Source organism: Trichoplusia ni, unplaced genomic scaffold, assembly GCF_003590095.1.
Source record: "Trichoplusia ni isolate ovarian cell line Hi5 unplaced genomic scaffold, tn1 tig00001227, whole genome shotgun sequence".
Classification (NCBI taxonomy): domain Eukaryota; kingdom Metazoa; phylum Arthropoda; class Insecta; order Lepidoptera; family Noctuidae; genus Trichoplusia; species Trichoplusia ni.
Genome location: NW_020800102.1, coordinates 69,493 through 196,271, shown reverse-complemented (window position 1 = coordinate 196,271; position 126,779 = coordinate 69,493). Strand labels below are relative to the sequence as shown.

The 126,779-nt window shown below is 37.9% G+C and overlaps 2 protein-coding genes across 6 annotated transcripts; one reads left to right on the top strand and one right to left on the bottom strand.

Moving 5' to 3' along the window:
• The first annotated feature begins 17,917 nt into the window (after positions 1 to 17,917).
• On the top strand, positions 17,918 to 112,598 carry LOC113507246 (spectrin beta chain, non-erythrocytic 1). 5 transcript variants are annotated; one of them, XM_026890125.1, is made up of 85 exons: positions 17,918 to 17,991; positions 31,763 to 31,922; positions 32,317 to 32,489; positions 35,509 to 35,676; positions 38,948 to 39,064; positions 39,612 to 39,769; positions 40,369 to 40,484; positions 41,056 to 41,168; positions 41,757 to 41,944; positions 42,978 to 43,116; positions 44,308 to 44,394; positions 45,132 to 45,262; positions 46,021 to 46,243; positions 48,369 to 48,574; positions 48,984 to 49,072; positions 49,599 to 49,752; positions 50,252 to 50,387; positions 51,191 to 51,403; positions 52,453 to 52,599; positions 53,016 to 53,186; positions 53,576 to 53,762; positions 54,240 to 54,412; positions 54,735 to 54,925; positions 55,636 to 55,830; positions 56,460 to 56,634; positions 57,332 to 57,444; positions 57,853 to 57,965; positions 58,688 to 58,812; positions 59,416 to 59,555; positions 62,545 to 62,647; positions 63,215 to 63,288; positions 63,914 to 64,007; positions 65,164 to 65,318; positions 65,954 to 66,062; positions 66,930 to 67,120; positions 67,777 to 68,002; positions 68,390 to 68,608; positions 69,138 to 69,331; positions 69,846 to 69,948; positions 70,445 to 70,590; positions 71,166 to 71,400; positions 72,075 to 72,248; positions 73,048 to 73,248; positions 73,754 to 73,916; positions 74,347 to 74,435; positions 75,155 to 75,268; positions 75,810 to 75,945; positions 76,399 to 76,599; positions 77,435 to 77,664; positions 78,267 to 78,400; positions 78,811 to 78,996; positions 79,221 to 79,362; positions 79,881 to 79,988; positions 80,907 to 81,047; positions 81,513 to 81,618; positions 82,833 to 83,008; positions 83,600 to 83,727; positions 84,316 to 84,428; positions 84,980 to 85,053; positions 86,318 to 86,444; positions 87,547 to 87,721; positions 88,637 to 88,738; positions 90,099 to 90,209; positions 90,495 to 90,669; positions 91,042 to 91,230; positions 92,175 to 92,302; positions 92,777 to 92,916; positions 93,561 to 93,709; positions 95,407 to 95,621; positions 96,570 to 96,731; positions 97,171 to 97,319; positions 97,721 to 97,907; positions 98,515 to 98,650; positions 99,254 to 99,418; positions 100,154 to 100,273; positions 101,061 to 101,172; positions 101,819 to 101,985; positions 102,820 to 102,930; positions 103,353 to 103,471; positions 104,103 to 104,233; positions 104,784 to 104,856; positions 105,501 to 105,592; positions 106,641 to 106,982; positions 110,792 to 110,882; positions 111,450 to 112,598. In XM_026890125.1, exons 2-85 carry the CDS (start codon positions 31,856 to 31,858, stop codon positions 111,562 to 111,564), a joined length of 12,456 nt encoding a protein of 4,151 aa, XP_026745926.1. In that variant the 5' UTR covers positions 17,918 to 17,991; positions 31,763 to 31,855; the 3' UTR covers positions 111,565 to 112,598. The 5 variants fall into 5 exon arrangements, with proteins under 5 accessions (XP_026745926.1, XP_026745922.1, XP_026745927.1 ...); XM_026890121.1 differs by having other exon boundaries at positions 32,314 to 32,489; XM_026890122.1 differs by having other exon boundaries at positions 17,930 to 18,039; positions 32,314 to 32,489.
• Positions 112,599 to 114,810: 2,212 nt separating this feature from the next.
• On the bottom strand, positions 114,811 to 123,925 carry LOC113507242. The gene is made up of 6 exons (XM_026890112.1): positions 123,623 to 123,925; positions 119,437 to 119,685; positions 118,724 to 119,026; positions 117,437 to 117,576; positions 116,787 to 117,007; positions 114,811 to 116,195 (listed from the first exon to the last, which is right to left on the bottom strand). Exons 1-6 carry the CDS (start codon positions 123,923 to 123,925, stop codon positions 114,973 to 114,975), a joined length of 2,439 nt encoding a protein of 812 aa, XP_026745913.1. The 3' UTR covers positions 114,811 to 114,972.
• Between the last annotated feature and the right edge of the window lie 2,854 nt (positions 123,926 to 126,779).

Below are 126,779 nucleotides of genomic sequence, written 5' to 3'. Positions count from 1 at the left end.
GGGATAGTCCAAAGTGTTAAATTACTCTGTAATTTCATCAAAATTTGTCAAGCTGTTTGTCCTTATAGAAGTTACAAACATACACACAAACTTTCGTCTTCATAATTAGTTTGATAGAGCAATATTGTCTTACTTAGCAGAGGTTTACAATCGAATAAAAAATGTATGTTAGCGTGTTTTCGTCTAACCGCTAAATTACTAAACCGTTATCAATTAACAAAGAAAAAACAATCTTTCAATTAATAATTTCCCGAATGCCATAGTGAGATCATCTACGGTCATAACTCAATACAAATTTACTTTTGACCTCCAAAAGTTCTTAACAAGCAAATTTGAACCTTATTGCGACTAACTAAGCTTTATAAACAAATTACGAAACTGCATCTATAAGTTGGATAACTTTGAATACGTTGACGTCATTCCAACCGCCCGCGGTTTTTGTTTCGATTTTCAAAATTCGGCGCGAACGGCGAATTTAGTTCAGAATTTTTGTTCTTCTGTTTTCTTTATATTTTTTTGCGTAAGGGATCCGAAACTCGCAATTTTTATGATGTGCGTCAATAAAAACCAAAAATAGAAAAGTGAGGTATTAATTTAACATTTTTAGTATGTAATTTAAAGTGTATTTAAAATAGTGGTTTCTTAGGTTTACGCGAATGTTAGACATTGAAATGAAACTACTTTTACGGATTTTATCGCGGTTTAATGCGATTGCGATGGTTTAATCCCGACGTTCAGTCTGCCCGTGACCATGATACCTGCAAAGGTGTCGAAACAAATTTTCATTTCAATGTATTTAAAATACTATAAAAAAGATAAACATGTAAATATATTATCTGTAGAGTTTCATAAGTACTTGACATTCATTGTACTAACTAATAAAAAATCCGTATTTAAACCAAGTATTTTTCTACTAGTATTATGATAAATACCATTAATTTACTTGCTAAAGTAACAGTTAGATTCATGCAGAAAGTCCTTGTGAAATCGCATCGTAAAGTCGCATACCGCGCAAACGATTATAATCTGACAGCAAAGTAATCACGGAGCATAGATAAGTAGAGGGAAGTGACAGGTGTCTATACTGCCAAAGACGAGAAACAGTCCACTTAGTGTATGATTATTTACTCAAAATAAAATGATATTATTATGTGCACCAATTCTTTATATATTTAAAATTTTCGTAATCTTAATGCGTCTATTTCTAAAAGCACACGTTAAATAAATAAAAGGCTGATATAATGCAGTATTAGTATATTTAACTAGCTGTTGCCCGCGACTTCGTCCGCGTGGTTAGAAGATATAAGTTAGGAATTTTTGAATGAAAGCCCTCGAAGATTAATATTTCTCCCCGTTTTTGCCACATTTTCCATTGTATCTTCGCTCCTATTAGTTGCAGCGTGATGTTATATAGATTAAAACCTTCCTAAAAGATTTTTTCAATTTGAACCAGTAGTTCCTGAGGTTAGCGCGTTCAAACAAACAAACAAACTCTTCAGCTTTATATATTAGTAAGTATAGATTTGGTAAAAGTTTGGTGGCAGTTGTGGTATTATTAAAAAAAAAGCTAATAAATAAATAAACACAACTGTTTATTTATTAGCTTAAAAGTTTTAAAGGTACGATATACTGAACCAAGTTGAATAGTCAAAAGTCAGTTCAATACAATTGCCGACTGGTTGAGGTCACCACGACTAACTCACTGTAGGACAAATCTGTCCAACAGTGCACGAATGCTTGTCCTGAGGTATCTTTGGGCATGACACTTGAATGTTTGTGAAGCTTTGACACTAAGATGAATTCCCTTAATGCGACAGTCGTTTTTTTTAAACTAGAAAAATGCAACTTGTCTATGTCCAGAACGCCACTTCCAATTACTTTTTATTTTACGTTTATGGTTATACTAGCTGTTGCCCCGCGACTTCGTGGGTAGAAGATATAAGTTATGATTTAGTATACCTGCCCGGTTTTTTCACACTTTCCATTATATCTTAGCTCCTATTAGTCGCAGCGTGATGGTTTATAGCCTAAAGCCTTCCTAGATGAATGGTCTATTCAATACAAAAATAATTTTTCAATTTGGACCAGTAGTTCCTGAGATTAGCGCGTTCAAACAAACAAACAAACTCTTCAGCTTTATATATTAGTATAGATTCAACCAGCTATGCATGTACCGGGAAATATCGTGAGATAACTCGATAAATTCCAAATGTTTTGTAGTAATAAACCTTGAATTATCCACTTGTTGGCTCAACGGTACTGTTGTGACTGTTAAAGTGTGAGATATTCAAATCTATATCTATACTTCTATACTAATATATAAAGCTGAAGAGCTTGTTTGTTTGTTTGAACGCGCTAATCTCCGGAACTACTGGTTCAAATTGAAAAAATCTTTTTGTATTGAATAGACCATTCATCGAGGAAGGTTTTAGGCTATATAATATCACGCTGCGACTAATAGGAGCGAAGATACAATGGAAAATGTGGAAAAAACGCGGAAAAATATTAATCTTCGAGAGCTTTCGTTCAAAAATTCCTAACTTATATCTTCTAACCACGCGGACGAAGTCGCGGGCAATAGCTAGTTAAATATATAAGGTTGTGCGGAAGGAGCTCGTGAATAAGCTCTAACTGCATAAGTGGATCGATCACAGACTAAGGCACGCTTGACGCGGTAGGTCCGTAGATGGGTATAACTCCTCATCATCATCGGCCTAGCCTTTCCCAACTATGTTGGGGTCGGCTTCCAGTCTAACCGTATTCAGCTAAGTACCAGTGTTTTACAAGGAGCGACTGCCTATCTGACCTCCTCAACCCAGTTACAGACAACACAATACCCCTTAGTTAGACTGGACAGACTTTCTAGCTTCTCACTACCTGTAACAACTGTCAAAGATGTATGAAAAGCAGCCGGGAGCCGGGACACACAATTTAACGTGCCTTCCGAAACACGAATTTCGTTAGCGATAAGTTACAATTTTTCGAACATGCCCTATCAATCGATTTATAAGTCGTTATCATGACAATTTTCTTTTATCGACCAAGTCTAATAACCTTTTTTTTATTTGGTTAGGCGGGGGAATCCTCATGGACACCCACTCCCTCGGGGGAGAAAATGGGTAGTGTCAGACTCTTACTGACTAAACCTGAACCGCCGTGCTACGTCATGCGCGTTTTTGTGTCGATGTATGGCAATGCGTTGCAATCCTTCATACACCAAGTCTAATAACCCTGGCACATAATTCACCTTTAATATGAAAGGAACTATATTGGAAAAGCTCAATTTGTTTAGAAGCTATGTTGCCACAGACCACTACGTTAGAACAAGTTCTGGCAACGGCTATGCATAGATTTGATGCTTACGTTATTTCATTGTGTGCCTTAAATATATAAAGTGAGCTGTTTTTTTATCTATACATATAATAAAATTGTAGAAAAGTGAAAACTGTACATTGAATATTTAAAAAAAAGAATAATTGCAGGGTGATCTCCGAACGATTCCGATGCCGAAAATATGATTTTTAGAATTTTTGTCTGTTTGTCTGTTTGTCTGTATGTATGTCCGGAAAGATCTCGGAAAGTACTGGATAGATCTGATTCAAATTTTCAGAGAATATCAACAAGAGGTCCGGTCAACATACTTTTTACTTATTATTCCGCTTTTCGTTACAGGGGGTGAGCAGGAGCCTTTTATATCTATAAACAAATATCAAATTATCTCATAAACTACTGAATATATTTCGTTCAAATTTTCCATGAATCTTATCGTACACATGATACAACAAATATACAAAAACCATAACGCTGCTATGCTGGGGGCATGAGCAGCAAAGTTTTAATTTTTTGGACTCACCCGTAACATCATGTAATACAATTATGAGGTGTATTTTCACCCCATTAAGTAGTAGGCAGCACGGTCATCAATTTACACAAAAAAACATCACGCTATTTATCTTAAGACTTTTTGCAGAGCAATAATAGGATTTTTCGAAAATAAATCATTTTCACAAAATTAGTCATTTTATTCTCTTTCAAGTCTATATAGGCCTACCGCGACTATTTCACAAGTAAAATAAAAGAAACATAAACTAATACGTTTTTTTATGCAATTGTTACCGTAATCGATACATTCTTGAAAGAAAGGAACTTAAATTATTTTTATTTTTATTGATGCACTAAAATTACTCAAGTTCAAATGTATATGTATATGTTTTTAGCTCGGTAATGTTGGCGAAGCTACTTCAAGATCAAAACATTCGTAGTAACACTCAACCCAAAGTTGCATGTAGTTCACATTGATCTCATCTATAATTATGCATAACAAAAAATTACTGAACGACACAGTTAATTATTACCTTGGTTCATCTGTAACAACTAGCAACAATTTTTTTTTCTTTTTGCAACATTACATAGGCCAAAAGTATTTGGGATAAGAAAACTTGCATAAAAACTGCATAATAGGTATGCAATGTGAAAGATCTATAAGACCAAAGCTATGAATAGACATTATGTATCTATTGATAGAATAATGTCTACTGATACCTGGGATTTTTCAATATTTTAACGATTTGATCGGTGTACATCCGCCATTATAGAGACCGCACACATGGTCCTTCCAAAAATTCCTTTAACAATTTATTGTAATTTCTACTTATTTAAAATTTTCTTCTTTCGTAGCCTGATAAAAACAGGGGAAGTTTCTGAGATCCCTAAGCCAACGAGGATTAGGAACATATTTTTGGAAATTTCCCCAGTAAGGCTGATAATAGCGTGTAGCTATCAGCACTTACATCCGTCATACAAGGTCTGGAAAAATCATTTTGGCTGTCGGTATCGACAGCGTAACCTCATAACCAACCTCATGTAGTCTTTATTTAAGTTCCATTTATGCAGTAGGGATGACGGTAGGTATTTTACTTCAATGATCGTCAGGTAGGGTAACGAATAAAATACGCAATTTTTCTTTGTAAATTGGTACAGTAAATAGAACTCATGCATATGAAGTCACTTTTATGTTCATATTTTGCTTTGTCGTAACATCATAAATTACACATATCCTATACTTTAGATTTTTGTCATTGTCAATTTAAAAAAAGGGGTGTCTGATATTTTTTTTTACTACCACGCTATTTATTTATCAGCAATTTAAAGGCAAATCATGATCAAAACACCAGGGGGCCAAGATAACACGTTTACCAACTTTTTTATTTTGGAAATATTCCAAATGATTGTGAGGAAGATCAGTTTTAATATTAAGAGGACAATCAAACATAACGTGTTTCAGGAAACCGTTTATCTGGGCGCAATTTTGCAAAATCTTATATCTTATGACACTATGTAACATCCACAGTTACCGAGCCCGACTCTCACTTCACCAGCTCCGTCCACAAAAATAATTTGACATCTTCTTTATATCGTCAGAAAACATCGTGTGTGAAAATAACAACTGTCTGGCTATCACTGTTCCTGAGAAACAGCCAGGTGACAGACAGACAAACGGACACCGGGGCCTTAGTAATATGGTTCTGGTTTACCTCTTTGGTTACAGTACAATAATAATTTTATGATACCTCATAATCACTGTCATAATCCTTTCAGGTGTAGGCCGGCCCAAGAACAGACGTGCTCGAAAATCATAACCTACCCAATTAGTAAATGGAAAATTTCGAAAGTAAATCATTTTTAGCAGAAGTGCTAAGACTGAGTTATACTTTCTGTTATTTTTTCCTACTTGAACCCCCCCCCCCCCCCGCCCATTTTTAAACGGCTCGATTTGTCAAACATGTCTCAACGAACACTCGCACATAATTCACGTTTAAATTAAAATAGTTCAATTCGTTCGGAAGCTATGATGTCGCAGACAGACAGGCAGTCAGGTATGTCAAAGTTATAAACCCCTCGTTTTGGGATTAAATAAAAAAAAGTTATTAAAACAGCTGTGAAATATTTGACACCAGGATAGTATCGTAAACGATGAAATGTGTTTGATTCAAACATTTGATAGTCTTTGGGCCGCTCAAGATTCATTATAATTTAGAAATAAAAAAGCAAGCTTAAAATATAAAAAAGTGTTTCATTTTCAATATTGCATTACATTTTTGAGATGATCGTTATTATTAAACTTCATAGTTTTTCACATCTTGAGAATCACGCAGACAAAGTCGCGGGCAACAGCTAGTAAGAAATAAATTAAGGTTTAATAGTAGTATTTAGTCTTCCGGACTAAATACTACTATTAAATTGACTCGCCGGGACCGCAGGGGGGGGGCAGTAGTGCGCGCGAACGGCAAATTAATAAACATTGCGGGTACGAACCCGCACTGTTTATTAATTTGTAATCGTATACATCACAACATCAAAAGCGCAAGCAATCGTAAATTGTCAAAAAGGGCAGAATATCAGACGTCAGGTGTCGGATGACAGACTTCTACTGCCTAAAACCCAAGTTCGTTCCTATGCCCTTTGTGTACCGGGGCCACGTTAACCTGTGACCATCCCGCTGCCCCGGCAGGGCCTGTAGGCCTCTTTCTGACGTAGCTTAATACACACAACTTTTAAAGTTTTTCCTCTTGTTTAATTGTGTACTAAAACGCTAGCAAATCAGAACAAAAACGTACAAAATAAATTTTGAACTATTATAATATTTCTATTGCTATAAAAAGGCCTTTGCCCAACTTTGAAACACAATATACACGGTGATTTTTTAGTCGTCTTACAAAAGCAGCCCAGTTCATGTATCCGACGTAAGATGTTACAAGGCTCGGACCTCGCAACAGAGCTGTGTCTCTAAAAAGCTACGAATTGCATCATAATATTGAAAAAAATCTCATAAATACCAATTTTTTTATCATGAACGTGTTCTAGTCATTGGATACATGAACTGGGCTGCTTTTGTAAGACAACTAAAAAATCGCGATGTATATAAGCCTGTATTAATTTTAAATTTCTTCTCAATAATGTCCAAAAAACAGCCTGTCCATTTGTCAATGAAACTGCTGTTGTACACACTGAGATGTCACAATATAATGACAACAGTTCAAAAAACAATGATTCCATTTTTCTACTAAGTTCCCTTTTTTTGTCTAGAACAATAGAAGTTCCGAGATCTATGGTCCGGTGTCGTTTTACACTAGAAAGGGCTCAAAGCGAGTTGTACGCGCGTACTTAGTGTTCCGTATCTTTAAAGAAAGCAAAAAATATTTTTTTTTGTATGTCCCGTACTAAAATTGATTTAAAATGATTTTAAGCCATCATAAATTAATTGTATACTGTTTTTGTATTATTTGTGGAACTGTCAACTATCTATACACATCTTGTTAATGTAGTTAAATATAGAACCAATCTTGGTTCGTTATTTTGTCTAAAAGCGTAGTATAAAATAAAACTAGGATAAATAAAACTCCGATAAAGATTAAATCAGTCGTTTATTTATGTGTTTGTAAAAAATGACACACGAAAATTATGCTTTCGTACCTGACCAAACGGAGGAAAGAAGGTTGACATTTCCATAGCCGATGAGCAACAAAAGGCTTATAGTTATTACAATTCATGAGATACAGCGTGGTGTCAGACAGACTGACACCGAATTCTTAGTTTTAGGATACCGTTTTGCAATTAGAATACGGAACCCTAAAAAGGTTCCAACCAAAAGTTATTATCCATCGCTTTCTAAATATTAACAATGGCTTTTGGATCCATTGTTTTAATTTTGACATTTTACTTATGGCGGTTTACTTTGTAATTAACTTATTAACATAATTATAACTTAAAATAGAGGTCAGAATGAACATATTATATAAAAGAAATGTATTTATTTGCAAGTTAATCCTATTACACGATGAATTAATCCTGTTATAAACTATCTGTGTACCAAGTTTCTTCTAAATCCGTTCAGTGGTTTTTGCGTGAAAGAGGAACAAACATCCATACATACAAACTTTCGCTTTTATTATATTAGTAGGTATGTTTTAATTACTCAATAGCTGTTGGTGGTCCTTTACAAATAAATAAATAAGATATAAAACTAATCATCAACTTTCTCGTCACTTTTAAGACAATTTTACGACCCGAAAGATACCCTTAGATAGACAGATTAAAGAAAATTGAAAGAAATGTATCTACAAGTTGACAGATGTCATCTTGAGTCATACTATTTAAAAGGTGAAATGTCAAATAGCGGTTCAACGAGTCATAGATTTAATATTGATTCATCAAACTATGTATGTCGAGTTTGGAGATGAATTAAGCTTCTATCCCGACTAATATTATAAATGCGAAAGTAACTCTGTCTGTCTGTCTGTTACGCTTTCACGTCTAAACCATTGAACTGAGTTAAAAAAAATTGGTACTGAGATAGAGTTAACCTTGAGAAAGAACATAGGATAGTTTTTATCCCGGACTTTTGAAGAGTTCTCTTGGAAACGCGATATAATCGACATCGACGCGGGCGAAGCCGCGGGCGAAAAGCTAGTTGTCTATAAATGGAAGCATAGATTAAGGAATACAGTTTTGACTAATAGGAATTAATTAGTAGCTTAAACTTTAAAACATTTTTTTTCTTTTAGAAAGACGTGTGGTAGAAGTTTCGGTCCCCGTGTAGGACAAGCATTTGTGTGATCCACGAATGCTTGTCCTGAGTCTGGGTGTCTTTGTGCATGTGACTTGAATGTTTGTGAAATCTCCGCGAAATTTCATAGTGCCAAAGTCGTGCTTTTAGAGAAAAAACACGAAAAAACACTTTTGAGATCGTTTTTTGTCTATTACTAGTGAAATACGGACGAATATAGAGACTGCCCCTTTTTGGAACTGGAAACTACAGCAACTTATCAAAAAATCTGTAAAAACTAGCTGTTGCCCACGACTTCGTTCCCGTGGGTAGAAGAAGATATAAGTTATGATTTATACCCGTCCTGTTTTTTTTCACATTTTCCATTGTATCTTCGCTCCTATTAGTCGCAGCGTCATGGTTTATAGCCTAAAGCCTTCCTCGATTAATGGTCTATTCAACACAAAAATATATCTTCAATTTGGACCAGTAGTTCCTTAGATTAGCGCGTTCAAACAAACAAACAAACAAACTCTTCAGCTTTATATATTAGTAAGTATAAGTATAGATATAGATGAGAACCTCCCTTAATTGGTATTATATTACTCAACGGTCAAATTCGAATATACCAATTTGTCAACAATAATATACATACGTACACAACAGCTTACCCAATAACTGATAGTCGTTATAATAACAAGTCCCATACAATAGATGCGGCGAATGATTGATCGTTACACACATTTCCTGTATGACTTCATACAAAACACATACACACGTCATATTGACTTGTATTTGAATTATTTCCTTTAACGATCATATTTAATGGGACTTCGTAATGTATCTTTGTGAAAAGAGTGTTTATTTAAATGTTTGTAAGTAGTAACTTATGACAAAATATATAAAGACACAAACGAGAAAAGAAAAAAAGTAAATGGAATTGGCATTCTGGGCATAGACAAGTTGCATTTAACAAGTTTAAGAAAAACGACATTCTCGTTAAGGAAATTTTTCTTTGTTTAACGGGGGTTTCACAAACATTCAAGTCACATGCACAAAGACACACAGACTCAGAACAAGCATTCGTGGATCACACAAATGCTTGTCTTAGCCAGGGATCTAAATTGCAACACGTCCCGAATTTGGCTATCCGTGAAATCATTTTTCTTTTACTTTTTTCTTAATATGAGTACCTAGTTACCTACCAATTATTTAAATATATATTTTAACAAATTAAAATCGATGTGTATAGTAATCATGACTCAATATTGAAAATTATTAACACATCCATTATTTAATAATTAAGATTATCCGTTTTAGTTATTAATATCAAGAACAAAACATGCTTTGGAAAAACACTGGTTTAATAGATAAATGAACATAGCTATCATTAAATGTCACATATACCTATATATGACCTATACATGACGACCTCCGTGGTCGAGTGGTGTACGCACCGGTTTCAAGGTGTCGCTAGCTCTGAGGTCCCGGGTTCGATCCCCGGTCGGGTCAATGTGGTACCTTTGTATCTGAATTCCATAACACAAGTGCTTTAGCAACTTACTTTGGGTTCAGAACAATGTATGTGATGTTGTTCGCATTTATTTATAAGAAAACTAAAAAAAAACCGGCCAAGTGCGAGTCGGACTCGCGCACCGAGGGTTCCGTACAAACCTGCAAGGTTTACAAAGTTCGTTCATTACGACAATCTCGACTGGAAGTACCCTTTAGGTTTTGATTCCCTTGCGAGTACTCGCGCGTTTCAAAATATGCAGCTTAAATTGCTGTTTCTTTTGATTGCGTTGACATAGAAGTTTGATTTTGTTACAGCTTAAAGGTATTATAGACCTGAGTATTTGGTATGAATTTCAATTTAATACCTCTACGCGTTTATGAGGAAATAGGTAGTAAGTTTAAAATTATTAAAAAAAAAATTATTATGTGATGTAACTAAAAATTTAAGGTTTTCGGAATTTTTCCTTTATGTGTGCTATAAAACGTTGCTTCGTGCCAAATTTCAAGATTCTAGGTCGACTGGAAGTACCCTTTAGGTTTTGATTCCCTTGCGAGTACTTGCGAGTTTCAAAATATGCAGCTTAAATTGCTGTTTCTTTTGATTGCGTTGACATAGAAGTTTGATTTTGTTACAGCTTAAAGGTATTATAGACCTGAGTATTTGGTATGAATTTCAATTTAATACCTCTACGCGTTTATGAGGAAATAGGTAGTAAGTTTAAAATTATTAAAAAAAAAATATTATGTGATGTAACTAAAAATTTATGGTTTTTGTAATTTTTCCTTTATCTATGGTATAAGACGTTGCTTCGTACCAAATTTCAAGATTCTGAGTTCACGGGAAGCACCCTGTAGGTTTTGATTCCCTTGCAAGTGTCGAAAATTTGCGGCATAAACGGCTGTATCTTTTGATTGCGTTGCCTTAGAAGTTTGATTTTTTCACAGCTTCAAGGGACAGTAGACCTGAGTAATTGATATAAATTTCAGCTTCATACCTCCACGCGTTCCCGAGAAAAAGGGTCTTGACAGACGGACGGACGGACGGACGGACAGACGGACGGACAGACGGACAACAAAGTGATCCTATAAGGGTTCCGTTTTACCTTTTGAGGTACGGAACCCTAAAAAGTATGGCTAGCTGATGCCCGCGGGTCCTCTTACGAACGCGGTGTGACGTAGTAACTATTTACTAAATGTTACGAAAGTTTTAGGACTTTTTCCATCTGTTTCAATGCAGGTTTAGGATTTTATCTCGTCGTGGTCGGGCTCGCGGCTATGCTCTATGCAATTTTTATCTACTTCCAACCAAACTGGCTGGTTGACGAACTGGCTCTCTGATCTCTAAACAGTTTTCATTTATAGTTTTGTACCAATTAATTTAACATCATCAATACGCATCCAAGCTCAGTAGAATCGCAGTGAAGATCTATCGCGGTAACGTGCTTCGAAGTGTAGTGGCTTCGCAGATACGGTCTTTCGCTGTGCATCGCAGTTTTGTAGCATCGTATTAGCATTCATCGATATTTTGTGTGTCGAGATTACGTATAATACTCGATTAATGAGTTAAGAAATAACGTTAAGAATACACATTAATAGTTTTTTGCCGTTTCTTCTCCATAAGAATGACAATTTGGTACCGCGCACTTTGAGTATCTACTGTAACATGTAACTGCCTAAAAACGACCTATTTGTTATAAAAACTTGTTATTTTAGATTTTGACATTAAAACACACTCGCATACTTTCCCATCCTACAATTATAACCGCGAAAGTTTGCATGTATGGATGTTTGTTCCTCTTTTACGCAAAAACAACTGAACGGATTTAGACGAAAATTGGTACACAGATAGTTTATAACCAGAATTAACACATGGGATAGATTTCATCCTGATTGTATGTTTCCATGGGATCATTTTTTATTTGTAGCAGGTGGTGTGGCAGGTTCCAAGGCAGTTAATTGTTCCCCCCTGGGACACACCGAACTTAAGTGTTTCGGTGGTTTTCGTTTCATTGTAGATCCCGGCTTACAGGAGTTGTAATGACGGGCATGTGTGCAGTGACAACTACTTTATGATCTGTGATGACACATAATTGGTTTGACAACTCAGAATTTTATTTGACGCATTACAAGATTAGGTGCATAATTTTTTAAACCATTATGAATCGATAAAATATGAATAATTAAATCGTGTTTAATAGGGATGAGGTCATTATTTTTTGAGTGACTGTCTTGTAGTTTATTGCATAATAATAATGCATGCGTATTTTTTATTTTGTTCCAAATAAACATAAATCAATCAAATATGATTGAATTAAACTCTCCCGTGACGTCATAATCGTGTATATTGTTACGTCATAAGCACATTCTCCTGAACCATAAAAAGCTGTTTTTGTCAATTTTTGTTGTTCGTAAAAAGGTAAAAATGCGTATTCAATATTTTCAACCTGTTACTGAGGCACTGCTGATTTTAGGTTAATACATCCGACTGTCATCATGTTATATCTCATGAACCTCGATCGTGAAAATTTCACTGATGATGTGCATTTACCTGTTTGGACTATAAAAAGAAACACTAAATATAAAAATGAGGTTAAGCAACACTTGTTACGTCTTAAGGTTCATAATTGACTAATTTATTGCTAACTAGCTGTTGCCCGCGACTTCGTCCCCGTGGGTAGAAGATATAAGTTAATATTTATACCAGCCCTGTTTTTTTGCACATTTTCCATTGTATCTTCGCTCCTATTAGTCGCAGCGTGATGGTTTGTAGCCTAAAGCCTTGCTCGATGAATGGTCTATTCAACACAATTTTTTCAATTCGGACCTGTAGTTTCTGAGATTAGCGCGTTCAAACAAGCAAACAAACTCTTCAGCTTTATATATTAGTATATAGTATATAGATATGGTTTTCTTTAGCCCCATTGTACAGAACCCTTAGTGTTGCGAGTCCAAATTGCACCTGACGTGCTTCTTTTCTTTGTCTTGTTTCTGGGTGTATCATTGGATGACTTACGCTTGCATCACTTTAAATAACAATTCTTAGAGATAAGTTTCATATTTTCATATCTTAATACAATTATTATCAGGTATTATAAAGTGATTATCATTATTGTGCCTTGTATACTTGTTTCTACATGTTTTTATTTGTTTAATATATTGGTGTTATTAACAGCTTCGGTAATGGCGCCCCACCGTGGGGCAGCTCACAAGCGTGGTGATCAATGCTCGTTCTCTGTATGAGAGGCCTGCAGTGGGACAGTTACAGGCTGGTGTTATTAACAGCTTCGGTAATGGCGCCCCACCGTGGGGCAGCTCACAAGCGTGGTGATCAATGCTCGTTCTCTGTATGAGAGGCCTGCAGTGGGACAGTTACAGGCTGGTGTTATTAACAGCTTCGGTAATGGCGCCCCACCGTGGGGCAGCTCACAAGCGTGGTGATCAATGCTCGTTCTCTGTATGAGAGGCCTGCAGTGGGACAGTTACAGGCTGGTGTTATTAACAGCTTCGGTAATGGCGCCCCACCGTGGGGCAGCTCACAAGCGTGGTGATCAATGCTCGTTCTCTGTATGAGAGCCCTGCAGTGGGACAGTTACAGGCTGGTGTTATTAACAGCTTTGGTAATGGCGCCCCACCGTGGGGCAGCTCACAAGCGTGGCGGCTTCAGTTGCAGGAAAACAGTTATTTAGCTACGGAACCATGCTTAAAGACACATGCTCTTGTTTTAACACGTGCGCGCCATTTGCTCTGTATTTAGAATAACTGTCAAGCTATGTCCTTTTATTTTTGTCGTTTGTCGTTTGTTCAGCCGTCGGCAAATACCCCCCGCGTAGATTTGAGATTTTAACTTGTAAATGTTGACAAGGAATGTAGTTTTATATTAATAAGCCTTTAGCTGTTATAAATATATGTTTGTATGTCTAATTAATTAAAAATTACTGAGTTTTCTTTGAGTTTTGTATTTTTTACGGTACTTTCCAATTATTATTTGGAACTTTACTCATTTTGTAACTGCATTTTAGTACAACTTACCTAGGTAGATGCATACTTACAAAACAACAGTGATGATTATTTAATCACTTTAATATTTATTATGTGTCTTTTAAAACATGGAATTTCGGCTATGTTTTTTTATTTATGTCTATATATATATCGAAATCTGGAAAATACGTTAATGCTGGTTATAAACTATCTGTGTACCAAGTTTTGAGAGGTTTTTGCGTGAAAGAGGAATAATTATCCATACATACAAACTATCGCGTTTATAATATTGTATAGTGGTTTTAGGTTATAAAAAGTAAAAATGGCCGCCTTCAGTTTGACAGTTATAAGAATTAACGAAAAAACATCTGATTTTCCTGTTTACCAATCACTATGTCTTTTTATCTCAAAATAGATGATGCCAGGCAAAATAATTATTAAGGAAGGAAAAAATAAATTAATATTTCGCAAGTTCAATAGCTAAGCTTGTTCCGACAAAAACGTTTTGTCCTCAAATCATAATTCTAAATATGTACATTTGTCATTTATTAAAAAAAAGAAGTAGGTTGTCAATTTGTCTGTATTTTTTTTCCTCAGAACTTCAGACTGGATGAATTTTGTCGATTCTTATTTCTCAAAAAAAAATCAATTTTCGTTTATTATCTAGTTTTTATTTGAAGTCGATTTTACATTTTGTTGTTAAAAATATTATCAAATAGCTCGAATTTGGCCAATTGATAGGTTAAGCAACGCTTAGCGAGGTCAGTCCATGGATGGGTGACTACTTGTGTTATCTGTTTAAGCGCACGGCTTATAAGATTCCCTTTATCACTTCGGAATATGAATCTACGCCCAATATTTAGTTTTCTTGGTAAGTAATATAATATATATATTTAATATATTCTGGGACAACTCACACACGGTTATCTGATCCCAAGCTAAGCAGAGCTTGTGTTATGGTAACCAGAAAACTGATAAACTTACATATATATTTCTAAATACATACATATTATATAAGTATCACCTGTGATATCATCGATGCAGTAATGCAATGCTTAAATGGAAATCAATGAGTAATATTTTATAAGTACATACATATGAATTAAGGTATCTATGTTTTGAACTCCATTTTAATAAGCAAAGCTTCTCATCACAACCAATTTCTCAATTATAATAATTAGTTGATTTAACGAAACGTCTAAATTAGTCAAAGATAAAAAATAAGGTACGCTTTTGCAGTAAAATAATTCTGGTCAAAACAAACTTTACGCGATATCTTTAAAACTTTGACAGCATACATCTAATAAAGTATAAATAATATTGTTGAATTAAACAATAAAAAATTAATAATATTGGGAAAGACAATACTTGAAGGACCCGAAAAAAAAACAGTATTTTTTTTCTTCAATCTTTGTTATTTATCCCCCATAGGAAAGGCAATGGATCTAACCCCATACAGCCATATTTACTATCTGTCTTTTTTGTCTTTTCATTAACATAATTATATTTGTCTGTGCCACGACATAGACTACCGTGCGACTTTTCTATAAACTCACATCAACTCACATGGCACCTCTAGTGAAATTGACCTGGTTTTGCAGACCTCTTTGCTTGCTTATAATAACCTTTTTTGTATTCCGCATGTGACGCTTTATGCCAAAATAGAAACTGTATTGTCAATGAATGTTTTGTGGATATATGTGGTGATTTGGACAATAATATGAAAGTGTAAACTAGATGATCTATGTTTAAAGAAAAAAATGACTTACCTACCTTGTTTAGTATTTTTAAAGTAAATAATATATTTTCTTTGACACAAATGACTTTTTACCGCCGTCAACATCACGAGGTCGCGAATTTAACCTTCCTAAGCGACTTCAAAAATAGGAGGTTCTCAGTTCGATTGTTATTATACGTATAAACTACACCGAATTTATAAATGCTGATGTTTGCGACTTCGCCTGCCTAGATTTTTGTTATAGCCGCAAAAGCATTACCCGGCTGTTGGATTAAAGTTAACTATACGTTAAACCAAGGTTTCAGCTAACTCTGCACCAAATTTCATCGAAATTCATCCAGTCGTTTGGACGTGAAGAAGTAACAAACACATACACACAAGCACAGTCACTTACTTTCTTATTTTTACTTTTATTCTAATATATAAAGCTGGAGAGTTTGTTTGTTTGAACGCGCTAATCTCAGGAACTACTGGTTCAAATTTTTGAGTTGAATTGACCATTCATCGAGGAAGGTTTTAGGCTATATCACGCTGCAACTAATAGGAGCAAAGATACAATGGAAAATGTGGAAAATAAACAGGTAAAATTATTCATCTTCGAGGGCTTCCGTTCAAAAATTCCTAACTTATATCTTCTAACCACGCGGACGAAGTCGTGGGCAACAGCTAGTCACTATAGCTACTACTACTTCAGCTGGTATACTATTTAAATGAGATCCGGTCTTACAAACCAGTTATAAGGGGTGCAAAGAAAAGATTTACACAATGTTAAAATTATTATTATTAGTTTATCAACTCAGGGGTTCCGAAACACATGTCTTGAAAGGATCTTGAGGTCAATCGAATATGGAAATTGTTGACGATTATTTTTTTAAAGTCGAGTATTTTTTAAGACTTGGTTGTACTTGGTTAGCGACCCCGACTGCTATACCGGAGGTCGTGGGTTCGATTCCCAGGACAAATGTTGTGTGATGAGCATGATCATTTGTTCTGGTGTCTGGGTGTAATTTATCTATAATATGTATGTATTTAGAAATATGTAAGTAAGTTTATCAGTTGTCTGGTTACCATAACACAAGTTCTGCTTAGCTTGGGATCAGATAACCGTGTGTGAGTTTTCCCGGATATATTATATTATTATATATTATAATTAGGACGCAAAATAGGGGTGTTATAAGTTTATACGTCATTATTTCTGTGACGACATAGCTCCCGAAGTGATTGAGCGATTTCGATTTAGTTTGTTTTGAATTTAAGGTGAGTTATTCGAGTTTTCTTAGATATTATGTTTGTTAAAAATCGGTTGAGCCGTTTAAAAGTTTTGAGGAATAACCGAATATACACGAGTGACGACTCAAATGATTTTGTCAAGAGAGTTTTTTGCTTATTTTGTTGCCAGGTTTTTAACCTTTTCAATTTTAACCCGTCTACTTTTAAGATTGACCTGTAGTCATTTTTTTGAAATAAAAAAAATGATAGAATATAAAAAAAATTACTAAATGAGTCTCCTTAAGCCTTGCCTTATTTATGTTTTCCAAGTCAGGACTCTAAACAATAAACGAATATTACAGTCTTGTATATAAATTGTTAGACTTAAATGTTAAGCAAATATTTTGACGTTTCACGAACATTGATCACCATGCTTGTTCAATGTGTTAAAGTAACATGTTAAGATGATACCTAGTAGGTGTAATCACGAGGTTTTCCTGCACGCTTCAGTCATACTCTTAAAATAACTTAAGAAGTATGTAATATGAAATTGCAAGCACCTTAACGACTTTATAAGAAAAATCACAAAGTTAAGATGGCGGCATGATCGGTATGAAATCTCTATTTAAATCATTGTACCTACTCAATTTAAATACTTCATAATAAACAGTTTCTTAACTATCAATTCGTCTCCGAAAATTGACGATAAAATTATAAAAATAAATAATGTCAATTAGATGTTAAGAAAAATGATTATTTTTTAGTTTCTTTCACAGAGATGTCGTTTATTCAAAGTCAACACAACTTCTTTTAACATCAAAATACAAACAAATATTATTTCTCACATATAAATTAATATGATCTAAGTTTTTTGCTTAGCAGAGCGACCCCTAAAACTTACACATACGATTATCACGCGTTCGTACATCGGAAGCACTCACTCAGTCATCGGCCGTCATTTGCCGCGCGCGGACGCCATTAGCGTAACATTATCTGTGGTGCAAAGGTGACAGTGATTTCTTTTTTTTAATTCGAATTCGCAACTGTCATTATTGTGAGGTTTATTTTTTAAAAAGTGTTTGTGGAACTGTGTTTTTGCGTTTAATATCGTATATCGTGTGTGGTTTTTTTCGCAAGTGCTTTCTCCTTGTTGGATACAGTGTTACAGCAATTTTTTATGGATACTTTTGGCCTTTTTGCATGATATCTAAACATTAATAGATAAAACTGTTCTTTTTCTCGTAATTTTAGATTATTTTCGTTTCGCCGTTGTTATAAATTAATTCTCGAGAATTGTTCTAAACAGCGTTTAATTATTATTTTCTACGTAATCTTCGTTCCTTTAATTAACCTTTTAAATCATTAGTTAAACTAAAATGACGTAATTCATATTTATAATCGCTGTGTCTACAGCTGGAAGTATAAAAACATATTTAAAATTCCAAAAAAGGTTTTTTAATAACATAGTGATGTCATCGCTTAGCACAATTCGTTGGATACATTCTGTGGCTGTATGCACGGCTGTGTGTATGTTTCCTTTGCTTGAAAAACATTTAAATGATTGTTTAGGACAAAGGATCAATGTCATTCACTGAAATGTCAAATTGAATAAAAAATGCGGATTTTTGTGAACGTTTTAAGTTTATTGTTTGTTTATACAACTTGCAGATAATGTCAACTTATTATTTTATTACTAACTCAACAAAACTTACATTTACAAACAAAACTTCATAAAACTACAGTCTAAAAATGATAAATGGCGCTAAAATGTTAACTTGCATTTTGAAGTTATAAGTAACGTAAACATTTCTCGATTCGCAGAAATATTGATTACGCAGTGGTCGAAGGTTCTTACTGATTGAGAAATATTTATTTTACGTACAAAATAAATAGGTACAGAATAGTGAGTCATTTTCTATATGAATACATTTTATCGATATTCTCTATAATTATTGCTAGTAATTTAAATGTAGATATTATTCTAACTGAATGATATCTTTTGACTTTCACTTCTTTGACCTCTATTCCAAAAGATATAAGAGATTTCAGGGTTTGGTACTTGAAGGGTGAAACGTGAACCTAATAACGCACTCCGCTGTCCGTCCGTCATTCATGAGGTTGTATCTCAAGAACCATGATAGTTAGGCAGTTGAAAATTTCTCAGATTATATATTTCTGTTGCGACTGTGACTGTCTGTGACAGTAATTTAAATATTTATTTCACAATGCATATTTGACTTAAACAAATTCAGTTAAAGCTTTTAAAGTAACAAAAAAAAGTCAAACAATGACTCTATGGTCACTCTGCATCGTGTATTCGGAATGTATTCAATCTTATCTTATCCGTTTCCGCCCATTTGAGCTAAAATACCATAAAAGGGATGTGTATTTATTGTTATTTAAAAAACGTCTATTTGGTTAAAAGAATGTAATACATTAAAAAGAGTTACATTATTATCAGAAAATTTGACAGTCGTTATGTCATTACAGTTGTGACGCAGTCTTACTATGTGATACTGTGTTACAGTAACATGTGTTGTGTTGTCAGATAGACAGTCGCGAGGTAACATTAAGATTTTAAGCCGAATTAAACATACCTTGGAAAAAATCTAGGCTTCTAACAAAAGCTATAATATAATAAGTCCTAAATATTTCAAACTTACCGATAAACGGGAAAAGAAAACTTCGTAAGGCAACAAGGGTTTCAAATATTAGGATCTGAAATCGTATGCACTAAAGCAGAATGTGAAAACATCTTTGCTTAAAAAATTTGTCCAGACAAATTATAAGACGTCATGTCATTTGTCAAAAAGAAATGTCATTCCTATACATTTGAAGTTCTTTAAATGCGATATATCAATGTATTGAATAATAATATTTAACAACAAAAACATACAACCGTCTTTTTATTTAAAGATTAAACTTGATTTATTTTTTATGAGACCAAATGACAGCTATTTCAAGTTAAATAAAAAAAGGACAATCAAATTATATTCGTTATCCGTGTCCATAGTTTTGTGGTAGGTAATAAAAATTAAATACAGACGTATTGAGAAACTCCTATTTTTGAAGTCGGTTAAAAAAACATGATATGTACAGAAATGTAATTTATTCTAGTTTTCATTGAACAGACGGGTTGCATAACTTTGTAACACATGTAAAACTAAAATAAGTGGCATTTTATCTTTCTGATACGCCGTACCTTGGCGCTGATAAGATATACCTCTTTGGATGACGTCATACAATTATCTGCCAACTGAAAATAGGTTTTATTTGTCTTAATCACGTAGGTAAGTCATTTTTGCGTAAAACCAGGATCTAGATACTTTGTAAGTGCAAATACAGGGCGAATTAATAAAGCTTGTATGATCCGATTGCACGGATAGCCGAGTGGTTGAGGTCATAACGTAGGATAAGTGTTTGTGTCTTCCACGAATGCTTGTCCTGAGTCTGGGTGTCTTTGTGCATCTAATTAGAATGTTTATGCAACATCCCGCGATACAAGGATTTAATACAGTTGTAAGGTAGCCATTTATTTTTCAAAAAATAAGTTTTTTTTAGGTCTAGATACTTTAATCATGATTTCAATCAGTTTCTAACTGTCATTCCTACGGAGAAGAACGGGCAATATTGTTCATGATATAAATATATCACAACCTCTCATAAATAAAAATACTCCATGTACTGTTTTACGCTTACGACTCCAAATTAGCGGCGAAAATTAACGAGTCATCAATTAAATTGTATCTAAGAAGGGGTCATGGTACTCCAATTCACATAAATAGGTCATTCTCTGTCCTAAACGTACTCAAAAAATATAACTAAGATCCGCCATTTTAATTGCAATAATATGACATTAGACTGAGAAAGTCTTTTAGGCAAAGGAATTTTCTTACAGCCTTGACCTTTATTATAGTACTGTGATTGTGTGTTTCCTACAAAATGACAGCTATCATTTGTAACGAATCGAAGCATTCCCTAAGGGATTTGTTAAAATCAAGAAAACTAGACTTACGCGATTATTTTGAAATATTTGTATTAAAGCCGCTCGCCACTGCTTTTCGACTAATCAATGCCATTTTGGTGGTTATCAAATACCTAGTAAAAGTAGTTTCATAGAGGTTTTAAGGCATCTATAATAGAGGTCATAATAACCAAAACCGTTATAGCAAAGGAATTCTTAAACATCCAATCATGCAGACAAAAATAATACATGAAATTCAAAAACTAGGAAATAAATGTTTCTTAAAAATAATAAAAATAACGGCTTTAATATAAAAATAGCGGTTCTAACTTAGTAATTGATATTTGACCGCGAAACGTATCCGTTACACCTCACAATCAATTTAATTTGGGCGCCAAAACAATGCGTCATATTGGTAGAATTGGTTAGCTACAATGTTGCCAACCTTTAGACGTAACGTTCTACTCTAATTACAATTAGTCATGCAAAGCAATTTGTAAGGTTGTGGAATTTAAAATCCATTTTTTTTTTAACTTTGAGACAATTAAATATATTTTTATCTGGTTTTTACCAAAGTAGGATTCAATATGTAAATTCTGAGTTTAGTGCAACCTTACAAGTATTCGGTAAAGACGTATGAAAAAAAAATAGTTGACATTTTTGACATAATATGTTTTGGCGCCAAACATCAGCCACATTGACGTTTATTTCTTTAAGCTTCGAAAACAAAATATGTTTATTTAACTTTCACGATTGCAAGCAATAGTTTATAACTATTTGTTACAAAACTCGTGGTTTATGTCTAAGCACTTATAATTATCTTTATTGCAACTCTTCATATAAGTGTTGTGCAAAAACAATGCTATCTTATACATGAGGCAATATTAAATGTATTTATCTATTGTCGAGAGACAGCGTATTGTTTGTAATATGTAGTTAAGTATTAAACATAATTTCATTTACTTTAAGTACTCACAGATCAATTTAATTGAAGAGTTTGTTTGTAATATTAAAATGGTGGAATACTAAACAATTTTTGATCGCTTTTGTTTAAGTTATTATTACCTATGACACTTGCAAATAACGTGTCATTACATTGGTAAAAGAATTTCCGAAATCGTTACAGTAGGTCTTGAGATTACCCTCTACATCACAAAATCATAAACTTTTTCTTTTATGATCTTCAAAATTATAAAATCTAAAGTTATTTGGGTGTAAAACGTTTTAGGCCCGATTTTTCAATCGTCAGATAACTTCTATCTGAGGAATAAATATGACCGTTTGACATATTTTCTATACAAAAGCTGTCAAAACGTCAAACGTATTCGTCGAATAAAAGTTATCTGGCGATTGAAAAATTGGCCCTTAAAAGCATATTTGCAGCTTCGTTACTCATAAGAATTACAAAGTATTATAAACGTATTTGAACAAACAATTTACACCAATAAATAAAAATTATAATTATAACGAACGCGTAAATTGATACACTATAAACAAGATTAGGTTATTCAATTAATCGTTACATTGTATTGAGAGCAATGGAAACAATGATTCAGCCAGTTTAGATACAGCCAACTATTAATATCAATTGTTTCGTGGGAAAATCTGTTTTACTGTGCCGCTATAGACAACACCAATAAATAATAGTTAATAAGAAGTATAAAAAACATTTTTCTGGAATATTTATAAGCATAGCTCCGTTGCCATTACAAATCTGGTGTTATTAAACTTCGGTAATGGCACCCTACCGTGGGGCAGCTCACAAGCGTGATGATCAATGATCGTTCTCTGTATGAGACAGTTAGAGGCCAGTATAACGACCGTTTTAATGACACAACTACCAAAAATAGTCATCTAATTCGCGAATAGAATAAGAATAAACACACGTGGTAATAATATTTTGTCTACACTTTATACCCGCCATGCAAATAGTAAAAAAGCTGTGAAAAAAAAACTCGTTTCGTCTATGAGTCCGCCATTTTAAATCGTCGGCTATTTACCGTACCTTAGTAATTGCGAATCAGAAGGTCAAGGCTAACGTTTGTAATAAAAAATAACGGGCAACATACAACCAATAATTGTTTGCAATTTTCTTCATAAAACTACCTCTTAAGAAAAAATAATAATTCATATTCTTTTCTTAACGAATAAATAACATAGCCTTTAATAAAACTAATGCCTACGCAATGTAATTAATTATTTATCAAAATCACGCTCTTTTTAAACACAGACTAAATACACATTTATACTTTTCTGTTTAACATCATCTGTTCAAATAAAAAAACAATTGTCAAAAAGCAAAAGTGTTTCGTAATTGGTCTTCTGTTATAAACCTGTATTGAGATATGATTCAGAATTTGAATTTCGAACACGGTATGACCTTGAATCGTAATCGCTTCGGACGCCATTCTTGGGAATGTTTTAACTTTACCCAATTTGGTGATATTATTTAATAATTTTATTTTAGGATGACTTCTGAAAGAGAAAATGCATTTCTTCTTAGTTTTTGTTGTACATAAGCATATATGTATTCTCCTTATTATTTCCCTTGTATGAACAAAATTTTAAATAGACGAGGCTGAATGTGACAAACGACAAACTTAGGAAAAAAAAAATTAAGAGTCGTATTGCAATCAAAACATGTTTTTCTTATTATTTACCTAATTTAATATTATAAACAAATCTATTTATGCCTCTCACAAGCCAAAACCATAATTTTGCCTTTTCCGCTTGTAGAAAAGATTATCCTTCAAATTCTTGCAAACTGTATTAATATAGTCAACAATGGTCACCACACGTAGCAACCATTACAAACGCTGTCCAATGACGCAAGCATATGACTAGAAAAAATAAATACTATATAGAATCATTGTTTCTTTGTAACGTCTGACTAATCAAGAATAGTCATCTCGTTAAGAGAAATAAATAATTCATAATAAGCTTCCGAATCCGGGTGTCTTTGTTAAAAGAAAAAAAAATGTTAAAAAAAAGGTTAATTAATGTCAGAGACGATCTGTCAAAGGGATGGGAAAATGGCGCCAAAATTATTGAAATAAAAATCGTATTTTATTTCATTTTGTCAGTATCTATGTTTAATAACTTTTATTTTCATACATATCGAAATATTTTGAAGCAATAGAACTATGTGTCCATTTTGCGTTTGTTTTGCATTGATTAAATAGTTTTTCTTAATGACGCCACTAAGTCTTTGTGGTGTTCACTCTTTCCATTACGTCTGATCTTGAACAATGGACAGTAAAAAATATATCTACAAATGTTGAAGGTTATAATATAAAAGAAACTAAGATCTAAAAATGAACAGGAAAACAATAAATAACGTTTCTTTTCCACAAAATTAAAAGCAACAACATTAAAAGAATCTGAGACGAATAAAAAACATAATTATCTTACAATGAACGCATCATAATAAGAATTGCAAATGATCTCGACTTGACTAACCGGCGAAGGCGATCGATTTGAATAAATGTCAAACGTAGGTACTGATGTCTTGTAGACCGTGCCAACTTTGTTAGGTTGTATTCTTCTGGTTAATATATAGCCTATGACATTCACAAATAACGTATCTATCGGTAAAATAATTTTGAAAACCGGTTCTTTAGATCCTGAGAAAACCCCCTACAACTAACAAAATTACCACTATAGAATTAAAAATGAATACGTGTGCGAACACCAATCATAATTTAAAAAAGACGACCAAAAAAACATGGCGTCCAATTTTGACAGTTTATTTTTGTTCTAAATATGGCGTCTCGTTTTTTGCGAAACATCTGCGCCCCGTATGGCGTTGGTTTGAAGTTAAGAATAGAATTGTTAATGGCTGCAAGAGATTTGAAACAAAAAGGAAACGATCTTCCGTTATGCATGGTTGTCATTTTTGAGTTGTGATTCACGAGCTTAATCTATTTAAGTGTAACTTTGAGAATATATTTAAATAGGTTTTAATCCTTTTACAGGGTAGTAAAATCTTTTGAAATTAGCCGTATTTTGTAATACGATAGTTTTGCATCGTTGAGAAAACTTTAAATGCATAGAATGACATTCCTTTTGGACAAGTGACGTGACTTTGACTTGTCAGTTCAATACATTTGAGTGATTCGTCAGCGTTAGCGCTCGGAGATATGAAACTTGTCTACTGGCCTTGTAGCGCATAATATTCTGCTAAAGAGTTTAATCCTTGTATCGCTGGTGTTTCACAAACATTCAAGTCATGCACAAAGACACCCAGACTCAGGACAAGCATTCGTGGATCACACAAATGCTTGTCCTACGGTATCGAACTCGCGACACGTCGCGCATAGTCGGTTAGACGTTGTTAGACGAAGTTATCGCGTCTTCAAGTAATAAATAATGTCCAGTTTTCAATTATAGTAGCCGGTAAGACCACACGCACTTCCCAGCGTCATTGGCTGGCAATTCGTAAAACATGTAACTACACACATTGAGTACAAAATTAGTTACTAATTAAAATCGTTCGCAAACGTTTGCGTTTTAGATTTCTAGCTACAAATGTGGTGTCTAATTTGCTTTCTAAACTATTTTTAGACGCATTAATCATGAACAAATCGAGTTTTCTTCATTTGTCAATGTCTGTGGTGATCAATGCTCGTTCTCTGTATGAGACGCCTGCAGTGGGACAGTTACAGGCTGGTGTTATTAACAGCTTTGGTAATGGCGCCCCACCGTGGGGCAGCTCACAAGCGTGGTGATCAATGCTCGTTCTCTGTATGAGAGGCCTGCAGTGGGACAGTTACAGGCTGGTGTTATTAACAGCTTCGGTAATGGCGCCCCACCGTGGGGCAGCTCACAATCGTGGTGATAACTGTTCATTCGAAAAACTATGCCAGGGCTTTTCCATTAGACGTAAGTGTGACACATTTACAGAATAACTACAAATTCAATGGAAATAATAACGTAGACACTTATCATATCTTTAGTAAGTAAATACTGATAACAAATATAGGTGGCCGCGCCTTGTACACATAATATATGTATTGTAAAGTATCTTTACTGTCAACATAGCACACTTTTCCAATGTTACTTTGAAAAATAATTTAAGGAGCTCTTTGAGGCCATCTTAGTTAATGAGTCTCTCTTTCGGAAGCACGTTAAATTGTGGGTCCTGGCTGTTATTCATACATCTTTGACAGTCGTTATACGTAGTCAGAAGTTGATAGTGTGACATCTAGTCATATTGGCCTAAAATCTTGGAGATATCCTGAATCCTGTGAGAATGGAAACCTTCAACAACCTTGGGAGAAGCTAGGGGTATGACAGATTAGTTGAAGCCCGCGGGCGGGCTCGTTACTTTTGTATGATCCCACGGGAACCCCATCGGAATGACAGCGTGCTGCTGGACAGATTGTTGCTCTGTTTCTCCTCTCAGCAAGAGCACTTAGGAAGCGGTGAAGGGTGGGCGAAACTGGGTCCTGTCCAATGTAATCTGACCTTCAAAAAGTGCTACTTAACCTAATTTGAATAAATGACATTTGATTTTGATTTCATACAATAGGAATTAAAACCTAATGACAGGGTTTTATTAGGCTGTTAAGGCATATGTGTCAATCAAAGTTGTAAACTATCTGTGTACCGAATTTTATCTAAATGTATTTAGTGGTGTTTGCGTGAAAGGACAACAAACTTCCATCCATACAGTAACATAATATGATAGATACTTCAGAATAAAATTATAAACGTAAAGCATATTATTACACCAAATCGATTAGTCAAGGACTGATTTAGATAGACAACACTAACGACGATCGAACAACACTAGCTAAATATTCAACGGTTAGTGTTGGAAAGTCGAGATTAAATCGATTAGAATTGTAAAAGTGTACGCTGTCCGCATATGCGAGTGATACAGAGAGAAAGTAATGCGATTGTCTATGGCTCGCGAAGTAATGGCGCCAAATGATGTTTATTTAACGTTTTACATTATAAAATTACAAATACTGACTCTTTTTTTCTATCATTCATTTGTTTAGCTACTTTAAAAAGGTAAACAATATTGGTGTATAGAAAACTAGTTTTAAAATAAAAGTGACTAAAAACAAACGTAAAACAACAATAAAGATTACCAAATGAAATATACCACTGAAATATATCAGTCGTTTATTTATTAACGATGTTTCTTATAAAAAGACATCAAAATCTAGATTTTCTATTAACTGTTTACCTTTTTATCTAGACAAATGGGGTAAAAATAATAATATTTAGGCGCCATTTTGAAACTAGTCTTTCTTTTCGTTTCGCTTGTTTGGATGTCAAATCTCCAAAATAATGCAGTAAGCTACTTATATTATTATTCAAACCTTCCCTACATGGGAAGAGGCCTGTGCCCAGAACTTCGTCATATAAAGGCTGGTATTAAATATCTTCATTTCACTTTAATTATCCTTAACTTTTTATCCATTCATCTAGCAACACAAGTCCCCAATAATTTATCTAGCAACCCAGAAAACTCGCGTTCAAAATTTATTTTCGAACTGTCATTGCATCATACGTTTATCGCTGCGTTCATGTAAAAACTGTTTGTATCTTAACGGTGCGTCCGCTCCGTATAATTTATTTGCAGTTGTTAGGGTCATTGGCCCACGATAACAATATAATCAAATTGTTTGTATTGTGTATTTAATGTATATTTACTTAGCTAACTGTGTCCTGTGGTGTTACTTGGTTAGTTTTTTCTTGTATACTTATATTTTGAAAAGGAAATGGTTGATTTTTTGTTGCTAACGAATCGGTCTTAGAACTACTCTGAACTTATTTTGAAACATGCACCTTAGACCGTTAGACACTTTAACAACGTTATAGTTGTAAAATGTCTAACTCTAGGTGCAAAATACTTCCATCTCGAAATGAAAACTCATCATTGTCCATTCGTTTAAGCACTAAAAACGCTAAAAAGTAACAAATAGACACACAAACTTTCGCTTGTATTATATTAGTGGATACAAAAATATACCATTTCGCAAAAGCGTTAACAAGTTAACATTTAATAGAAATGCTTTCTAAATTTACAATGAAATGTCAATTTGAGTCAATTTATCAACTAATTTTACAATTATTAGGTACCCGTCTGCTTTAGTAAAAATTAAATTATTCTTATACAAAATAACCAAATGCACTGAGCGCCACGTGTTAGTTCGATCCCCGCGTAGGAAGGATTCACGAATGCTTGTCCTGAGTCTGGGTGTCTTTTTGCATGTGACTTAAATGTTTGCTAAGAATCCGCGTTACGACTTTAACTTTTCCTGTCACAACAAGACGTCTTTTGACATAAAATGTAAGATGAATAAAGTTAAAATGCCTTTTACACAGATTATTTAAACAATGTAGCAGTCTTCAAATGTATTGAATGACATTCCTCTTCGACAAGTGACGTGACTTTGACTTGTCAGTTCAATACATTGAAGTGATTCGTCAGCGTTAACGCGAGTAACAACTGGGCCCCGATTCCGCTATTAACAACGGCCGATGAATGAATGGCAATTGGATTAAAATTGAAATTATTCCTATTCTCTTAAGCTTTATGCCAGCACAATAATTCATTGTATTTATCTTGAGTGTACCGTCCCATAGAAAAATTTCCATTATTATGTACTAGCTTTTCGCCCGCGGCTTCGCCCGCTTCGATGTCGGTTATATCGCGTTTCCAAGAGAATTCTTCAAAAGTCCGGGATAAAAACTATCCTATGTTCTTTCTCAAGGTCAACTCTATCTCTGTACCAAATTTCATTAATATCAGTTCAGTGGTTTAGACGTGAAAGCGTAACAGACAGACAGAGTTACTTTCACATTCATTAGTAGGGATGAAAAATGCTTAAGATAATACGAAAAGTCGCCTTTAAGGCTTTAAGCCAATTTTTATTAATTCATCGGCCATTGTAAATAGCAGAATCGGACCCCTAGTGTGCAGAATTCTATTACAATATTACAAAGGTTAGTGAGTCTTTAGAAAACGTCAATAAAACGCGATAAACCAGGCACAAATAAAATTAAACGCGTTTATATAATACGTGTGTACCGAGCCGAATCGCTGGTCAGCGACCATATGTATGTACCTTTGTTATAACGGGTTACGAGTGCAATATTAGTTTATTTAAAACACTCTTTTTTAATTGAACCGCTTACGCGACTTAATATATGTTAATTCTGACTCACATGAACTATTTCTTGATTGGTTTTTAAAACCTCCGCGACTCAAGGATTCAATTCCTTAGCGCGGAAAAATAAAATGTTAAAAATATCACGTATGGTAGTGGGGGCTAGTAACATCACTTGCTTGTAAAAAGCGTACTGGTAAGTGACGTCACACGAGATTTTGAATCACTGTATCCCATTAATTTCTTTTTACGAGATAAAAGAAAAAAAGTAGCCATCGAATATTTTTGGAAATCTGTCTCCCAGACTAAACAGATGTTTTCATTATCAAATGATGCAACAGTTTACTCACGCGTATGTATAGGGATCGCCCGACTAGTTTCGGACCCAACCGGAGTCCTTAATCATGAGCTGACGCGGCGGGCGAGCGAGTCAGACAAATACTCTACTGGGCCCCAATTCTGCTATCTACAATGGCCAATGAATGAATGAAAATTGGTTTAAAATGACACTTTTCGTCTTCTCTGCATTCTTCCAATGTGTTATAACACTATGTTATTTTCTGGTGTGTTATCTATGTGGTCAATACGACGCTCGCCCACGTGATGTGTGGTGGGCAATGGCACGCGACATGCACCGTTACAATAGTTCATGGTTATGAGTTTCTAGGGCTTACAAGTATGTATATTTTGCATAAAACTTTAATAAAAACAACATCAATATAACTTGCATATATTTACTTATAATTATACAATACTGTGTCTACCTAAGGCGCGTAACTTCGTCAAAGTGGTCATTTTATGTAAAGACAAAAATTACTCAGTTTTAGAAAAAAATCACGCAGTAGTTACGGTCATAAAATTATTTGGATCTCGCCTTTTTATAGGTAGTTTGCGTCTATTTTGTACTAAACCTGTAACGGATTAACGTGTATTAAACGTAAAATAAGTATCCTAGTCTATCTCAAATAACGTATCTTTCAATTGATGAAATAATTATGAAAATCCGTTCAGTAGATCCTTTGTTTTAAAGTCATCAAATGACTCCCGCTTTGGGTGGAGCAGAAGAGAGTGTCAGACTTTTACCGACTAAAACCCACCCATGTTCCTTTCTTTGCCCTTCGTGTACCGGGGCCGCGGTAACCCTTTCCATCAGTCCCACCCGGTTCCTGAGATTATACCCTCATCATCATCACCATCATTATCAGCCCGTATTCGTCCACTGCTGGACATAGCCCTCTCGAATTGCACGCTATCGAGATCTGTCTTCGGCTGCTCGCATCCAGCTCCTGTCCTTATACCCTTAAATGTCTCAAGCAAACAAACTTTACGTCTCAATACTAAGTACTCAATCCCTACTAATATTATAAATGCGAAAGTAACTCTGTCTGTCTGTCTGTTACGCTTTCACGTCAAAACCACTGAACTGATTTAAATGAAATTTGGTACAGAGTTAGAGTTGACCTTGAGAAAGAACATAGGATAGTTTTTATCCCGGATTTTTGAAGAGTTCTCTTGGAAACGCGATATAACCGACCTCGACACGGGCGAAAATCTAGTACTCCATAATTTATTGCGTTCCATAATGTACCTGAAGGTTTTAAAAATATAATGATACAGAACCATTATGGACCCTGTCGGGCACAGGAATATCTTAGGAGAGAGGAAGCAGTTATAGCCTTATATTCAATAGAAATCATATAATATTAGTAATTATAATCTCTAATATATAAAATTCCCGTGTCACGATGTTAGTTACCGTACTCCGAAACGACTTAACCGATTTTTACCAAATTTTATATGCGTATTCAGTAGGTCTGACAATCGACTAACTTCTATTTTTCATACCCCTAAGTGGTTGCTCACACAAAAAAATAATATTTTATTTTTTGTATGATTTTTTTTTGTGTGGCGTTAAAAAATACATACAACTAGAAATATTTTATTAGGCAAAACAACGTTTGCTGGGTCAGCTAGTATTAGTATAGATTTTTCTGAAGATGTTTTAGATGGTCAGTTGACAACCTTGGTAATGTCATACAGCTTTACAGGAAGAATATGCTTAAACCAATTAACTCGGTAATTGTACGATCGTAGCGACATCTGTGTTTTAATAGGTGAATCGTGGCCACCGTTTCAAATGAAACCGTTTTGTACGGTGAACGTTTTAAGAAGAAACTTTTGACGGGTCTTAAAATTGAAATAATAGTAAAGAAAATATGTTGATTCTGAAGATTCTAGTGAAGTTCTTTTTCGACTTAAATTTTGCTTTCCATTTTTGTTTGCAAATCGGATGAGACGAGATTTGATAAAGTTCTAAAAATGGAGAATTTTTAACATAAGCGAGTAAATGAAAAAAATGCTTTCAAATGCTTTTTTTCACTATTTTGAATAAACTAAACGCATGGAATTTTAAATAGTTTTCATAGTTTTAAGTATCAATATCACGATAAACGACCGTATTATTAATTATAAAAGTATTTAAAGACAATTTATAGTTTGCGGTTTAGGTTGTAACCGCCATTTTAAATGTCGCACGTAACTTAAACGACATTGTGGTTATTCACATCAAAAGCTAACTTAATAAGACATAATAGCGTATTTATAACATTACAATTAATTCAAAAACAATTAATTAATAAAAATAATGAAAAAAGGCCGAAAGTATTTATAACGCAATATATTTTTAGGCGCGAAAATAAACAAGTGTGATATATAATCTGTGGCGAACAGTGTTGCCAACCTAATGAGAACTTTGTGCTAAGTGTTGCCGCGTCACAAAAATGCAGCGGCAACTGAGTAACGTAAGCGTTTACTCCTACCAGGACTATCAACCGTCTAGAAAATATGGTAAGTTAGAATCTTATTGACCTGCAAAAACAAGGGGTCATTGATTTTTTACAAGTGGGCCTGAAAAGGATCATCATTATGAAATGATGTAACAGTTTACTCACGCGTGTGTATCGGGATCGCCCGACTAGTTTTGGACCCAACCGGAGTCCTTAATCATGAGCTGACGCAGCCCCGCCGTTGTATTATTTTACTATATACCGAGTTTCCCGACTTTCCCAGGGACGAAGATGTCTTTTTCGACGCTTTGTAAATAATGTGTTTAAATTGTATTAATATTTTGTGTATTCAAATTTAATAAATGTAAATACTAGATATTATTTCTAAATTAGTTAATAAAGCATTAAATAAGTTTATTTTAATACTAGTTCTAATAAGGCCTATTTGCCAGCAGGGCCGCAGTATGAACCGGGCGGCTACGCGACGGCCGTGCAGCAACGATCAAATATGACCCAGCGGGAAGATGCCCTCAAGTTTGAGCAGGGCCGCATCAAGGCCCTGCAGGAGGAAAGATTGCATATACAGAAGAAAACATTCACGAAATGGATCAACTCGTTTTTACAAAAGGTGAGGCCATATTTAATTTTTAAACGATCCCAGAATAGGTTATTTTACTTGCGTATGAAGGATTGCAACGCATTGCCATACACCGACACAAAAACGCGGATGACATAGCACGGCGGTTCAGGTTTAGTCAGTAAGAGTCTGACACTACCAATTTCCTCCCCCGAGGGAGTCTGTGTCCATGACGATTCCCCCGCTTTACACACAAAAAAAAAGGGTATTTTACTAAGGGCCGATTTTTCAATCGCCAGATAACTTTTATTCGACGAATATGTTTGACGTTTTGACAGCTTTTGTATAGGAAATATGTCAAACGGCCATATTTATTCCTCTGATGTTAACTGATGATTGAAAAATCGGCCTTTTATAGTATAAATCTGCAGTCAGACAGATTTCCCAAAAATATTGATTTACGTATTGTTCATTTTATCATATATTCTTGTATCATATATTGTTTTATTCATATAATTTAAATTCATAGAAATGTAGATATGAATACCAAAACCAAATGTAGATAAGAATTGTAGAAATACTTTACCTATATTATTATTAATTTGTAAAACTGAAAATGTTATTAATAGCCCTCCTCCAAATTCTTATTTTTGTTATGCCCGACGGGGCCCACAATGCTCCAAAACTAATGTATCTTGTGTACCGACCACCTAAGTTCACATTGTGGAATGCAATAAACGTATTGAGTATTGAGTATTGAGTATTGAGTATTGAGTATTGAGTATTGAGTATTGAGTATTGAGTATTGAGTATTGAGTATTGAGTATTGAGTATTGAGTATTGAGTATTGAGTATTGAGTATTGAGTATTGAGTATTGAGTATTGAGTATTGAGTATTGAGTATTGAGCATATCATTAAAGAGTAAGGAAGATAAAACCACTTAAGTCTGGTAGTGGGGGCTAGTGACATCACTTGCTAGTAAAAAGCGTACTGGTAAGTGACGTCACACGAGATTCTAAATCACTGTATCTATTTCATTATTTGTTAATGATAGAATAGAAAAAATACGTATCAAATATTTTGGAAATCTGTTTGACTCACTTAACTGATTTGACAAGACAAGGTCACGTCACTTGTCGAAAAGAAATGACTTTCCGTAAATTTAAACCTTTTCATCTACGATATAATATCTCACATCTTTCACACTACGCCATCTAGTCTCAAACTAAGCAAAGCTTGTATTATTAGTACTAGACAAGTGTTAAACATACTTATATATTTCTAAATACATTCAAAACATCAATAAATTACACCCAGACACAGAACAAATGATCATACTCATCACACGATCCTGAGTGGGGATCGAACCCACGACCTCTGTATAGCAGTCAGGGTCACAAACCACTAGACCAACAGGCCATTCGTATTCTATGCAAAATGAACGTGATAACAATTGACAACAAATACAGTACGTTCTCATTTCACACTTGCGATATATTTAAAAGTATGTGTCACCATTAGTAATGTGGTGACCAATATGGGTATAGTGATATCATTATTAGCACATGTACTTGACTGCACAGATAGCCGAGTGGTTGAGGTCACCACGCCAAACACACTGAGCTAGTCGTCGCGGGTTGAATCCCGTTTGTGTGATCCACGAATGCTTGTCCTGAGTCTGGGTGTCTTTGTGCATGTGACTTGAATGTTTGTGAAACCGCCCGCGGTATGTGGATTAAATTACTCACTGCGGGTGTCGATTTTTTTAAACAAGTTATTATTATTGCCCTACGAATTTATTACTCACGCGTATTTATCGGGATCGCCCGACTAGTTTCGGACCCAACCGGAGTCCTAAATCATGAGCTGACGCCGGGCCGACGGGCGATCCCAATAAATGAGGAAACCGTTATTAATTAAGTAATTATGAATCCGCTTCATGAAATTTGAACGAGGGTGCTGCCTGTTGTAACTGGGTTCAGGAGGTCAGATAGTCCTTGTAAAACACTGGTACTTAGCTGCATCCGGTTAGACTGGAAGCTGACCCCAAAAGTCTTGAAAAAGCTAGGCTGATGATGAGAATATCTTTCAAGAATGTCACTATTCCCTAAAATAATGTCCTAAGCATAATCTTATTATTTAATTGAGTAACCAGATGACGTCATCTGAACCCTGTATTTCTTATCAATACTTCTGTAGTTATCAAAACTCTTTGAAGATGCCGTGTAATCATTACTATAATAACTGTCATTATTAAACACTTACTTTTGACCGCGACTCCGTTTATGAAGGTTAAAATGATTACTTCTTAATTCGAATATTATTGATTAAGATGATTTTTAACAGATTGTAATTAGTTAATAACAGAAAAAATTATAAAATGTTGGCTTTAACACGGCTTCGGTAATGGCGTCCCACCGTGGGGCAGCTCACAAGCGCGGTGATCAATGCTCGTTCTCTGTATGAGAGGCCTGCAGTGGGACAGTTACAGGCTGGTGTTATTTTATGAATTAGCTATTAAATAATACTATGATTCTAATATGACCAGTCAAGGCTAGGAATGTTAGATAAATTAATATTGTTTATATTAGATTCAATAATTGGGGTTAATTGATTCGTATACTTATTAATAGTGGCGTCAATCATTATCAAAATTGTTTATAAATAACACTTGATTTACGAGATATTCCTGTGAATATAATATAACTGTGCCCACTGAAATGAAGATAAATATTTTTGACTTGACAGTGAAAGAGGAACAAACATCCATACATACAAACTTTCGCGTTTATAATAGTAGGATAGGCCTCCTTTTCCCACGTTTTTATACACTCACTTGCTTGTTTGTTTGTCGTTCCGGTTGGAATTTTGCAACTCAATTTTGAGACCCATCCCGACAAGCTAGCAGGCTGAAATTTTGAGGGTAGTTTCAAACCCGATAACAATGCACTTTACATCTATAAAAATCGACCTAATTTGATAAAATTTTACATTAATAAACGTGGGTATTTAGATTTTTTTTAAATCTATTAATTTAGTCAAAAAATTTAAGCTATTTTCTCATTTCAGGCCAGAATGGAGGTGGACGATCTGTTCGTCGACCTGGCCGACGGACGCAGGCTCCTGAAGCTGCTGGAGATCATCAGCGGAGAGCGCCTGCCCAGGCCCAACAGTGGGCGGATGCGGGTCCACAAGATTGAGAACGTCAACAAGAGTTTGAGCTTCTTACATACAAAGGTGAGTTTACTTGGTGATAGATGGATGGACAGACCAGAGTTGTGAGTTGTGACCAGAGTTGTGACGCAGTCTTACTATGTGATACTGTGACACAGTAACATGTGTTGTGTTGTCAGATAGACAGTCGCAAGGTAACATGCGGGGCTCAGCTGAATATATAATATTGGACAGCATTCACACAACGCCATCTAGTCTCAAATTAAGCAGAGCTTGTGTTATGAGTACTAGACAACTGATAAACATACTTATATAGTTCTAAATACATACATATTATAGATAAATTACACCCAGACACAGAACAAATGATCGTGCTCATCGCACAAATATTTGTCCTGGGTGGGAATCGAACCCACGACCTCCTGTATAGCAGTCAGGGTCACTAACCACTAGACCTGTTGGTCTAGTCAAATTTTAGGCAAGAATTTGATATCTAAACGTTCATTCACAAATTCTTAGAAATAACTCCATTTGACCTTGATAATACTTTGATAAGTGAGATATCTTATAAAAAAAATAGAATTACAGAGGATTAATTTATTGTCAGTAATTATGAAAATACCTCAAATATCTTTAATCGAATTTAGACTGATTATAATTAATACACCAAGCAGGCTAGTAAAAGTATTAAAAAGCTGCCAAGTGCTAGTCAGATTTGTGATGCTGATGGTTCCGTACAAATAGGTTAAAAAATTACGTGCATCGCATTGCCGTACACCGACACAAAAACGCGGATGACGTAGCACGGCGGTTCAGGTTTAGTCAGTAAGAGTCTGACACTACCCGTTTCTTCCCCCGAGGGAGTGGGTGTCCATGAGGATTCCCCCGCTTTAACAAAAAAAGGCTAAAGAATTACAATAATTAATAGTTTAAAAAACAAAAAGGTACGTTTATATCCATACTAGCTGTTTCCCGCGACTTCGTCCACGTAGTTAAAAGATCGGAAGCCCTCAAAGATGAATAATTTTCACAAAAATATTTTTTCAATTCGAACCAGTAGTTCTTGAGATTAGCGCGGTCAAACAAACAAACTCTTCAGCTTTATAATATTAGTTTAGATAATGGGGGATGGATTTCAAACAGCCAGTCCGCCATCTTGGGGAGGCCGACATATTGGATTTGTAATGACGTCTCTTAGCTAGTCAAGTATTGTCATCAGAACTCAGAGAGTGTGCAAAATTACATGCTAGTCAAAGACAGAGAAGTGAATCAAATTAGGATTTCAAGGTTTTCTTAAATCGTTACCAAAGATGCTTAATAAAAACGTGTTAAAAAATGGTCGCCCTTCAAATTCAAAGCTTAACGGTTTTTAATTATACTAATGTACTGTACAATTTATCCCGGCATTCCCACGGAAACGGTAATCACCGCGTTTTAAACTAAAGTCCACGCGGACGGAGTCGCGGGCAACAGCTAGTCCCTAATAATCCCTACTAATATTATAAATGCGAAAGTAACTCTGTCTGTCTACCTGTCTGTTACGCTTTCACGTCTAAACCACTGAATTGATTGTAATGAAATTTGGTTCAGAGACAGAGGTGACCTTAAAAAAAACATAGGATAGTTCTTATCCCGGACTTTTGAAGAGTTCTCTTGGAAACGCGATACAACCGATCTAAACGCGGACGAAGCCGTGGGCAACAGCTAGTACATTATAATTTGATTGCAAAGAAATCGAATGAACCCACATACTTAGAGTGGGGAAGCCATTTAAAATACTGCAGGGCTTCTTGCAAACCCGAGCGTGTTTACAATTCTATGTGAGTCTATGGTATCATGCAAATTGTCAGCTGTCTTTATGCTTCAACTTGATAAGTACATTATCAAAAGGATATTAATTGACTAAATCCAATAATATAAATCTGTCTAGTTCTTCAGAACTTTCACACAACGCCATCTAGCCTCAAACTAAGCAAAGCTTGTATTACGAGTACTAGAGAACTGATAAACATACTTATATATTTCTAAATACATACATAATATAGATGAATTACACTCAGACACAGAACAAATTATCGTGCTCATTGCACAAACATTTGTCCTGGGTGGGAATCAAGCCCACGACCTCGTATTACATTCAGGGCCACTAACCACTAGATCAACAGGACACAAATATTGAAAACGTATTTTATTTCTATCACAAACTAGCTGTTGCCCGCGACTTCGTCCCCGTGGGTAGAAGATATAAGTTATGATTTATACCTGCCCTGTTTTTTTCACATTTTCCATTGTATCTTTGCTCCTATTAGTCGCAGCGTGATGGTTTATAGCCTAAAGCCTTCCTCGATAAATGGTCTATTCAACACAAAAAGAATTTTTCAATTTGGACCAGTAGTTCCTGAGATTAGCGCGTTCAAACAAACAAACTCTTCAACTTTATATATTAGCACATAGATTTAAATATGTTTGCGTATTAAATGCATTTACTTTTCAAAACTAAATGATTAATACGGAAGTTTTCAAATAATTTATCTTTTACATCTATAACATTTATAAAATTGTAGCAAACAGTGTCGACTTATTATCAGATAAGATAATATACTGACATTGGGAGCAAGTCATGTAACACCTAGTTTGAGTTATTTGACAGTATTAATAATATTGACCTTCCAAGCTGTGGCGAAAATGATCCCAGGGCAACATCAAATCGGGATAAAAACTATCCTATATCTTAATCCTGGTTATAAACTATATGTGTACCAAGTTTCGTCTAAATCCGTTCAGTGGTTTTTGCGTGAAAGAGGAACAAACATCCATACATACAAACTTTCGCGTTTATAATATTAGTAGGATAGTAGGACTTATTTCTCTCTTAAGGTCATCATCGGCCTAGCCTTTTCCCAACTATGTTGGGGTCGGCTACCAGTCTAACCGGTTTCAGCTAAGTACCAGTGTTTTACAAGGAGTGACTGCCTATCTGACCTCCTCAACCCAGTTACCTGGGCAACACGATACTCTTTGGTTAGACTGGTTGTCAGACTTTTCAAGCTTCTGACTACCTGTAACGACTATCAAAGATGTAGAAATAACAGCCGGGACCCACAATTTAACGTGCCTTCCGAAACACGGAGGAACTCGTTATGACAAAGATGGTCACCCATCTACGGACCAACCGCGTCAAACATAGCTTAACCTGTGATCGCATCACTTATGCGGTTATAGCTTAGCCACGAGCTCCTTAAGGTCGTACTGTTAAAATTTGGCTGGTTTTCAAAAATAAACCAGTATAAATGTGCATTTTATATTTATCTAACAATGTTTCTGTTGCCTACAGGTCCGTCTGGAGTCTATAGGAGCTGAGGACATCGTGGACGGCAACCCTCGCCTCATCCTCGGTCTCATATGGACCATCATTCTGAGGTTCCAGATTCAAGAGATTGAGATTGATGTGGTGAGTATAATTGTATACAAGCTGTCACCCGCGGGTCTGCCCGCTATAAATCGGAAATGAAATGAAATCATTTATACTGCAAATATGATATATCATCACTAAGAACGCTGGAGTCGACATTTCCTGTCTGACTACCATGAGAAGGAATGTCGAAACAAACTCAGGGGTCGCGGTCTTTTTTGAAGTCCAAAATAGTTTTTTCATAATGTTTCGGAGTTTGAAACAAGCATTTTGGGGGGGGGGAGGGGATGAGAGAAAGACTGCACCGGAATTGAGTAAAGAAGACATAATTAAATGTTTTTTTCTATTCTATACCATTATGTAATTCTATGATAACTAGAAGCATTGTTTTTGACGTATTCTCGTTGCCGAGGTCCTCCGCTACTAAAGTGATGGCCAGAAATTGCGAAATATAGAGAGCTCTGGGGACTTTAGCCCCGCAGTGGGATCTAAAAACACTATCTACATATATAAAAGTGAATTAAACAAAACACCATTCAAAATTATTTATTATTAATTAAATTAATTTTATTTATTTTGCTCCCAGGATGAAGAGAATGAATCATCAGAAAAGAAGTCGGCTAAGGATGCTCTCCTGCTGTGGTGTCAGCGCAAGACCAGCGGCTACCACGGGGTCCACATCCACAACTTCACCGACTCCTGGCGATCTGGACTCGGGTTCAATGCGCTCATACATGCTCACAGGTAACTTATATTTCCACATCATCATTGTAATCATCAGTCCATATTACAAAGGCCTCACCAATTACATGTCAGAAGCTGGATGCGAGCAGCCGAAGATAGATTTCGATGGCAATTGGGGAGGCCTAATTTATATTTGAGAAGATAAGATTAAAAAAACAGATAAAAAATTATTTTAAAAACTTGAACGGGTGAAGCTATTTTTGACAAACTTGCACTTCTGTCATAATTCACTTATTTTTGGGCCTTTTGTGGTTGGAACGTTCAGCAAAGCGTTTGGTCGACTCTACCCATGATCAGTGTATTTTGCTCAAAAAATTAGCATTGGCACTCAGCATAGCAATGCTGCCAGCCTCCTGTAAATAATGTAAATTATTGTATTCATAGTAAGTGTTATATAGTTTTAAGTTGTAAACATTAGATATTGTTACCAATAAATTATTCATTTATTTATCACATTATAAAAAAATAATCGCTCAATCTGTTCGGGAGCAACAGAAAGACAGATAGACACGTCAAACTTATAACATCCCTCTTAGCATAGGCGGCAAGCGACTTTTACCTATTTCAAAATACATAATGATGTAATATTTTGTCTCCAGACCGGACCTGTTCCGTTGGTCGGAGCTGCCCGCTGCAGACCACGTGGAAACCCTCAACCACGCCTTCGACGTTGCCCACAAGCACCTCGGCATCCCGCGCCTGCTGGACGCTGAGGGTAAGGACCTTTTCTATATCTTTACGCATACGCATTTTTTCTTTTAACTCATAAACAAAATATGATGGGTACAGTGACTTAAAATCTCGTGTTACGTTTCTTACCAGTACAAATTTCTAGCAAGTGCAATTCACACAACTATTCCACAATTTTCGCACAACGCCATCTAGTCTCAAACTAAGCAAAGCTTATATTATGAGTACTAGACAAGTGATAAACATACTTATATGTTTATAAATACACACATAATGAGATGACGGCCGATAGGAAGGTATGGAAGAAGATGACATGTTGCACCGACCCCAAATAAAATAATTGGGATAAGGGCAGGGGAATGATGATGACACATAATATAGACAAATTACACCCAGACACAGAACAAATGATCGTGCTCATCACACTAACTTATCCTGGTCGAAAATCGAGCCACTAGACCCATTAGCCCGGATACAGAACAAATGATCATGTTCATCACACAAACATTTGTCCTGGGTGGGAATTGAATCCACGACCTCCATTAATCACCAATCAGATTCAATATTAATTCATATAAAACCTTGTTTCCATGCAGATGTTGATACCAGCCGACCAGATGAGAAGTCGGTGATGACGTACGTGGCGTCCTACTACCACACCTTCGCGAGGATGAAGAACGAACAGAAGAGCGGCAGGAGGATCGCTAACGTGAGTACTGTTACACAGTAAAGTACAGAAAATATGTTAATGATTAGTAAATTAAAAGAATCTAAAAACCCACTTTTTTAAATGTCACTCCATTAAAATTTTATCAAAATCGATCCAACCGTTTTTATAGTTGTAAATTGCAATCATCGGGTTTGAAGCTACCCTAAAAATGACAGCCTGCTAGCTTATCGGGAAGTGCCCCAAGATTGAGTTACAAAAATAAAAAGAAAAGTGAGTGTATAAAAACGTGGGAACATTGATTGTTTATAGTAAAATATATGTAGCTGTCCCAGCAAATGTTGTTTTTTTAGTTCTAGAGACAAAAAATAGGTCCATGAAAAATAGATGTCCTGTTCTCAGACCTACCAATTATGTATACAACATACGAATCGGTCGAGCCATTTTGGAGATACCGTTCCTCTTTCCAATAAGAAAATTACTAAATCTCATTAGTTTTATTTACCAAACAACGAAACCATATTATTAGATATCTCTTATCAAACTAAAACTAACATACTAATTAGTTCAAATAAAAGTACACTTAAAATGAATATCATTCAAATTTTGACTCAAAATCTTCTAACACAGATCATCGGTCAAATGATGGATTGCGATGACCGCAAAGGCGAGTACAGCAAGTTGTTCAGCGCGCTTCTGGAGTGGATTCTGTTGAAGATACAGGAGCTGAACGGTCGCGACCTTCCCAACTCGCTAGACGGCATCCAACGGCTACTACTGGCTTTTAAACAATATAGGACGGTTGAGAAACCACCTAAGTGAGTAGAATATACTAGCTGGTGCCCGCGACTTCGTCCCCGTGGGTAGAAGATATAAGTTATTATTTATACCTGCCCTGTTTTTTTCACATTTTCCATTGTATCTTCGCTCCTATAAGTCGCAGCGTGATGGTTTATAGCCTAAAACCTTCCTCGATGAATGGTCTATTCAAACCAAAAGAATTTTTCAATTTGGATCAGTAGTTCCTGAGATTAACGCGTTCAAACAAACAAACAAACTCTTCAGCTTTATATATTAGTATAGATTAGTTTAGCTGCAAGGGTAGCAGAGTGGCTGAGGTCACCACGCCAAACCAACTGCGCGACGTGTTAGTTCGATCCCCGTAGGACAAGTGTTTGTGTGATCCACGAATGCTTGTCCTGAGTCTGGGTGTCTTTGTGCGTGTGACTTGAATCTTATTGAAACCCCTCGCGATGTAAGGATTTAAATCCTTACTGCGGGAGTCGTTTTTTTTCTCAGATAATACTGGTCCCATTTGAATATTCTTCCAGTATTAGGTTGCCCATTTATTGAGGATGGATTTATGACAGATAGTTATACCAACATGCTATTCTTAATATCAACAGTACAGTAAGAAAATATGTTACAAGGACAGCGATAAGTAACTTATACACTGACAGTGCTGGCGTTAGGGGGGGGGGATGGGGCGATGGCCCAGGACGACAAATTCTGGGGGGCGCCAAAGTCTGAAGTTGGAGTCTCTTGCCTCTCCTGGCGCAAACCCTCAGAACTGTGCTCTACGCTAGAGGTGGAATACTTCCACCGCCAAACGTAACGCTAAAGGAAAGATGAAATTCTTAATATAATTTTACTTGGGATCAGCAAAAAACTAACACTTGATATTGCTACCCTCAAGTGGGCGCCACGATATAAACCATAGTTACATCGTCCCGCTCAACAGTTAGTCAATTATATAATTTTTAAGCGACTTAAAGAAGTTCTCAGTTTGTATGTATGTATGTTTGTCCGCCATTATCTCGCGTTTGGCTGAAGCAATTTGTATTCTTCTAGATACAAGGAACGTTCAGAGATCGAAGCTCTATACTTCGACATCAACACCATGCAGAAGAGCCTCACAGGTGAAGCCTGGAGCCCGCTGGAGGGGCAGCTGCCGCAGGACCTGGAGAGGGCCTGGCAGCAGCTGGAACAGGTACCATGAGAATATAATAGAATAGGAGCATAGTCTGCTAAACGAGCGATAGCTTCAATAGGAGACTGACCGACAGACAGACACTTTAGATTTTAATCTTTCTTCTTCTTTCATCATATATAAAAATAAATTGCTGTTTGTTAGTCTCGGTAAAACTCGAGAACGGCTGAACTGATTTGGCTTATCTTGGTCTTAAAATATTCGTAGCACCCTTGGAAGGTTTAAACGACGAAGAAATATGAAAAAGTTGCGAAAAAAAAACATCTGCATTGTTATCATCGACTGTTAGGCGGAACGTAGTTCGCCGGGACAGCTAGTATTGTATAAATAAATTGTTTGACGTTCATGTGCCATATACTGTGTGTGACATATGACTGTGTGTATATACTGTGTGTGAGTGTGAAGGGAGTTTTTTACATAGAGAAATCGTGAATTACAAATGCTAATCGTTATTCAATTAGTCTTTTACTAGTAGGTCTCAAATGTTATTGGAATTATCGGTCATATCCTGACCGAAGCAACATAGAAATGTGATGATTTTTATTCTTTGTTTTATACACCGTGATTTTTTAGTCGTCTTACAAAAGCGCCCCATTTCATGTATCCGACGTAAAGTACCCCTAGGCACAATTTTTTTTTTTATCATCAACTAAGATAATAATTACGAAGAAAAATTAAACAAGAGAAATCTGAAATATGCTCTTAAAAATGATAAAAACGCCGCCGCCCGCGCCCCTCACCATTGTTACAAGGCTCGGACCGCGCTCGCAACAGAGCTGTGTTTCTAAAAATCTACAAATTGCATCATAATATTGAATTAAAATGGCATTTTAAATTTATTCAAATCTCATAAATACCTATTTTTTATCATGAACGTGTTCTAGTCATTGGATACATGAACTGGGCTGCTTTTGTAAGACGACTTAAAAATCACAGTGTATAAATGAATGGTGGTTAAATAGTGTTCGCAGGATGTTTTTTTTACCTTAGAAGTTATTTATTATTTTGTATTTGCCCAAAGGAATGAATATCTCAGAAGTTAAATCTCAAAAATTAAACTTTATCCAAAAAATCAGACTCTTTTTGAAGTTAGTTTCATTTCCCCCTTTAAAAATATTTCTTTTCCACACTTACCTTGTAAAGTTCATGTATTTTTCTACAATAAGTGTGCATTCATTCCTCATTTAACAGGCGGAGCATGCTCGTGAGATCGCATTGAGAACAGAATTGCTAAGACAACAACGATTGGAACAACTCAACTACAAATTTAACACAAAAGTGAGTACTCTATCAATAAACTTAGTTTAAAAACATGTATGTTAAGTATCGGCTAATAGGGACATTGTTTTCCAATGCAGTACCGACAGTTTGAAAGTCAGATCGAAAATATAATCAGTGTCTCTATTCTGTTCTAAAATGTACATTGTTAATTATACTTTAGCTGGGGGGTTGTAATACAGACACAATTTTGGACCCTGTCGAGCACAGAATAGCATAATTGAGGGACAGGCTAGTTATAACAACGTGTTATACAGCGTAAATGCAAAATTTTACTGCATTCGGTTATAGAAGCAGACCCCAACATAGTCCGAAATAGATTGGACAGATGACGAAATACAAATTTAAAACTACTTGTCATAATGTGTTAACTTTTTCAATTAGTGCTGCCTTACATAATAGCAGCTTATATACGTCCCACTGCTGGGCACGGACCCCGAATAAGGATTTTTTGAGTATACATACACCACGCCAGCTCACTGCGGACGATTTCAGATTCCAATACATATTTGTAATCCAGGTTTCCTCACGATGTTTTCCTTCCCATTTAGTCAGCGGTGTCTTTGAATAATTAAGAAAAGACATATATATCTGTTCGAAAAGCTCACATTGTCACTTTGCCTGCGTTGAAATTGAACCTGCAGCTTGCACTTACAAGTCTATTCATGAAACCGCAAGACCAACACGACATTTTGCCTTGCTTTGCAAACATAATACATGATCCCTCTTTTTTTCAGTCGGTTCTCCGTAAGGGCTACTTAAAGGAGATGATCCAAGTCCTCTCGGACCCTCGGTACGGCTCCAACCTGGCTCAAGTTGATGCCACCGTCAAGAAACATGAGGCTATATCCGCTGACATCCTAGCCAGGTGAATATTTATATAATGAGTTAGTTATTTTAATTAAAGCTATAGGAGAACAGGCATCTATCAGTTGTCTCAACTGCCTGCCTGCTTATAAAATAATAAATAAATAAATAATTCTTCTTTAATTTAATTCTTCTTGAAATAAAACTACATTTACGGCTTTTATCGCGGTTTAATTTTAGATTTTAGTCTGGCTGTGACCATGATACCTGCAAAGGTGTCGAAACGTCGGGAACTAAAATATACAATTTCAATGTCTAACGTTCGCGTAAACCTTAGAAACTATATTGACGACCTCCGTGGTCGAGTGGCGTACGCACCGGTTTCAAGGTGTCGCCAGCTCTGAGGTCCCGGGTTCGATCCCCGGTCGGGTCAATGTAAAAATTCACATTTCTACATTGTTTCGGGTCTGGGTGTTTGTGGTACCTTCGTTGTATCTGAATTCCATAACACAAGTGCTTTAGTAACTTACTTTGGGTTCAGAACAATGTATGTGATGTTGTCCGCATTTATTATTATTTATTTATTTATATTAATTCTTCTTCTTTAAAAAAAAGCTGTTTACTCACGCGTATGTATCGGGATCGCCCGACTAGTTTCGGACCCAACCGGAGTCCTTAATCATGACCCGACGCGGCGGGATCGGGATCATCATAGTTGGGAAGATATGAAATATGTTAGATATATTTTCCTCGTGTTTTTTAATTTTCGGGCTTGTTTTATTATTTTTTTAAAGTGTATTATATTAATTTAACTTCTAGAACGGAACGCTTCGAAGACCTATCGGCGATGGCAGCAGAACTGGTCCGGGAGAAGTACCACGGGGCTGAGGCCGTGTCCCGCACGGAGCAGGCGGTGCTGGCGCGCTGGCGCGAGCTGCTCGACCTGCTGGAGCGGCATCGCAGCTCGCTCAGCAAGCTGGCGCATCTGATGGCGCTGCTGCGGGAGGCGGACACCGTGGGGCAGACGCTCGTGGAGATGAAGGTGGGTTAAACTGGGTGTTGATGTCTTTATCACAGGGACCGGACAACCCCACTTTAGAGTTAAGCCGTTTGACAGGGTAACCCGTACACGGGGTAACTCATATCGCAGTGTTACCTTTTGTTCGAGTTACATCCTCGAAACCCAGCGAAATGGTTAACACCTTCATTATGGTAACCACGTGAAGGGGTTAACCCCTTCAATAACTTAACCCTTTGAAGTGGTTACCTTCACGAAAGGCTTTTATTCGTGTTACCCTGAATTACCCACTAAACTTGAGCTGCATACTTGCACCCTAGCGGCCCCTCATTGCTTTACTAAGACTACAGCTGATTTTCTTCTATCGCCGACGCGTCGCGACTCTCGGACAAACTACCTACGCGCGAAACGTCATATAGGTAACTAGCTGTTGCCCGCGACTTCGTCCGCGTGGTTAGAAGATATAAGTTAGGAATTTTTGAACGAAAGCCCTCGAAGATTAATATTTTTCCCCGTATTTGCCACATTTTCCATTAAATCTTCGCTCCTATTAGTTGCAGCGTAATTTTATATACCTAGCCTAAAACCTTCCTCGATTATTGGTCTATTGAACACAAAATGAGATCAAATTTTTTAGATGAAATTATTTATAATAATTTAAAAAAAAATCGAATACAAGTTTTTTTCATTTTTTGCATTTTCTGAGAAGATTTGACGGGTGAATTTTAAGAATGAATTTTTAGATTTGAAAATTAGTGTTTTTTTATATTAATTCAAAATAAGGTGAAAAAATAAATATTTTTAATCAAATAAATTACAGCGTATTTGGGACACAAAAAAGTAAGTTTTCACCAAATTTCGTTACAAAAATAAATTTTTGTAAAAGATAAAAATAAAAAACCACAATCTTGGTTTTTTAGATTTTTCACATAAATTTTGAGGTTATGTGAAAAAAATGTAAACACAAAAGTTTTAGATCTTTTCTTTTAGAACTTTGCCATTTGACTTTTTTCGATACGAATTTTAGTTTTGCCGGAAATCGATAAAAACCGTTTTTTACTCTTCAAACGTCACTCCCACCCCCTTCCCGACCTCAGATCACCCGTAAATTATTTTTCCTTTTATTTTTATAATATTCCCCTCCTTTTCTAATGGGTTTCATCCTACTATTTTATTTTTTGGTTTTAAAAATTATCGACCCTGGTCTACAAGTATAGACACGAAAAATATATATCACAACGTTTGAAAAGTGCGACAAGCAAAATTAAACTGTAAGATCATATCCACAATGATTTTTATTCCATGTTTACAAGTCGCTCGGTAAATGCAACAATGGCGCCGCTGGGCGGTAAGATGTCACGTGCGCTCGTGGTTATACTATTTTCAAACTAATGTCTATGATAAAGAGTGCATATTGCATTGTCTTAGGTTGGAGTGGGTTACCCTGTTACAGTGTTACAGGGTAGTAAAGGGTAACCTGTTCGGAACAGGGTTACAGTAATCCGTTCGAAGGTGTAACATATGTCATAGGGTTTTTTCTTGAAGCGCTTAAAAAAACCCCTTCAAAAACCCTTTCAATGAGTATCCGGCCGGTCCCTGCTTTATCACCTTCAAAATTCATACGTATAACAAAAATTGGAGATGTAAAAATGTATTGAGAGGCCAATATCCAGCTGTGGACAGCTAGAGGCTGATGATGAGATAATGATGATGATGATGATGGTAGCAAAAAACAAGGGTGCTGTGAGTTCCGGTTTTTTCATAAATTTATTTGTCAATCGATAATTCAATATTTTATTATTCAAGATAGCTACTAAGTCGCTTTTTTTGTACGTGAAATGAAGGCACAACGTTGCTTTGTAGTTGGGTGATAAATTAGCTATGTGCGACGTGTCGCTGTTTCGACACTCGCGTAGGACAAGCGTTTGTGTGATCCGCGAACGCTTGTCCTGAGTCTGTAGTAGCGTCTGAGTGTATGTCTGAATGTTTTCCCTTTTCACGCAAAAACCACTGAATGGATTTAGAAGAAACTTGGTACACAAATTTTTTACACCCATTTTATGTTCCCGTGGGATCGTTTTCTATTTGAATAGCCGGACAGAATCGGCGTGGTTACAGCTAATTAACTAATGATTTTCTTTCTCCCTAGGCCCAATTCCAATCTGAAGACGTCGGCCGCCACCTGGTGGATGTGGAGCGTCTGCTGCAGGCTCACGCCCTGCAGGAGTTGCAGCTGGGCGCCGTGCACGACAGCATCCGGCGGCTGCTGCGGCAGGGAGCCGCCGCTGAGGGGGGGGCACAGCCCAAGCAGCAGCTTGAGGGGCAGCTGGAGATGCTGGAGCATGACTATGATAGGTAAGGATCGTAAGAGTGGAAGAATCTCCTGCGAGCCTTAAGGTATAATAGGATTGCGTCAATATCAAGGATATATTAACAGGCCTATGGTCTAGTGGATAGTAGCCCTGACTGCTATAGCAGAGGTCGTGATTTCGATACTTTATAAAGATTTGGTCTACGTGTACCGGGCGTTTCAACCCCAAACAGCTTAAAAATATAATTTCCTATAAAGTGACTATATTTTTGCAGTTTTAGAATTTCATTTCATAGAAAAATTGGTGTGAGAATGGGATATAGAAATCTGACTTTCAAAGGGACTTTTGTGAGGTCAAATTCTATTGGACAGCACCTAATTACGCCCATCTTCCACCGTACCATCTGCACATCCTCTACCATGTTTATAAATAAATAATTCTGCTCCATACAGCTTGGTGGCCGCCGCGAAGGACCGTAAGGCAAGACTGGAAGACGCGAGGAACTTGTACCAGTTCTTGGAGGATCACGATGAGGAAGAAGGTATGACAATATTATTGTGTTATTGTTTTTTGACTTCATGAAAAAGGCAAAAATACTTAACTAATCTTATTTAAATTATTTAACTGATCAAAAAATGAATGGAAAAAAAAATGTTTTTTGATCCCCATCGCTGAAAGAAGTGTGTTTAAAGATTGATGATTGTGTCTGGTTGCACCCGGAGCGAAAGATTTTATTGTCAGGCGTTTATTAATTTTTGATTTTATTATGAAATAACCTTTGCCCGCGACTCCTTTTAGGTTCCCGTTTCCGTTGCAATGCCAGGATAAAATATACCCTTGAAATCCCTCCATTAAATTATTTTTATTAGTGTCAAAACTTTTTGTAAATTTTAACAATATACAAAAAAAAATTAGCCCAATCGGTTTAATCGTTCTCAAGTTTTAGCGAGATTAACGAACAGCGAGGGATTCTTATATTTTAATTCAGTTAGGCTGGAAGCCGACCCTAACATAGTTGGGAAAAGGCTAGGATGATGATGATGCTATGAATACCATACTTATATCAGGCTGGGTGACCGAGAAGCAGCGTATCTGCCGCACGGAGGTGGCCGCCAAGGAGTTGCGCGCGGTCCTGGCGCTGCGGCAGAAGCACACCGCCCTGCTGCACGAGCTGCGGGCCAGGGAGCAGCTCGCACAGCCGCACAGGGCCAAGGGACAGGGGTAAGGGACACTACATAATCTATATAAAAAAAAGGAATATCAAAATCCATTGATTCAAGATAGATTAGAAAAGACTGCACGGATAGCCGAGTGGTTGAGGTCACCGCACCAAATGCGCGACGTGTCGCAGGTTCGTTCCCCGTTTATGTGATCCACAATTTTCCTAAAATAAATTATAAACAAATCGCCTCTTCTTTCAAAATGCCGATTTTTTTTATTTTCTCCAAGGCCAAGGATTTTTTTTAAGCATCAAAACCATCGCCTGTTCATTGATAAACTTATTTTATTAATGCATTTCAAAAATTACTTTTAAATATACTTATATTGATGACGTTTTAATTTACACACGCAAACAACTTGGTTTTCTATCAGTAAAAATATATCATAATAAATCAAAATTGATTTTAGTTGTTCTTGAGATCACTCCCTACATCTTTACAAACTCACAAACTTTATCTCTTTATATTAGTATAGATTGTAATATTTATCTCCTTTTCAGCCTAATCGATGCGAAACACCCGAAGAGCGCTGAAATAGAGCGTCGTCTAACATCTCTGAACAAGCAGTGGGCGATACTGCGGGAGCTGGCTGCGGCCCGCGAGAAGCAGCTAGCTGATGCCGCTGAAGCCCACCAGGTAAACCCACTGCTGGGCAAAAGTCATAAGTAGTCGATGATAAAAGAGTTGTGTGGAGGTATAAGGATAATTCGTTTAACTAGGGATCAACTATGTTGTAGAATAAAAAAGTGTGTTCAATTACGTGTAATTAAATTAAAATAAATTAATATGTTTGTAGCTATGTATCGCCCAGTGTAGCCAGACTAAGATTTTGGAATGTTCACCCTTAAAAGCTACCCTATCGCTAAAAAAATACCCAATTACTATTCTATATCTACCACGCCAAATCCACAGTGCGTGTCGTCTCGCGGGTTCAATCCCCGCGTACTTCCACGAATACTTGTTCTGAGTCTAGGTGTCAATGTGCATGTAATTTGTATGTTCGTAAAATCTCTTGCGACGCAAAAATTTAATACATTACTGCGGGAGTCGTTTGTTAAAAAAAAATTGTCATTTAAATTGTCTAAAACTGAAGTGGATCTTTCTGAACCCGTTTTCTCTATCTACTGCTGAAGTTAATTCAAAAACTATACCTTGTATATTGAAATAAAACTACTTTTACGAATCTTATCTCGGTTCAATTTTAGATTTCACGAGGTGCGGTACGGATTTTACGAGATGGTCACGGGCAGCCTTAAAAATTCGTAAAAGTACTTTTATTTTAATGTCTTCGCATAAAGTGTCCTTTTGTTTCTTTCGATCCTTACCCTACCATTTACGTAAAAATCTACGTAACATACATGCCTTTACAAGCATTCGTGGAAACTCGCGATACATCGCACACAGTGGGCTTACGTGGTTACACTATATTCCTTGTACAGTTCTACGGCGACGCGAACGAATCCGAGTCCTGGATGAAGGAGAAGCGTCCGCTAGTCGCGACGTCCGACTGCGGGCTGGACGCGCCGGCGGCGGGCGCGCTGCTGGCGCGACACCGCGACACGCACGAGCAGGTGCGCGCCTACAGCGCGGAGCTGGCCAGCCTCGCCGCGCACGCGGACAGGCTCACGCAGGCAGGGATCACCTCGTTACAGGTACGTGTACAGGATACATCAATGAATCAATCAATTATTAGTATATGTGGTATGTGGTACCTTCGTTGTATCTGAATTCCATAACACAAGTGCTTTAGCAACTTACTTTGGGTTCAGAACAATGTATGTGATGTTGTCCGCATTTATTTATTTATTTTACAGGGTACATCATCATCCTAGGACGTCTCCAACTATTTTTAACCCTCAAAAGGCTAGTCCAAAGAAATACCGTGCATTATTTTAAACATTTAAATTGTCTGGACTTCAAAAGAGACTGTGACCCCTGAGTTTGTTTCGACATTTCTTCTCAGGGTAGTCAGATAGGAAATGTCGACTCCAGCGTTCTCAAAAAAATGACATGTAAAAGTGATGATATATCCTACTTACAGAAAAAATGATTTCATTTCTATATTTTTTTGGTTTAAGACATTTATTTCTCAGGCCAACACTAGTGGTTAACGTCAATGCCATTAGCACAATAATTATTGCGTTAATTTTTTGACGCTACTTAGCTATCGCCTAACGCTAAACGGCAATGTTATCGCTTTAATTTGTGGCTACAGCTACGGTTAACGGGAGGAGCTCGTGGCTAAGCCATAACCACATAAGTGAATCGATCACAGGTTAAGCTATGCTTGTCGCGGTTGGTCCGTAAATGGGTGACCATCTTTGTCATAACGAGTTCCTGCATGTTTCGAAAGGCACGTTAAATTGTGAGTCCCGGCTGTTATTCATACATCTTTGACAGTCGTAACAGGTAGTCAGAAACTTGAAAGTCTGACCACCAGTCTAACTAAGAAGCATCATATTGTCTGTAACTGGGTTGAGGAGGTCAGATAGGCAGTCGCTCCTTGTAAAACTCTGGTACTCAGCTGTATCCGGTTAGACTAGAAGCGAACCCCAACATAGTTGGGAAAAGCCTAACCGATGATGACTTTATATGTTCTACAAAACCATTTAAACAGTTTGACTGTGGGACGACTAGTTTCTCTCATAGTATAATCACAGACTCTGCCACCTATATTAACCTCTCTCTCTCTCTCTTACAGCTTCCCACAGAAGTAGAGTCATCTCCTGCTATAGAAGAAGAGGAGTGGGTGAACGAGTCGAGGCTGGTGCCCACCGAGGTGTGGGAGGAGGAGCCGGTGGAGAGGCTGGAGCACAGGACCGTCACCGAGGAGAGGAGTGTGCCGCAGGTATATGGTAGGGAGGAGGGGGGACTGGTGTAAAGTAAGGACAACGAGACGTCGAATATTCGTCAGATAAAAGTTGTCTGGCGATTAAAAATCGACCATGTAATAATGAAAATCGGTTTCTAATCTGTCAGTTAGTTTAAAAAATAGTGATTAGTTTTCCAAGATTGCAAAAAGAGGAAATTCTTTTATTGATTCTTTTAAAATTACTATAAAATTTACACCAAGTTTAGCTCAATAGTATACCAGTTGCATATATATCTGTACCAAATTTCTTTAAAATCAGTTCAGTGGTTTAGACGTGAAAGCGTAACAGACAGACAGAGTTACTTTCGCCTTTATAATATTAGTGGGGATAACATTTTTTTATTTGGAAGTCGAATCATTTTCCTATATTTTAAATCTGGTTTTGTCTGCAGGTGAAAGCCCTATACGCCTTCACAGGGCAGGGCATATCGATGCAGAAAGGCGAGGTCATGTTTCTCATCAACAAGACGAACCCTGACTGGTGGTCGGTGCGGAAGGCAGACAGGACTGATGGCTTCGTGCCCGCTAACTATGTGCGCGAAATTGAACCTAGAGTCGTGCCGGTAAGTTTCAGTTTTGATTGGCGGGTTTTTTGGTGGATAGGATGTTTTGTGTGGTGTTTTTTGGTAATTTGAGTGTGTGAAATAGGAGATTCGTCGAATTGCATTTGTCACAGCAAGAAGTTCAACTTAATATTTGAATTTGATGTTCAAGTTTTTTTTTATTAAATTTTACAATTAGTTGGTACAAGATAAAAAAAAATATATTTGTTATGAAAAAATAAGTTACTATTATGTTCATCAAAATTCAAAGTACTCAATAATTCATTTTTCGTCAATTAATGGCGCCCAACCGTGTTAGCTTTCCTAATGGCGCCCAAACGTGGGGCCAAATTAATTAACTATTGAAAACGTCACATAATTTACATTTTCTTATCTTCAATCCCCCCCAGGTCCAAGTCCGTCGTCCGGAGAAGGTCCGCACAGTGCAGCGCGTGAAGAAGACGGTGCTGGTGAAGCAGGTGGTCCCTGTGAAGAGGAACAAGCCGGCGGCCGCGCGCCGCGCCAGTCGCGCCACGCTGCCTGTCGCCCGCGCCGCCAGCGTGCAGACTAGGATGGCTGAGATACAGAAAGACTACGGTGAGAATAAAATACACACCCACAACTCTCACACAACGCCATCTAGTCTCAAACTAAGCAAAGCCTGTATTACGAGTACTAGACAACTGATAAACATACTTATATATTTCTAAATTCATACATATTATAAATAAATTATACCCAGACACAGAACAAATGATCGTGCTATTGTGGTTAGTACCTCTGACTGCTATACCGGAAGTTCGATTCGATTCCTACCCAAAACAAACGTTTTTGTAATGAGCACGATCATTTGTTCTGACAAGCATTTGTGTGATTCACGAATGCTTGTCCTAAGTCTGGGTGTCTTTGTGCATGTGACTTGAATGTCTGTGAAAGCGCCAAGTGACAAAAGAATCAAATATTTTTTTAAACAAAATGAACAACAACAAACATATTTGTATAATGCGTGATTTTATGTAATACTACTTTAATATATAATAGATTATCATTTAACTATATATCTCTATACTTCAGACGAACTCCTGACGCTGTCAGACGCTCGCCGCGAGCAGTTGGAAGACGCCATCAAGCTGTACAGCTTCTTCGCGGAGTGCGATGACTTCGACAAGTGGATCAAGGATAAGGAGAAGATGCTGCGCTCTGATGATGCAGAGGATACCGTCGATACTGCCAAGAGGAAGTATGAGGTGAGGGAATGAAAATCTTTTGATTGTTGCTGAATGCTGTTAGTGATGGATTTCAATATACCGTTGATAAACAGTGAAAGAAAAAATGAATTTCAAACACCACAACTCTTAAATGGCTCGACCGATATCTATGAAACATGTCTAAGAACACTCCCACATAATTCACCTTTATTACAAAACCAAATTACTTGAAATCGTTTAAACCTGTCCACAGCAATGATGCCACAGACAAACAATTAAACTTGTCAAACTTATAACACCCTCCTTTTTACGTCGATGACTAGAAACACCTTCTAAATCTTAACTTCTTTTCTTCTTCTAGAAATTCGTGACAGACCTATCAGCTGCATCAAAACGTCTAGAACACATTGACGCGGCCGCTGAAGAGCTGGTGGCAGCCAAGCACAGCCAGGCGGCCAAGGCGACGGCGAGGAGACAGCAACTGAGGCAGCAGTGGGAGAGGCTGCTGAGGCTCAAACAGCAGAAGGAGAAGAGCCTAGAAGGAGCGTCAAGGTAGAAACTAATTTTATTTTAAATTTTTGTAAAACTTCTTTAGGCGAGGCTAGGAGGTAACTGGACGGCAATGCTACGGAAGTCTGTTACGGTAATAAGGCGTCACGTTTCGGTGCTTCCTGATTTTGTCTAGTTTATAAACAAACTAGCTGTTGCCCGCGACTTCGTCCGCGTGGTTAGAAGATATAAATTATAATTTATACCTGCCTTCTATCTATCTATCTGCCTTCTATATATCTTGTAGGATTCAGTCAGCGTTTGCAATGTAAAAAATGTGTTTTTTTACGACCTCACATTAGAAACCTCAAAAATTGCAGCCTATGTGTTATTCTGATATATAAGCTATATTGTGGTAAAGTTTCATTCAAATCCATTCAGTAGTTTTTACGTGAAAGAGTAACAAACATCCATACATCCATACTTACAAACTTTCGCCTTTATAATAGTAGTGGGATCAATCTAAATGCTTTTTTTTAGACACATACTTACAATAATGAAATTCCAATGGGATAGTATGAAAAAAACAAATTAAAAAATCACTTAGTATATCAATAGCGCTCTTGGTCAATGAAATCTGTGTACCAAGTTCTGTCTGAATCCGTTCAGTGGTTTCCGTGTGAAAGAGTAACAAACATCAATACATACACACTATATATAACTTTCTGTCCGACATTAGTTTAATAAAACCTTAAACCTGGTCCTCCTTCCAGTGTGGAACTCTTCAGCCGTACATGCGACGAAGCCTTAGACTGGATGGCGGAGAAGGAACAGCAGCTGGCAGCGAGCTCCTCTCCAGCATCAGACCTTCGCACCGTCAGGGCTCTGCAGCGGAGGCACGCGCAGCTGGAGAGGGAGCTGGAGCCTCTCAGAGAGAAGGTCAACACCATCAGCCTGCTAGCAGACTCGTGAGTATGAGATATGTGAGGATGCTCTCCAGCATCAGACCTTAGGGTTGTGTGGAACTTTAAAATGACAGCTCTTAAGTTTTGGTTACTTTGGTGTATAGCAAAGCATACCTTACTGATTGCCCTTAAGGTTTAGGGGGACGAAAATAGATATTGTCCGAATCGTAGACCTGTAAAATTTCATCAGAATCGGTCAAGCTGTTTCGGAGGATTTTAACAACAAACGCCGCGATACGAGAATTTTATATTTAGATGGGTTTTTGTTAGACGCACGTTTTTAATAATACATTTTCGTTGTTTCATGCAGCATAATTGAGCGGTATGTGGTATAAATAGATTTCGTAGAGATCGTTTTAAATACAGTATGTATTCAAAACAAAAACATGTCCGATCGACAAAAAAAATTCAGTTCAGTCCCTCAGACAAATTTCCAAAAATATTGAATACGTATATTAAATACATATATATATGATTATAATATATATTTATTTTTTATCTCACAAACAAAAATTGAAGAGGTTACAGTGATTTTCAATCTCGTGTGACGTCACATAAGAGTACGCTTTTTACTAGCAAGCGATGTTTTCCGTGCATTAATAAATATTTTTTCTTTCTTGCTTTCTTTCAAGTGTAAAATCTCAATATCCAACTGAACGATCAAACGTTGAGGGTCGTCAACGCGAGATCCAGGACATGTGGGAGCGGTGCCAGGCTCAGGCGGCCGAGAGGAGGTCGCGGCTCGAGTCCGCGGTCGGACATCAGATCTTCGGGACCAGTTCCGCGACACTGTTGCACTGGACTCAGGTATGTACAAATAGATCTGGGCCCCAATAGGGATGATGACAATTTTTTTTCCTTTGTCCGTCTTGTAGTTTTTTGTATAATAATGGATACGTATTTTTTAATTTGTCCCGCAAACATAAATTGACCAAATTACAGTGAATAAAACTTACGCGTGACGTCACGATTGAGTATAAATTTTACCATATCGTTACGTCACAAGCGTCTCCTAAACTTTAAAGCAGTTAATCTTTGTCAATTCTAGTTTTTCTGCAAAAGGAAAAAATACGTGTCTCATACTTTTCAATTATCTAACTGAGAGACTAATGAGATTTTTTTCTTTTTAGTCATCATCCCTTATAATATGTATGTATTTAGAAACACATAAGTATGTTTATCAGTTGTCTAGTACTCATAACACAAGCTTTCGCGTGACTAGTTTCGGATCCAACCGGAGTCCTTAATCATGAGCTGACGCGACGGAATCACCCATCAATTTTATTAGTATTACTAGCTTTTCGCCCGCGTCGAGGTCGGTTATATCGCGTTTCAAAGAGAACTCATCAAAAGTCCGGGATAAAACTATCCTATATTCTTTCTCAAAGTCAACTCTATCTCTTTCCGAAACTTCATTAAAATCAGTTTATATTCGTAGGGATAGGGACTATAATATTCTTCCTTTGTTCATTCATTAATATATTTCTTTTTATTTTGTTAACAGAAAGTCCGCGAGCAGCTAGCCCAGGAGGCCACCGCTAAAGACGTGGCGACTGCCGAAGAGTTGCAGAAACAACATCAGGAACTCATGGATGACATCAAAACGCATGATGATGAGTTAGTATATATCTATCGACAGACAGACTGACACTAGTTTTTAATATTGTTCATATATAAATTGTTTTGACGTTCAAAAGTGCCATATACTGGTCTAATTGAAATAAAGAATTCGACTTTGACTATCTTCCGTGTATACAACTAGCTGTTGCCCGCGACTCCGCCCGTGTGGACTTCAGTTTAAAGCTCGCGGAAAAGAACTTTTTACTGATTTCGCTACATTTTGAATCTATTAACTCCTTGTTATATTCATCGTCATCAACCTAGCCTTTTCCCAACTATGTTCGGGTCGTCTTCCAGTCTAACCGGTTTCAGCTAAGTACCAGTGTTTTACAAGGAGCGACTGTACTGTAAGGACTGACTATAATTATTATCTTAATTATTAATATATACATTTTCTTTTCCTAGGTTCAAAGAGGTGATTGGCCTAGGCAAACAGCTGTTAGCCAACAACCCATCTCTCACCGACGTTGCTGACAGGATCAAGACTTTGGAGAATGATCAGAAGGCGGTCGCTAAAGGTAATGTGTAGTTCCCTTATACAATACTAGCTGTTGTCCACGGCCCCGCCTGCTACAAATCGAAAATGATCCCACGGGAACATAAAATCGGGATAAAAACTATCCTATGTGTTAATCCCGGTTATAAACTAACTGTGTACTGTTGCCCGCGACTCCGTCTGCGTGGACTTCAGTTTACAGCGTTCGGTGGTCCCCGTTTACATGGAAATACATCCCCTTTGCGCTCTTATAGTTTTTAAACACCTTTTAAATTTTCCCTCGGGAACTATTTCAAAAACCGGGATAAAAGGTAGCCTATGTTCTTTTCCATGTCAATGGCTATATGCATGCCGAATTTCATCCAAATCTGTTCAGCCGTTTTTGCGTGATTGAGTAACAAACATCCAAACATACTTTCACATTTATTTTAGTAAGGACTAGCTGTTGCCCGCGACTTCGTCCGCGTGGTTAGAAGATATAAGTTATGATTTATACCTGCCCCATGTTTCCACATTTTCCATTGTATCTTCGCTCCTATTAGTCGCAGCTTGATGGTATATAGCCTAAAGCCTTCCTCGATGAATGGTCTATTCAACACAAAAAGAATTTTTCAATTTTTGACCAGTAGTTCCTGAGATTAGCGCGTTCAAACAAACAAACAAACTCTTCAGCTTTGTATATTAGTATAGATTAGTAGGGATAATCCATTAATATATCTTACGAAAACTTATTTTTCTCCACAGAATGGGCTGACAAGGATGCTTACCTGAAACAGTTGGTCCAGCTTCAGAGCTTCAACCGCGAGTGTGATCAGATCGACGCGTCCAGCGGGGCGCACGAGGCCTACCTAGAGTACAACCAGTGTGGGGTGAGAACTGACACTTTGTAGTAAGATACATATTTGTGAAAGGAGATAGGAGATTTAATATAAATATTAAATTATTTATATAATCTAAATACCCACGTTTTGAATTGCCACTACATTTAAACTATCAAAAATCGGTCCAGCTGTTTGCATTGTCATGAACCATGTATGCATTGCATGAAGCTACCCTGAAAATTCCAGCCTGCTAGCTTGTCGGGAAGTGTCTCAAAATTGAGTTGCACAAATCCAACCGGAACGACAAACAAACAAACAAGAAAATAAGCATATAAAAACTTGGGAAAATATTATATTCTGTGCTGTGCAGAAATTTCTAACCTGTTTATTGATCATAAATTACGAGCGACTGCACGGATAGCCGAGTTGTATAAGTCACCACGTCAAATACTGAGCGCGACGTGTCGTGGGTTCGATTCCCACCCAGGAAAAATGTTGTGTGATGAGCACGATCATTTGTTGTCATCCATTTATTTAACAATATATAAATATATTTATCAGTTGTCTATTACTGAGTTTACTAAGTTTGAGACTAGATGGCGTTGTGTGAAAGTTGTCTAATATTAACAATATTCTTATATCTCCCCGCAGTCATCAGTAGATGAGGCGGAAGCTCTCGTCAAGCGTCACGAGGAGTTGGAAGCCAGGCTGGCGGCGCAGGACGAGCGTCTCGCTGCCTTCAGCCAGAGGGCCGAAGCCCTGGAGAGGATCCCGCACTATGCCGCCGAACAGTATGTATCCGCTAACTACTTATCCTACAGACTCTTGAATGACACAAGAATCTGTACACCATCAAGAAAATGACCCCAAAGCCGGCTTATAACAGTTTACCTAAAGTAACCGTCATGAGAAGCTATAAATTTTGTAAACAAGTGTTCAGGAGTTCACAACATTTGGACCAACAAAAAAAATGAATTTGTTTAAGATTTAATAAATTATTAAGTAACAAATATTAATTAACATAAATATTATTTAAGAATAATTATTCGTCAGATTCAGATGTTTCCATTTCTGTGTCAGAATCAGTGACATGTATCACGAAGCTGTCTACAGTTTAATCAATCATCTCATCGATTTTGGAATAAAAATTATCTTCTTCCTTGATAACATGCTCCACACAACGCTTCCAATTTTCCGAAGTAATCTGCTGCAGTCCCTCTTGTAATAATTGTTTTACCTCGTCAAATTTAAAATTTGTATTTTTGCGAGCAACATATCCTTTTACGTTGGCCCAAATTAGCTCAATTGGATTAAGCTCACAATGATATGGCGGGAGTCTCAATACTTCCACCTTATATTTTTTTGCAAGCTCGTCCACTACATAAGTTTTAAAATTGTCTTTAACATTTTTTACTTTTAGCAGTAATTCAGTCTTAATTTCATTGTCGTCGTAAGAAATATTCTTACTTACAAGCCAATTTTGTATATCATTTTTTTTCCAGGCAGTAGTAGGAATTCTTTCAAGACGCCTTGAGTGGTATGGTGCATTGTCCATTACCACTACTGCATTTTCTCCAAGTTTTGGGAGAACGTTTTCGAACCATTGTTCAAAATGTGTTGCATCCATTGATTCATGGTAATCTCCCGTCTTCTTGCATTCAAATATATTTTCACCGCCCTCTACAAAACCGTTCTCATTGCCGATATGGGTAATTATTAATCGTTTACCTTTTGACGTTGGGTTACGTGCACCAATGCTAAGTCCTTCTAGGAAAGCCTGCTTCTTACTTTTAACTTGTTTGTCTACCCAAGTTTTATTTACGGTATGTCCTGTAAAAACAATTAAACATTTGTTAATTAGCGTCTTGCGCAGTAAAAGAGTTGAAGTACATTATTATTAATACACACTTGTGATAGCCCTTAAGAACTAATGTCTCAAGGTCGGCGGCGCGTGGGTTATATTTATTTTGCAAATAGATTTGCAGTATCATACACATCACTTCACGGTAAAGGCGACGGTATTTGCTTACAATCAGGCGAACCGTATGGTAGTCTGCCGTTTCACTGCAATAAAAAAAAACACACTAACCTGCATTCACCCATGTCTCATCCATGTAAAATATCTGGCGATTTTGTTGTCTATAGTCTTTAATAGATTTCAAATATTTTCGCCGCCATATTGTTATGTCATCTCTATCAATAAGTGCGTTATTTCGCTGTCGTTTTATATATTTAAAGTTTAAATGCTTTATTAGCCGCCTGAGAGTTGTTTCGCTAAAATTTGGCATATCTTCATCGTCATTGACTGCCTGAAGAATCTTGGGAATTGTTGGTAATTGGCCATTTAAAAAGAAACTGTGAATTTTTTTCCTAATTACGGATTTATCAAAATCGTCTACTTTCTGATAAAATTTAGGCCTGTCTTTAGACTTGATAGGTGATTTTATTCCCTCTTCTGATTTATATTCTTTTAATATATTATACACAGATGCTATGCCAATTCCCAAAATCGATGCTGTTTTTTTATTTATTTCGGTTTTGTAGGGATATTCATTCGATGGCCAATTTTCTTTCACGTACTTATATACGTTGATCACCATATTTTTCTCATTAACCGTAAAGCTCGTCACCTGTAAAAATCACCGGTAGTCACTTGTCACACGAAGCTCAAGCTATATCTCCAGGTATACCAATTAACCTAACCAATTACTTCACAATTTAAAACCTACTTCTAATATTAACCTTAAGTTTCCAAAGATTAGCGCGTTTGAACAAACAACTCTTTCTTTTTACTTATTATATATTTTAGATAAATTGTATTACGCACCTTTTGACGTTTTTTTCGTGGCGAATTTATTTCCTTAGATGTACTGGCTACTGGCTCCATTATACGTAATAACAAATAAAATTAACGCAACAATTAAAGTAACAACAATAAAAAAGTGATAACGAAACAATAACAAAATTAACAATAACAACCAGATCCGCGATATATGCAAAGCAATGAAACAAACTCGTACGCATTCGAAACTCGAATGATGCGTTTATTTCAAAATGGCGTCCCGATAGTTCACAATCCCTGCGACGGACGCGTTCCGGTACCAAGAAACACAAACGATAGCGCTTTGCGTCGTTAAAATATGATCCGACTAAATTAAATAGGTTGTTACTTTCATATAACCCGTCTATATTTCATGTCGATTGAATATGGTCAATTTATTATTATCTCGCAGTATAAAATGTTTACTTAGTAAAAGATGTTTTTTTACATAATTTATAGCTTCTCGTGACGGGTACTTTACGTAGTATTCTCTCTAGCTTCTGATAACAGTATTAATAAACAAATAAATAGACAGAATATTTACCTATGATGTGATCTTATTATTCAGGAACTAGATAAACAGTTTTTGCTACCCAAAACGACCTCCGTGGTCGAGTGGCGTACATACCGGTTTCAAGGTGTCGCTAGCCGAGACCTCAGAGATCCCGGGTTCGATCCCCGGTCGGGTCAATGTAAATATTCAAATTTCTACATTTTCTCGGGTCTGGGTGTTTGTGGTACCTTCGTTGTATCTGAATTCCATAACACAAGTGTTTTCGCAACTTACTTTGGGTTCAGAACAATGTATGTGATGTTGTCCGCATTTATTATTTATTTATTTATTTAAAACAAAGTTAAAGAATACAATAAATATAACAAGTGTGTAGGTGTCAAACAAACAAACAATTGAGGTCAAACCTATATGTAGACACTATAATTAATCTGTGTAAACCTTTCAGTATCGCAGCCCGCCGCGCGGCGGTCCTGCAGCGTCGTGACGGCGTGAGGCGCGCCGCCGCCGAGCGACGCCGGGCGCTACTCGCTAGTCTAGCACATCAACAGGTAAGGGGATATACAATACTTTGTGGCTAGTGACCCTGACTGCTATACTGGAGGTCGTGGATTCGATTCCCACTCAGGACAAATGTTTATGCGATGATCACGATCATTTGTTCTGTGTCTGGGTGTAATTAATCTATATTATGTATGTATTTAGAAATATATAAGTATGTTTGTCAGTTGTCTACTATAAGCTCCGCTTAGTTTGAGACTAGATGGCGTTGTGTGGTAGTTGTGGAACCTTAAATTTGTACCTCGCAAGGTATATTTCTTGTACTACATAAGTTTAATAGGGTTTTCTTGATATACCAATACAATATAAATTCTTACTACTTACTGACTTGTTTCGGACTAATTCGGACCCTACTGAAGGTCTTAAACAACCTTGAACCAATGATTTTTCTCCTTTAAATTCTGTTAAAATCTATGCGAAAAGCGAGCGTGTTAAAAACAACCGCGATCTTTTAAAAATCAATGAATTTGTCCCCTCTTTGTAAGTTACATCATAGATATTAAAACTGTAAAAATGTTATTTGCTTGGATTTATTTTTAATTTATTTGTATTTTTAGTTCGTGGCCGCTACTGAAGAACTTCAAGCCTGGATTCAAGACAAAACCAGAACCGCTAAAGATCAGAGTTACAGGTGAGTGGGAGGCGACAGAAATATCATCTTTGAAGAAGAAATAAATACAAATCACAATTTTTATTTGTAATTATCGGTTGAAAATACTCGGTAACAAATATGTAATGCCATTATCAGCATTTATCCTAAAACTAGCTGTTGCCCGCGACTTCGTCCCCGTGGGTAGAAGATATAAGTTATGATTTATACCTGCCCTATTTTTTTTCCATTGTATCTTAGCTCCTATTAGTCGCAGCGTGATGGTTTATAGCCTAAAGCCTTCCTCGATGAATGGTCTATTCAACACACAAATAATTTTTCAATTTGGACCTCTAGTTCCTGAGATTAGCGCGTTCAAACAAACAAATAAACTCTTCAGTTTTATATGTATATTAGTATAGATATTGTCTATTTTGTGTGAAATATAAAATAGACAATATTTTAGAAATAGTGACTTAACATGGAGCGATAGACACAAATATAATAATTATTATTGATTTAATAACGGTTTCCTCACGCGTATCTATCGGGATCGCCCGACTAGTTTCGGACCCAACCGAAGTCGTTAATCATGAGTGAGTAAACCGCTATTAAATGAAACTCTCGAAAATTATTATAATAATATATTTCCTTTTGCTTGTTACAGAGATCTTGCCAATCTGGAACGCAAGTTGCAGAAGCATGAGGCATTTGAACGTGAGCTCCAGGCGAACGAGAAGCAGTTACGAAATGTGGAAAGTGTGAGTCATTTGTCTCATACCTAAAGAATTTAGATTATTGACTGACCTGTTGGTCTAGTGGTTAGTGACCCTGACTGCTATATCGGAGGTCGTGGGTTCGATTCCCACCAAGTACAAATATTTGTGTGATGAGCACGATCATTTGTTCTGTGTCTGGTGTAATTTATCTATATTATGTATGTATTTAGAAACATAGAAGTATGTTTATCAGTTGTCTAGTACTCATAATACAAGCTATGCTTAGTTTGAGACTAGATAGCGTTGTGAAAAAATAAAGTGATCAGACACAGCGAGTGTATTCACTTAGAAATACTTGATAATAATAAAGACAGAGTAAAGTTCTCAACAAGGCCTCTGCATGTTGGACCTGTGTCCCCGTTCACGCCTATAAGAGCGACCGGGTCTCTTCACATGAAGTTATCCCGTGAATTATAATACACGGTGATTTTTTAGTCGTCTTACAAAAGCAGCCCAGTTCATGTATCCGACGTAAAATACCCCTAGGCGCGATTATTATTTTTTTATCATCAACTAAAATAATAAGTACGAAGAAAAATTAAACAAGAGAAATCTGAAATATACTCTTAAAAATGATAAAATTGCCGCCGCCCGCGCCCCTCACCATTGTTACAAGGCTCGGACCGCGCTCGCAACAGAGCTGTTTCTAAAAAACTACGAATTGCATTATAATATTGAATAAAAATTGCATTTTTTTTTTCAAATCTCATATATACTTATTTTTTTATCATGAACGTGTTCTAGTCATTGGATACATGAACTGGGCTGCTTTTGTAAGACGACTTAAAAATCACGGTGTATAATATGAGCCTAAGTACGTCCCACTGCTGGGCACAGGCCTCTTCCCGCATAAGGAAAGTTTGAGAATTGATCACCACGCTAGCTCACTGCGGGCGATTTCAGATTTTAATATTTTTTTTCACCGTTTGTCAGTGGTGTCTTAGAATAGTTGTGACATTTCCGCAGTCAGGTTTTAGTGCTTGTATTGCGGAGGGCTAAGTGGGGATCGAAAGCGTGACTCATCAAGCTCAGTGGGCTTGGTGTGGTGACCTCAAACCCTCGGCTATCCGTGCACTATCATGATCAGTACTATTCCTATTTCTTATACCTCATCTTATTTCAAATCTTCTCTCTACAGATCGGCCAATCTCTTCAGAAGTCGGACGCTAGCCGCGCTGAGTCAGTGTCGACTCGTCTCACCGAATTACAAGACGCGTGGCGCGAGTTAGTCGCGGCTTCACGCGATAAGGGCGGCAAGCTGCGGCAAGCGGCGCAGCAGAGGAAACACCGACGGTGGGTAGCGGGTTCAGATGCCCGACGATTGAAATATATTTTTCATTATTTTTTTAATGATTTAAATTGCAATGATTCATATGGAAACCGGACGTGTTCTGTCCTTTTCACATTGCTTTTTTATTTATCTGGATAACCAATACAGTCAACTATAGGTAGAATTTTAAATATAGATTGTCCTTACCCTGTAGGTTTTAACTCTATAAACGAAGTTAGTACGTAACAAAAGTACATTATTCTTAGTTGTTACCTTTGCCCTTTTAATCATCCTCCACTTTACCCTCGACCTGTAGAAGGCCTACCTCGGCCCTATTCTGCGCCCAAACAAAAACGAGAAAGATCAATAACTTAAAAAAGTTATCGTATTTATGTATCGCAGGGTGTTACACAAACATTCAAGTCAAATGAACAAAGACACCCAAACTCGGGACAAGCATTCGTGGATCACACAAATGATTGTCCTACGATCGAACCCGCGACACCACGTAAAGGTTTGGGGTGGTAACCTCAACGGCATAACATTCATACTATTGACTCAAATTAGGCTACTAAGTAGCACGTTTTGAAGGACAAATTACATTGGACAGCGCCCAGGTTCGCGTTTCAGGGTATTAATATTATTTTCTTTCCGTCAGATCTATCGAAGACGCGAAGGCTCGTCTCATGGACCTGGAGAGGGAGCTGAAGAGCGAGGAGACGGGAACAGACCTGAGGAGCTGCAAGCGACTGCTGAACCAGCACCAGGTGAGCAGATGGGAGGAATTGGGAGGAGAATTGTGAGAGAGATGGAGTATTTCTCCGACCTTCGTCGTCGAGTGGCGTACGCACCGGTTTCAAGGTGTCGCTATCTCTGAGGTCCCGACGTTCGATCCCCGGTCGGGTCAATGTAAAAATTCACATTTTCTACATTGTCTCGGGTCTGGGTGTTTGTGGTACCTTCGTTGTATCTGAATTCCATAACACAAGTGCTTCAGCAACTTACTTTGGGTTCAGAACAATGTATGTGATGTTGTCCGCATTTATTATATTTATTTATGCTAATGATTAAGTTTGTGGAGATTAAAGTGAGTTTCATTAGCTTTTGTATGAATGATTGTATGAGAGAATTTATTTTTATACTCGGGGACTGTTAAGGTTTTTTTGAACGAGGTGTAAAAGACTAAAAGATAAGGAAAATATAATTAATATTTTGAACTACAAGAGCCATTTTCGAGTCTGGAATTTCTGCTTCTTTTGTTCCTAAATAATTATTTAATTTGTTCCCTATATTATTATAGATATCTCAGAATTGAAATCACATTTCTATCTAACATCTTGTTTAATCATTTTTCCTCGGATAGTCGAGTAGTTGAGGTGATCACGCCAAACCCCTTGCGAGCGATATGCCGCGGGTTCAAACCCCGCTATTAAAGTTTGTGTTAACCACGAATGCTTCTCTTGAATTTGGGTGTGTTTGTGCATGTGACTTGAATGTTTGTGAAACCCCCTGCGATATAAGAATTAAATTTCTGAATGCAAGAGTCGATTTAAATAAAAGATTTTTTTATATTATTATTATTATATGTAAATATTAGGAATAATTCTATTTATAACTTTATTTTTATATATTAGGCTTTAGAACAAGAGTTAGCCTCCTGGGAATCCAAGGCGTCCGCCCTGTCGGAGCAGGGCGCGGACCTGGTGTCGGGCGGGCACTTCGACGCGGCCGCCATCGAGCGCGAGTCCGCCGCCCTGCTGCAGGCCGTCAGGGCGCGGGCCCCGGCCGCCGCCGCCAGGAGAGAGGCGCTCGATAGGAGTCTGCAGTAAGTACTGCACTTAACCTTTGAAACAAGTTGTATTTATTTCGTCCGCCGATTGTTAAAGACAAATTTCAAATCTGTAATCTCATAAAAAAAACTGTCATTTAAATTCTGCCCTTTCCGTCACAATCCTCTTTTTCAGTTAACAGCCTGTCAAACTATCTGTGCAAGAACTTCAATGCAATTGGTTTAGTAGGTTTGGCGTGACGGCACGACAGATAGACGGTGAATCTTTTGCATTTATAATATTAGTTTCGATGGTATACATAAAACAGAACACAGAAGAACAGATACAAAAAAAAAACGTTATTACTTCAAATGATATTTTTAAATTCAAAAGTATTCATAACTAGCTTTTCGCCCGTGGCTTCGCCCACATCGACGTTATACCCTCTTGGAATCGCGGTTATATCGCGTTTTCAAGAGAACTCTTCAAAAGTCCGGGATAAAAACTATCCTATGTTCTTTCTCATGGTCAACTCTATCTCTGTACCAAATTTCATTAAAATCAGTTCAGTGGTTTAGGCGTGAAAGCGTAGCAGACAGACAGACAGAGTTACTTTCACATTTATAATATAAGTAAGGATAATGTTCTATTTCCATAACAATAATAAAATACGAAACAAAATAATCAATTTTAACTTACCAAATACCTACAGACTCCACAAATTCGCCGCGGAGGTATCTTCAGAGTTAGACTGGATATCGGAGCGCGAGGCCCTGACCCGCGCGGGAGCGCCCCCCGCAGACCTGCACGCCGCGCAGACAGCCCAGAAGAAGCTGGTGAAGCTGCGCCAGGAGCTGGCCGGCAGGAGGCCGCTGGTGGAGCGCCTCGTCAAGCATGGGGAGCAGCTGGTGGAGGAGGGGCATCCTCAGAAGGAGAAGGTGCTTTTATAGTTATTAGATAATAGTTTTTTTTTTCGGTGTGATGGAGACTTTTTTGTAGAGATAAGTGTGTTCTTTTTATATAGGGTGCAGGTTCGAAGCATAGCTAGTGCAATTTTTATTGTGTAGCTGAAGAGAACATGAATAGTAGATTAATTTGAAACTGTTATAAGTTTTTCCGGATATCAAAAACCATTCAAAATATTTAATCCTTACTTAGGATTCCTGTCTGTTCATAGAGCTGTTTTAAACCTGAACCGCCGTGCTACGTCATCCGCGTTTTTCGCCTCGGTGTATGGCAAGGCGTTGCAATCATTCATAGCAAACAATTTAACCACAAGAATACCAACACAAACTCCTTCTAACTCCTCTCAACTCCCTCCACAGATTGAAGCACTCTGCTCAGACCTAGAAGCCCGTTACGCCGCGGTCTCCGAGGCGGCTGAACAACGCGGCGCCAGTTTAGAAGCCGCGTTAAAAGCGCAGCAGTTCTTACACGACGCGTTAGAAGTCGACGCGTGGTTAACTGACAAGGCCGCCGCGTTGGCTCACGCCGACGTGGCTAAGGACAGGCATAGGGCCACGCAACTGTTGACCAGGCATAAGGTGAGAATTATTTGTGTATACTAGCTTATTGTAGCAACTCCTACCTAATCGAAATAACTGCTATTTGTTAATACAGGTTGTAAACTATCTGTGTGCCAAATTTCGTCCAAATCCGTTCAGTGGTTTTTGAGTGAAAAAGTAACAAATGTCCATACAACGTTTCACTTTTATAATTTTATAGTAGAATGCATATTTCTAAACCCGATGAAAATTAAAAGTAATATTAAAGACTTCGGCAACCGGAAATGTTTAATTATCAATATAAATCTGTAATAATTTTCGGATAGGCGAATGATTTAAGTCGCCAAAGCCACTTGTACGACGTGTTGAGGGTTCGATCCCCGCGTTAGAACAGCATTTGTGTGATCCACGAATGCTACTTCCTCCCGCGTTCGTTTTTTTGTTTTTTCCATTTTTTTATACACTCACTTTTCTTGTTTGTTTGTCGTTACGGTTGTATTTTTCCAACTCAATTTTGAGGCACTTCCCGATAAGCTAGCATTAACAATTATTATTTTTATTTTAACAGGCTGTAGAACTAGAATTGGATACATACGCGGCCATCATAGCGGAGATGGGTCACGTGGCAACAAACATGGCTAACGGCGGTCACCCCGAGGGCGAAGCCCTGCTCGCGAGGCACGCGCTGCTCGCGGACAGCCTCGCGAGGCTCAAGCGCTCCGCGGCGCAGCGGCAGAAGGCGCTCGTCGAGAGCGTGTGCAGGTGAGAGAGAGACGTTACGTAAAGAAGTTGGATCTAAAACGGTTATTAATGCCCTAACGTGATACAGATATTGGTTGGTTATTGGCACCCAAATGTGGGGCAAAAATTGTAAGTTATTGGAGCCCTACCGTGGGGCAGATAATGGTTCGTTTAATTGGCGCCCTAACGTGGGGTAGATAGTGGTTGGTTATTGGCGCCCTAACGTGGGGCAGAATGAACCTGTCGCGCTGGAGAAATTATGGAGAGGCCTATGTCCAGCAGTGGACTGCTATAGGCTGAGATGACTGACTAAACGTGGGACAGACATTGATAACATTAGAGTACACCCTAGCAAGTTATTGGCACCCTAATATGGAGCTAAATTATTGGCGCCCTAACTTGGAGCTATGTATTGGCGCCCAACGTGGGGCTAAAATATTAGCGCCCGCGCTGCTCAGCGCCCTAGAGTGGGGTTAAGTTATTTACTCAGTTTTATTTTTTTTTAATCATATTTAACACAACTCTCCCTCCACAGACACGAGTACATGGACGAGAGCGCGGAGCTAGAGAGCTGGATCCAGGAGCAGTACGCCGCCGCGTCCAGCGAGGACTACGGCCAGGACTACGAGCATCTGCTGGTGAGGATACTGTTGTATCTGTAGCTAGTAGAGCGTCGGTCACCGGTGACCGATGAATATTAGTGTGGTTAGACGAGTTGTAAAAGGTTTCGGTCACTGGTGACATATTAAATATAGTGTATCTGTTGGTGAGAATGCTGCTAGTAGAGAATCGGTCACCGGTGACTGATGAATAGTAGCGTGTTTAGATGAGTTTAATAAGATTTCGGTCACCGGTGACCTATTAAGCTATTAACTTTAGTGTTGCCTGTAGCCTGTCTGACTGCCACTTGCAATTGTTTGAAGACTTACAACATTTTATTTTTATTCAAGACCCTCCCCCGTCGATCACGGGTGACTGAAGTGACCGATTACCTTAAACTCCTCGTATATCATTCACCTCACTATTTTCAGTTATCTAAACTATAGCGCAATTGTTCAGGCCTATGTCCAGCAGTGGACGAATATAGGCTGATGATGATAAAACCATCTCTCCTAACCTAACCTGTTTGCCTAGATCCTCCGCTCGAAGTTCGACGAGCTCCGCCACCGCGTCGAGAGCGGAGCGGAGCGGTTCAACCAGTGCGAGGAGCTGGCCAAGAAGCTGCTGGCCACCGAGAGCCCCTACATCGGAGACATCGAGAAGAGACAGGAGGCGCTAGGGTGAGTGACAGAGACAAATAGGAGACAGTTCTAGCCTTTCTTTTAAAAAAATCTCCCGCAGTAAGAAATTTAATCTTTATATCGCTGGTGTTTCACAAACATTCAAGTCACATGCACAAAGACACCCAAACTCAGTACAAGCATTCGTGGATCACACAAACGCTTGTTCTATGAGGCGTGGTGACCTCAACCACTCGGCTATCCGTGCATTCCTTCTCTCTCTAAAAAATTATCAATAGGGATGATGACTGGGTATAAAAAGAAAAAATCTCATTAGTCCCTCAGTTAGATAATTGAAAAGTATGAGACACGTATTTTTTCCTTTTTCAGAAAAACTAGAATTGACAAAGATTAACTGCTTTAAAGTTTAGGGGGCTTGTGACGGAACGATAGAGTAAAATTTATACTCAATCGTGACGTCACGCGTAAGTTCCATTCACTGTAATTTGGTCAATTTATGTTTGCGGGACAAATTAAAATGTGTTCTCATCATCCCTATACCTAGTCAAATCCATGAAAACCGTTCAAAAACCTCTCACACGAAGATATCTTGATCAAACCACATTGATCCCCAGGGAGTGGTGGCAGCGCCTGGTCGCGCAGATGGAGGCCCGCGCGTCTCGCCTGCACGCGGCGGGCGAGATCCACCGCTTCCACCGCGACGTGGGCGAGCTGCTGGCGCGCGCGGCCGCCGCCCGCCTGGCGCTGGGCGCGCCCCCCCCGCCCCGCGACCTGCGCGCCGCCACCGCCCTGCTGCGCGACCAGCACGCCGCGCACGCCGACCTGCTGGCTATTGATGCGCAGATGCAGGTACTTATGACACATTATATTTTAATACTAGCTGTTGCCCGCGACTTCGTCCACGTGGTTAGAATTTTCCCAGTTTCTTCCACATTTTCCATTGTATCTCCTATCGCTCCTGTTAGTCGCAGCGTGATGTTATATAGCCTATATAACATATAGCCTTCCTCGATGAATGGTCTATTCAACACAAAAATATTTTTTCAATTCGAACCAGTAGTTCCTGAGATTAGCGCCTTCAAACAAACAAATTTGTGTAAAAAAATACTTATCATATATTATACTTTATAATATACTAGCTGTTGCCCGCGACTTCGTCCACGTGATCGATTGTATCTTCGCTCCTATTAGTCGCAGCGTGATGTTATATAGCCTAAAGCCTTCCTTGATAAATGGTCTATACAACACAAAAAGAATTTTTCAATTCGAACCAGTAGTTCCTGAGATTAGCGCGTTCAAACAAACAAACAAACAAACAAACAAACAAACTCTTCAGCTTTATATATTAGTATAGAAGTATAGAAGTATAGATTACTTACTCTTACTCAGATTTAAGAATTTGGAAAATGAGGATTCAAGATTCGCGAATGCGAAACGGTTGAAGCTATTCATTATTTCTACATTTCTTAAACTCCACAGCGAAAGATCCAAAGAACTCTTAAACAATGATCTCCCATCTCCAGGTGCTACAAGAAGAAGGCAGTCGTCTCCAGAAGCTGTACCCTGGCGGGAACGTCCAGCAGATCCAGTTGCAGCAGACGGCGCTGGAGGAAGCCTGGGCGCAGCTGAAGCAGGCCGCTGACGAGAGGCAGCACATCCTCGAACAACACCTGCAGCTGCACCAGTTCCTGTCGCAGGTCAGGAGTTGGGAATGTGTTTTGCCTCATCTATCTAAATACATGATAGATGCAGTGCCGGCGTTAGGGTGGGGCGTGATTGGGCGATGGCCCAGGGCGACAAATTCTGGGGGGCGCCAACGTCTGAAGTTGGAGTCTCTTGCCTCTCCTGGCGCAAACCCTCAGAACTGTGCTCTACGCTAGAGGAAAGATGAAATTCTTAATATAATTTTACTTGGGATCAGCAAAAAACTAACATTTGATATTGCTTCCCTCAAGTGGGCGCCACAATATTTTCGCCTGGGGTGTCAGTGGCCCTTACGCCGGCACTGGATAGATGAGGTAACACGGTATTTTAAGATCGATGTGGCCCGCTGTAAGGCATGTACCTCTTAAGATAATTGTAGTTTGATTTCATTGTATTCTCTATAATGGGGATGATGACAATTTTTCTTTCAGTTGTGGTCTTGGAGTTTAATGTATAATAAGTGATACGTGTTTTTGCCTATCGGCCAGCGAAAGGGCATAATCTTTGCAAATATACGATAGTGGTATCGAATCTGGATTCTTCAAAATCAAAATTTGCAATATCTTTGATGTATATTTACTTTTTCACGAATCTCTTGGTTTTACCATATTAAACATGTGAATCGTAGAAAAAACATGCCAAATATGAACCTTATTTTTTCTGTAAACCGCAATCAAATCGTTTCAGTCAGACGCGAGATAATCGCGGACAAACATACATACAAACGATCGAACTGAGAACCACCATTTTTGGAGTCACCATAACACCATATAACCACCCCGTCTTCCACAGGTCCGCGACCTGAGCTCGTGGTCGGTGTCCCTGCGCACGTCCATGCAGCGGCAGCTGCGCGTGCGCGACGCGGGCAGCGCGCACGCGGCGCGCGCCGAGCACGACGCCGTGCGCGCCGAGCTGGACGCGCGCGACTCCTCCTTCCGGGACGCGCTGCAGGCCGGCAGGGAACTCGTGGCTGCCGGGCATCCTAGTGCCGCGGTAAGCAATACAACTAGTCACTCTTAAAGAAATTAATTACAGTGAAATGGGGTTAATAGTTACAAGGGGTCAAGGGAAAATAGTGTCTTTGAGGCGGTCGTTAAGTGTTCCATAAAATGCTTGAGAATTTCTTTATTTTTTGTCTTGTTAAACGTCTATCTTGACATAAATTCTCTTATCCACCCCAAAAATGTCCTATCTACCCCGTTTTACCATTATGTGTACAGTGTGTAGACAGACAGTTCTATTTTGGGGTTTTCCCATTCGCGTATAATTTTAGATATTTTTTTATTCTATTTCATCCTAATCGAAGACTGGAAAGTGTGTCAAATTAAAATTCCAACATTTTCTTACATATGATTAAATGATCTAAAGGTTTAGTCACGCGTATTTATCGGGATTAATTTTTCTTACATAGTTACACAAATGAATGTAATAGAAACGAAATAGTTCGTTCAAAAAAGATAGTTCAAAAAAGTCTAACCAAAGTTACATACCCCTACAGGAAGTCGAAGAGAAATGCGAGGCTCTTCTAGAAGAACGCAACCGCCTTCACGGCGCCTGGGCAGCCAGGCAGGTGGCCCTGGACCAGCTGATAGACCTGCACTGCTTCCTGCGCGACGCTAAAATGTTGCACGATCTGTGCGCGACGCAAGAAGCTGCACTGAGTAAGTTATCATCATCATAGCCTCCTACCCCCCTTTGACCAACTATGTTGGTGTCGGCTTCCAGTCTAACAGGATTCAGCTAAGTACCAGTGTTTTACAAGGAGCGACTGCCTATCTGACCTCCTCAACCCAGTTACCTGGGCAACACGATACCCCTTGGTTAGACTGGTTGTCAGACTTCAAGCTTCTGACTACCTGTAACGACTGTCAAAGATGTATGAATAACAGCTAGGACTCTTTTTAGCTTGCCTTCTGAAAGACGCACTCGTCATCAGTACAAGCCTACAGTTTACGTCCACAGTTGCGGTAATTAATGGCATTTCTCGTAAGTGTGGCCCCAATATTAGAAAGATTCATTTTGACTAATTCTCATCGCCTGCTTTCCTCGCGATGTTAATATTTGTAGTTCTAAATACTTTATTTTGAACAGGTACTGAGATATCTCAAACCAGTAGCGTTGAGGAGGTGGACAACCAGCTCAAGAAACACGAGGCCTTTGAGAAACTGCTCGCCACACAGGTAATGTCTTATTCTCAGACCTAATTGTACACAACATTTCATGAGAATCGGTCCAGCCGTTTCGGAAGAGTTCAATTTCGTACACTGTGATACGAGATTTATAATAGAAGATTAGATATATTTTTGTAATAAAATATTGTTTATAATAAAATATTTACATAATTGTTCGCTTTTCTATTAAGAAATTATAAAAAAAATAATTGTATTTGTAACATTTTAAATATGTTTAATAAACTAAAACTGAATTAAAAACGCGGTAAGCGCGATCTAATCCTACCGATTCATTGAGATGCTTTGTTAATTTATCCATTTTAAGATAATTATATGTTTATTTTCCTTCTGAGAAACAACAACAACGTTTGATCAACTCTTTGAATAATATTCCGTCCTGATTCTATTGAAGACTAGAGGAATTTATCATCATCATCATCATCATTACCTACAACCTTTGTCCACTGCTTCTCAAAGGCACTCTCTATCTCGTACCAATTTTATAACACGCTAACCAACTTGAATCTTAACCTAAATGTATACATTTTTTTTTAGTCAACTTCATCAATTTATTTACAATTTTACAGAGTTAAATATTTACAGTACAATCATTTGCGATATACAAAAAAAAACATATATACATTTATTTAAGTTGACATTTCCCTAACTTATACACACCCTTCCTTTTTCGTCAATTTAATTCTATACCCTGTACCTCGTACCCTCAGGATGAGAAGCTGGCGACCCTGAACAGCCACGGAGACAAGCTGCTGCAGCAGAACCACGTCGAGAGCCAGCGGATAGCTGACGAGTTACAGCATATTAATGAAAGGAGAAAGAAGGTTAGATACCATTCAGTTTTATTAAGAAAGATGTGGCTTTATGAATGCTGAAAATTTAAGAATTTTTTACTAGCCCACTATGCCTTACTTCTAGGCAAGGGCCTCCCTAAAATACTTCCACGATAAGAAACTTTTTTAATCATAAAATATTTTGACATTTAGGCTGAATAGAATATACACATTATTTTTAAAGTGTTGGATATTTTAGAGCCTATAATAGTTATAGATTATCAATATTTTAAGTAGATACTTTTTTTTTGTTTGAGATTTCCTGATTTATACTATATATATATATACTAGGTACTTATAAAAAGGTAATTTATTTCTTCATTGGATTTTTTTGAATGCACAGAAAATTGTCTCGGCTATCTAGCCGAGAGGTTAATATCACCCCGGTAAACGCACTGTGCACGATGCGTCGCGGGTTCGATCCCCACGACACTAAGATTAAATTACTTAGCTTCGAGTTGTTGTTACAAATTCAATTACATATTACGAATATTTAATTGTTAATATATGCGTAAATAATTCCTTTCTGCAGTTATACGAGTCGTCGGCCGCTCGCCGCTCTGCTCTGGTCCGCAGCCGCGCGCGCGCTCAGTTCGCGCGGGACGCCGCCGAGGCCCGCGGCTGGGTCGCCGACAAGCTGGCCAAGCTGGCTGCTGAACACCAACAAGGTAAGATTAAATCCCACTGCTGGGCAAGCCACTAATATAAGTTTTTATATTTGTTCAGGATATACGTGAGTTGCCCCACGGTGGGGCGTTATTATGGACGCTGTCAATAACACCAGCCTGTAATTGTCCCACTGCAGGCCTCTCATACAGAGAACGAGCATTGATCAGTGCTGGTGATTCTGGATCTCAAAAATTGCGATACATGGACTGTAGACAAGTTACATGTCTATTCGCTAACGCTGATGAATCACTCAAAAGGCAATCCTAATATTAAAATTATTGTCATCATCATCCGCAGCCTTTATCCTCCCACTGCTGGGCATAGGCCTCCCCTTTCTCGTGCCAATTTCTACAGTCCTATGCTAGCCTCATCCAGACTCGATCTGAGACCTTTTCTATGTCTCAAATTATTGTATTTAACATAAATGAAAGTATTCCATAAACCTCTTGCAGGCGAAGTAACAAACCTAGAAGACAAGATCAAGAAGCTGCAGAAGCACCAGGCCTTCACCGCGGAGCTGGCAGCCAACAGGGCGCGGCTGCAGGAGGTCCAGGAGCTGGCGGAGCAGCTGCGGCCCGACGCGGAGGTCGAGAGGCAGCTGCGGGACCTGCAGGCAGACTGGCAGCGGCTCGAGACCGCCACAGAACAGAGAGGTACGGTCACCAGATTTCTTTGATCATCAGTATCTGTTTGTCCTCCCATTGCTGGGCATAGGCCTCCCTTTTCTCGTGCAAATTTCTACGGTCCTGTGCCAGCCTCATCCAGACTCGACCCGAGACTTTTATTATGAAATCGACCGTCGAGTTTTTTGATAGTAACTATTTATCTATTATTTATTTATCACTCTTATGTGTTGCTACCTTAATGCGTAAATACTTAATGCGGTAGCTAGTACTAGGGTGATTCTCCAAAAAAAATAACACAAGTTAACGTCGTCATTATCCTCACCAACTGGTCTAAGTAACTGTAGTACTAAATTGTTTAAATTTTCAAGTCATCTATTAATAGTCTGAGTACTTTAGGAACGGGACGGGAATGAAATGACGGGCCTGTTGGTCTAGTGGATAGTGACCCTGACTGCTATACCGGAGGTCGTGGGTTCGATTCCCGCCCAGGACAAACGTTGTGTGATGAGCATGATCATTTGTTCTGGTGTCTGGGTGTAATTTATCTATAATATGTATGTATTTAGAAACATATAAGTAAGTTTATCAGTTGTCTGGTTACCATAACACAAGCTCTGCTTAGTTTGGGATCAGATAACCGTGTGTGAGTTGTTCCAAGATATAGATATATTAATATAGAATACATCAATCTGCAGTACCAAAAGTGTGGTGAGGATAATGACGTTTTTAACTTGTTTTACTTTTTTCCGGAGAATCACCCACTAAACAAGGGTATGAATCAATAACTTATTGCAAAATGTCAATTTAAAGATTTAACAAATATGAAAAACAAGACAAATTAAACCCTCCTTTTCCCCTACAGGTCGCGGCCTAGAAGAAGCCCAAGACATCCTGGAATTCAACCAGCACCTAGACAAGATAGAGGCCTGGATCAGAGACAAGGAGATGATGGTGACAGCTCACGAGCTGGGCAGAGACTACGAGCACTGCAGCGCGCTGCTGAGGAAGTTGGACGACATGGACAGCGACATGAAGGTCGATGATAAACGGGTGAAGAGCATATGCGCGCTGGCGGATAAGCTATTGCAACAGGTAAGGAAGGAATAGTATAGTATGTTTTTTGTCTAGTCCACTGTGGGAGCCAGCGGATGGATAGCGTCATCGTGGGAGGCCTAGGAAGCGGTGGCGTTAGTATTTATCTAGATAAAACCTAGCCCACTGTTCCCCGCTGCCAGGTTAAGGCCTCCCACAATTTCTTCCGTAGTTTTCCGTCGTTTCCCACACAGCCCACGCAGTTAGCAATAATAATACCAACCTATATTTATTTTACTAGCTTTCGGTTATATCGCGTTTCCTAGAGAACTCTTCAAAAATCAAGGTCAACTCTATCTTTGTACCAAATTTCATTAAAATCAGTTCAGGGATTTAGCCGTGAAAGCGTAACAGACTGACAAACAGACAGAGTTACTTTCACATTTATAATATTAGTAGGGATGTTTGTTTGTCTAGCCCACTATGGGAGCCAGCGGATGTATAGCGCAGACGTGAAAGAAAGAAAAAAAAATTGATTATAATAATTGAAATTATAGTTCTTTCCAGTATTGTTTTCTTACCCTAGTCTTATACTTTTAATAACATAACTTTTCAGTATTCCCTTATTACCCCAGTCTTTACATTATTATTTCCCCCCACAGGGCCCCACACAACAAGCCGCGGCAGTATCCCAGCGCCGCGACGCCTTCCTCGCGAAATGGCGGGCCCTGTCCGGCGCCCTGCAGAAGTACCGGGACAACCTGTCCGCCGCGCTCGAGATACACGCCTTCAATAGGTGAGGATGTCAGGATTATACCCAATTATACCGAAGACCTAGCTGGTACCCGCGGGCCCGTTACAAATCAAAAATAGATGCACGGGCGCTAAAAATCGGGATAAAAACTATCCTATGTGTTAATCCTGGTTATAAACTATCTGTGTACCAAGTTTTGACAATTTTTGCTTGTGAATTAATTAGAAATTCATAGATTTAAACCTTTTGCGGGCTTTTCTATAGCTCTTGCATAATATTATATTCCGTTAACATAAATATCTTCCCTATTAAATAATGTAACGGTTTACTCACGTGTATTTATCGGAACTAGTCGGGCGTTCCCGCTAAATACGCGTGAGTAAACCGTTGCATCATTTAATAATGAATCAGTCTCACGATAGTTATCATAAAAATATTTTCCATAATCACAGGGACGTCGAAGACACGGCTGAGCGTATTTCGAAGAAATCAGCCCTGTTCAGTAGCTCGGAGAGAGGACGCGAGCTGACAGCCGCGCACGAACTCAAGAGGAAACACCTCGCGCGGGCTGCGGAGGCAGGAGCCATCAAGGACAAGATCCTGCAACTGGAAGGAGACGGGAGGACCTTGGCGGAGAAGTAAGTAGAGGGAGGAAGGCACCTAGAGTAGGGGACCAAGGCTAGAGCAAGGATAAGCTGCAGAGCTTAGAGGCGAAGTCAAAATTTATTTATTTAAAAAATAAAAATAGGGTTTTAAATGATCAGTAATGAAAGAGAAAAATAAGGGGAAAAACACTTCTCGCTCTTTCTGAGTTTCACCTGCAAAGTTCATTGACTATATCCATCCCTCTCTAACCCCACAGATACCCGGAACGTGCGAAGGAGATAGAAACAAGCTTGAAGAGCTTACGAGAAGGCTGGGAACAGCTGCAGCAGCTCGCTGAGAAGAGGACAGCGCTATTAGATGAAGCTATCGCCGAGCATAAGTTTGACGAGAGTCTTAAAGTGAGTACTGCTTAGCTAAGTCATCACCCCAGCCTTTTCCCAACTATGTTGGGGTCGGCTTCCAGTCTAACCGGATGCAGCTAAGTACCAGTGTTTTACAAGGAGCGACTGCCTATCTGACCTCCTCAACCCAGTTACAGACAACACGATACTCCTTAGTTAGACTGGTTGTCAGACTTTCAAGCTTCTGACTACCTGTAACGACTGTCAAAGATGTATATAATAACTGCTGGGACCCACAATTGAATGTGCCTTCCAGAACACTGGACTGTGAGTGATTAGTGACCCTAACTGCTATACTGGACATCGTGGGTTCGATTCCCACCCAGGACAAATGTTTGTGTGACGAGCATAATCATTTGTTCTGTGTCTGGGTGTAAATTATGTATGTATTTAGAAATATATAAGTATGTTTATCAGTTGTCTAGTACTCATAATACAAGCTCTGCTTAGTTTGAGACTAGATGGCGTTGTGTGAATGGTAGAATATTATTATTTAATTCCCCTTATCATTTCAGGAGCTGGAGTTATGGGTATCGGAGGCAGTTAAACGCATGGATGAGACCGGCGCCCCGGAGACAGTGCCTGATGCTGAGGCTCTGCTGGAACTGCATCATGAGAAGAAGGTAAGCAAGGAGTGGAGCTTCCATCGTCATCATCTACAGCCTCTATTCTCCCACTGCTGGGCAAAAGCCTCCCCTTTCCTGTGACAATTTCTATGGTCGCATAACCAAGAAGTTGTGGTTACCACGCCAAACCCACTGTGCGCGAAGTGTCGCGGGTTCGATCCCCGCGTAGAACAAGCCTTTGTGTGAGTCTGCGTGTCTACTAGTAGCACATGACTTGAATGTTTGTGAAAACTTATAAATTACGAAAATAAATATGGTACAGTGATTTAAAATCTCGTGTGACGTCATTTACCAGTAAATTTTTAACTAGATAGTGATGTTTTTAGCTTCTACTACCAAACTTTACCACTACCTTACAGTTTTAAGATGTGATAAAATAAAAAATACATATTCAATATGTTTACAAATCTGTCTGACGGTCTAAACAGATGCATACCATAGTTTGAGGGTCGATTTTTAAATCGCCAGATAACTTTTATGTGACGAATATGTTTGACGTTTTGATAGCTTTTATATAGAAAAGTAGCTGTTGCCCGCGACTTCGTCTGCGTGGTTAGAAGATATAAGTTAAGATTTATATCTACCCTGTTTTTTCTACATTTTCCATTGTATCTTCGCTCCTATTAGTCGCAGCGTAATGGTTTATAGCCTTAAACCTTCGTCGATGAATGATCTATTGAACACAAAAAGATTTTTTCAATTTGAACCAGTAGTTCCTGAGATTAGCACGTTCAAACAAACAAACAAACAAACAATCAAACAAACAAACTCTTCAGCTTTATATATTAGTATAGATAGGACAAACGGCCATATTTATTCCTCAGATAGAAGTTAACTGACGATTGAAAAATCGGCCCTTAGTCAAATACTCAATTCGTTACTATTTTAGCCAATTCATCCTCTGTGTCCTTCTAGGCGGAGATCGATGGTCGTCAGAAGGTGATAGCATCCTTGCAGAAGGAAGCAGAACAGGTTCCAGAGAAGGCGCGCAAGGTGGAGGCTCTGTCTAGCACCCTCGACCAGGCCTGGCTGAAGAGGAAACAGTATTTGACGCAGGTATGGAGGACTGATACTTAAAGTGGGGTCTCTTGGTAGAGTGTTACTACTTAAAGGGGTAAAATTGTTTAGAGAAGTGATACAATTCAAAAGTATATTATTACTGATTTTAATTTTGATACTTGCTGTGTCGCTTATTTAATGTTAATTTAAGTTTTTAGTTGACTTATAATATATTTGATATGTTTTGGCAAATATACAAGACATGTATAATTAATAAATTTACAACCTAGATAAAGTTTTTAATATTTTAAAGGGTCGACCAGAAGTCTCGGAGAAATCACTGTGTAAATACATTTTTGTTATATGATGTTATGTTATATGATCATTAATGATTGAAACTCCATTGAAAAATATGGTCTGAATTAAGAACCTTCTTGAAGTCGATTTAAAAACCAAAAATCTTATAATCTACTGAATTTAATAAGGCTTTCTACTTAACTACTTCTATTACTCCTAACCCAGGCTCACCAGCTCCAGCTTCTGAAAGAACAGGCGCGGCAGACCGAGGACTGGCTCGCCTCCAAAGAGGCCTTCCTCAACAACGATGACCTTGGAGAGAACTTAGATGGTGAGTCCTATACATGGTGTTTTTGTCCCTAAGAGCAAATACTTTGCTTTTCAAGTTGATTTAGAATTATCTAAATAAAATGGCGTGTCGTTGAAAAATAACCCTATTAATTACTACTTACTATTAACTCCTATTAATACACGGTGTTTTTTTAGTCGTCTTACAAAAGGAGCCCATTTCATGTATCCGATGTAAAATACCCCTAGGCGCGATTTTTTTTTTATCATCAACTAAGATAATAAGTACGAAGAAAAATTAAACAAGGGAAATCTGAAATATACTCTTAAAAATGATAAAAACGCCGCCGCCCGCGCCCCTCACCATTGTTACAAGGCTCGGACCGCGCTTACAACAGAGACAAAAATTGCATTTTAAATTTATTCAAATCTCATAAATACCTATTTTTTATCATGAACGTGTTCTTGTCATTGGATACATGAACTGGGCTGCTTTTGTAAGACGACTAAAAAATCACGGTGTATAACAAACGTTAAAGTTTATGTTTAAGGATGTCTGTTCCTCTATTACGCAAAAACTACTGAACGGATTTAGACGAAACTTGGTACACCGATAGTTAATAACTAGGTTAACACAGAGGATATAGTTTATATCCTGATTTAATGTTCACGTGGAAACGTTTTCGAGCAAAATTAAGAATATACAAAAACCTGTGATTTGAATGTTTGTGCGACACAAGGAATAAATTTATGTATATAGTTATATATTTTCATATTTATTCGTATCTTGTTTATAAATAGCTATAGCTATAGTAAATTTAATTGTTCGTACTATTCCAACACGACGACCTCCGTGGTCGAGTGGCGTACGCACCGGTTTCAAGGTGTCGCTAGCTCTGAGGTCCCGGGTTCGATCCCCGGTCGGCTCAGTGTACAAATTCACAATTTTACACTGTACCGGGTCTGGGTGTTTGTGGTACCTTCGTTGTATCTGACTTCCATAACACAAGTGCTTTAGCAACTTACTTTGGGTTCAGAACAATGTATTTGATGTTGTCCGCATTTAATTATTTATTTTTTGTAACTACTTTTCATGAAAACAGTTTTTCTATTATACCCAAAGGTTGATTGGTAGATAATACCCGCGACATTAAGTCCGCCTTATGTACTTACTACAAAAATAGCTTTTTGCGAAAGTAAAAAACACCTTTCTTCAAAGAGAGCAAAATAATTCTAAATTCTTGATTCTCCTTCCAGCTGTCGAAACCCTGATCCGCAAGCACGCGGAGTTCTCGAAGCTGCTGGACAGCCAGCTGGGCCGCGTGGACGAGCTGCAGAGGTTCGCGAACGGTATGCTGCAGGACCAGCACTTCGACGAGGAGTACATCAAGACGAGGGTCCAGACCATACTCAATAGGAGGGATAAGTTGAAGGTGGGTTAGAATGAATGTGGCTATTGGCCTTACAAAAACCCCTTAGGCCTATTTAGAAACATTACCCATAGGCTTGTTTAAAGCCACATGCTCCATAGGGTTGTTTAAAGCCATATTGATCGATTGAAAACTAAATCTCAGGGAAATTTTAAATTCGAGGCGCATTGGTTTTTTAAAACCATGTCCCATTAGTCTTCTCGAAACCATCTAAATCCAATATCTCATTGGTCTATTATACACCAGAACCCAGTCCCTGGATCTAGCTCAATTCTTCTCCAAAACCATGACTCCGTTGCCTCTTTAAATACCGACGCTTTATCGCCCTAGTGGTCTAGTGGTTAGTGACCCTGACTGCTATACTGGAGTTCGTGGGTTCGATTCCCAACCAGAACAAATGTTTGTGTGATGAGCACGATCATTTGTTCTGTGTCTGGGTGTAATTTATCTATATTATGTATTATGTATGTATTTAGAAATATATAGGTATGTTTATCAGTTGTCTAGTACTCATAATACAAGCTTCGCTTAGTTTGAGACTAGATGGCGTTGTCTTACATTGTCCGTTGTATAACCACCACATCATTTCTCCAGGAGTCCTGTGCCCAGCGCGGCGAGACCCTGGAACAGTCGCGCCAGCTTCACCAGTTCCTACGGAACCTGTACCATGAACGGGAGTGGATCTCGCTGAAGATGCAGATAGCTAACGATCAGAATTATAGGTGAGGAACTTAAGATGCTAAGTGCCGAACATGTGTATCGTAAAATGAACCTTAAGTGTATATGTTAAAGATGGTTTTGCGCTATAGACAAAGTTCAAAGCATATTGCTTTTGCTGCCTTAGTTTACTTAGCATTGGTTTCTGCTGTTTTGTTCGAAGTACCTGTTAAATGAAAATAATTATTTTTATGCATCTATTGAATGAAAACAAATGGTTTTTTATTCGAAAAGCCAACTATATATATAAAATAAAGTAGCTGTTGCCCGCGACTACGTCCACGTGGTTGGACCCCCGTTTTTATCACATTTTCCATTGTATCTTCGCTCCTATTAGTCGCAGCGTGATGGTTTATAGCCTAAAACTTTCCTCGATGAATGGTCTATTCAACACAAATATATTTTTTCAATTCGAACCAGTAGCTCCTGAGATTAGTTCAAACAAACAAACAAACTCTTCAGCTTTATATATTAGTATAGATTACAATGACGTATTGAGTCGTATTTTTCAACACCACAAAATCCATAGAAACAATTTATATTCTAAACCGACGTTTACCGAATTAGATAATAACCTATATATTTGTTTTCAGGGAACTATCAAACCTCCAGAGTAAGATACAGAAACACACGGCGTTTGAATCAGAGCTGGCCGCCAACAAGGGCCGCATTGACGACGTCGCGAACCACGGGGAGACACTCATAGGTAAAATATAAATTATTGTAACAGCCCAAATTTTGGCAAATCTTAGATTTTACCAACAAGAGTCGGTAAATTTAAGAATAACTGAAAAGAAATGATTTTATCAGGCTTTACCGTTAGAAATAAGTTCGATTTAAAGATTTGTCAAGTGATGGGTGGTCCATCCAGCCTTTCTAGCCTTTTCGCAACTACGTTGGGACATCAAGATGCAGCTAAGTACTAGTGTTTTACAAGGAGCGACTGCCTATCTGACGTTCTTAACCCAGTTACAGACAACACGATACTCCTTAGTTAGACTGGTTGTCAGACATTCTAGCTTCTGTCTACCCGTGATGATTGTCAAAGATGTATGAATAACAGCCGGGACCCACAATTTAACGTGCCTTCCGAAACACGGAAGAACCAGTTATGACATAGATGGTCACCCATCTATGTCCGTCTATGTCCGTGTCCCTACAAATATAATAAAACGGGCTACGATTAAAATACAAACATGGAATTTAAATTACTCGATTTGGATTTGAATCTTGTACTTATCAGATTATTATTTGCAGAGGGCAAGCACTACGCCTCTCAGGAAATCGCCAAACACGTCGAGGAGTTGGAGAACCAGTGGAGAGAATTACAGGTAATACAGGTCACCACGCCAAAATTTTGCGTGAGTGTCGTGGTTTCGATGACCGCGTATGACAAGCGTTTTTGTAGTCCATGAATGCTTGTCCTGAATCTTGGTGTCGTTGTGAAAAGTTTTTATTTCAAATAGACCGTTTTCCAGGCACTTTCAAAACGTTACAATAGTGACTCTGGATGCACGGTTCCAAAATGTCATTCTTATGGAGAAGAATCGGAGAGAAACTATTCACGGTGATTTTTAGTCGTCTTACAAAAGTAGCCCAGTTCATGTATCTGACGTAAAATACCCCTAGGCGCGATTTTTTTTTATCATCAACTAAGATAATAAGTACGAACAAAAATTAAACAAGAGAAATCTGAAATATACTCTTAAAAATGATAAAGACGCCGCCGCCCGCGCCCCTCACCATTGTTACAAGGCTCGGACCGCGCTCGCAACAGAGCTGTGTTTCTAAAAAACTACCAATTGCATCATAATATTGAATAAAAATTGCATTTTAAATTTATTCAAATCTCATAAATACCTATTTTTTTTTATCATGAACGTGTTCTAGTCATTGGATACATGAACTGGGCTGCTTTTGTAAGACGACAAAAAAATCACGGTGTATAAATTGGCATTTGCGCATGTTGCTTGAATGTTTGTGAAACCCGCCGCGACAAAAGGGTTTATCAAGAACCTACTCCCGCATTGAGAAATTTAATCTTTGTATCGCGGGGGTTTTCACAAACATTCAAGTAACTTGCACAGAGACACCCAGACTCAGGACAAGTATTCGTGGATCACACAAATGCTTGTCCTACAGGGATTGAACTAACACGTCATGCTCTGTGGGTGTGGCGTGGTTGTCTCTACTCCGCTGTTTGACTAAATATATAAACAAAAATTGTATTAGTAAGCGCAAAGCTAAAGAATTAATGGGGTGATTTCTGGATTTTTTTGTATGGAAGGTATATAAAACAATAAGGAGGGATTTAGTATTTAAAATGAATTTAAAGGAAGGGTAATGGGGTTTCCAGCCTACATTATATCCCACGGAAACGGGAACCACCGCGCGCTCTAAACCGAAGTCCACGCGGACGTAGTCGCGGGCAACAGCTACTATGTATTATTAAATGATGTAACGGTTTACTCACGCGTATTTATCGGGGTAGCCCGACTAGTTTCGGATCCAACCGAGTCCTTAATCATGAGCAGACGCAGCGGGATCGCGAGTCGAACTCCTATTATTAACACATATTTTATGTTTGTCATACAGGACGCAGCCAAGCTTCGCCGCTCTCGTCTCGCGCAGGCGTACGCCGCTCGCGTGTACTTACGCGGGCTGGACGACTTCACCGCTTGGCTTGATGATGTTGAGGCACAGCTACTCAGCGAAGACCATGGTAAGTGTGCAGCAACTTGTGATAATAATAATCTTTGATGTCCTGTTTGTCGTTGGAGGGAATGGCTGCTAGAGGCGTGAGTAGGAGGTAATACAACGGAAGTCTGTAAGGACAATATGGCGTCACGTTTCTGTCCTATCCGGTCGTTAAATATTTGAGATTCTGGAGAGATAGTTTATAAGCAAACAAAAATTAACAAAAAATATTAAATTGAATACTTCAATCACTTGTGACGGTTACACGCACTTTTTTTTGTAACGGATTTCCGGTGCCTTGTCGTCCTAGTCGCGCCTAAAGAAGATTAACTTCATAAATCTTTGTATTGAAAAGTATGAGACTATGAGTGCCCTCATCATCCTAGCCCTTTCCCAACTATGTTGGGGTCGGCTTCCAGTCTAACCGGATTCAGCTAAGTGCCAGTGTTTTATAGAGCGACTGCCTATCTAACCTCCTCAACCCAGTTACAGACAACACGATACCCCTTAATTAGATTGGTTGTCAGACTTTCTAGCTTCTGAGTACCCGTACTGACTATCACAGATGTACAAACAACAGCCGCGACCAACGTTTCCAAGAGAAAGCAGTACACGCGCACATTTTTTTGCTCTTCCTCTCATAGCCGCATATAATTTACTAGCTGTTGCCCGCGACTTCGTCCCCGTGGGTAGAAGATATAAGTTATGATTTATACTTGCCCTGCTTTTTTCACATTTTCCATTGTATCTTCGCTCCTATTAGTAGCAGTGTGATGGTTTATAACCTAAAGCCTTCCTCGATGAATGGTTTATACAACACAAAAATAATTTTTCAATTTTGACCAGTAGTTCCTGAGATTAGCGCGTTCAAACAAACAAACAAACTCTTCAGCTTTATATATTAGTATAGAGTATAGATGTATGATCTTGTAAGATGTTGTCTCTCTTATGGTTTAGTTAGTAATTATTTAGGAATATGTGTAAAATAAATTTATATAAACATAGAGATGAAGAACTAATTTGAATAAATTACTTTTGATTTAATTTGATATGTAGCAAAAGAAGTTAAAGCTAAGTCTTATGGTCATTAACACTCGTATTTATTTTTTTCCTATCTTTCCACCTAGGTAAAGACCTGGCCTCAGTGCTAGCCCTGCTGAAGCGCCACACCCGCCTGGAACAGCAAGCCTCCAGCAAGGCCGAGCTGGCCACACAGCTCGCTGACAACGCGCGCCAGCTCGCAGACAGCAAGCACTTCATGGCTGAAGAGATCCTAACGAAAGCTGACCATGCTGTTAAAAGGTGATTTATTGTGATTTTTAACCCACTACAGTTTAGAGAAATAATGAGGGAATTTAATCTATCTCCTTATACTCCTTACCTTACCTTATAAATGGTTGACCTGCAAGGGCCACTCGGGGCGGGCGGGCCACTTGATGCCGCAGGCCTTTTTTTTTTTTTTTGTTTAGGCGGGGGAAATCCTCATGGACACCCACTCCCTCGGGGGAGGAAATGGGTAGTGTCAGACTTTTACTGACTAAACCTGAACCGCCGTGCTACGTCATCTGCGTTTTTATGTCGGTGTATGGCAATGCGTTGCAATCCTTCATACACCGACCGCGGGCTTCCACCGGCCAGTAATGTGGGCCGGTAGGTCACTTTCTTGTGTTGTGTGGAGGCCGACGTGTAAAGAGCGTCGGCCTCATATTGGGACCGTATCCATAGCACCGAATGTTTCCCACCGCCGTGGGTAATATACTCGGACGACAGACACCCGCGTGCCGTCGCCCAGAACCCTAGTTAGGGCGGGAGAGCGCGCTCATGCGCGGCTCTGCGCCGCCCCACTCGACGTCGGCGTATGGCGGGCGCGCTGGGGTCAGTTTCCCGAACGCGCTCCGCCGCCTCCTTCTGTGACATCACTGTTTCACAGAAGATCGATCTGGCTCTTTCTTCCAAAGGCCAGTCAAAGCCAAAAACTACACTGTCTGGACTTAAAAAGATGCTATGGCAACAAATGGAATCAATATGGAAACAAACTCAGGGAGTTTGTTTCGACGTTTCTTCTCAGGGTAACCTGCTAGGAAATATCGACTACAGCTAGCTTAAAAAATGACATGTGAAAGTGATGACGTCAATCCTATTTACAGAATAAGTGATTTCATTTCATTTCACTGACTTTCTTCTCGTCTTCCCATATTTACGATGTTTTGTCCTCAGATACCGGCAGCTGCAGGAGCCGATGCAGAACCGTCGCGACAACCTGGAGGACGCCGCGCTGCTGCACCGCTGGGACAGGGACGCGGACGAGGAGTTCCGATGGTCAGTACTCAGTTTGAAACTATGGTAGAAAGATGTTGGATTTTGTCTGTAGAATGTAAATAATTAATAGATTTAAAAAAAACACCCACGTTTTTAAATGTCAAATTTTATCCAATTTCTTTTATCCAAGTTTTTATAGTTGTAAATTGCATTGTCCTCGGGTTTGAAGCTACCCTGAAAATTTCAGCATGCTAGCTAATAATTTGTGTAAACACAAAACAGTAAAAAACACAACGTTACAAAATATGACGTACAAGGGTGTACATGATAAGTAGTTAAAAACACAATATACAAAGGAAATTATTAGCCATGCTTTGCGATGTACTAACAAGGTCTAGACAGTCTTACAGCGCTGATTTTCAATGTGACTTTGTATCAATGAAATAGTATTGACTTTACTGCACAGATAGCCGTTTAGTACAGATTATCACGCCAAACCCAACGTGCATGAAGAAACGCCTATCATTAATATATTTAGATATATTTCTAAAAATTCTCTAAATTGGCATAACTTTGTATTTATTAACCGATTGACGTAAAAAAAAAACAATAAATGTTCAGGGAAGCCTACCCTTAAATCACGACAGCGGTATCCATCTTGCATTGGTAATAAAAAAGGGTGCATTTTATATAGTTTTCAAATCTTTACGCCATCATTAACTTCATCTTTCTTTGACGACCCCCGTGGTCGAGTGGCGTACACACCGGTTTCAAGGTGTCGCTAGCTCTGAGGTCCCGCGTTCGATCCCCGGCCGGGTCAATGTAAGAAAAAACACAGTTCTACATTGTCTCGGGTCTGGGTGTTTGTGGTACCTTCGTTGTATCTGAATTCCATAACACAAGTGCTTTAGCAACTTACTTTGGGTTCAGAACTATGTGATGTTGTCCGCATTCATTTATTTATTTATTATCTTTAAAAAAAAAGTAGCATTATCAAAAATGCAAGTAAAAGAGGCTAACAATAGAATATTCTCTATTGTACACCTTAAGGACAAAACAAATTAGGACAATACAAACAAATATGATGAGTACAAAAGGCGGTCCTATCGCTAAAAAGCAATCTCTTCTAGACAACCTTTGGATATTAATTGTTTATTATCAAGTATTGATATAAATATACATTTTTAAATAAATTAAACTAAACTAATATTTACATTTTTAAAACTTTATCAATATAAAAAGAAAAATATACATTATTTACAAGCGTCAAAAAACCTTTGGATGGAATTGAATCGTAGAAGAATATTGCTGTCAATATTTATCTATAGTGATAATACTCCAGCGATTTTAAACTCATCTCTTCATCATCAGCCTTTAGTAGACCACTGCTGAAAAATATGAATTGTAATATTCCTAACAGGTTGCAAGAGAGAGAGGCGGCTGTCCATCAAGAGGAGGCAGGTTCGACGCTGGCTGAGGCACAGGCGATGCTGAAGAAACATCTGGCTTTAGAAGCTGAGCTTTTGGCTAGGTAATTGTGTAAAATTTACATTGAATTTACCATTCATTGAGCTTTCTAAACTTAGGCATAGTTATATTAATAGATTTTTTAAGAACAATTTTAGTGAGAGTTTTTAGAGTTAAACTTGATAAAAAAGAATGGCCTATTTGACTGGCCTGGATGTGTGTTACCTCTTCTTATTTTCCTCATGGGAAATTATTAAATCCGCTTTGGGATGGGGGATCAGACTTCTACTGACTAAAACCCATGTTCCTTCCCAGAACCGCCTTTTTATAATTGTGTTTTATTCCACAGAGAGCCGATAATAAAGTCTGTGACGAGCCGCGCGGGGCAGCTCTCCCGACGCGGACACTTCGCGGCGGCGCGACTGGAGGGACGCGCGCGCGAGCTGGCGGCCGCGCACAGCCTGCTGCGGGCTGCGGCCGCCGCGCGCGCGCGCCTGCTCGGGGACCGCTGCGAGCTGCTGCAGGTAACACACACACTTAGCACAAGTCAACAATTCCACTATGAGCTTTGACCCAATGAGCTCGACGTCTCGCGGGTTCGATCCCCGAGTAAAACAAGCGTTTGTGGGATCGACAAATGCTTGACCTTGATTCTGGGTGTCTTTGTGCATTTGTAATAAATAAATAAATATTAATAAATACACTTCACAGAACAACTTTAACCTTGGACAGACGAACCTCAAATCAACTGCAATTCAACCGCAAATTGCAGTTCTATTGCAGTCGTGCCAACTGCATTCAAACTGCACTTAAAATACAATTTGCAGTAGAAATGCGGTCCATCTGTCTCCAGTTTTACCCTTCACACATCTTAACCTAATTTCCTTGTTATCTAGTTGATGTCCGAGATATCAGAAGCCGAGGCCTGGCTCCTGGAGCGCCGCACAGTCCTCATCTCCTCAGACGTGGGCCGTGACGAGGACTCCGCGCTGGCGCTGGTCAGGAGGCTGGACGCGCTGCAGAGAGAGGTCACCGGATTCGATGCCACCGTCGGCAAGTTGGAGAAGACCGCCGCTGGACTTATGGTGAGTTATACTAAAGATAAAAAATAACTAAACACCCACGTTTTTATGTCACTCCATTCAAATTTTATCAAAATCGGTTTAGTCTTTTTGATAGTTGTAAATGGCATTGTGATCGGGTTTGAAGCTACCCTGAAAATTTCAGCCTGCTAGCTTATCGGGAAGTGTCTAAAATTGAGTTGCAAAAATTCAACTTGTGCGACAAACATACAAGAAAGTTAGTGTATAAAAACGTAGTTAAACTAGGTACAATTGCAAGAAATACCTAACAAATTATGATTTAAAAAACCTTTTTAATATGTATAACCTGCAATCAATAAAATCAAAATTGAACGGGAACGGAATTCATTTCTATAATAAGATCACCTCGCTAAACCCACCGTGAGTGACGAGACGCTGGTTCGATCCCCGTAGGACAAGCATTTGTGTGATCCACGAATGCTTGTCCCGATTCTATCTTTGTGCTTTTGACTTGAATGTTTGTGAAACCCCCCGCGACATATAGACCAAAATTCTTAGTTCAAGACTCATCATCGGCCTAGCCTTTTCCCAATTATGTTGTGGTCGGATTCCAGTCCAACCGGTTTCAGCTAAGTACCTGTGTTTTACAAGGAGCGACTGCCTATCTGACCTCCTCAACCCAGTTACTTGGGCAACACGACACCCCTTGGTTAGACTGGCTGTCAGACTTTTTCAAACTTCTGACTACCTGTAACGACTGTCAAAGATTTAAGAATAACAGCCGGGACCCACGATTTAACGTGCCTTCCGAAACACGGAGGAACTCGCTATGACAAAGATGGTCACCCATCTACGGACCAACCGCGTCAAGTATAGCTTAACCTGTGATCGAATCACTTATGCGGTTATAGCACAGCCACGAGCTCCTCCAATTATTAGTACAAGACTACAAGGATTAAAATATTTATAAATTCTTCTTCTACCAGGAACGCGCCACTATCGACGGAGAACAAATCCAGAAGAGAATAGAAGAGCTCAAGTCTACGTACGAGGATATGAAGCTGTTGTCAGCTAAACGCCAACAGCGGCTTCAGCAGAGCCTCAAATACTTCAAGTAAGTGGCACAGGCTAGTAATAGTTATGACTGGCCTGTTGGTCTAGTGGTGAGAAGCCCTGACTGCTATACCGGAGGTCGTGAGTTCGATTCCCACGTAAGACAAATGTTTGTGTGATGAGTATGATAATTTTTGATATTTTTGAGCGTATTTTGTATATAATATATTATGTATGTATCAGCTGTTACCTAAATGATCCTACGGGAACATAATTCAGGATAAAACTGTTCTGTGTTAATCTAGGTTAATAAACTATCTGTGTACCAAGTTTCGTCTAAATCGGTTAACGGTTTTTGCATAAAAGCCTACCAAACATACATACGAACTTTGGCACTTTTTATAAATTGAAATCATCTGAAGTCTAGCAGAAATTCTCATTCAAGAATACTTTAATTATTATTTTCTATATTCGCTATAATATTCTTTTTACTATAATCATAAACACCTATTCCATACAACACTATCTCACCCAGGTTCGTCCAAGAATGCGAGGAAGTCCAGGAGTGGATCGGGGAGCAGATGACGACGGCCGCCAGCGAGGAGTACGGCCTGGATGTCGAGCATGTTGAGACTCTGCAGCAGGCCTTCGATAACTTCCTCGCGCAGCTGCAAGGTGAGAGAGAGAGAGAAGGAGAGATTGAGAGAGAGATACCTTATTGTGACCGTAGACAGGTCGACGGATAATTTAAACCAGAATTAGACGGCACGGATAGCCGAGTGGTTGAGGTCACCACGACAAACCCCCTGCGCGCGGTTTGATCCCCGCGCAGGGCAAACATGTGTGTGATCCACGAATGCTTGTCCTGAGTCTGGTTATCTTTGTGCATGTGACCTGTATGTTTGTGAAATCCCCCGCGACATAAGGATTAAATTCTTTACTGCGGGAGTCGTTTCGTTTTTCAACAATTAACAACCAGATGGGTGGAACGGCAGGTTAGATGGGAAACGTCTATTAAGGGCCGTCACCACCTACCAGTTTTTCCGTACTTCCATGAGCGGCTGGAGAGGACTTGGATAGAGATTGATCATTGTGTAGCCCAGTTCCTTACAGGTCATGGTAACTTTAAAAGCAAATTATTTTCATTTAAACTTGTCGTTTCACCATTACGTCAGTGTTCAGCGGCAAACAGTGAATATGAGCAAATTGCACATCGTATTCTGTGGGAGTGTGGTCTATGGCAGGATGAACGCAACATCTTAATAATATTAGACCCCTTTTTTGCTTTTTCTGATTAATTTATCGTTTTTCTTCCGTAGCCAACGAAGGTCGCATCGAAGGCGTCTGCGAGGCAGGCAGCGTGCTTCTAGAAGAGAACACGCCAGAAGCAGACAGAGTGAAACAGAGGATAGATGACATCAAGGGGCTGTGGGACGATCTGAAGGAACTAGCGTTGGCTAGGCAGGAGGTAAGGACTTCAGAAATATACAGTTTTATGTAAAACTAGTCTCGGATATCGGATATAGATGTAAAAACATTACTAGGAGGTAAATGTTTTAACGAAGTCGGATAAGAGTAGAATATTATTATGTACTAGCTGTTGCCCGCGACTTCGTCCCCGTGGGTAGAAGATATAAGTTATGATTTATACCTGCCCTGTTTTTTTTTCACATTTTCCTCTGTATCTTCGCTCCTAGTAGTCTAACTAAAGCCTTCCTCGATGAATGGTATATTCAACGCAAAAAGAATTTTTCAGTTTGGACCAGTAGTTCCTGTGATAAACGCGTTCAAACAATCAAACAAACTCTTCAGCTTTATATATTAGTATAGATATAGATGTGTCAATGTAAGGTGTCGGCTACCTTAACATGATATTTCATCGAAATCGGTCCACCCGTTTGAGTGTGAAGTCGTAACATAATCAAAATTCATTTGTTCAAACTAGGCTGCAAATTAGCACTTATTGAAGGTCAATTTTACAAAGACAGCTTCTAGTATCGCCCGCTCTTTAAAACACATGCATGAAAACACTCACTATCTCTCAGATATATTTTTCTTTCGTTATAATATTCGTGTGATATTCTTATATGATACTAGCTGTTGCCCGCGACTTCGTCCGCGTGGTTAGAAGAAATTGCGACTATAACTTGAGATTTAAACTCTCCTATCTCTCAAGTTGGATCGAACTGCACATGGTGTGCGAATTTTATTATGATCGGTTAAGTGGTTTAGGAGTCCATTGAGGACAAATATTGTGACAGCTTCATATTATACACCGTGATTTTTTTGTCGTCTTACAAAAGCAGCCCAGTTCATGTATCCAATGACTAGAACACGTTCATGATAAAAAAATAGGCATTTATGAGATTTGAAAAAAAATTAAATACAATTTTTATTCAATTTTATGATGCAATTCGTAGTTTTTTAGAAACACAGCTCTGTTGCGAGCGCGGTCCGAGCCTTGTAACAATGGCGAAAGGCGCGGGCGGCGCCGTTTTTATCAATTTTTAAGAGTATATTTCAGATTTCTCTTGTTTAATTTTTCTTCGTACTTAGTATCTTAGTTGATGATAAAAAAATAATAATCGCGCCTGGGGGTATTTTACGTCGGATACATGAACTGGTCTGCTTTTGTGAGACGACTAAAAAATCACCGTGTATATTGTGCAGAACGTATAATTATCAATTTAATAATATTTGATTTAGTAAGTATCTACTGAATATAAATAAGGGTAAAAATATGAATTGTAATGATCAATCGTATGTAAAGAAATCCTAAATTTGTAAGAGAATCCAGGTTTAATTTTTGATATAAGGTTCTGATTATGACGACCTCCGTGGTGGAGTGGCGTACGCACCGGTTTCAAGGTGTCCCTAGCTCTGAGGTCCCGGGTTCCATCCCCGGTCGGGGCAATGTAAAAATTCACATGTACATTGTCTCGGGTCTGGGTGTTTGTGGTACCTTCGTTGTATCTGAATTCCATAACACAAGTGCTTTAGCAACTTACTTTGGGTTCAGAACAATGTATGTGATGTTGTCCGCATTTATTTTGGTTGGGCGAAACTGGATCCTGTCCAATGTAATCTGACCTTCAAAGAGTGCTACTTAGTAGCCTAATTTGAATAAATGACTTTTGATTTACTTATTTATATCTATCTTCGCAGGCCTTAGCGGGGGCCCGGCAGGTGCACGAGTTCGACCGCTCGGCCGAGGAGACCGCGGCCTGGGTGGGCGAGAAGGACTCCGCCCTCGGCAGCGACAGCCTCCCGCCGCGGAGTCTCCACGAGCTGCACGCGCAGAAGCGGAGTCTTCACGCGCTCAGGGCCGACCTGGACGCCATCAGAGCCGCGCATGACAAGCTGCAGGAGGAGGCTGACCGGTCAGTGTGGTGATAGTGGTGATAAGTGGTGTGTAGGTCTAGTGGCCAGAACGGTCAGAGTCGCGCTGAGGCATGCGCGAGCGATCCCGTAGCTCTGGCTCAGGCAGTTGAAGGGGCCCGGGGTGTTTTTAGTCGGTGGGAGTCCGACATATCCCCTCGCCGTGGGTTGAAGTCATTAGAGTTTCACCCCGATCAAAAAAAAATAATTAAAATTAATTAAAAAATTAATTAGTGGCTAAATGGTCAAGTGGTTAATTAACTCATGTTCTAGTGGCTATGACCTTGACTATTATACTAAAAACCTCTTTATTCTGCTTGTGAAATCATTAAGTGTGGAAGGAAAGAGAAATAGAAGCGAGTATCAGATTTCTACCTTATAAAACCCTCCGATGTTCCTTCCTCTGCCCTTCGTGTACCGGGGCCACGGTAACCCTTTCAGACAATCCTGCTGCTCCGGCAGGCATTAGCCTCAGCAGACATCTCGTTGACCCTGACCGTGGGTTCGATTCCGAGAGCAAGGCCCACTTGTGTGATCTTAAAAACCAGCCAAAAGAAACTTACTGTTAACTTTTATATTGTATAAAGATGTACCTACAATTAAACAATTATTATTCGAATTTAGCTCAAAAACAACTTTAAATTACCAATGAAATCAAAATCAAAACTTAGTTATTCAAATTAGGCTACTCAGTAGCACTTTTTAAAGGTCAAATTACGATTCTCCTGAAAAAAGTAACACAAGTTGATAACGGCATTATCCTCACACTTTTAATACTGAATATTGATTTAAACTATATTAATTTTATCCAAGTTCGTAACGTACCCCGGCTATTAGCAAATGACTTAAAAAAATTAAACAATTTAGCCGTAGAGTTACTTGGACCACGTGGTGAGGCCAATAGTATATAATAGTGTATCTCTATCACTCATCGCTCCTTCTCCTTCCAGCCTGGGCACAGCCTTCCCGGACGCCAAGGAGCATGTCTCCGCGAAGCTGGAGGACGTGACGGAAGCCCTGGAGTCTCTCGTCACGCGCGCAGACCAGTGCACGCAGCAGCTGGAGCTGGCGGGACAGCTGCAGGCGTACTTCGACACTTATCAGGAACTTCTGTGAGTATATAGGGATACTAGCTGTTGCCCGCGGGTTTGCCCGCTTAAATGATCACACGGGAATATAAAAAAAGTTGTGTTAAATTGTTCTTATACTGGGTTTGTTCAGAGAGGAAAGGTCTCCCGCGGTAAGGAGTTTAATCCTCATATCGCGGGAGGTTTCACAAACATACAAGTCACATGCACAAGACACCCAGACTCAGGACAAGCATTCGTGGATCACACAAATATATAAGTTGTCTAGTACTCATAATACAAGCTTTGCTTAGTTTGAAACTAGATGGCGTTGTGTGAAAGTCGTGGATTATTATAATAAAAATAACTTTCCTCTTGGAATAAAAAGGGGGAGGCCTTTGCCCAGCAGTGGGATCCAAAATAGGCAATATAAAAAAAACTTTCCCAACATATTTTAACCCTTATTTACTCATTAACCCCCCAGTGCCTGGACCAACGAGACCCTCGCTCGGGTCACCGCCCCGGACCTGGCTACCGATGTGTCTGGAGCTGAGAGGCTGCTAGCCAGACACAGAGACATCAAAGTGGAGATAGAGGCTAAAGAAGAGGCCTTCCAGACTCTGTATAGCGATGGTGAGTCTTATGATAAGGGAATAAGGTTTATTTTTGTTTGTATTGTTACTTTGTATGTAGGGACAGACTGGTGGATGCCCTCCAAGCTTTCTATAGTGATTGTGAGGGAAGATCGATCAAGGAAATTCTTTTGAAAACGCCGAGTATTTTTTTCAAGTGTTATTATTGTGCCCCACGGTGGGGCGCCAGTATCATGCCCCACGGTAGGGTGCCATTAACGAAACTTTCAATCTAATTTGAGGTTAATTTTATATATGTGAAAACTTTTCAACCTTTTCCGAAAAGGAGGACATTCCTAATTCGTCGGCTGTTTTTGTTGATTCTTTTCCATTTAAATTGGAATAGATGTCATTTGGTCCCATAGAAAATTTCATCATAAACATATTATTTACCATCAACAGGCGAAAAACTAGTGACCGAGGGACACTTCATGTCAAGCGAAATAGAAGAACGGATGTCAATACTGCGCGCGCGCCGCGACCACCTGGACGCGGCGTGGAACAACCGCGAGAGGATCTACACGCAACACCTGGACGCCCTGGTCTTCAAGAGGGACGCTGATGCCCTGGACAACTGGATAACTAACAGGTGGGATCGAGCGTGGGGTGAAATTTAGAAAAAAAATTGAGTTTTTTGTAACATCGGTCACCGGTGACCGAATGGTTTTAAAATTGTTGTCGGTTTTAAATGATAGCAGGTGGTCACCGGTGAGCGAAATTAAGTTTGAGTCATTATAGTATGTCAATGGATAAAAATTGAGTTTTTTTTAAATATCGGTCACAGGTGACCGAAGGTATATTAGAATTGTTGGTTGTGAATGATATTAAGGATTTGAGAATCGGTCACCCGTGACCGAAGATTGACCATGGTTAGGGATTGAAAGTCGATGACAGTAGAAGATTGGAAAAAATCGGTTAAAATTAACTGAGTGAGGTGTTTTTTGAATCGGTCATCGTTGATGACTGACTGTCAAACAGGCTGTCGGTCTAAAGATAATTAGTCTTCGGTCATATATGACCGAAGCTTAACTAAACATTGAACATAGGTTATTTTTACTTGTAGCTGGATATTTATTATAAAATTAGTTCAATTACCTATTATACTATTTTTATAATAACTATCGTGAGACTGATTCATTATTAAATGATGTAATACTAAACTATTATGACTAAAGTATTCCATCTCTCTCTCACAGAGTGCCTCTCGTTCGCGACGGCAAGTACGGGGAGAGTGTCGCCCAGGTCGAGGAGCTGATCAACAGGCACCGGGACCTGGAGGAGACCATCGACGCGCAGAGGGACAAGTTCAATGCCTTGAAGAGGATCACGCTGGTGAGGAGTTGGGGCAATTGGGAGGAGTTAGTGGGAATTTAGTGCTGGGAGGACTTAGGGGGAGTTAGGAGGAGATGGGGCGAGTTAGGAGTTGAGAGTTGGGGGGAGTGCGGGGGAGTTAGGAGTTGGGAGATGGGGGGAGTGCGGGGGAGTTAGGAGTTTGGAGTTGGCGGGGCACTTAATGAGATTTCACATTCCAATATTTGGAATCTAGGCTATCACTATATTTTCCCTTATTATAAGTCAGAATAATTCAGATTAGATTACATATAAAATTTAGTCATGTGACGTTTTCGTTAACATACCTATGTCGAAACTTTGCGTGCTCTGGGATCGAACCTGTACTCTTTCTTACAAGCATAGACCACCACAACAAGTTTTCTTTTTAAATTAAAAACAGCAAAAATCGTATATATTTGGTAATGATTAACGATAATTCAGATGTCTTTTTTGACGCATTGTAAAATATGTACATTGTTCATTATGTATTGATATATTTTAAAGATGTTAATATTAAATTTAGTTTTGTTGTTAATTGAATAAATCGGTAATTATTTAATGCCTCGACCAGGTAACTTCTTAACATTTTATATATTTTCTAAGGTGGAACAAGCCTTCAAAGAGCAGCGTGACGAGGAGGAGCAGGCGCGGCGCCGGTCTGCGGAGCGGCAGGAGGCGGAGCGCCTGCAGCAGTTCCGGCGCAGGGAGATGGAGAGGATCACGGAGGAGAGGCGGAGGGAGACCGCGCCCGCGCCTAACACCAGAGAGGTCAGATATATATCTCACGGATGACTGACTTGACTGCACGGATAGCCGAGTGGTTGAGGTTACCACGCCAAACCCACTGCGCGACGTGTTAGTTCGATCCCCGTAGGACAAGCGTTTGTGTGATCCACGAATGCTTGTTCTGAGTCTGGGTGTCTTTGTGCATATGTATGTTTGTAAATCCCGCGACACAGGGATTAAATTTCTTATTACGGGAGCCGTTCCGAATTGACTTCTAATGAATTTGACTTGATTTTTGTGGGGTTAAATGCTATTTCACGTTAAGTGATAAAATAATTATCAAAAGGTCGGTTATATCGCGTTTCCAAGAGAACTCTTCAAAAGTCCGGGATAAAAACTATCCTTTGTTTTTTCTCAAGTTCAACTCTATCTCTGTACTAAATTTCATAAAAATCAGTTCAGTGGTTTAGACGTGAAAGCGTAACAGACAGACAGACAGAGTTACTTTCGCATTATAATATTAGTTGGGAAGAATAGGTAATAGGCAATTTCCAACCTGTTTTTTTTTCATATCAACATATCGAAATTTTTCAAGCTCTACACACCGAGATTTTGACATTAAAAAATAATAGAAAAGGCCAATTTATTATCAGTATTCTTCAAGTATCATTCAATTATTGATCAGTATTTTCAGCGAATGCCTTTCCGATAAAATTCCAAGAAAGTAGCCTATATAGCCTATTAGCGGTTTAAACTAATAAAACCTATTATCTCCAGGCGGAACGTCTCCAGACCTCAGTGGCTCCTGCATCATCAGAGGAGACCCTCTCCCCGGCGCCACAGTTTGACAGACTGCCGAAGACTGATCAACATGTCAAGCGAGCTGAGAGCATGAGTGTAAGTTTTACTGAGTTTGATTCAAACCTGACTTAATTCAAAGCTTAAAGTCAAACATAGTGTACTCACCGGTTTCAAGGTGTCGCTAGCTCTGACGTCCCGGGTTCGATCCCCGGTCGGGTCAATGTAAAAATCCCATTTCTACATTGTCTCGGGTCTGGGTGCTTGTGGTACCTTCGTTGTATCTGAATTCCATAACACAAGTGCTTTAGCAACTTACTTTGGGTTCAGAACAATGTATGTGATGTTGTCCGCATTTATGTATAGAATAGAATAATTTATTTGCCATAAACATGTGTTTGCATGTAGGATGACTATCTGATCTAATTATTAAGTTTTACCGATTACATGTACAATGCAATAAAAGTTATGAGTTGTTATTGCATCTCTTTACTATGTTGGGTCGGCTTCCAGTCTAACCGGATTCAGCTAAGTACCAGTGTTATACAAGGAGCGACTGCCTATCTGACCTCCTCAACCCAGTTACCTGGGCAACACGATACCCCTTGGTTAGACTGGTTGTCAGACTTTTTACTTGTAACGACTGTCAAAGATGTGTGAATAACAGCTGGGGCCAAAATTTAACGTGCCTTCCGAAACACGCAGGAACTCGTTATCACAAACGGTCACCCATACATTGACAGACCGTAAAAAGCGTAACTTAACCTGTGATCGATCAACTTGTACAGTTGCAGTTTAGCCACGAGCTCCACTAAATGAATAGATAAAATAAATTAGGTTTTTCGTTTGACACGTTGCTAATATTACCCCCATTTTGTTCCACTAGGTTGTAAAGACACCAAAACGTACCCCATCGTTCACAACCAGGCGTCGAACCCAGAGCTTCAGACGACACCGCCGCGGGGACATCGCTGATCTACCGCCCGTGGAGATTGAAGGTACTTATACTTACCCCCAAATACTGATCAATATTACCCCCTAAGTGATGGGATAAGACCACGAGAGGACTCTTGAGGTGATTAATAATAATATCCTAATGTCTTAGACCTGTTGGTGTAGTAGTTAGTGACCCTGACTGCTATACCGGAGGTCGTGGGTTCGATACCCACCCAGGACAAATGTTTGTGTGATGACTACGATGTGTTCTGTGTTTAGGTGTAATTTATCTATATTAAATATGTATATAGGTATAAGTATTCGTATAAGTTAGTATAGTACTCATAATACAAGCTATGCTTAGTTTGAGACTAGATGGCGTTGTCATCATCATCTTAGCCTTTTCCCAACTATGTTGAGGTCGGCTTCCAGTCTAACCGGATTCAGTGAAGTACCAGTGTTTTACAAGGAGTGACTGCCTATCTGACCTCCTCAACCCAGTTACCTGGGCAACACGATACCCCTTGGTTAGACTGGTTGTCAGACTTTGCAAGCTTCTGACTGCCTGTAACGACTGTCAAAGATGTATGAATAACAGCCGGGACCCACATTTATGACAAAGATGGTCACCCATCTACGAATCAAACGCGTTTACTTCTTAAAAACATCCCCATCATCCCACTATATCCTCGTGACCCTTGTCCCCAGGCTACCTGGAGCGCAAGCAGGAGGCTGGCTGCGGCGGCAAGCGAGCGACAGTGCGCTCGTGGCGCTCGTACTACTCCGTCCTGTGCGGACAGCTGCTGTGCTTCTTCAGGGACGAGTTGGACTTCGCTAGTGCTAAGGCCGCAGCCCCGCCCGTCGCGATACTCAATGTGAGTCTGTTTGTGTGTTTATTGTTGTTGAAAGTTATTTAAAAATGTGTTTTGATGTAAATTGTTGAATGATGCAACAAGTATTTATAGACAGTTTCGACTATATTTTTAAAACTAGTCGGGCTACCCCGATAAATACGCTTGAGTAAACCGTTACATCATTTAATAGTTTCGACTAGTTTCGGACCCAACCGGAGTCCTTATTCATGAGCTGACGGGGTGTCAGTTCGGCGTTACATCGTTTAATAATGAATCATCATTACGAAAGTTACTGTATATATATATATTGAAGATTTTTTAAATTACTGTTTGAAACTTTACATTATAAAGTATAACACAAATAAATCTTTAAGTGTTGGAACATAATTTTATCGCATTAATTACGGATAATTTTTAATATAATAAGAGAACTCCTATATATCCTTAGAAAAGACTTATCGGACATCGGATAAACCGCAACAAATATTATATATCTTTAACTAGCTGTGGCCCGCGACTACGTCCGCGTGGTTAGATTTTTTTTCACATTATCTTCGCTCCTATCAGTCGCAGCGTGATGGTATATAGCCTAAAACCTTCCTCGATGAATGGTCTATTCAATACAAAAAGAATTTTTCAATTTGAACCAGTAGTTCCTGAGATTAGCGCGTTCAAACAAACAAACAAGAAAACTCTTCAGCTTTTTATATTAGTATAGATATGTACGTATTTTGATATATAAGTATGTTTATCAGTTGTCTGGTACTCATAATACAAGCATTGCTTAGTTTGAGACTAGATGGCGTTGTGTGACAGCTATTAAACCTTATGTCATTTAATTTTCTTTCGTCTCAGGCCCGTTGCGAGCCGGCAGGTGACTACACGAAGCGCGCCAACGTGTTCCGTCTGGCGGGCGCTGACGGAGCTGAGTATCTCTTCGCCTGCTCCACCAAGGATCTCATGAAGGTAACATCCCACTGCTGAGGAAAGATGTGGGCGTAGATATCGATTCTGTACTATTAAGGTGTAATACTTTAAATTTTTCGTATTGTACTGTTGTTCCTATTTCACCTGCTTCTCCATTTGACCCAAAGGTTGACTGGTAGATAATGCCTTGCGGCATTAAGTCCGCCTTATGTACCAAAATTGTACATGGAAGTTTATATAATTAATTAAAAGTATGCAATATAATGATTTCCTATTTTCGTTCCATACTATATAATTGTTACGCTAGATTACATTATATTATATATTCCGGTCACTAACGGAACAATTATAACTTTCTTACATCTGTAAGGTTCATAAGAACCCTACAGTCTTAAGGAAAAACCTCCAAATAATATCTAAAACCATTCTTTATTATACTTACCCAATATATACACTTACAGGAATGGGTAGCGAAGCTGTCGTTCCACGCGCAGTTGCCCCCCGAGCTACAGCTGACTCCGTACTCCGCGGCGCCGCCCGGAGAGTCGCCCACCGCCGAGATACGCAGGAGGCTGCATGAGTGAGTAGACACGAGATGGAGATATGGAGAGAGGGAGAGGGAAGGAGTGTTGTAACGTACGTTAAGGGTTCATCACACTACGAGATGAACACGTGAAAGAAGGTTCATAAATACATTAATGAGAGCAAGAAATTACTGTAGTTTGACTAAGCTGCACAGTGTAGTAACATGATCCCAAAAAACATAATTAATAGATTTAAAAACCCTAAATAGTGACGTTTATAATTCAATTTAAAATCAAATTTTATGAAGATTGGTCCAGTTTTTTTTTATAGTTGTAAATTGCAAGAAAGTGAGTGTATTAAAACGTGGGTAAATTATCTTATAAAGATATATTATGTACGAAAAAATTATGTCAATTAATCACAATTCTATTGAGAAAGTTTTGTAAAGTAACATTGTTAGTGTTATTTTATATCTAAAACTAGTTTTTCGAACAAACGTTGTTTTGCCATGGTACACAAAAAAAAAAATGTCCGATTCTCAAAGTTACCGAATACGCTCCAAATATCATGAGAATGAATCGAACCGATTCCGAGATACACTTTCGTACACCGCGACACGAGGTTTTTGTACATTACACTAAAGAGAAATCAAAAATATAGTCTTCCTCCCCTTCCCCCTTCATCAGAAACGCAGAATCATCGTCGTCGAACAACTCGTCCCCCGAGCCAGAACGGAAGCCTCGATCACAGGCCGAGATCCTTCAGGAGCACAGGAACAGCCAGCAGAGAGTGTCCGCCACGCCAGAGCGAGTCATCGGTGAGTTACGTTATACTAGCTGATGCCCGCGACTGCGTCTGCGTGGACTTCAGTTTACAGCGCGCGGTAGTTCCCGTTTTAATGGGAATTCCGGGTTAAAATTACCCAAAAAGTGCTCTGTACATATTCCATTATTTTTAAATATACAATATTTAAGCCCAATTTCAAAGCCCTAGTCCATTTCAATGCAAGTTTCATATTAACTAGCCCTTTCCCAAATATATTGCGATCTATCTTGATTCAGCTAAGTACCAGTGTTTTACAAGGAGCGACTGCCTATCTGACCTCCTCAACCCAGTTACCTATGGCAAGGGCAACACGATACCCCTTAGTTAGACTGATTGTCAGACTTTCAAGCTTCTGACTAGCTGGAACGACTGTCCAAGATGTATAAATAACAGCCGTGACCATTAAACAAACTCTGTATGTCATAGATGGTCACCCATCTACGGAGCAACCGCATCAAACGTAGCTTTGCCTGTGATCATTGTGTTGCATTGTATTATTCTTTATTATGTCAATATTGATTGGTTTATTTGTTATTGTATAGAATCAGCTGTGTTGCCGTCCCTACCGCCGCGCCAACCGCCACAGGAGGACGATGCCACTGAAGTCGTACTCAGGTAAAATATATAAACAGATACTTTACTTATCAACTTTATTAAATTTAAAGCAATATAAAAAAACCATATCCATTAGTTCGCCCGTTTAGGAGATGCAGTCAGCGACCAAACTTATAACACCTCTCTTAAAAATCTTGCAATGTCTTTACCGATTTTGTCTCAACATGTCTAATAATAATTTCTAGAGAACAATCTGATTCTATTCAAATCTATTCAACTGTTTTAGGCCGTACGGTGCGTTTATTTTTTTAATTCGCGTTGTAGGTTCATAAGGATATGATGTCTGGTGATGGGTACTTATAACAACTATAATAATGATAAATTTTAAATTGTATTCTCATTTAAGTGACAAAGTCTTACTTGAGAATATGAATTAATCTCCACGAAATGTATTCATCGTTAAACCTATATACATCATCATCTTAGCCTTTTCCCAACTATGTTGGGGTCGGCTTCCAGTCTAACCGGTTTCAGCTAAGTGCTAGTGTTTTACAAGGAGCGACTGCCTATCTGACCTCCTCAACCCAGTTACAGACAACACGATACCCCTTAGTTAGACTGGTTGTCAGACTTTTTAAACCTATATACATATAGATAATTATTACAATTTTCATAATAAACTATAAAAAATCTCATTTAAACAGGAATTCGGAACAAACCTCCTCGTCGTGGGGCAGATCGCGGTTCTCAAACGGCCGCGACATTAACGCTGAGTTCATTAGATCGCAACGAGATGGTGAGTACAATATGACATAAGTATATACTAGCTTAGAGATACCACTCATGTTTTCAATATAAGGTAAAATAAAAAAATCTCGCAGCAATAAAAAAATTTCACCTAAATTTTTAAACGGCGCAACAGATTTTTACAAAATATGACAAAAAACACACGCGTTTTTTATTAAACATGTCTACCACTACCACATAATGATGACTGGGTAAATAAATCTGTTTTAGTCAGACAATGACTGCTATATCGGAGGTCGTGGGTTCGATTCCCACCCAGGACATATGTTGAACACGATCATTTGTTTATCTGGTTGTCAAATTTATCAATAGTAGGAATGTGTATGTATTTGGAAATATATAAGGAAATAATAGTTTGCGACTAGATGGCGTTGTGTGACAGCTGTGGAATATTACTATAATTCACATGCATAGAAATAACATTTAAAACATGAGTGGCGTCCATAAATATGATTAATATCTACAGCCTATTTGTTTAAATATATGGGATTTAAAATTATTTTTGTTGTGACGTCTTGTCTCGTCTCGCTATTGTGAAGTACGCTATATAAGAAAACAAAAACTGAATTATCTTTACAAAAAAACATCCATTAATAATTTCACATTAATTCATGAATTAATTTAATAATATTAATTAAATAATAACACTATAGGGTATTTGACAAAAATAAATCTGCTTAGTTCAGACAGATTTTCAAAAAACATTGGATACGTATTGTTTCTTTTATCTCGTAATCAAAAAATGAATGGGATACAGTGATTTAAAATCTCGTGTGACGTCACTTACCAGTACGCTCTTTACTAGCAAGTGATGTTACTAGCCCCCACTACCATACATTTCATCATTTTGAGTGTTCTTATTCTTACTTATTTTTAAATGATGTGATAATATGAAAAATTGGTATTCAATATTTTTTTGTAAATCTCACGGACTAAACAGATTTATATTATTGAATTAAATCAAAAACCCTATTTCAACAAATAACATTTTACCTATCATCATTTACGTAATTTTAAAACACTAATCTAAAAACTAGCTGAACATGGCGCCCCGCCATTGCCGCTATCCGGACCACCGGATCGCCCGCCATTACCCGACCGACCTCCGAACTTACCCGAGCGCGGGCCGAACTTACCCGAACGCCACCCGAACTTAGCCGAACGTCACCCGAACTTAGCCGAACGCCAGACAGACAAATCGGTTTCGGCGCTCGTAAACAGCTATCAGCAAAGGATGTCTGGCAACTGGCAAGGGAGAGATGCCAATGCCAATGCCAGTGTGAGGAATACAGCGTCTTGGCAAGGCTACGCTTCGGGCCAGAATAATAACTGGCAGAGTGTGGAGACGACGTCGCATTTCTATTCCACGAGCGATACCGGTCAGTTCGACTAGGATTCTGATATGGCACTTTTAGTGAGGTTTTGGTACTAAGGTTTTTAGAAGCATGCTGATAATTGGGTTTGAAATGGGTGCGTGTTTTTTTGCGAAATAATAATGTGAGTGAATTATTTAAAAGAAATTATAAAAGATATGATACATGAAAAAATAGTATTTATTAAATTAAAAAGTAAAACAATTTAGTGCCAAAAACCTTGATAAAAGTACCACTGCCACTTTAAGTACCGGTACGAGTTGGTTGCGGCGCTTGGTAGATTTTACTAACACTAGATAAATATTTAGTTTTTATAGACCTAAGCTTTTTAAACCCCTTTTGTTCTAGTTTTCTAGCCAAAGCATTTTTCCTAAATATTGTCTTCTTAACTCCATGGTTGTACTATGTAGGTATATATTTTTGAGACGCTATTTTTATATTTACTAAAATATATTTAAAATGTAAGATTAGGTCAAAAAGATGAGATTAAAAATGTGTAAGCTGTCACGGGAAGAAATATGGAACATCGAAAAAAATGCCAAATTATAGTAAAATAATTAAATGAATACTTTTAAATATTATATTATGTCATTTTCGGGTAATAATAACCAAGATTTTCAGTTAAATGGAGAATTCGTGTGTAATTTTTGAATTCACAGTTTACGACTTTCCTGTACCACAAAACTCTTAACGACAGCCTTTAGCGATGGCACTTGAATCGTTTATAAATCTTAGTAGAGGTAGTTTTATGATATTTCTTATTTCATTATTTTGACGTTTTCAGTAAATTGTAATGAAGCTTTACTACATAATACAACCTAGCTTGCTAGATCTTTTTGTATTTGCTTGGGTTTAGCGTGACTTGAGGTTAGCGAAAGCAGAAATGACAGTTTCAACTTAAGAACTTAATTATAACCTCTCTTTTTATGTATTTCTTTCATGGCGACCCAAACGTCCAGTTTTGAACGGGACTATCATAATTATAATTACAAGCCCCGTTGTCCCCACTTTAAGCTCTGGGGCGCACAATTGTGATAATTTACAGTAGTAAGGTCGAAATTTTAGTTCAAAAAATAATTTATCAATATAAATGGGCTTAATATTTATAATTAGGTATCTAACCATTTCCTTTTTTCTCCAGTCTGTGGAATTAAATCCTGAAAACTATAAATAATGATCCTGCGGATTGTCTATTAACCTGGTAATTAACCTAAACAAACCAATGTCCCATTTTAAATCCAGGAGAAAATTGTCATTTTAGTCATGGAAGTTTTTTTTTTTGCTTTGAGTCATTTGTGCTTTCCTTTATAGTCTTTCCTTCTAAATTATATAAATACTTAAATTAAACATTAGTTAATATCTTAATCAATTTTTTTAGTTTTTTCCTTGTTATTTTTTTCAGACAAATGTATTGCTTTATCTGTAGTATAAAAAGGAAGCTGTATATTGTAGTTAATTATGTTACATTCCCGCCAATAGCTAACAGACACAAATTCTGTCGCATTAAACGTCAACATAAATGAAAGCACAGAGTGAAAAAACGTCTCTCAATAAAAATGTAATGTCGGTAATAAAAATGAAGGCAAAAGTTAGCTATTTGCGTGGTTATACTTTTAGTCATTGTAAATAACTAATTTAGATATTAAAGTATGTATTTATATAACAATATTAACTGGTATTATATTTGCAAACTGGTGTTTTATAGCAACTGTTGTTACGTTACTCCATTTGTTAAAATACTCCAACAAAAACAAATAATCTTGGTGTGACTATTCGTCTAAAACCGCAATTCAAAAATGTAACGCGACTTAAAACAATAATGAAAATTATCAAATGAAAAATAATATGTACCACTCAAATATATTAGTCGTTTATTTATTTAATATTAAGTATTGGTATAAAATAGACCAAGATTATACCTTCTTTAAGTACCTTGACAAATGGAGTATAGTTCAGTTTACTGCTGTAATCTAGAAATAATTTATATTTAAACTGTTAATAACGACGAAATTTTATATATTAGCTTTTTATATTTATAATTGTATTTATTTATCTAATTTTTTTTTACAATTTAATGCAACCAGGAGCCAGCCATCTTCTCTACATTCTACATCGGGTCCAATGTATGGTTATGCAATGTTGTCTAATCATTTTGAGAGACACAATTTTCATTATTTAAGAATTTAACTATACTATACTAGGTTCCTACTCCCACGTCTTTAAAGTTAAATTATAGGGGATGTTGAAGACAGATGCTGTTCAATACCATGTATAGCGCTGTCAAATTCACAACGATTACTTTGAAACGTGGTGTTAGACCAGGCCAGTTTTATTGGAAATAAAAACATTTAATAGTTTTAAAAAAACTCCCACGTTTTTAAATGTCAATCCCTTCAATTTTTATAAAAATCAGTTCAGCCGTTTCTATAATTGCAAATTGCATTGTCATCGGGTTTCAAGCAACCCTGAAAATTTCAGCTTGCTAGCTTATTGGGAAGTGCCTCAAAATTTAGTTACAAAAATCCACAAGAAAAGTGAGTTTATAAAAACGTGGGAAAATACTTCTTTGGGTTTAGAAATTAATCATGACCAGAAGTTAACCTAAAAAACTCAGTTAAATTCTTAAATAATGGTGCCAGTAAAATTGATTGGCGCTAGATTATTATGTTTAGGTGTTGTAATTGGCGCGAAATCGCTTTGCATACGTAATCATATTATTAGTTATTTGGGCTAAACTAATTTATCGCTACACGATATAAACGCAATAATTTAGAATTTTAGACAGATTGTTATTCATTGATTATTTATTTAAATACCATTCTAAATTCTAGCTATGTCATATACCTGCTTATTTTTAAGAACTTGTTTATTTGTATATGTATTGATTATTTTAAACGTGTAAATATCTTTAAGCTAAAAACTTATTCTATGTATTTATTATATTTATGGTGTGCCAAATAGTTTTGAACAAGTACTTTTTATAGTTTTATTAAGCTTAGCAATGTTTCTTGTGTTGGGTTTTTTATTTGTGTAAATTGTTTGCTGATATTATTGACATATGAATATCCATTTTAAATATTATTTTGTCATACTTTTTGCAGTCGTACAATTTTTTATTAGTTTTTTTTTTAAATCTCCGCGCTTTTTGCGATATTAAAATTGGTTTTATACCACGATTATGTTTAATAATTACTGTGTTTATTAATTAAATGCAAATTTTATTATTTTCATCGATACACCTGTAAAATTTACAAAATATTTAACAATGGATAATTATAGTGAAACTTAACATCGGCCATTTTGTTTTCGCATTTATTTTTTATCTGTAAGCTTTCAATATTTGTTTTTTGGGTGATGGTATTGTTTTTCCTTGTTTTGTATTTAGACATATTTTGCGCAAAAGTTCATTACACAATGCGAGAACTATCGTAAAAACTTATGAAGCAACACTTTTAAAACAATTTGCAATTTAATAACCCACATGACAAATCATACTTAGCATGTTTACAAAGGCCAAAATGCAGTAATTGATACTCTCACTTGAAAATCCGATTTCGATATGAAATCGTTGGACCCGATAGGGAGCTATATTGCCACAGACAGACAGACACGTAAAACTTATAGCACCGCTTATAAACTTTTTGCGCCGGGGTTTAAAAAGCTATGCATCTCCGACAATATATTGCATTGCGCACGGTATTTCTCGCATCGTCTAAACCAGCTTTCATTTGTAGTGTTTTGTACACGATTAAGTCTAAATCTCGCTGTCATATATTTTGAGGTTATGTTGTATTAATGTGATATTGTTTTTATAGCATATGGCGGGAACAGCGGAGGTAACACTCGGCCCGCGTCCGTCGCAGGCAGTGGAGGTTCGCCAGCGTTGGATAATCGACCGGCTTCGAGGTACGAATTACTATTTATCATATTTCTTTTGACGACGTCCGTGGTCGAGTGGCGTACACACCGGTTCCTAGGTGTCGCTAGCTCTGAAGTCCCAGGTTCGCTCCCCGGTTGGGTCAACGTAGAAAATCACATTTCTACATTGTCTCGTTGTATCTGAATTCCATAACATAACACAAGTGCTTTAGCAACTTACTTTGGGTTTAGAACAATGTGTGTAATGTTGTCCTCATTTATGATTTAACTAAGATTCTTTAGGTATTTTTAGTTTAATTCAAGATGTGTTTACCGATATTATAGAGCTGAAGAGGTTTTTTGTTTGAACGCGGTTATCGGTAATCGGGACAGTGGTTCTCAGGAACTACTGTCTCGATTTGAAAATTATTTCGCTGTTACATACCCCAATTATTTAGGAATGCTATAAAATATATACCATCATGCTATAATTAATTGGCGCAGAGTAGCCATGAAATATATTACGTTATATTACACACCGACTGTCTGTCTTACCTCCACGACACATGTTACTGGGTAACACAGTAATACTAATAACTACTTTTTTTCCAACAGATCGTCAGGCGAATCAGAGCTCTCAGTCAGCGGAGTCTCAAAGGACAAAAAGGACAAGAAAGGCGTCTTCGGAGGCCTGTTCAGCAGAAAGAAGAGACCTCAAAGTCATATGTAATATAAACAATAAAAAAAAACAACAATCACCCACAGAAATGTATTAAAAACTCCTTAAATAAAATAAAAACGAATAATGCAATGCAATAATAATAAAGCTTGTTTAATCTGTGTCAATTTTGACAGGACGAAACGTCAACTTTTTTTTTTTAATTTGATTTTGACAGTTGTTTTATAATGTTATACTTGTTCGAGGAATATTTTGAGATTTTGTCGTTTTTAACAACGATAAGTGTCTGTTTTGTATATATATGTGTATCTGGTATATACAAAAGAATGTTTTTTGAATGTAATCGGTAGTGAAAAGTCGTGCCTTCGAAGTTTCTTATGTTTTAACAATGACTTGCTAAACATTTTATTTGTTGGCTTAGAGGTCGTTGTTTTAAGGGTCAATCCACAATGAAGGAACAACGGGAAGAGCAGTGATAACCGCGATTCAGGCTTCCTGCCTCATTTGCCTGCAAACGTAGATAACATTCAAAGTCATTCGTTATTCGTAATATGAAAAATCTGTCGACCGCTGATCTTTCAGTGTGGATTGACCCTAATTATTTACATCGTAGTACATATTTATGTAGAATAGTTTCTCTTTTTAATAATTATTACAAATATTTATCGATTGTTAAACATTCCTTGCCCGCGATCTTTTAGTTTAAATAGCCGCAAACAAAACCTTTTTCGGAATACCGATTAAAATGCCATTAATACTCGATGAAAATTGTTGTCAAAAAGTCATTTTTAGGTTATTAAAGTTAAGCAACTGCGAGTGCGGTCTAGATTTAGATTGGTGCAGTCAGAGATCGCGGTTTTTGTCACAAATTGGGACCAATTGTAAAAAAATGGTCTGTTTTAAGTTGTGGTTTTAAAATGTTGGATGCCAAGTCTTTTACGGGCTTAGCTATATCTAAATAATTTACCTAGTAATAAGGTAACTTTATATTCTCGGCTCGGGTACTTTGCCCTTGCATGAAATAAAAAAAAAACTGAATTGACAATACAAAAATTAAGGACAATAATTTTATTGCATGTTAAAATCGCAACTTAGTTTAAAGCAATTAATAAGTATAATATTATTACTTAGATTAAGAAACGTCTTTTTAAATCATAAGGAAATTAAAACTAAGAAATAAGTTTAATCATTATCACCGTCTTGAGAGCAATGCCTTTTGAGCTGAAACCATTGACAACAGAATGATTTTTGAAACTTTTTGTTTTAATATCGTTTTTCCATTCGAATATTATTTCATAATACAGTATTCATATAATTTTAACCTATTTCTAGGTTTTAAAGTATTTTAAGTTTTTATTTCCTTATTTTTAACTTGATTTGTTAAATATTATGAGTATATGTAAGCATAATGTAAGTTATAACTCCTTTTTGTTCATTTCTGTCAAAGTTATAATAAAACATCACTATAATATGAAAATATGGTTTTATTAAAAACATAATTTTTCACTCAAAATATGTGAGCAATGAGCATTATATAAACATTTCATTAAGGGCCGATTTTTCAATCGCCAGATAATTTTTATTCGACGAATATGTTTGACGTTTTGACAGCTTTTGTATAGAAAATATGTCAAACGGCCATATTCATTCCTCAGATAAAAGTTATCTGACGATTGAAAAATCGGGCCTAAGTTGCATAGTAATATGTCCGTTGCCAAGATAGCTAAAAAGTTTGAAAAAAAAACCATAGTTTAGGCTGGTTTTACAGTCACGCCGCTAGACGCGCCGTTGGACAGCGCGCGTTTGAACAGCGGTGCACCATAAAACGACATTAGTACGGCGCGTTTCGCTGCTGTGAGACAGTCGTGTACAAACAGATACAAAATGAACGGCAATGCGGTTAGAGTACTGGCTATTTACTTTTTATGGAAAAAAGGCAACAAAAACGTCGAAGAACAGTAGGTGTTGATCCTTATAACGCTACAAGGTTACTGAGAGGCGAACACGTAACATCTTTCTCTGATTTACGAGAAAATAGTTATAAATTTTATAAATATTTTCGCCTTATTCTTATAAATTCTATATTCTTATAAAAATCATCGGCCGGGTCCCATAAACATCTTCTAATTCGCACTTCGTCAATTACTCGACCCGTATCGATGTGATTCATTTTGTACACAACAGTACCTAACGGCACGTCTCAACGGCGTGAGACTAAAACGCACAATGGCCGTAGAAGCGCACGAGCGGCGCGCGCTTCGACCGCGCCGCGCGAATAGGACGCGTTCAACGAACGGCGCTGCTCAAGCGCGCGAATTTGAAACGCTACTAATACCCCAAACATATCCGAGCGCGCGCGCTCCGACGGCGCTGCCGAAACGCGTGACTGTAAAACCAGCCTTAGACCCTCACATTAAAAACAAAATAGTTTTTATTTTATTTAATAGTAGTACACACACAAATGTACAAACAGAAAAATAATTATACGATGCTGATTATTGAGATATCTACCAGCAGACCCGCGTTGATAGTGACAGTCAAAAGTTTGGGTGTTAATAAATGTTAAAAGTTAATACGGGCGGGTTGTTGGGGCCTGTTGGTCTAGTGGTTAGTGACCCTGACTGCCATACCGGAGGTCGTGGGTTCGATTCCCGCCCAGGACAAATGTTGTGTGATGAGCATGATCATTTGTTCTGTGTCTGGGTGTAATTTATCTATAATATGTATGTATTTAGAAATATATAAGTAAGTTTATCAGTTGTCTGGTTACCATAACACAAGCTCTGCTTAGCTTGGGATCAGATAACCGTGTGTGAGTTGTCCCAGGGGTATATTATATATTATATATGTAAAATAGTAAGCTTAACGACTAATATAAACTTAAATAAATATTCCAATACGTTCTCACATTATAAACGCTATTATAAAAAGTGATAAATATATCAATCTATTTCGAGGTGTCGCTAGCAGAGCCCGGGTTAAATCCCCGGTCGGGTCAATGTAAAAATTCACATTTCTACATTGTCTCGGGTCTGGGTGTTTGTGGTACCTTCGTTGTATCTGAATTCCATAACACAAGTGCTTTAGCAACCTACTTTGGGTTCAGAACAATGTATGTGATGTTGTCCGCATTTATTTATTTATTATGTTATTATGTATTTATTTACTTAAATATTAGATAACCTAAAATACATAGATATATATTCATAGTCTTTCACACAATATAATATAATTTAATTTATTTGAAAGAAAACGGGATTTATTTTGGCTAAAAAATAAACTAATTTGTCGATACCATTAAAAATCAAAATAAATATGAGATAAGAAAAATAATTTAGTTTTCATGCACAATAAATTAACTTGGATTTCGGATGCTCACTTTCTCAATTCATATTTTCCGAAAAATGAATTTTTTATTCCCTTTTTTTTCAATTTTTTTCTGCTAAATAATATATGTACCTAAGCATCAGCATTCGTAGCAATAATTCCCGCGTAAAACGGCGCGGGGATCAGCGGATTATAGTTAGAGCCGAACCGGTGAACAATTTCAATATTACCCGTCTGAAATATTTGCTCTAAGCCCAGCCTAACTTGACCTGCCTGGACCAAACTAGGGTTATAATTTCTGCCTTCTTTATTCTTGACGTAATAACTGATGTCCCCTTGTGGATTCATCGGAATACGCGGGAGATACATATCTTCGTAATGCAAAGATCTTTTGATGACTTTATGAACTTTTTTCTCAGCTTTCTTCTTTAATTCGTGCAGTTTTTGTAAAGTTAATAGTAATTTTGGTTTGTGCTCCTTTTTGTGTATGTGTGGGTGTGGGTGTCCTACACGTACAGGCTTATTAGTGTGTACGTGTATCACGTTTTTCTTGAATAATGTACGCTTGTGTCTTGTCAACGTTTCTAGGTTATTTTTTACGTCAAATGTTTCGGATTTTTTTGAGATTTTCTTTGTTGTTGGATTAGAATTGTCCCATACTTTGTATTTTAAATAGTAATTAGCTAGTTTTGATAATGGATCTTCTACGAATCGTTTTTTAATCGTTTTTATTTGTGACAAATACTTTGAATGGTGAGATGCTTTTTTTGCTTTGAGTAAAGTTTCAAACTTTTTTTGTGAAATAGTTGCTTTTTTAATAGGTTTAAATTTCGTTAATCGGTCAATATGATTGTTTGTTAAACTATTTTGATCTACGGAGCGTTTTTTAAACGATTTCGTATTGACTACAGAAACATCGGACACAGGGTAATGTGTCAAAACAGGGTGTTCACTTAAGGGTAGTTTTTTGACCGATTTTTCATTTTTCACAGCATTGATTTGTTTAATATTATTATTACTGCTTTCCGACGCGTTGTCGATAGATCGCTTTTCGAAATGTTTTTTGACTTCATTCTTTTCAACGATGTGAGCTATTCTTTTCTCGACGATCGATTTTACAATCGCTTTAATATTTGACAATCTATGTTTTATAATTTTGACAATCGGGGCTGGGTATGACGGTTCGTGAAATGGTTTTGGTGGGTAGTAGTAAGTAGTATATTCGGTCGAACGTTTGGTGATTAATTTTCGAGTAAGTGGTGATGAGTCGGCGGTGATTAAGAGTTCGGATTGTTCTGATAATGGGATAACGCCGTTTGATCGCGATGGTCGGGACGGCGGTGATTGTGTTGTGCCTGTAACAAAAATAGGTAAATTAGCTTCGTGTTATGAAAAACTTTTTTATGATTGTAAATAAAAATAGATTTATAAAACCTAAATCCTACGTTTTTCAAATGTGACTCCATTCCAATTTTATCAAAATCGTCCTAGCCCTTTTTATGTATTTTTAAATTGCATTGTCGAGAAGCATTGCATTGTAGCTTATCGGGAAGTGGCTTAAAATAAAGTAGCAAAAATCCAACAAGAAAAGTGAGTGTATAAAAACGTCGGAAAATTTAAGGATTTTCGTCCCCGTAGACAAAGTGATATACATTAACGAATAGTATGATTCACATTTTTGCTTTCTTCTAGCTTTCAGAAAAAAAGGGATGTTAACTTTTTGATCTTCGCTAGGTTTTTATGAATGTATAACAAAACGCACGAATATCCGAGTGGATGAGGTCACCACGCCAAACTCACTGAGCACGACAGCTCGCGAGTTCGATCTCAACGCATAATAGTCATTTGTGTGATCCACGAATGCTTGTCCTGAGTCTGCGTGTCTTGACATGGTGATCTTAATCACGCAAAAGCAATATTTAAAATATATAGTTATGTATCTCTACCGCCACTCATCATCTGCGCCATGATGTCAGGTATCTGGTTCGGATACCGGCACCGGACAGTCGCTGGCTCCGAGGAGTTCCGCTGGATGCAGTCCATCATCTCCTGCTTCTGGTCTTCCGATGCTGGCACCAGGGTGAACGGTGTTGGTTCAGGAGTGGAAGTACCTGGGGAAGATGGAAAAAGGTTGGCATTCGACAGTCTCTTCGTCTTTGATATGGATCAAGGACAAACAGAAGGACATTTCATCGAATAACTGACTGCACGGATAGTCGAGTGCCTAGCCGAGCACTGTGCACACACTGTGCACGCGATGTCGGGTTCAATCTCCACCTTGGACTCCACGAATGCTTGTCCTGAGTCTGGGTGTCTGTGCATGTGACTTGAATGTTTGTGACCTTCCGCGACACAAGAATTAACTTCATTAGTGCGGGAGTAGTTTTTTTGATTATAATTTGCTCGGTAAATGTATTTAAAAAAATAATAGATACAAGTTTAAATTTTTAAATTTTATGAAAATTTGTAAATTGCATTGTCATTGGGTTTGAAGCTACCCTGACGATTTAAGCCTGCTAGCTTATCGGGAAGTGCACCAAAATTGAGTTACAAAAATCCGAATCAGGACGATAAACAAACAAGAAATTGAGTTTATAAATCGTGGTAAGTCATCTTACTTGTGGTTCTCCTGGGCTCCTCCGTCTTGTAGTCGGGCTCGTAGCCCGTGAGGTACGCCAGCCGGTCCAGGAACCAGGCCAGCTTCAGGATCAACTCGTCCTCTTCTTCTTCATCAGTCTGTGGAGGCAATGGAGAAGAATTCTTTCGAAAATAAGGTTCTGAGGACTTACTACACCATGGGTCGTACTTGACAAAAGGTGAATTGGACTTTGGGATTCAATATTTTTTATTTATTATAACACCATTACAGTCAAATATAAACCAAAGCGATGTTATAAAATATTATAAATATAAGAGCAATTGCAAAAAAAAAAACTAAAGAATAGACATTAACATAATAATATACATGAAATAGTAAAAACTTAACTTTTCCTAAAAATAAGGTTTTCTATACAGATTTGCGCCACTTAGGATTATACTGTCGATATTTCGGATTTAGGCCTTTAACATTCGGATTTCGGCTTGTAGATTTCAGATTTAGGTTTTTTACTATTTGTATTTCGATATCCAATTTGCATTCCTTAATATTTCAGCTTGCAGAATGCAGATGGCATCGTCCAAGATTTGACTGTACAAATCTCTTCCTTCAATATTGAGATTTCGAATTTTTACGTTTCGATTTGGGCTTTCCGATTCTTCAATACCCGGGCTTTTTACTCTCGTTTTAATATTTTATCCCTCCACCAATGTTCTATAGAAGAATAGACGTGGTCGCCAAAGTTAGCTACAAAACTGTTGTAGTTTGAGGAGATAAAACGAATTTAAGTTATTGGTATTATTCTGTTAAACAAGCTGTTGCCCGCGAGCTATATCTAAAATGATCCCACGGGAACATAAAATCGGGATAAAAACTGTCCTACATATATGTCCAGGTTATAAACTACCTGTGAACCAGGTTTCGTCTAAATCCATACACTGCTCTTTGTGTGAAAGAGGAACAAACATCCATCCATAATAATTTTCGCGTTTATAATATTAGTATGAATTAAGCGTTTCTGTTAAAAATGTTATGAAAAATTATAGCACCTACTTGTTAAAATATTTCAATGCTTATTGCTATATTATTTAATACGATGGACATTCAAATTTACTTAAGCCAGTCTAGCCAAGGGGTATCGTGTTGCCCAGGTAACTGGGTTAAGGAGGTCAGATAGGCAGTCGCTCCTTGTAAAACACTGGTGCTTAGCTGAAACCGGTTGGACTGGTAGCCGACCCCAACATAGTTGGGAAAAGGCTAGGCCAATGATGATTCAAATTTACTTACCTTCTGATATTTTTTAGCATAAGCAATATCTTGCAGTCTTTTAGTCGCCCACATAGACAATTCCGCGTAACGTCTGACTTGCTCCTTGACGTCATTGGCCTCGTCGCAGGACATACGACTGCCTGTCCTTGGCCTCGTGGTTGGCCTTGGAGTGGGCATCTCCGGGGAGTTCTTGGATTTCATAGGAATGTCCACGGAATCGAAGTTCTGGTAGTTGAGGATTGGAGTTGGACCTGTGACATTTGGGGAAGAGGATCCTGGTGGGTAGTAAGGTGGACTCCATGAAGAGTTGGATGGGGAGCCCTAGAATTTTATTAATAGTTAATTTGTGAACAAAGATCATATGGTGGTGATGATGATGATGATGAAATCCTGTTATCCCTCATCAGGGACAAAGGGCCCGCAGATTTTTTATCACAAAGGTTATAAGAGTATCAATTATCATTGAGGTTTGTCAATGTTTGTCAAGGTCATAGAATGATGGGTGACCAGTTTTTTCTTTTTTTTGCTTATTGGTTTTTCCTCATCATATTGTACTATTTGTACGGAACCAAGAGTGTTGCGAATCCGTAACGCTTTTTAATGAGGGTATGAATTATCATCAAGTTTCAGCAACGTTTGTCAAGGTCATAAATATGAAGGGTGATAATTTTTTTTAGAGAAATTGTGTTTCCTTATCTTGTAAAGAACTCTCAGTTGATTTAATCGGTTTTAATCGACGTTTTATTATAAATACAGATCAGTAATAATATTAACAGTAAATTCGTGCGGATTGATTGAACTGCACATAACTTACGACGTTTTCCTTCACTGTTTAATTGATTATTAATTTTGTCTATTACCCAAATACTTACTTGACTGGAATTCTGTCGGTTGCAGCTTTCTAAGAACTCGGTGTAATTCTCCAAGGACCGGCGAAGACCTTCGAGATACGAGCTTCCGTCACGCACCATTTTGTGCACCTAAACATAATTATATTATAGACATTTTATACATAGATTCACATATAATAGATCTCACTAGATATGAAGTTGGTTAAAATTATCTAGTTTTAAAAGAGCTGATTTCACCAATAAACTGATTTTACAGTAGGCATGCCGATATTTTTTTTTTTGGAAAATTTCTGTTTTTTGGATAAATAAATGTTAACATTAGACATGTTTTGCGGGGGGTTCCACAAATCATTCAGGGCAAGCATTCGTGGGTCACATCATACGAATGCTTGTCCTACGTGGGGTTGAAACCGCGACACGTGCCGCATATTGTAACCTCTAGCTATCTTTGCAGTCAAGCCACCCTGTGTCATACGCAGAAGCCGTAAACATGTACACCTTACAAAGGGACATTTTTTTTTACTTCGTATAGGTACTACTTTTTCGGCCGACATCAAAAAGGTGGAGGTTCTCAATTCGCTTGTATTTAGTTTTCTGGATGAACCGATTTTGTTGATTGCTTTTTCTCTATCGCCCCTTAAAATTTGGTCAGTATTTTTTATTTGAAATCGTTTGTATTATATACTAGCTGTTGCCCGCAACTTCGCCCGCGTGGTTAGAAGATATAAGTTATGATTTATACCTACCCACATGATTTATACTTATCCACATTTTCCATGGTATCTTCGCTCCTATTAGTCGCAGCGTCAATTTGGACCAGTAGTTCCTGAGATTAGCGCGTTCAAACAAACAAACAAACTCTTCAGCTTTATGTATTAGTATAGATGTCTCAACTGTCTAGCATTCAACCGTGCTAACTGTTTGTCTGTCTGCACGCTGTATCTCATGAACAGTCACAAGGTAACATCTTGGTCATAGATGGACGGTAACAGCAGCCTTATTAATCTCTTTGAATATAAAATGCTAAGAAGGAAGATAAATAAATGCGGACAACATCACATACATTGTTCTGAACCCAAAGTAAGTTGCTAAAGCACTTGTGTTATGGAATTCAGATACAAAGACGGTACCACACACACCCAGTCCGTTCGTCTGTCTGTCACCTGGCTGTTTCTCAGGAACAGTGATAGCCAGACAGTTGTTATTTTCACACACGATGTTTTCTGACGATATAAATAAGATGTCAAATTATTTTTGTGGACGGAGCTGGTGAAGTGAGAGTCGGGCTCGGTAACTGTGGATGTTACATAGTGTCATAAGATATAAGATTTTGCAAAATTGCGCCCAGATAAACGGTTTCCTGAAACACGTTATGTTTGATTGTCCTCTTAATATTAAAACTGATCTTCTTCAAAAACATTTGGAATATTTCCAAAATTAAAAATTTGGTAAACGTGTTATCTTGGCCCCCTGGTGTTTTGATCATAATTTGCCTTTAAATTGCTGATAATTAAATAGCGTGAAAAAAAATATATCAGACACCCCGTTTTTTAAATTGACAATGACAAAAATCTAAAGTATAGGATATGTCCAATTTGTAATGTTACGACAAAGCAAAATATGAACATAAAAGTGTCTTCGTGCGCATGAGTTCTATTTACTGTACCAATTTACAAAGAAAAAATACGTATTTTATTCGTTAACCTACCCGACGATCATTGAAGTAAAATACCGTCATCCCTACTGCATAAATGGAACTTAAATAAAGACTACATGAGGTTGGTTATGAGGTTACGCTGTCGATTCCGACAGCCACAATGAATTTTCCAGACATTGTGTGACGGATGTAAGTGCTGATAGCTACACGCTATTATCAGCCTTATTGGAGAAATTTCCAAAAATATGTTTCTAATCCTCGTCGGCTTAGCTTTGGGATCTCAGAAACTCATTCAGTCTCGTTCCTTCCCCTGTTTTTACCAGGCTACGAAAGAAGAAAATTTTAAATAAGTAGAGATTATAATAAATTGTTAAAGGAATCTTTGGAAGGGCCACGTGTGCGGTCTCTGTAATGGCGGATGTAGACCAATCAAATCGTTAAAATATTGAAAAATCCCAGTTATCAGTAGACATTGTTCTATCAATAGATACATAATGTCAAAAACCGTCTAGCGTACGCTCTTATTCATTGATAGCTTGGGTCTTACAGATCTTTCACATTGCATACCTATTATGAAGTTTTTATGCAAGTTTTCTGGGCTTTTCTATCCGAAATACTTTTGGCCTATGTAATGTTGCAAATTTAAGAAAACATTATTTCATTGTTTGAAAGGCTTTTTTTTGTTTGAAAGTTTATATTTTTGTTGCTAGTTGTTACAGATGAACCAAGGTAATATAATTAACTGTGTCGTTCAGTAATTTATTGTTATGCATAATTATAGATGAGATCAATGTGAACTACATGCAACTTTGGGTTGAGTGTCACTACGAATTCTTTTATCTTGAAGTAGCATCGCCAACATTACTGAGCTAAAAACATAGGTATATACACCTATCGTAAATAAACACAAAATCATATTACGGCATTCCACATTTGAACTTGAGTAATTTTAGTAAACCAATAAAAATAATTTAAGTTCCTTTGTTTCAAGAATGTGCCGATTTCTAAGTAACATTTGTATCAAAAGAATAATAATAAAAGTATTAATAGTTTATGTTTCTTTTATTTTAATTATTGTCGCGCTAGGTCTACATTAGACTTGAAAGAGAATAAAATGACTGATTTTGTGAAAATGATTTACTTTCGAAAAAATATATTATTGCTCTGCCAAAAGTCTTAAGATAAATAGCGTGATGTTTTTGGAGTAAATTGATGACCGTGCTGCTTACTACTCAATGGGATGAAAATACACCTCATAATTGTATTACACGATGTTACGGGTGAGTCCAAAAATTTAAAACTTTACTGCTCATGCCCCCTGCATAGTAGCGTTATGGTTTTTGTATATTTGTTGTATCATGTGTACGATAAGGTTCATGCAAAATTTGAACGAAATATATTCAGTAGTTTATGAGATAATTTGATATTTGTGTATAGATATAAAAGGCTCCTGCTCACCCCCTGTATCGAAAAGCGAGATAATAAGTAAAAAGTATGTTGACCGGACCTCTTGTTGATATTCTCTGAAAATATGAATCAAATCTATCCAGTACTTTCCGAGATCTTTCCGGACATACATACAGACAAACAGACAAACAGACAAACAGACAAAAATTCTAAAAATCATATTTTCGGCATCGGAATCGTTCCTAGACCACCCTCCAATTATTCTTTTTTTAAAATATTCAATGTACAGTTTTCACTTTTCTACAATTTTATTATATGTATAGATTTGTTCCTTAAAACTTGAAGTATCATTATACTTCACTACTTTACTGATTCATTGTTTTTGAGTTCCAGGTAGTAATTAAAAAATATCCCCAAAATTGCGTTTGCATGCTTCGCATTTAGCTAAATCCCTCCCTTAACTTAGAACCCTCCCTCCCTTACAACATTGAATTCAAGAAGTTTTACGTCAAGTCGGGTTGTTTCCATAAAAATATATTATTAGGAAATTTGAAGGTATTATTGCCCATTGCCCATTGATAATATTCTAGTTACAAGCGCAATTTTCGTTAATTAGATGCAAGATACAATTCTCAAATGGAGATAGTTTTTATTTTATAAATATTTAGTCAATATTCGGGCATTCTGCTATTAGCGTAAGTATAAACCACAGATCGACAGCTGTTACGATGTAAAAACTTGGTGTCGAATCTGCAACCTTACATTTACAAATCCAGTTATTGATCTAACACGCTATCGCGGCCTCGACTGTCAATTAAGACTTTAATTACATGGATTTGTGAATAGGCTCTAATTGATGATCGACTACCTTGTAACATGTAGTTTGTTATACATAGGTATTATAATAGAAAAAGCTGCGCAGTGTTTTTATCATACCGCAGCTAATAAAAGAGGTATGACTTTGAAACCGCCGAAAATCGGTTGTTGGGATAAAATACTTACTTTCTTTTCCATGTAGTTGTGATAGCCATATTCGTCAGCATAATTTTCATCATCTTTGTCATGGTCGTGTTCGTAATCATGCTCTGAATTATGCTTGCTGTTGCCCTGAATATTGCTATAAAACTCCTGGTCCTTATTTATAACATAATCCTGGTATTCATTCTTACTTTCCTTTTTATATTTCTCATGTTTTTCGAATAAGAACCTCCTTACTTCCGGCAAATCGATTGTCCAAGCAGCAACCTCTTTGCACGCGATTGCGAAAATTAAGAAAAAAACGAACGTACTTTTTTGGAACGCCATCGTTCCCGCGTAATTTTTGACAGTTCAAAAAAATTGGTAAATTTTAAAACATTTCTTGAAAATATTTAAAATTATATTTGGTTTTTTTAAATAACCGAAATACGTGATTTTTCACAAACACTTCGGCTAACACTGTGTAGAAACAAACGGATGGGATTTTTTCTTGTAATTACAAGTTTCCCGCGGCGTATTGTTCGAGGCTGAATTGGGCAATACTTGTGCGTCGACTGTTGTTTGTTTTGTGGACGTGCCTGGCTATTATATAATTGGTAAGTGATAACTATTTGTATAGTTTATTAAATGCCGTCTCATTAAAAGTTAACTGTCTTTAAACTCGCTGTCTTTAAAGCATAAATCACATTTATATCATAATTGTGGAAATAGCGCATGTTGGTAACGCTTTCAAGATTAGGTATAGCATAGCTATGAAATATACCTTCCTATCCAAGTTAAATTTATGAAAAATAAAAGATAAAAAATAATGACAAATACATACAAAAAACTACACGTCGCGCATAGGGTGTTTTTTGACCATATGACAATCGGTTGCAGTAAGGCTATAGGTACCATAATCAAGGAACTTATAAGTTTATTGGTCATAATATATCAGCAAGAGTATCAACCCCTCATATTTACTACTTCCACAAACACAAACATATTGATCCTGCAACCTCATGTATATGAAGAGTATTGTTTTTTATATTTCCTTCCGCACTCATGATTTTAATCCTTTCGTCGTGGTGGGTTTTACAAACATTCAAATCACATGCACAAAGACACCTAGATTTAAGACGAGCATTAAATCTTGAAAGACCCTTCTCTTTCTTAGATTATCTTTAAAATTACCTGAATAGTTTTATTAGATTATACTAAGTAGTTGTGATAAACAAACACACAGATTTCACTTTCATCCCTTTAGCATTGTTAGTACATCGTGGGTAAAAAGTGACCTATCCTTTCCCTAGGTAACACTCAATACAAAACAATATAAAAAGTTAATTAAGAAAGACCGGGTTCGATCCCCGGTCGGGTCAATGTATAAATTAACATTTCTACATTGTCTCGGGTCTGGGTGTTTGTGGTACCTTCGTTGTATCTGAATTCCATAACACAAGTGCTTCAGCAACTTACTTTGGGTTCAGAACAATGTATGTGATGTTGTCCGCATTTATTTATTTATAATGCCTAACATGAGTCTAGATTTCAGGCGGCAAATTTTGAGTTTGATTTAATACTTCTGTCATTTTTTTATTTCGATTTAATTCACGATCATAATTTAATTTCAATTTTGGTAATTATCTATCCTATTACCAATAGATTTTTGATTATAGGATGCATGGTTAGATTTGAATCTAAATTACCTATCTTCATTTGGTTTTTAATGTCGATACAATTAGATTTTTATATATCCTCTATAGAAGGATTATAGATTAATTTTATTTTCGATGTTATCAAAGTGAATTATTATAAGATCTGGAGCCCTATTTCTACGCCCTTAATATTTGTTTTGAATTTTTCAAACAACGAAAAGATATCATTTATTTTGCAAGTAGGAAATATCGAAATACCATCGGCCAGAGTCGCGCTGAGCATGCGCGAGCGATCCCGTGGCTCAGGCTCAGGCAGTTGAAGGGGTCCGGGGTGCTTTAATCGGTGGGAGTCCGACATATCCCCCCGGCCTTCATTAGTTTGACGCCGGACAAAAAAAAGGGATGAAACATCATCACTTTTACATGTCACTAATTACATATTAAAACATTTGCTGGAATTTAGACCTGCAACTATGAGCATAATAATTCAATCTTTGAAAGCCTAGTTCACATAAATACTTAGACCTTTGTTTAGTCCTAGCTACCGCATTAGGTTAAATAACCTGTAATGGTAGATTAGTGTGATAGTTAAATAAATAAATTAATAAATAAATGTCTTTTTTGAGAATGCACATTTCACATCTGACTAATGTCGAAACGATCTCAGGGTATCGACTCTGAGTTAATGTTAACTAGCGAGAATAAATGTACCAACAAATGCAGAAAGTGTTATCTTTGGCAAAATGTAACCTATTACTGAAAAGATGTCCTAAGCATTTAAATAATATTAGATCTTATTTGCGTAATCGCGAATAGGAAGCTTCAAATGCACAGTAATGACATGATTTTGGCTTGTCTGACAATCAGTCCAGCCAGCCATTACTAAGGGGTATCGTGTTGCCCAGGTAACTGGGTTGAGGAGATCAGAGGCAGTCGCTCTATAAAACACTGGTACTTAACAGCATCCAGTTAGACTGGAAGTCGACCACAACATAGTTGGGAAAAGGTTGGGATGATGACGTGTTTTGTCCGGACAGGAAGATTCGTCAGCTTTAGCCCTCGGAGATATGTAAATTGTCTAATCTCAGACCCAAACCCTTGATCGATCGACCTCATTCAGCCACCAAATTGAATATTTTATTAAAACTAATCGCAATTAAATTCGAGAACAATCGATATAAACGCAGTTCGTTTAATTATGTAATGAGTGCAATTTAAGATCGCTAACTAAACGAACGTTTCATTTATTAAACGGTTTCTCAAGGTGAAACTGCCTACTTATGCAGTGATTGTAGAACATCAATTGATTGATATACAGGAAATTCAATTCAATGTAATTTATCTAGGCATACATTTTTATTTGTTCTCCACGTCGAGGGCACGCCGTGGGGACTTCCACCAACTAAAACCACTCCGGGCCCCTTCTACTGCTTTGCACTCTGCGCGATCTAATATACCTCCTAGATATTATATTATTAAGAGGTATTTTCTGAGTGTTCGGAATTTTATGGGGAATCTCAGAATCATCTGAAGCGCTCTTGGAA

Bases quoted from the DNA above. Each gene is read 5' to 3' on its own strand.
- LOC113507246 (XM_026890121.1), top strand. From the start codon at position 31,856: ATGCAGCGGCAACTGAGTAACGTAAGCGTTTACTCCTACCAGGACTAT. The intron at 31,923-32,313 runs GTAAGTTAGAAT...CCTATTTGCCAG, and splicing joins TCAACCGTCTAGAAAATATG to CAGGGCCGCAGTATGAACCG. The intron at 48,575-48,983 runs GTAAGGATCGTA...TGCTCCATACAG, and splicing joins CTGGAGCATGACTATGATAG to CTTGGTGGCCGCCGCGAAGG.
- LOC113507242 (XM_026890112.1), bottom strand. From the start codon at position 123,925: ATGGCGTTCCAAAAAAGTACGTTCGTTTTTTTCTTAATTTTCGCAATC. The intron at 119,027-119,436 runs AAAACCGATTAA...ATAAAATTCTAG, and splicing joins TTTATAATAAAACGTCGATT to GGCTCCCCATCCAACTCTTC. The intron at 116,196-116,786 runs GTAGAGATACAT...TTTTTGTTACAG, and splicing joins GGCGCAGATGATGAGTGGCG to GCACAACACAATCACCGCCG.